The sequence below is a fragment of the Chionomys nivalis genome, chromosome 16 (assembly GCF_950005125.1).
Source record: "Chionomys nivalis chromosome 16, mChiNiv1.1, whole genome shotgun sequence".
NCBI classification, from domain to species: Eukaryota; Metazoa; Chordata; class Mammalia; order Rodentia; family Cricetidae; genus Chionomys; species Chionomys nivalis.
The window spans coordinates 28,813,006-28,956,342 of record NC_080101.1 but is presented as its reverse complement, the minus strand read 5'-3'; the positions used below and the strand labels follow the sequence as shown (position 1 = coordinate 28,956,342).

Sequence of the window (143,337 nt, the reverse complement as noted above, 5' to 3'; positions counted from 1 at the left end):
TGGAGACGGTGAGGAAAACATTAAAATCCACCTGAGAGACTGCCCGCCCAGGGTTGGAATCAAAGATGGAGGGAGGAGGGTGATACACGGGGCTGTGAAGCTGAGAGGCTCGTTAGTGAGACGGCAGTTATAATGTATCCAGTTATGTATATAGTTACTGCAGTGTAATAAAAACAATGGATCTAAGTTATCAACTATGTGTCCACACTTCAGAAGAGGATATAAGACAGACAGACAGACAGACAGACAGAGTCATCCCTCTGGATTTCCTATCTCCCGATGTAGAAAGGAAAGGTTGTGACAGACATCCAACGAGCAGATTTGTGATGTCCCAGGGCCAGTTACTGAAGCCTCGAGAGACACAGCCAGGAGCCATGACGTCCCAAAGGCAGATTTTGTGTGGGAAACTCTAGAGACCCCAGTGTGAGAGCCGTGACCCAATCCTTCTTTTCTTAGTGACCACAATGCACCCAGATGACACTAGAAATCCCATCTTCAAGGGACATGCACGATGTACTTGGCAGAAGAGAAACCACTCGTGGATAGAGTGCCCGGCCTTCCTTCTCCTCTCAGGCATAAAAAAAGTCTGACCCTCTTCACTCCACAGCTGCCTTCACCACCGCTGTCACCGCAGCTACGGCCACCCCGGCTGCCACTGCCACCACCTACCGCCAACCATGGACAGTACAGCTTTGTCAAAAATAAGCCTTCGGGAGCCTTGTGGTGCAGAGGAAGGGGCTGGTAAGTAGGGAAAGCGCCAGTCTCAAAAGACAAATACCACGTTACATTTTCTTTCATCTAAGGAATCTGGATTTTAAATACAAATAAGAAATGAAGGATGAAGATCCCCTACCTGAGTCCCAGGCTAGGGTGAGGTTCCAGGGTCTATGTGGAGAGGAGGTCCAAAGATTCTAAGAGCCAGAAGTGAGAGATGACTCCAGAGACACATTGAGCTCCAGACACGACAGGACTGACGTATTAGGAGCTCACAGAGACTGTGACATTAGGCACAAGACCTGAACAAGATCAAACAAAACAAATTCTCAGTACAAGGAAGAGGAAGTGGACACAAAGTCCCACCACCAACCAAGAAGCTATTTGCAATTGATACCTACTGGGAAAGAGGAAATGGTTTTCTCCAATAAAAATCACTGGGTATAGCACCTACACTCCAGGGCAGACCCCATGCCCAGGAGTAGTTTACCAGCACAAAATAGCCTCTGTGGGATGTTGGGGAGTTTTGTTTTGTTTTGTTTTGTTTTGTTTTGTTTTGTTTTGTTTTGTTTTGTTTTGTGTGCATGTGTACATGTGTCCAAGTTCAGGATATACTTGCATGAAAATGCCATGATGATATCCTTTTTTTTTTCCTTTTTGGTTTTTACAGGCAGGGTTTCTCTGTATAGCCCTGGCTGTCCTGGAACTCGCTCTGTAGAGCATGCTGGCCTCAACTCACAGAAATCCACCTGCCTCTGCCTCTGAGTGCTGGGATTAAAGGCTGCACCGCCACCTGCCTGACACCCATAATTTAATACACAAAGTACACACTAATAAGAAGAAAAATAGCAAAAATAAATAAACACCTAAAGGTGTCCTAGGGCCAGTCATGGTGGGATACACCTAACCCTCAGGAGACAACAGGGTCATAAATTAGAGGTCAGCCTAAACTATACAGCAAGATCCTGTCACAAAAATAAAGAGAGAAAGGGAGGGAGGGAGGAAGGAAGGAAGGAAGGAAGGAAGGAAGGAAGGAAGGAAGGAAGGAAGGAAGGAAGAGTTCTAGTCTCCTTGCCTTAAAGAGTAAAAAAAAAAGTTGAGGCTCTCTGGAAATTTCTTTTGAAAATTAGATTATATTACTCTGACCACAGCGCTACGAGGCCAACCCACAAAGATTACATAATGGACTGCAGCCACGTCACAGTGGGTGAGCAGTCATCATGAAGATTACATGATGGTCTGTAGCTATGTCACAGTGGGTGAGCAGTCACCTCCACGCTGACATCCTGAGTTCAACCCCAGAACCCATGTAAATGTATAATATATAAAATATAATATAATATATAAAGAGAACTCAGCCCTGACAGCTGTTCTCAGGTATCTAAGCATGTGCATGCACAGAGACACCACACAGAACACACACACCACACACATATCACACATGTACACACACACACACACTGCTGAGAAGGCATGCTAGTCTTACAGGAAATTTCACATATCAGTGTGACAGTAACTGATTTGAATAACCAATTATAACACTATAAACTACTTCTCTTTCTGTGTTCTGAGTGTGTCCACTAAAATAGGGTCTTTAGCCTTTATTGTTTTTCTCAACCAGAAATGTCCCTAAAGTCCTAAAAGCTGTTCAAATTTCTCTGACATTAAAAATATATAGAAACACACAGTGTTAGAAGTAATGAGGGGGGAATAAAAAAATAAAAAATAAAGGAAATACATGATGAGGGAAAGATGTTTCTCTACACTTAAGCTCTACAGAAATGAAGGTTTTGTGGCTTGGTACTCAGCACTGAGAACCCCTTAATAAAACAAACTGTATTTAGTTTTATTGGTAGGAATCACAAGCCGGTCGATGCATATTAAGACAGTATCTCTAACCTTGCATTGCAGTATTAGGGTATATACACACATATGTAGCCAAAACACTCATACACACAAAATAAGTAAATCTTTAAAAATAGATAGATAGATAGATAGATAGATAGATAGATAGATAGATAGATAGATAGATAGATAGATAGATAACCACCTCAAACCTCAAATGAGGGGCTGGAGAAAGGGCTCAGCAGTTAAGAGTCCTGCGGCTCCTGCAGAGGACCTGAGTGCACAGAGCCGCATCCAGCTGCTCCCAGTCACCCGTGGCTCTGGAGCCAGGAGAGCTGATGCCCTCCTCTGGCCTCCATAGCCACCTGCACTCACGTGCACAGAATTCTTAAAAAATAAATATAATAATCTCAAATGAGTCTTTGGTGATTTTAATAATAGAAAAAGGAAATTAAGCTTGTCTTATCTGACTTTTTAGTTAGATTATAATTAGCACAACTGTGTGCTGAAACTTTGAAAAATCTCAGCTATTTTTGCTAGGGAATGTACAGATACTTTTCTTGTTACTGTGACCAAATACCTGACAGAGCAAATTAAAGGAGGGAGGTTTAACTTTGACTCACAGCTCAGCTCAGCTCAGCCTAGTGTGGGACCGCAGGGTGGAAGTCCGGCCATGGAAGCAGGCAGCAGAGCAGGGAAGCAGGCGGCAGGGCACGGGGAAGCACGCGGCAGGGCGTGGAAGCACACAGCAGGGCAGGGAAGCACGCGGCAGGGTGCGGAAGCAGGGCACGGAAGCACACGGCAGGGCGCGGAAGCACGCGGCAGGGTGCGGAAGCACGCGGCAGGGCACGGAAGCACGCGGCAAGGCGCAGAAGCAGGGCACGGAAGCACGTGGCAGGGCGCGCAAGCAGGCTGCAGGGCGCGCAAGCACGCGGCAGGGCACCGCAGGGCATGGGAGCAAGCCACAGGGAGGGAAGTTCCTCACATCCTGGCAGACCAAGATGCAGAGAGCTCAAACAAACTCAATGAAACCTTCAAGGCCCAGCCCCAGTGACCGATTTCTGCTAGCTAGGGCATGGGTCCCAAAGGTTCCATAATGTCTAGGCCTCACTGTTCTATTGCTGTAAAGAGACACCCTGATCAGGCAACTCTTATAAAGGGAAACATTTAATCAGGCGCTTGATTATGTTTCAGAGTGTTAGTCCATTATCATCACGGTAGGAAGCAGACAGGCACGCACTGGAGCAGCAGCTGAGGGCTTAGCACTCTGATCTGTACACAGCACGCAGAGAGAGACACACTGGGCCTGGCATGGGCTTTGGAACCCTCCAAACCCACCCACAATGACACACCTCCTCCAACAAGGACACACCTCCTAATCCTTCCCAGATAGTTCTGCCAACTGGGGACCAAGCATTCAAACTCACGGAAGAATAAGGGCCACTCTTATTCAAAATACCACATATAACTTCCCAAAACAATGCCACCAGGGGACCAAGTAGCCAAACCCATGAGCCCATGGGGCATAATTCAGTCTGAGGGGTAAGACTGTCTTGCTTTGTAGCTTATCCTTATCTTGAACCCTCTATCCTGCCTCAGCTTCCCAAGGACTGGGGTTACAGGCCTGTGCACCACAGCTGTTGAAAATTCTGAGGTTTCTGTTAAATATCTTAAGTGATACGCAAACCACCATGTCCAACCTTTTTGCATGAGTTCTGGGGATGGAACAGGGATTCTCATGCTTGTGTGGTAAGCCCTTTACTCACGGAGCATCTCCCCAGCTTTGAAAAATCCTAACTTTTAAAAAGCATAATGACGAGCAGGATGGGGTGGCACAAACCTTTAATCCCAGTACTAAGCAGACAGAGTTCTAAATTCAAAGCCAGCCTGGTCTACAGAGTTTTAGGACAGCCAGTGCTACACAGAGAAAGCCTGTCTCAATAAATAAATAAATAAATAAATAAATAAATAAATAAATAAATAAATAAGAGAAATGCACAACTGTAAAGATTTGGTAGAAAAGACAAATCTTTCCCATCCACAGCTCACGTAAGAGCAGAAGGAAGTTCTGACAAATGCTGACTTGCAATGCGTTCTTTTCACAGCTGGAGGGTTTTCGAGAAGCAGATACTTCCTCTCTCTCATGGACAGAATATCCTTGTAACTTGGAAGATAAGGAATCTTCACCTTACCTTTAACACACAGAACAAGGTCAGGGAGTTTGAATACTTATTTTCTTAGAAAATTAACAACTAGCTCTCAGGAGTGCTTCCTACTTTAAAAGAGGACCAGAATGGAGTTCCCAGAATTCACAACCACCTGGGGATGCGATGCCTCTGGCCTCCTCGGGCACCTGTATTCATGTGCACACACACACACACACACATACACACACACTAAAAAGTTAAAAATAAATCTTGGGTATATGCACCTGGGTTTCGTGCCCACAGACACCGGGGTGCTGGGTGCCCAGGAGCTAGAGTTGCAGGCAGTTGGGAGCGACCTGATAAGGGTGCTGAGAGTTAAACCTGGGTCCTCTAGAAGAACAGCACATACTCTTAATTAACCACTGAGCCATCTCTCCAACCCCAAAAGGAATACCTTTTAAAGGAAATATATTCTTTTGCCACAAAAATGACCAGAAAAAAATGTCATCTGAGATGAAAAAAATTAAGATCAGTCCTTTTCTTCTTACCAAGTACTGGGGCAATTCTATCAATGCTTTTGCATTTGTAAGATTAACATATCCTGTGTCAGTTTGTCCCTCTTGACTTCAGTTCTTGCCTGTCCCAGAGAGCCTGTGAGCAACAGGTTTATATCTAGAGGTGACGCCCTGCTATCACTCCAGAGCTGGTTTTTATTCCTGTCACAGTGGCTGCAGTCATGATTACGCTTGGGCATAAAACGTTTCTCTCCAGGACGTCATTTCCTGCTGACCATAGCTTTGAGTTGCATCTAATGCATTGGCCTGAGCAGCACGGGGACTGTGGTCCTTGAATGCCAGTTTCACTGGATCATATTGTCAGCAGCAGACAGAATGGAGTGAGTGGTGTGGGAGGTCCTTCTGTATATATATGTTGCTTTTATTGGTTAATGAATAAGGAAGTTGCTTTGGGCCTACCGCAGTGCAGAATAGAGCAAGGTGGGAATTTAAAGCAGAGATAGAGGAGAAAAGAAGGCAGAGTCAGAGAGACGCCATGTAGCTGCCCAAAGAGACAGATGCCAGATAACCTTACCAGAGGTAAACCACAAGCCTCGTGATAATGCATAGATTAATAGAAATGGGTTAGTTCAAGATGTAAGAGTTAGCTAAAAAATATGCCTAAGCTATTGGCCAAACAGTGTTTTAATTACTGTAGTTTCTGTGTGATTATATGAGGTCTGGGCATCCGGGAACAAATAAGCAGCCTCCTACTACAGGTGAGTGTGTGTCCCCTGGCAGGGACCCAGGGACCACACAGTGCACTTTTTTCTTTTACCAAAAGAGACTATTTCATTAGCAATGGAGAGGTCAGTCACAATGACAAAAAAGTGACAAGCAAAAAGCAAGTAAGAGGAAAATGATCACCCGGGGAATAGTTATGTCCCTTCTCCAGATCAGGGACCTTCTGCAGCAAATGTCCTGAAATCACTCTGAAGAGCTTGACAAATGGGTTATTTAGCTCCCCAGTCTCACAGCCTAATGCTAGTAGATGTGGTTTATCTATTCTTAAGAATCTTTTTTTCTGGGGCTGGAGAGATGGCTCAGTGGTTAAGAGCATTGCCTGCTCTTCCAAAGGTCCTGAGTTCAATTCCCAGCAACCACATGGTGGCTCACAACCATCTGTAAAGAGGTCTGGCGCCCTCTTCTGGCCTTCAGGCATACACACAGACAGAATATTGTATACATAATAAATAAATATTTTAAAAAAAAAGAATCTTTTTTTCTGTAACTTGTTCTCAAGGAACGGTACGGCAGTGAGCTGGATGCCCCAAAAACAGTTATTACTTTTAAACACGGAAATGACCCAACCTACCTTCACCCTTGTCCTAATTAGGGTTACTATTGCTATGATGAAACACCATGACCAAAAGCAATTTGGGAAGGAAAGATTTATTTGGCTTATACTTCCACACCATCGTCCATCAGAAGTCAGGACAGGATCTCAAACAGGACAAGAACCTGGAGGCAGAAGCTGAAGAAGAGGTGGTGGAGGGGTGCTGCGTATTGACTTGCTCCTCATGGCTTGCTCAACCTTCTTTATTATAGAATCTAGGACCACCAGCTCAGGGATGGCTCCACCCACAATGGATTGGACCCTCCCCCGTCAATCACTAATTTAAAACACTGCCCCACCAGTTACCTACAGCCCAGTCTTATGGAGGCATTTCCTTCATAGAGGTTCTCTCCTCTGAGATGACTTTAGCTTCTGACAAGATGACATAAAACTATCCCGCACATCCCTCAAAACTACTTGATTCCCCACTTTATAGGAATTAAGAATGTATGTGGCTGCAGGGTAGTGGTGGTACGTGCCTTTAACCCCAGCACTTGGGAGGTAGGTATCTTCAACATCTTGGGGATTGCCGAGGCAACCCAGGCTTCAACTTCACAGTTCCACACAATGGCCTCTCTAGGCCTCCATTATAAGGACACCCCTGGCACATGCCTGGTCTCAGCATCTTTTTTTCATCGTGGAAGACTATTCCAGAACTCCTTTCTTCTATTCTTAAAGCCAGAATCACATGGCTGAAGTTGTCAAATTCTGCTGCTTACTGGGGCTGGAACACGGCCCCTCGTTCAATTACATCTTCACCAGGTTTCTGTTTCCAGTGGTTACCTTCACTGAGTAAGCATAACTGTTCTGAAACTCTCTGTAGACCAGGCTGGCCTCAAAGTCAGAGATCTGCCAGTCTCTGCCTTCTAAGTGCCGGGATTAAAGGTGTGCACCGCCACATCCAGCTCTAAACTTTTCTTTAGTTTCTTTTCACAAACTGGAAATTTAGCTGAGTGGAATCTTGCCCTGAGGTCACCACTCTCTTTATTCCATTTTTTAATCCATTTATCTCCTTGAACACAGGACTCAGCTCCATTCCACTGGTGCTCCTTTTCTCCTCACATTTTACATTTTGTGTTTTTCCTTGCTCAGCTTGCTCCTTTTCATTATAAATCTCCATTAGAGTTACCACTAATAATGGCATGACAGTCTATACTAGGCTGGATTGAGATTTCTTCTGCCAGTGGAATTAATCCCAAACTCTTCACTTTAGCCTCAGGCAGACTCTTTAGATGAGGGCAAAAAGCAGCCACAATCTTCACCAGAATATCACAAGAACAATCTCTGGGCCATATATTAATATTATTCTCCTCTGAAACCTCTTGAGCCAGGTCCTCACAGTTAACCAAAGAACCCTCAGCACCACTGTCTTCCATGCTCCTACTGGTATGGTCCTATTAAGCAGCACTTACAGTGTGCAACTGCCTTTCTAACCCACAGCCCCAAGGTCCATATTCCTTCTAACAAAAGCATGGCCAGGCCTATCACAGCAACACCCCAGTCACTGGTACCAACTCTGATTTAGTTAGGGTTTCTATTGCTGTCAAGAGACACCATGACCACACAGCAACTCTTATAAAGGAAAAGCATTTAATTGGAGTGGCTTACATTTTCAGAGGATTAGTTTACTATCATCATAGTGGAACATGGTGGTGTACAGAGACCTGATGCTAGACCTGAGAATTCTACATCTTGATTCAAAGGCAACAAGAAGTGGTCTGAGACACTGGGCGTGGTTTGAGCATATATGAGACCTCAAAGCCTGCCTTCACAGTTACACACTTCTTCCAACAAAGCCATACCTGCTCCGTAGTGCCACTCCCTATGAGCTTATGAGGGATCAGTTACATTAAAGCTACCACACCTCTGTAGCATCTGTACCAGGTTGCACTTCCTCCAGTGGTGAATAATGTGTCTCTTTCCCCACGTCCTCACGAGCATTTGTTATCATTTGTGTCACCAATGTTAGCCATTTCACCTGGGGTGAGTTGAAATCTCATCCTACCTTTAACACTTGTGTTTAATTTCACCATTTGTGTTTCTTCTTTTGAGAATTATATACTCCATTTGTTTTTTGGTACTTAATTTTTTATTTGATTTTTGTGCATGAATATTTTTCCTGTATCTATATCTAACTACCACTTGTGTGCCTGGAGCCCCAGGAGGTCAGAGGGATACAAGATCCCCTGGAACTGGAGTTACAGACAGTCATAAGCTGACATGTGAGTGCTGGGAATCAAACCCTGGTCCTCTGGAAGAGCAGCCAGTGCTCAATCTCTCCAGCCCAATGGTTGAACATTTTGCAGTTCTTTATGTTTCAGATAGGACCCTCCCTGTGTGATATGTGGTTGACAATGAGTGTCTTTCTTTCTGTGTGCTCTCTCTTCAATCTGGTGATTGTTTCCTTTGCTGGGCAGAAGTTTTTTAATTTCATGTGAGTTCCATGCAGATCATGTGATCCCATGCAGGTAAGATTTAAGTCACTGTGGTCAGACACTTTGACCAACTCATCTGAGATTCAGATATGCTTTATTTTAACCCTTGAATTTCATCAAGCCAAACCCAAGATTGTGCTAGGTGGAAAACAGGAGTTACAGACTAGATGATTCCCCAAAGACAGCAACAGTGCTCCGTGGTGGCTTGGCTTGGGTGGAGACTGGTTGGTACAAGCCCCACGGGCTCTCATGTGAGACACTCTCGAACTCCAAGCTGCTGCACAGAATGGCTTGAGCCTTGGAAGGTGATTCAACTAGTAAGGGCAAAATGTTAAACACAAAGAAAACTATTTCTGTGTTGTCACAAGAATAAAGAACCAGGAAGAATGTAAAGCAACCTAACTATTTCAAAACTGAAGCTGGTCATAGCGGCTCACTCTTACAATCTCAGCACTCAGAAGGCAGAAGCAGGATTTCCACGTTTGAGATCAGCCTGGTCTCCATAGTTAAGTTCCAGGCTAGATATGTAACAAGATGCTGTGGACGGGTGGGATAATCATACCCTGAGGTTGTGGGCATTCAAACTCCAACATGTGAATCCTGAGACAAAATACAGAAGAAAGTAGCTTGTTGAGGGCTTGCTAATGTGGCCCTGTGCCTGTCCCCAGTGGAACCCCCTAGGAACCCCAGGGAGCAGGTCTCAGGAGGAGCAGATGAACCCCTTTCCCCGACTTACTGTCTCATCTTCCAAACTGTGAAGCCTTCATTTAAAATGCAGATGTTTCTCCCTAATAGATGGCTACTGTGTTTAAAGCAAACGTTTGAAATGCAGACTTAAACAAAAGATGTTCTGCTGACAACCCTGTCATTATCTAGAGCATCTTCAACTGGATGTCTGAACTCGTCCACAGCAGAACTCTGGAAGCAAGCTTCTCTCTTCTCCACCTAGTCAGGTATCACGCCTCCCTCCCACCAACTTATCCCCCCCCTAAAAAAATCAATTTTCAGAAATAAATCAACTAGTACATCAGAGTGTGCCTGCAGCTTGTAATTTCACTCAGTAAAGTGACAGGCATTTGTTACGTGCCTCTCCTTTGCCTGGCCTGCTTTAAGTACAAAAGAACCACACAGACTCTCTCGGGTCCATTTTAAACCTATTTTATTACGCAAAAATGCATCAAAAGTCCCAAAGGAAAGAGAGAAACAGAACCTCTTCGGGGCCTTTTTCCTTTGTGGTTTTTGAAGCTTATATTAAATACTACACGGTTTTTGTGTTTTGTTTTGTTTTGTTTTTTAACTTAGATTTTTAAAGCCAGGGAGGAAAATCTTACAGGTCAGCCTGAAGTCTGAAAGACAGTTGTAACCCGTGAAGTCGCCATAAGGCATTTTCCAAAGGGGGGAAAAAAGCATGCCCAGTGTTGACGAGATCTACATGAGGAAATTTGGGTCCAGCTGGAACCGAGAGGCAGTTCTAGACCACAAGACATCAGGAGAGAGAGGATGGAGGAGTCGGCGATGGAGATGCTGTCCCTATTTTGTCCATGCAAGGCAACAGCGTTTGTCAGAGGAGGCAGCTGCTCTGGGACTATCAGCAGATAACAGAGGGAAGAAAGAGGCCTCATTCTGAGAAGACAATCACGGGGCCTAGAGCCACTACCATAATTTCTAAACTTAAAATTCAGACGCAGGTAAAATGTTCAGCTAGTTTGCAATCTGGGAATGCAAGAGGTAATTATAGTGAGAGTTTATTTAGATGTTTTTAAATATGAACCAATCATGTCAGCGGATTTAAAGGCAGGCCTCCCTTTGTACAGATCCAACGCGTGCACACTCAGGCATCAAGGTTCAGTTAAACAAAAGAGGAGTCACCCACAAAACAGCTCACACCACCGTCTCCACCGTGTGTGAGCTCTAAGTGACAACACCTGAGAGAGAGAGCAGGCTGGCCTTCAGGCCACAGATCTCTGTGGCAGTCACAGGTAGGCACCATGATCAGCAGCCAATCACATGGCTTCACACCATGCCTTAGCTAGTTCTGGCAGACAGTAAGTCACACTGATACCATGGTCCACGTACGTATGGGACTTCACTTTCTGCAGTTACAATTGCCCAAGGTCAACTAAAACCTGAAAGTATTTTATGGGAAATTACACGTGTAAAAAATCTCAAAGTTTTTAGGAACTTTGTTGGAGTATGTTGTTAAAACTATTTTGTTTTGCTGTTGGTTGTTATTATTGGCCTCCTCCTGTGCCTTATCCTAGAACTTTAAGTTTGCATGCATCGGGAGGACACAGAACAGTCCCGCGCTGCAAGATGGTATTTCAGGCAACAATAGATCACATAGCCTAGTGTCCCCACAAGAATATAACAGAGAGGACTGGAGAGACGGCTCCGTGGTTAAAGGGCTCTGGATGCTCTTCCAGAAGACCTGATTTGCTTCCCAGCCCTCACAGGACGGCTCACAGCTGTCTGGAACGTCGGTTCCAGGAGATCAGACACCCTCTTCTGGCCTCTTCTTTTTAATTAAGATTGTAGCAAAGCTGGAGAGGCGCTGTCACCCAGCAGGCACACCTGAAGACGAGGAGCGCTGCTTGCTTTTCATGTCACTTTCTGGCAGACGCAGGTTAAGGGAGGAAGGGTTTGCCTGGCAGCTTGTGTTTTGGTTTTGGTTGTTGTTTTGTTCCTTGGCCTGACATTTCAAGGGACACAACATGTCTTGATGGGAAGGCCGAAGGGGCTCTAGCTGTGGTGGCAGTAATGATGTCTGGCCATTTTGAGGCAAGCTTTATTTATTAAAATACAAATAAAATATCACTACATTTTCCCTTTTTGTCTAAAGTAAGAAAGGCTATAACTAATATAAGGAAAACTATATACAGTAACTACAATAACTATACACAATATACACAGGCAATAAGCACATCAATAATGTCTACTCCATTTGCATTTGACAAATTCAGAGAAAATACTCCATATCTATGCTATCTTGGTGATTCCAAAATCTTGCACCTAATTTACTTTCTAGCATAACTTGCTTTCTGCATCAGATAATCAAGGAAATCTATGACTACCTAGTCCTCAACTCCCTCAGAGACCCAAGAAGTTTCTCCTGTAGTCAGAAAGCAAGGAGAGATGGATGCTGGCACTCAGCTTGCTATCTCGGTTTGATTTAGACTAGGATTCCAGTCCATGGGATGATGCCACCCACGTCAGGGTGATCTTCCTCCCCAATTAAACCTTTCTAGAAATACCCTCACAGACCCAGAATTGTGTTTCCATGGTGATTGTAAACCTAGTAGTTGACAACGAAGAGTGATCATCACAACTACGGTGTCACCCATGATTTCAGACAGCCACCAGGGCTCTGGTACTATATAGCCCTTGGGAGCAAGAGTAGACTATGAGCTATCCTCAAATAAAGATTAACGTGCAGCAAAGAAACTAAATTATATGAGATTAGAAAATCTGAATATGACAATATCAAAGCAAAAACAAGATGAGAACAGGCCCTTCGTGAAACCACCTAGAAAACACACTGGCCAAATTTAAAGACTGTTAGAAAAAATGTTGTTTCCACATGCTATAGTAGGAGCAACATACACTTCTCTCTCCTACTTTGTATGGAAGGCTTCAGTAAAACTTGTAATGGTGTATTATTTGGTTTTTGATAAATAAATTTTGCCTGAAGACCAGAGGCAAAGCTAAAGTCACTAGAGGTCAGGTTATTGTGACATACATCTTAAACACCAGGATTTGGGAGACAGAGGCAAAAGGATCTCTGTGAATTCAAGGCTACACTAGATCAATTCAGAAACAAATCCAGGTGGTGGTGCCTCACCTTTAATCCCAGCACTAGGGAGTCATGCCTTTAATCCTAGAGGGAATATAAAATGGAAGGAGACAGGGCCTTAGGCTGCTTAGGCTGCGGTCAGCCAGCCTTGGTAGAGGTAAGATTTCTCTAGTGACTGTATTCTGTCTTTTCTGTGTCTGTGTCTGTGTTCTGTCTGTGTCTGTGTTCTGTCTTTTCTGTGTCTGTATTCTCTCTGTGTCTGTGTGTTCTATGTTCTGTGCTCTCTCTGTGTTCTGTGTTCTCTCTGTGTCTGTTTGCAGTTTGGATATGGACAACTTTCAAATAAATAACTTTGCTTCCACCACATGGATACCAGAGATTGAACCGCTGTCCTCAGATCTGGCAGCAGGAGCCTTTTCCTGCTCAGTCATCTCCATGGCCCCAAATGATTTCTTTGTTTGTTCTATTTTTTTATTTTTTGCTCATTTTTGTTCTTTTGTTTTTTGTTATCAGGGTAAAGATTGAATTCAGGGCCTTAGACTTGCTAGGCAAGGACTCCACCTCTGGGCTATTTCTCCAGTCCTTGTTCTCTTGAGATGGGTTTAGGCTAGCCTTGAACTCACTGCATAGCCCACCCGAGCCTCAAATTTACATCCACCTCCCAAGTGCTGGGCTTACACATATGCATCAAAGCCTAACTCTCCAACTCCTTTTGTTGGTGACTCCCTCCGTGTAAGGAAGTGGAACTGATAACACTAGCAGCACTACTCCAGGGAGGATAATCAATCGGAAGCTGTGTTTACCAGATCTAACAGTGAACAAGATGAAAATATGACAAAAAAAATTGCAAAGATTAAAGTATTAGAAAATGAAATTGAACAGGATGCATCCTGAGCCCTCACTGGCTTCCTCCCATCTCCTGTTGGGCTCAGATTTCTTTTTTATTTTCTGTTACCAACCTCTATTGAATTTGATGCTTCAGAGTCCCAAACAAAGATCTATACTTAATTGGTTTTTATCCAACAAATGCAACAGACCCCAGGAAAGCTCTTCTGGCATCCAGCTTCAAGGAAGCCCAGTTCTGCAGATGCCACAATATTCCTTCAGTCTATCTGTTTGTGTTCTGGGGAGCAGAAAAGGAGTCACATGACACAGCTGAAGCAATCTACAAGCTCCCCGCCTGGTTTGTTTTCAAGGTTCTCTGCTTCTGTAATGAAATCTTCCTTGCACCTGGCCAGAGAATAGTCTAGAAAGGTAGAAAAAAGGGTAAGATTCAAGGCCAAAACTCTCGCTGAAGAGACTTCGAGGGCCAGAATTAGATGGAGAGCTTCCTGTGAGAACTGTGCCTGTCCTTGCATCGCTGAGCCACTGAGACAAGAACTTTAAGAAGCGCACAAGAGGGCTAGTAACTCGGGAATACACACAGAGCGAGCACCCACGGAAAAGGCCTCTGACAATCCACAAGGGACCAGGATCCGAAGCAGCGTTTCCAAAGCCAAAAATCCAATTCAAATAGGATGTCTAATAACAGATGAGGTATAAATGAAAATGGAAATGAATTAGTTATTTTTACTAAACCTGTAAGCAGAGCTGTTCTTAATAAACATTTTCTAAAACAATAGAGAAGCAGATGAGAGGTGGGGTGGGGATCCCAGGAGGCCTGGTTCTAACCTATATACTATAAAGAAACAAACGCCAGGGGTGAAGAGCTGGGGTGGGGTCAGGGAGTGAGGGTGGGGGCTGGGGGTGAGCATAGGGGCTGGGGTGAGGGTGGGGTCAGAGAATGAGGGTGGGGGCTGTGGTGAGGGTGGAGTCAGGGAGTGAGGATGAGGGCTCTGGTGAGGGTGAGGTCAGGGAGTGAGGGAAGGGGTTGGGAGTGAAGATGGAGACTGAGAGTGAGGGAAAAGGCTGGGGTGACCATGGGGTCAGGGAGTGAGGGTTGGGGTTGAAGGTGGGTGTTGAGGGTGGGAGATGAGGTGAGAGTAGGGACTTGGGGTGAGGGTAGGGGCTGGGGGCTAAGAATAGATCCTGGGGGCTGAGTGTGGGGGCTGGGAGCTGAGAGTAGGGACTGGGAATGAGGGTAAGGACTAGTGGTGAGGGCTGGGGGTGAGGGTAGGAGATGGGGGTGAGGGTAGGGGATGGGGTGAGGGTAGTAGATGGGGGTGAGGGTAGGGGATGGGGTGAGGGTAGGAGATGGGGGTGAGGGTACAAAATGGGGGTGAGGGTAGGAGATGGGGGTGAGGGTAGGGGATGGGGTGAGGGTAGGAGATGGGGGTGAGGGTAGGGGATGGGGTGAGGGTAGGAAATGGGGGTGAGGGGGGAAATGGAGTGTGTAGGGGCTGGGTGATGAGGTGGGGGCAGAGTCAGGAAGTCTTCAGAGCCCACATGGAGTCTAAATCAGCTGAACCAGCTTTTACTTGAAATAAGTGCTGCTCTGGCCAGAGCTACCAGAAGACTAACCCTTCCTTTATGCCGCTGACCTGGTTTCTCTATCATGACTCAGAAACAACCTTAAGAGAGACTTAAATTGACTGGCAAACCATATGAGAAAGAAGAGTTGGGGCAAAAAATATTTTGGCACTTAGATTGATAAGCTGTTCCCAATATATATATATATCCCTCTAAGATCCACAAGCGCGCGCGCGCGCACACACACACACACACCAATTACTTAATTAAATTGACTCTTCCTTTCATCTCTTAACATCCTGATCAGTTCTTCGAGAATTTCATACAGCTCCATTCCTCCCCGTAACTCCTCCCAGATCTACCCCATCTCCCTGCTCCTTACACACACACACACACACACACACACACACACACACCTCATCTTCCAAAAAATAAAAAATAAATAAATGAATGAAGGCCAACTTTTCTCGCCCATAGTTCTCATTGGGAGCATGTTGGTCCAGCTGTCAGGACCACGCCCTTAAGGAAAACCCTCTTTTCTGCCAGCCTCACCCCTCACCCTCCATAAAATCACTTGCCATTTGCTCCTAAGCTAGGGTAAAGTCGTGACAACCTCTTTCTTCCATGCTAGATCCTTACCTCTCACCCAGCACAAACTCAACTCCAAGTGGCTCGTAGAAACATAGACCTGGCTGATGCCCTGACACCAACATAGGAGAAAGTGGGGAACTCACTTGGACTTTCAGGTACAGGAAAGGACTTCTGAGCAGGACACCGCTGGAGCAGGCTTTAAGACTAACAGTTGCCGTATGGGACCCTGTGAGACCTCTTGCACACCACCGTTTGAGGAATCAGTCCTACAGAATGGAGCCATCTTTCCCAGCTCTGTGTACGATAGGAGCTGATGTGCAGAAGACACAAATAACTCAGAAAACTAAATACCAAGAAAACAAGCAGCTCAAATAAATATCAGGGCATGGAACGAAACAGAATTTTCAAGAGAATAAATTCAAATCACCAAGAAACGTTTCTTGAAGCATTCAACATCCTTAGCCATCAAGGAAACAAAAATTAAAACTGCTTTGAGATTTCACCTTAGCCCAGTCAGAATAGCTCAGATCAATAAAAACAAATGGCAGCAGTGCTGGCATGGATACAGAAAAGGGGAAACTGAACTCACTGTTGGCGGGAATGCAAACTGGTGTAGCCGCTGTGGAAATGAGTGTGGAGGTTCCTCAGACAGCTAAAGCTACTGCTACCCCAGGACCCAGCTGTTCCACCCCAGGGCATGTACCTAAAGTGGTTCCTGCCACAGAGACGCTTGCTTATCTGTGTTCTTTGTTGTTCTGTTCTTCCTTTTATTAAAAAAATAATCAAAATACATCTCCTCTCGACACGTGTTCTCTGGCAAAGCTTCTGTTGTAAGTAGAGATAGCGCACTTGCCTAGCATGTGCGAGGCCCTGGACTCCATCCCAATACCACAAACAAAAAGGAAAAGGGGGTCCTTCAACAACCCAATGGACGTGCCTTCTCAGCTTTCTTCCCTTTCAGGCTTCTGCTTTCCAGATGAGTGTGAGACTCTCAGATTCCATTTCTGCAAGAGTTCCGTCCCTGCTGGCAACCCCCAAACCCGCACCTCCAGCCCTGTGTAAGTGCTCCCCACAAACAAGTAGATATTATAGAACTGGCTTCAAATGCGCACATCCAAAATGGCTTCTTCCTTGCTTCTGCCCATCCCGCTTGCTTACAGCTGACGCTTACCAAGCACCGGACATCATCGACCACCCATCCTCCCAAGCCAGACACTTAAGAATAAGCCTTTATTCTCCTCAGTCTGCTACCTGCTGGACTCAGCTCTGCATCCCACCGCCTAGGACCCTGAGGCAGCCCTTTTTCCCACGCCTCTAGTGCTAGGGCTTCGGTCTTCAGTGCTTCTCGCCAGCATGTCGAAAGAAACCTCTTACACTTCTCCCCCGCCAGTAAAACCAGTCCTCCTGCCACGCTGCCTGACTCCCTTTCTATAAAATGAATTGGGTCATGCCATTCCTTCCCCTGAAAGCACTGGTTACCCACCGCGGTGCCGGGTTCTGGGGACCGACCACGTAAAAATTGACTGGGGAGCTCATTAAGCTGTCAAGTCCTACTGCATCCCATCTCCTCGGAGAGAAGCCCTAGGAATCCCCATTTTTAATGAGGTCCCCAGGTGACTTTTGCAGCCACTAAAAGGACCGCTGTCCAGCAGGAAACAACCCAAGACTCTTGGCAGAGGTGGAAGGCCTTCGAGCCTCTGGGACACTAGTCTCAGTTTCCTCCCCTCTGTATCCTGTGCCCCCAAACCTGTCACGTTGAATTCCTCACTCTTTCTCAACTTTAGCCCTTCCCGTGCTTTCAGGCCTTTCTCTAGAGACTGCTCCTTGGTTGTCTTCTGTGCCTAGCAGACTCTAAACGCTCCCTTCCTCTGCGGACCCTTCCTCTGCGCCATCACGGTCCTAGATCCTTTGTTCATCCTGCATAGCCTTCCCTCACATGTGTCAGCTTCACTGGATTATAATCTGTCTGTTTAGGTGGCGGCTGCCCAGTGTGTGTGTGTGTCTGTGTGTGTACATACATACATACATACAAACAGATAGGTTATACATACATACATACATACATATAAGCAGATAAGTGTGTGTGTACATATGTACATACAAACAGATAAGTGTGTGTTTGTACATACATATATACAAACAGATAGGGGTGTGTACATATATTCATACAAACAGGTGTGTGTGAGTGTGCATACATACATACAAACAGACAGATATATGTACATACAAACATACAAACAGGTATATGTGTAAGTGTACATACATACATACATTCATATAAACAGATAGGTGTGTGTGCGTACATATATACAGATAGGTATATGTGTGTGTACATACATACAAACAGGTGTGTGTGTACATATATTCATACAAACAGGTATGTGTGTGTACATACATACAAACAGATGGGTGTGTGTGTGAGTATGCATATATACATACAGATATATATGTGTGTGTACATACATACATACAAACATAGGTATATGTGTGTACATACATATAGGGGTGTGTATGTACATACATGCAAACAGATAGGTGTGTGTGTTTGTATCCTAATGAATTACCTACAAAAATTAAATCATAAATATCTAATTAATTGACTAATTTTTTTATACAAGTTAACTAACTTACCTAGGAAGTAGCTAATTTTGGCAGACTCACTGGATTCAGTACCATTCAAAAGCTCAGAATCTGGGCTGGAGATGTGGCTCGGTGTTTAAGAGAACTCGCTGTTCTTGTAGCAGTCAGAGGCTCTCTCCTCCCGCCTTGCTGAGGCAGGGTCTCTCTTGTTTCTACTCCTCAGTATATTCCAGGTTAGCTAACTCTGAACCTTCTAGGCAGTTCCTTTGTCTCCCATTTTATAATGGGAGACTGATTGATTGATTGATTGATTGATTGGCTGGTTGGTTAATTGATTGATTGAAATCTAATACATGTAAAAGATAACAGAATTCCAAAGAAATAAGGTAACACAACAGTATGCAATAGAGATCTTCTCTGTGAGGCCTCGGGCAGAGCAGGCTCTGCACTTCCTGTGGGGTTTGTGACAGATGCAAGGCTGGGGACTGTTGCACTGCTGCCTGCCCTGACCAGCTCCAGAGCTGAAGACGCTTGGGAGGTTTGCCAAATGTCCTGAGGGAGAAAAGAATCTCTGAGAGGACTGAGAAGAAGTGTCAGTGTATTCCCTCAGACTCAGAAAAGACTCCCAGGAACCTTCCAGGGGCTCCTGAGCCCAGTGAATGAACACACGGAGCCCAGAGCCCTCTCCCTGGCCGTGCTTAACATCAGCAAAGAAACGCTGATCCTGACTGTGTAGTCGAGGGCTCCATACCCAGCACAGCAACCGTGGGACTCAGATCTGAAGGTCCTACCCAGGCTGACCCACAGGTAATCAGTGCAGAGGGAGGCAAGCATGAGAGCCTAGGTTCTAGCCAAATCGGTGGATTTCAGGTTCAGTGACAGACCCGGTCTCAAAAAATAAAGTGGAGCCCAATTGAAGAAGACAGTCAACATCAACCCCCAGCCTCCACACACACTCGCATGGCCAAGGATCTACTTGTCTCTAGCTGCCCAGGCCTGGAACAGCAGGTGTGTACCTCTGTACATAGACATACCTCACCCTAACCCTAACCACAGATATACCTACACCACAGAGAGGCAGACAGACCAAGAGACAGAAAATGTGCACATATGAACAGTAGTATACTGTTTGTCCATAAAACAAGAAGAAAACACTATTGCTTGTGGCAATGTGAATAGAGGTTGGAAAGAGAAATAAGCCAGGCACAGAAAGACAAGCACTGTATGGCCTCACTCGTGCGGCGTCTGAAAAGGCCGACCTCATGGAAGGTAAGCATAGAGAGGCAGTAACTACAAGCTGGAGAAAGTGAGGAAAGACGCAGGGAGGATGGTGGTACTGAGTTACATTTAGACCAGACAGGAAGCTCTGCTGGGCCATGAGGGGCCAGCGACTACAGGTGAAGCTAATCCACTGTAAAAGCTGCAAGAAATGACTTCAAATGATTCCAGTAAGTGAAAATGCTTGAGATAGAAATGTTTCACCTGACTTAAGCATTACACAATATTACATTATGTGAGTTGCCAATATGTGTATAATTCTGTTTCCAGTGTATCCATTTTTAGAAGGAATTGTGTGAAACAATACCTAACCCATCCACCTGGCTTACTTTGTTTCTTTCTTTGCATTCTGGAAAGATGAGGCCTCTTCCTTTCAAACGCCCATCTCTGATCTGGTCAACCCAGCCAGCAAAGGAAGGGGGTACTTCTTGTACCCTGCACCTGCCTCACAGGGTCAAGGGGCCAAGGCAGTTGTTTGTACTGGAAACAAGTCTGACTGATACCCAGAGAGCCTGGAAAAAAATGATGAGGCCAGAAAGGAATGTTGTGACAGAGTTACATGAACAAGGGCTGAAAAGAAGGAGCAAGAGAGATTCTCTGCAGTTAGAAGTATTTCTTCTCTTGCAGAGGACCTGGGATCAGTTCCCGGCATTGACATAGTGGCCCACAATCATCCATAATTCCAGCTTCAGGGAATCTGATGCCCTCTTCTGCCTTCTACAGACACCAGGTACGCATGGGGCACACATACACACACTAAATCAGTGATCAGTGTTTGGACCAGGCTGAGATGTTTCGGGGGGGGAGGGGTTATGGAGAGAGAAAGAGAGAGTGGAAACAAAATGATGAGAAAGGAAATAGGAATCACTAACGAACACCCTGGCACCCATGTGCAATCCTAGCCGTTGGGAAGCAGAAGCAGAGGAGCACAGTTCAAGGCCAGCCTGGCACTAGGGCTGAACTCTGTCTAAAGAAGGAGGCAGGGGGCTGGAGAGACGGCTCAGTGGTTAAGGGCACTGGCTGCTCTTCCAGAGGTCCTGAGTTCAATTCCCAGCAACCACATGGTGGCTCACAACCATCTGTAATGAGATCTGGCGCCTTCCCCTGGTGTGTGGGCATACATGGAGACAGGATGTTGTATACATAATAAATAAATAAATCTTTTAAAAAAAAAAGAAAAGGAGGCGGGGACTATAAGCTACTGAGAACACAGGCCAGCACCTCAATATTTAACTTGTGTACCCAAAGAAAGGACAAAGGAGGAAAGAAGCAACAATTCTTATGAGAAAGGAAAAGGTTGTCTGAATTAAGGAAAAAAGAAAGAATTCTACCCTCTGATGCGGAGAGGGGGAGGACTCTTCAAGAGCCACGTAGAATCAATGACCAAAGTGACTCTCAGGTTTTTGAGGATACAAATAAGGAATTTCAAGACAAGAAATCAATCAATGAATCATCAGGGAAGCAAAATCAAAGTTCTCTGCAAAGAAAGAGAAGTGAGGTAAACCTTCACCACAACACAAAAACCAGGACTCTGGAGGGGGACATGTACTTCTGCTCTTGATTAAGGTATTGTGATTGTGTAGTTTATGTAAAAATGTAATGTATACAGGTTGTTAATGGATAATCATTAATAATAGTCAAGTGTGTAGTCATGTTAGATTTTCTAGATGTACATAGATATATTTTAGATAGACATTTTTCATATCTTTCAAAGACTATAGAAGAGGCTCGTTATGGAGTTTGGTAGCCATTTGGGCAAGAAACTGCTCTTGCCTGGACTATTGCATAAACTGGACACAGAGAACCCTCAGAAAGAGAACTGCTAAACTTGCCTAAAGGTGAGATGATCTTTCGGGGTTCCTGATTTATGAAAGAGTCTACGAGACATTCTGCAGGACACAGCAGATAGTGACTGAACTGTCTTTGAAATTTCCTGCTTCATGGAAATGTCTGCTGAACACTATGGGCCTGAAGGCCAAAGACGAATGCCCCAACGGTACAAAAGAACTTTGGGTGACTGTACAGGCAGCGAGATGTCTCTGTCATTTCTAGAGTTTGAAGTTTCTTAGTTCTTGTTTACTTAGGTAATATTATATCCTTCTGGAGTCTTTGATGGAGTTGAAGAATGGTTAGTTATAGTTAAGTTATGATAATAGATATAAATATTGTAACTGTAATTCTTGCTTGATAACTGTTTTGTTATATGTAATTTTGCTATGTTAAAGTGAAAGCCTTTCCTTTTTGTTTAAACAGAAAAAGGGGAAATGATGGAGGAAGGTCATTGGTTAATTAATAAAGAAACTGCTTGGCCTCATAGGTTAGAACATAGGTGGGTGGAGTAAACAGAACAGAATGCTGGGAGGAAGAGGAAGTGAGGTAAGATGCCAGGCCACTGCTCTCCAGGGCAGACGCAATGAAGCAAGCTGCCAGGTCAGACATGCTGAATCTTTCCTGGTAAGACTTGTGCTACACAGATTATTAGAGATGGGTTGATTGGGATATGAGAATTAGCCAGTAAGGGCTAGAGCTAATGGGCCAAGCAGTGTTTAAAAGAATACAGTTTGTGTGTTGTTATTTCGGGGCATAAGCTAGCCAGGCGGCCGGGAGCTGGGTGGAGGAACGCAGCCCACAGCTCCTCACTACACTACAGGGTAAGTTCAAAGCCAATATGGGTAACAGAAGACCTGTATAGGAAAAAAGAAGATGTCAGACACATAAACAAGACTGTGAATTGTCCAGGACTGAGTGAATATGTTTAAGATTAGTTTCTTTAAGATTTAATAATATGGGGAAGAGAGAGAATGCCAAAGTAGGTCATGCTATAGGAGATCAATTTAAAGTCATCTGAGACTACAGAAAAGATTTTTTTTAACCCTGAGGCTCTTTTCAAATCGAATAATGTATATTTCTGCCATAGCTTTACCTTTACCTTTTAATGAAGAAATTTGATGCATTAAACAAATATTAACATATAAACATATACATGTTATTGAATCTGTGAGCAAAATTAAAATTCTGGGCATATGGAGCAAGAATCTATATTTTAGAAGGTATTCACTGTTCGAAAACACAGAAAGGCAGACTCTCCCACCATGCTCCGTGATATGGAATGACCCTGTCTTTGCTGTAGCAAAATGCCAGAGACTATGCAACTCGGAAAGCTGCTGGGAAGTCATGAAGAAGGTGATAGGAGATTCAGCTCTCGCTAAATGCATTGTCCTTACTTCTCACTGTGGGTACGTGTGGACATTCCTTGTCATATACGCTCAAAGAGAGAAGTCTCTGCCTCTGTGTACATGTGCATGTGTGTATGCGTGCGCACATGTGTGTATGAATGCGTGCGTGTGCATGTGTGTGCATGTGAGTGTGTGTTAATGGGGGTTGAACTCAGGGCCTTGTGCAAGTTAGACAAGCACTCTACCACCCATTCACCTTGCTCTTCCATCAAAGGCATGACCCGATGAGGAGTCCATATCCCTTCACCTACACCTAATTGCTTCCCAAAGTCCCCAGCTCCAACACCATCACAGTGGGAAGCATGTTCAAAACAAGAGTTGCGGGAGGGGCCACACATTCAGCCCACAATAGCCCTCCTCTTGTCAGGCAGGCAGCCAGCACAGCAGCACCCAGTGAAGCCTGCTGGCCACACCAGGGTCCTTCGCAGCACCCACATCTCCCAGTCATGCGGCATGGACTAGCCTGGGGCAAGGATCTCCAGGAGGGCGATTTCCTGGGAGCTCAGATCCTTCTGTTAAACAGTCTAGCCCCCAGTGTCCCCTCCCTCCGGGCTCCAAACATCTCTGAAGGTGGCCAGTCCCCCGTGAGTCATCCACCTCTGAAATATTTCCAGCACAGAGGAGTGAGTGACTCAGAGAGGATGGAGGACAGTTCCCTAGATCCCGAGTAAGGGGGGAAGGAACCGGACTGCAGTAAGGCAGCAGTACTGGCCGTCCATCCTAACTGTGCCTTCTGTCCCTGCAAGGAAAAAAGAGCCCCGTCAGCCAGCTGCCTGTGCTGACAGACAGAAGCCAGAGCCTGGAAAGTCACAGAAAAAACAAACTGTGGTGACCACCGTACCGGCGTCAGCTGGCACTCAAATGTGAGTGGGCTCATCTGCTCAGGCTTAGAGTCTGGGAAAACGGAGGAGAGGGAAGAGAAGGAAGCTAGGGGGAGGGAGGTCCTTCTGAGTGGGTTTCTTAGTGGGGGCGAAGGTGACCAGAGGGAAGGCCGGGCTGCAAAAGCTGGAGGTACACGTGCAGGAATAGGTGCCTATTCTTGGCTGTAGGTGTCAACTAGGCTACAATGAGTCCACCTTGTGCCCTGGCTTAACTTCAGTTTAGTTTGCATTGCAAACCAGGGTTATCCATAACCAAGCAGTTTTCTCACCCTGCTGCTTTTCATGCTCCATTCTGGGGGCCAAAGCTGCCAAGAGTCATGTTTTTGTCTTTTTAATCTGCTGTTGTAGAATGGCTTACACTTATATGACTAGGTTCATTGCAATTCATCTTTAAGCAAAGTCTCGGGATTCTGTTACCTAATATCATTTTGCTAAGCATGGGATGGGGCTATCGCTCAGTGGTAAAACGTAGGCTTAGTATGCACGGGTCTTGGGTTCGGTCCTCAATCAACAAAGACAACAAAAGTAATCACTGGGTATTTAGCCCACTCCTTGCCCCTCATCACTAAGAGAAATATTAAAACTGGTGGCTGTTTTTGGAAACATGCCACTCTAGAGTTCTCAAGTGAGAAAATAAGACTGCCCTGTGGGCAAGCCTATGAGGGTTTTTGTTTGGTTGGTTTGTGATAAATGTTGTGAAGGACCCAGGCCGTTGTAGGTGGTGCTAGCCCTAGGCAGATAATCCTAGAATACATACGGAAACAAACTGAGCAAGCCAGGCGAAGCAAGCCGACAAGCAGCCCTCCTCTCTGGTCTCTGCATCAGCTCCTTCCTCCAGCTCTTACCTCCAGTTCCTGTCATGCATTTCCTCAGTGATGGACTGTGACCTGATAGTTGTCACTTTCCTCCCCAAGTTACTATTGGTCATGGTATTTGAGCAGAGCGATAGAAAACAGAATAAGACACTGACATGGATCAAGTGCGGTAGTCCTATGATCGCAGCACTTTGGAGGCGTGAGTTCAAGGCCGGCCTGGGCTGCATGTGACCCTGTCCCAAAAAATCCTAATGATGATGATGATGATGATGATGATGATGATGATGATGAAACTGAGTGAAATATATAACAATGAAATATATGATAATAAGGAAATAATAATTGAAAAATAGCTCCCAAGCGCTAGCCACAGTAAATGCAGCAAAGAATCTACTGCATACAACAAGACAGGAACGGCCAGGAGTGTTCGGTACTGGGAAATCTCTAATCTTTTTAGGAGTCAGGAGCTGGAGCGCAGTGAGCTAAGTCAACACAAATGCTCTTAGCTCACGGACTTCTTGAACTTTCAAAATGTAGCCAACCAACACTTTGCTCATAAATTGGTTTCTATTTTTAAAGAAAGAAAATGTATTTCTCTTCTTATAATTTTCTTTCCGAAGGAAGTATGCAATTTTCCTCCACAAACCAGTTGACATAACTTGAAAATAACTTAGTTCTCAGGTCCAGACAACTTCCTACCCCGTAACCCATGCCACTGCATCTTCCTGTAATCAACAGGATTCGCATAGCCCTGAGTAGACAAACAGAAAATGAGAAGTCAAGCCTTGGTGTGTGTGCATGCATGTGTGTGTGTGTGCGCGCGCGCATGCGTGCTCGCGTGTGCGCGGTGAAAGTGAAAAGTGCACCATAAGAAGGAAAGAGTAAATCTTAAAGAAAGGGAGGAGGAAAACAGAAGTTAGCAGGATTCATGTGACTTAGGAGGAGGAAGGGGAGCAATGGTGGGGGAGGGGGGAGGGGAGGGCGTTGTGGAAGGGGGGATGAATAAGAGCAAGCATAATTGTATGTGTGTGGAAAATGTCATAACAAACCCACCGTTTTGTGCACTCAATTGAAATTAACTTTAAAATCTGAATAGTTTTTTTCTTTTTTAATGTTTATCCCTCCCTGAATTCCCTCTCCTACACTAAGCTCCATTCCCTTCTCGGTTTAAGCCTTCCCATTCCATTATTCCCTTTTGACCTTTACTCCAGTGCGTTCTGTCCTCCCTTGATAGCCGCCCTGCTCCTGACCTCTGTGAGTTCTCCAAATGAAGTGCACAAACCTGAAGACTCAGAGCTTGCATTCACATATGAGGGAAAACATGGCATTTGTCTTTCTTGGTCTGGCTGTCGCACTCAGAATGATTGTTTCTAGCTTTGTCCATAAAATATAGAATGCTTTTTAAATCCAGTCGTCCTGAGGGAAAGAGAAGAATCAAATTGAGAGGGTCTCTGTCATCGTTAATACCTGGTATAATGGTTTGAATGAGATACCTCACCCTCAAGACAACTCTTATATCTCCAGTTGGTCGAACTGTTTGGGAAGGATTGGAGTGCATGACCTTGTTGAAAAAGGTGTGCCTCTGTGGGAGGGCTCTGAGGTTTCCGTGTCTCCCTGCTCCCTGCTTGTGGTTTGGGACATGGGCTCTTGGCTGTCCCTGCCACCACGTCTTCACTCCACCACCATGGACTGTAAGCCCAATTAAGCTGTTTGTTTTATAAGTTGCCTTGGTCATGGTGTCTTATCACAGCAATAGAAAAGAAAGGGATGCCCATGGCTCTTCTGGCTGCCGTGGACATCAACATCTTGCAAACAGATAGAGGAAAAGTAAGCCGTTTTTGCCTGATCTAAATGAGATGCCTGCTCCTGTTCTACCCGCTGTCATGGACAGAGAGTGTGGGACCAGAACTTACTGCCTCCCCACCCTTGTCTAACACTGGGTTTGTTCAACAAGGAAAGAGGAGCAACCCAACTATCCTGTTAATATAACTGGGTCTGCCCCTTTAAATATTTTCTGAGTTTTACACACATTTCAACAGTAGTGTATTAGTCAGGGCTCTCTAGAGTCACAGAACTTATGGAATGAATTAATATGTGTGTGAATGTATATAGATATATGTATATATATGTAGATAGATATGAATTTATCAGAATGGCTTACAGGTTGCAGTCCAACATCAGTTAGCAGTAAATGGGAAGCCCAAGAATCCAGTAGTTGCTCAGTCCCATGAGGCTGGGTGTCTCAGCTGGTCTTCTGTATATGCCAGAATCACAAGAATGTAGGTTCCAATGCCAGTGAAGGAATGGATGCGCTGACAAGGAGAGGGCAAGCAGGTGAAGAACAAACCCTTCCTTCTTCCATTGTCCTTATACAGGCTCCCAAGAGAAGAGGTGGTCAGATTCAAGATCTGGATTAATGGCATTCTGTCTTCCTGCCTCCAGATCTGGATCACAAGTGTGCCCTCCATTTTGGGATTGTAGTTAATTCCAGATGTAGCCAAGTGAACCACCAAGAACAGCCATCACAGGTAGGCAAACATGAGCCTTTCCCCTGGTCAGGACGCTCAGCAGGGCCGTCAGACCTTTCCTGGTGCTGTCTTTCGGGAGTCTTGGAGAGCTGCTGGCCTCCACCTCCAGAATCAAAATTACTCTAACCTCATAAACACTTTGAGATGGCCCTTAGGACATTGTTTATTGTGCACCCTTCTCAAAGTCACCTGCCAGTCCTTACTACTGTCACCATTACAGGTTCTAGATGTGCTTCCTCCCCCACCCCGTGTCCTGTTTCTGTTAAAGTTCTGAGCTAATTTCCATTATGGCTGACATAAAAGGAAAACTTTGGCTTAGACTAAGGCCCCCTCCAAAGTAAAAAATAAAAAACTTCATCACTTGAACTTTTTTCTTTGCACAATCTGATTTTGACTATCTGATTTTCTTTTTAATTTTTTCCATTTTTAACAGTTGCCAATAAACAATATGCTGTTTTATGATATACTAGGAAAAGAACATAAATCATGCCTCAAAAAAAGAACCACTTTACAAATAGCTCTATCTGGAAAAAAAATGTTGAAATAAGACCAAACAAAGCTGGATTGCTGAGCAACAAGGAAGCAGGCCTGCTGCGTACTCACACATACAAATGAAAGAAAGCTGCATGGTGGCTAACGCAGTGGCAATTCTATTTTTAGAAAAGAAATGTGCATGTTTAGATATACATAAAAACCCTGAAGGAACTGAGAGTGGTTATTTATGGGATATTGCTGAGATATTTTACTTTTAATGCATTTATCTATACATTTGGCTAGTTTATAGAAGCATGGTGTCTTGGTTACTGTTCTATTGCTGTGAGAGACACCATGACCAAGACAACCTAAAAAAAAGAAACATTTAATTAGGGGCTTGCTTACGGCTTCAGTAATCATCATGGCAAGAAGCATGGCAGCAGGCAAGGATGTCACTAGAGCAGTAACTAAGAGGTCACAGCCTGGTCCACAGTCAGGAGGCAGAGAGAGAGAGTGACACTGGGCCTGGAGAGGGCTTCTAAAACCTCAAAGCCCACCCCAGTGACACACATCCTCCAACAAGGCCACACCTCCTAATCCTTCCCAAACAATTCTACCAAGTGGGAACCAAACACTCAAATATGTAAGCCTATGGGAGCATTGTCATTCAAGCCACCACATATGGTTTTATAAACATAATATGGGGATTTCTGTGGATTTCCTTCCATAGACTTCCCAGGTGGTAGCATTGTTTGGTGAAGTTTAGAGGATGTGCCTTGGAAGTTTGTCACTGTGGCTGGACTTTGAGAGCTTATATCCTTCTCAATTTCAATTCATTTTCTCTGGTATGTGCTTCCAGTAATAGATGTGATCTCTCGGCTTCCTTCCTCTGTCACCATGCCAACCACTTGCTTCCAGGCCATGATGGAGTCTTATCCCTCTGGAACCACAAACCAAAACAAATTCTTTATTCTGTAAGTTGCCTTGGTCATGCCTTGGTGTTTTATCATGGAAAAAAAACAATAATTAATATAAGTCAAAATAATAAGGATGACAAGCATAGCACGTTATCTTCTCAGAAGCTTCTGGAAGGTTCAATGACAGCTAAGTGCTCTTCTATAGACTGCCTGTTGCCAGGATCTTGTAATAAACACTAGCCTGCTTAAGCCAGAAAAAGTATACTGAACTCAAAGTCAATGTCACAGCCAGGGAAGTTCCAGCAACTGTCATCTTAATTTAACTTATTTCTATTCCTTTATATTTTATCACAAGGCTCATGGTTTGTCACCTCACATCTTGCTTCTTGGGCAGCTACATGGTGTCTGCCTGACTCCACCTTCTCTGTCCCTACATTCAGTTCAGTTTTCCCACCTAGCTGTATTCTGCCCTGCCATAGGCCAATAGTAATAAAACATATTCATAGCATACTGAGGGAAATTCCACATCACTATCTGTTTTTAAAAAACATAAAGTAAAAGAAGAATAACTCATTGGCACAAACATCTTTATTTGGTGACCAACACACACTGACTGCTTTGTCCTCATCTTATTATTTTATGTCCATAGTAATCCTGCCAGTGAATGGAATTTTCAAGACTTTTGTAGGTGAGAAATCCAAGGATCACAGAGTTATACATCTTTCCCACAGTTGTGCTGTTCCTAAGTGGTAGATCTGGGATTCAAACCCAGTGATTCTTCAGTTTCTAGTGTAGTCTACTGGTCAGCAAGTCTCTTAGTGGACAGCAAAGGAAGGCAGACAGAGCGGGAGCTCCAGAGGACAGAATCTACTCCTTCTGGTCTAGGGCCTTCGTATTCCTTCTGGGCACATCTCTGGCTATGAGCACACCTCTGCTCCCAGCCCTGAAAACTCCCAGGACCAGTCCTCTCATGCCAGGCACTTCAGATACGCTATTGCAAAACTTCTGGAGGTTTTAACCCCGAGGTTCAGAAAAGCCCTCCGGAGCAGGAAGGCCATCCCAAGAACCATGGCTAGACTCCTCTTCTATGCCTCCTGTTCGGGAATAGCAGAGATCTTGATGGAGTGAGTCAGGCTTTATCTACCCTTTGTCTTTTGCTAATATTGCTAAAACAGAACCACCACCTTCTGTGAAGATGCAACTGGGTGCCATGAGGGCTGCTTTGTAGGGGACTATGGGAAGAAGCCATGCCTGGCCATCATGAATCACCCTTTAACAACATGCCCAGGGTCACTCAAGGCTGCCACCACACGTAAGGAAACACTCTGCGCGGCTACAGGAGGCCCCTTGGCAGGGGAGGCTTCACTACTAGACAACTGCCCCAAACCAAGCAGTCTAGGCTCTGATTGTCACACCTCCCACCTCCTGACGTAACTGCTCACTCATGAATTCAAGCAGAGAGAGACCATTTGGTCTTACTGCCAGGACTGATGACTGGCACAAAGGAGCCCCAGTACTGTGGACTTGGAACCTCCAACATTCAGACTCCTGGCAGACCCAGTAGGTCTCATCTTCTGAAGAGACCGGTTTCTATGTCTCTAATGTGGCGTCTTAGAGATCTGTCTGCAACGGCACTGCAACTGAGCACCCAGCACACAGAGCGGAAATCTGGCTACAGGGTGGCCAGCATAGGGTATGTGCTAGTCCCTGGCATACACTGGCCTGGCTGAGGGTGATCTGCCGAAGGTTCTGGACTTGTGGTAAGGATGTCCTTGTAATGACAAGAATTTCCCTGTGTCCCTTGTACAAGTTTTAAAAACCTCACAGCTTGCATAATGCAACCATTTGGGGTCTGCCTTAACTTGGACTCAACTCCTTCACACAATAAACTGAAAAGAACCTAAATGAGAAATAAATGACTATCGCACACGGGGATTAATTTTTGGCCCCATCTCATCTTCCCACCCATTCCCCGGGCTCACCAGAAGGCATGGACAGTCAGTCTCCTGCTGCGGAGGCCATCTCCCTTTCGAGATCAGGTTCCCATCTCTTCTGTAAATGCAGACACTCTGTGGCATTCCTCCCACCAATTTCAGCTGGAAATCCAACTGCCTACGGAACACTGTGTTTAGCAGGTCACCCTGGCTCCTGCAAACTGGAGGCTGAAAACAACGAAGCCTTTGCTGGAGGATTTTTGGTTGCTCTGGAGAGTGCCTCTGGGCAGATCACACGTGGTGACAAGATCTTTCCAAACCGTGATAATTCAATCTTCTACAAAGGCCTGACTCTTCATGCCCAGCATCCACGGTAGCTGTTCTTGCTCATCCTCACCCACATCTTGAAGTGGACTTGGGGGGCTACTATCCAGGTGAATGCACAGTTCTTTGGCAGGCAGGCAGGGGTGAGGGGCTGTGTTGGGAGTTACTATGTCGCTCTGCTTTGGGCTACCATAGGCAACACTGAGAGATCAAGTTTGCTTTAGCTCACTATTTCAGAGATGCAGGGCATGGATGTTTGACCCTGTTGTCTGGGAGGCAGTAGCATTTAGTACTGCAAAAAGAAACAGGAAGACACCAAAATCCCAGTGTCCCCTTCAAGAGCATGCCCCCAACAGCTAGACTTTCATTCACAAGGCCCCACTGGTCAGTAATGTCATTATGTAGGGGCCAAGTCTTTGACATATGGGTTGGGGTGGGTATCCAGATTAAAGCAATTATCTTAGAGCTAAAGATCATTTGACAAAGCCAGCCCAGAGACAACAGGGTCCCCCGTAATCGCAAACCACTGACAGCGTGGAAGGGTGGAACTACTACAGTCTGAAGACCATGCTTCAAAAAAAAAAGACAACAGAAAATTCCTTAAAGGAGGTAAGTATGACCAAAGTACATCGTCTCCATTATCAAAGTGTCATAATGAAACCGTTACTTTGTGTGATTTACATATGCTGACAAAAGAATTAAAATACATATTTTACTTTTACATGTTGACTCTGAAGCAGGAGACTTACGTAACACCTTCCCTAAACCCTTAGGCCAACAGATGATCAAGAATTCTTTGTTCACGTGCTGCCACCTGGTGGCCAAAGTGAGAAAAGTGCTATCACCGAAAAAGAAAACACCTGTGTCTTCTTTACAATTTCCCCCCCCCACGCACACACACACCGCCCCCCACGTGCCTAGCCATGAGCCACTTTGCCTGTAAAGGTGGCAACAAGAGGCTTATTGGGCGAACAAACGGGCTGACCACACAGCAAACTTGCTGGTTGCTTTCCAGTGTAAAAGACAGTTTCCTTGCTGTTTGCTTGCTAACCGCATGACAGCTTCATTCACTTAAAATCTTACTGGTGTCCTATTATTTCCAGGTGGTCTGAATTCCATTGTGAAGGTGAGAGAGGACCCTGTGGGAAACAGGGTCCCCACCCTGTAAGGTCATGTGACTGTGCCTCATTTGGGTCTCAGACTTAGGGGACCCTGGGTTAAATGCTTCCACATGCAGCGGGCACCTTACTCTCAGTCATGAAAAGATGTGTGGACTGTCAGCTGGTCGAGGGCAAGTTCAGACAGTTTACATACTGGGGCCTCTTTCTAAACCCTGAGTGTCTCCTCACTCCTGGTCAGCCAGAATCAGCTGCATTTGAAAATATGACCTCCTACACACCTGGGCCCTTGAATGGAAACGTGAGCTCCCAGCTGCTATAAGCTAGTGTCTGTGGCGTGGAAACGCTGTCAGTAACAGGGAGGAATCTAGCTCATCCGCTGGCTCTTCAGACACTCCCAGAGGCCCCTCCTCTGCCCTGTGTTCCACCTCTTATCTGCAGGGTTCAGTTACAGAAAGGTGAGTTGACTGGTGGCCCATATATGGAGGTATCTCATGGCCTACAAGCCGTATTCTGAGGATGCTTCCCAGCCAGGCACAGTAGCACGCGCCTGTAATCCAGAACCCGGGAGGCTAAGACAGTCAGGTCTTAAATTCAAGACCAGCCTGAGCTACATGAGTTTCAGGCCAGCCTTAGCTACACAGTACGGCCTATCTCAGAATACGTAAGTGCTGTCTCCGCCTTTGTGTCCCATGTGGCAAGCAGGCTTCGCACATGCTCCTGCCTGCACACTACTCTGCCTCACTGTGGAACCCAGAACCCCTAGGAGACAACTGTCATTCTGAGTCTGGCCACTTTTGTTTCCCGGGACGATCCCCAGTGTATCTGTCTTCCTGCAGAGGACAAAGCTTTCCTTATTATTTATGGCTTAAATGAAGCTCCATTGTTCACCTCCAGAATGTGAATGCCCTGGTGTACAATGGAACCTGAGTGACAGACATGCAACCCTGCAGCACCGTGTGGATGGGAGGTACAAGAGCTGGAAACTGAGGCCTGGGAATCAAACACCCTGTTATGCAGCGACAGATTCCTAATTGTTGCATACTCAAAATACTTTCCTAAAGAACGTTCAGCACAGTGACATGTGAGCTGGGCAAGAGCAGAACTTCAAGCTGACATGAATGTGAGGTTAACTAACCCATTATTAACATTCAAAAGGAAAGCAGGTGACAGATATGAGTATTTCTGCAAAGGAAACAGTGTGTGACAATATCTCACTATCAGAATTAATTAAATGCCGGCAATGGCTATCTAATCCTTGTATATTTGGGGATTTTTTGGTTTGGCTTTTTGGTTTTATTTGTTTTGGTGCTGGTGGTATATTTTAATCTCAGTACCCTGAAGGCACAGAATGGCATATCTCTGTGAGTTCAAGGCCAGCCTAGTCTACTTAGTGAATTTCAGGGTAGCTAGGGCTACATCCAGAGTCCAGACAGCCTTTTTTCCCCTAGTGATAACAGACCATTTGAGAGATGAAGGCTAAGAGATGAATACACCTCAATACTTTGTGTCCTTTTTCTGGTTCCTCCAAGTCATTATTTACATTTTTTACTCCAAAGATCTATTGTTTAAAGCATTAATTATGTATGAATGTGCATGTGTATAAATGGGTTTCTGCACTGGGGTGCAGTGCCCATGGGGATCAGAAGAGGGCATCAGATCCCCTGGACCTATAGATGGTTGAGCGGCCTGATGTGGGTGATGGGAACAAATTTCAGGTTCTCTAGAAGAGTAGCACACGCTCTTAACCATTAAGTCACCTCTCCAGCCCTAAAAATATCTATTTAGGGGAGAATGAAGAATGTAGGCATGGTCACCTCATTCTTCGATTGTTCTTCATTACAACTGACATTCTTTTTTTTTTTTTTTTTTTTTTTTTGGATTTTTCGAGACAGGGTTTCTCCATAGCTTTTGGTTCCTGTCCTGGAACTAGCTCTTGTAGACCAGGCTGGCCTCGAACTCACAGAGATCCGCCTGCCTCTGCCTCCCGAGTGCTGGGATTACAGGCGTGCGCCACCACCGCCCGGCTTACAACTGACATTCTTACACTGTTTAATACAAGCACTCCTTGCAGTTTCTAATCAAATATTCATTTTAATATTGATATGCTAAATTAGAAATAAATGAACTGTCCTTTGCAACATTTGTTTTTCCAAGGCACATTGGGGAACTGTATCTGGTTTGCTGTATGTTCTGTAATTCTCAAGAGCCATGACTGAGGTCGCGGTAAGACCTTTGCCTGAAGCTGACAGTCCACACTGCCCCAGCTGCCCTCAGCACAGACTGGACTGTTAACACCAAATATGACCACTCCCTCTGCCCTGGAATCTCTGTGCAGAGGACTGTCACACACTTTCACCGAGACACTCAGCCTGCTGAAAACCTCCTCGTGGAGGGAAGAAGACTATCGTAGAGCAGATTAAAGTCCGAGAGCTAGAAGCCCTCAGAACCTCAGCTACCCTGATGAAGATACTGCACGGTCCGGAGCAGGAACAAAACATATGACCAGACTGTGCTTCTCCAGCCTGCATTTGAGTCTCGGGCTGGCTTTGTCACCACCCCATTAGTCAGGCCTGGCACGGTCGAGGAAAGGGTGATCAGGCATGTGCCAGCTTCCATCACCAGAGAGTACACCATACAAACCCAAATTTTCAATTCCTGAACTACCCAGCCCCCCGACGTGGGGCTGCTCAAGAATAAATAAGCTTTGTTTTGGAAAGCTGCATGCTTTAGTTCAGGGCTGCACGGGGCACAGGCACAGCACTCAGGTGCCGGGGAGAGCATCACCCGCCCCAGTGCTTCCTGAGGTGCTCCTTCAGCTGCGGGATGGAAGGCAGCAGCTGCTGGCACTTGTGGCAGCGAAGAGGCAGCTTCAAGAGCTCAGAAGTCCCATCTTGAACAGTCACTCTGCCAACTTCTTGAACCATCTTGATCACAGCTACAAGCAAGAAATAAGGTTCAGATCCCAGCTCCTCTGGACAGCCCGTAAGATGTCAAGAAAAAGGCCAAAAACATATCAACAGATCTGCTATCCTAAAGCTCACACGCTTCAAGTTAGACTTCACACTGGGAAAATGTACTTGACCAGATTCTAGGTCTGAGCAACCTACCTTTGAGATGACACACTCCCTCAGGACACGGTCCACACACCACCCATCACCACAATGGCTTTCTCCAGGTGGCTCTTTGCTAAATGGTAGTCGCCTTATTAACAATGCAACAGTACTGGTTTCACAGAAAATATTCTAGGAAATGCTTACATCTCAAATATACATAGTGTCCATGAAACAGTGCTAACAGAAGAGAGCCCCAAACTCCTACTCAACTCCTGACAGAAGAGAGAAAGAACTACAGAGACCCTCCTCAACCAAGAACTCTGAGCATTTAGACATGAAGTACAAAGTGTCCCTCCACCAAAGCCTCATGCATTGTAAGTGTGGACCCCAGCTGTTGGTGCTATTTGATGAGATAGTAGAAACTTTAGGAGGCAGGACCTAGCTGGAGGAAACAGGTCACTGGGGACAGCTTTGAGGCTGTGTTGTGTCCCAAGTCTCTTCCCTAAGTCCCTCTCTCCTCTTTCTCTCAGTCCCTGGCTACCAATAAGTGAGCAGCTTTGTCATCATCGCCCTCTCCGCCAGTGTTCTGCCTCACCATCGCCCAGCAGCAGAGCCAAGCACGAGTCCTCTGAGACAACGACTCTAAACACAGCTCTAACTTCTTAGGTTTGTCGGGTATGCTGTCACTGCGGCAAACAGCAAGGCCTGGCTGCACACATCTTCCCAGCCAAGAGCTAAGCCAGCTCACTAGCTCCAGATGCTGTCACTGCGGCAAACAGCAAGGCCTGGCTGCACACATCTTCCCAGCCAAGAGCTAAGCCAGCTCACTATCTCCAGATGCTGTCACTGCGGCAAACAGCAAGGCCTGGCTGCACACATCTTCCCAGCCAAGAGGCTAAGCCAGCTCACTATCTCCAGATGCTGTCACTGCGGCAAACAGCAAGGCCTGGCTGCACACATCTTCCCAGCCAAGAGGCTAAGCCAGCTCACTAGCTCCAGGACACCTGGCACACCAGGCAGGCATTAGCTCCTCTGCTGTCAAAAGGAAACACTTCGGACCCCAACACGCAGCTGACTGCATCCCTCCAGGATGCTCACAGCCAAGCAGCAATTCTGTTACAATGAAGCATCCGTGTTCATAGAGATCACTAAATGTATGTGGGTCACCTGAGGTCATGACTTAGAGAAACACTGAGTCAGGTAGTAAAACATCTAAGAAAATGAAATGATTTAAAAAAAAAAAAAAAGAATACTATTTACCTTGTGATTCCAGAAAATATTCTGTATTGAAGGAATTCCAATGTTTTTTGTTTTTAAGGCAAGGAGAGTCGAAATCCTGGCTGATCACATGAAGGTGTACATGGCTAGTTAGAAGTTGAAAAACAAAAAAGAACTGAGTATTAAAAACTGCGGTTTAGTCAAATGACACCAAAGTAAGTGCAGGTACATAAAGTTCTGATGCTGTGTCATTACATGCGACATAGCCTTTCATTTACTTGGGAATAGTTAATGTGCTTGGGAGATAACACATGGACCAAAGTGTTTGCCTATCTCTGCTGACATGCTCTTTTCTTGCTTCAGGGTCATGGAACACTCCTTCTTGTCTGTCTTAGCCTCCAGTCTGAGCTTGGTCTCGATACCTTTGATGGGTTCTGGCTGTTTGTAGGCCATGTGTCTTTCCTTTTTGATTTTTTGAGGCTGGGTTTCTCGGAGGTTTGGGCTGACCCTGAATTCACCACATGGCCAGGCTATTCTTCAATTCCTGATCCTTTTGCTTCTGCCTCCTGAGTGCTGGCCTTAGGTGTGAGGCCCATGCCTGGCAGGGAGCTCTCTTTCAGTTTGGCTGTGTCGTGATTCCTGTGATGTCCTCGGCATGTCAGAGGTGCACGGTGTTGAGGTGACCTGTGACGTGTGGTGTTAATCTTGGTCATTTTGTTGAGGTGTTGCCTGCCGAGTTTCTTCACTCAGACTTAGTTTTTCCTTTTTAACTGATGACTATCTTGGGGGTAATATTTTTAAGTAAGAGTATTACTATCCTGCTGCTCAAATTTAGACTCACCATTTTATTATCTATTGGTAGATTTTATTTTTATTTTTCACTGATTTGTTTGAGACAGGCTTCACTGTGTATCCAGGTCGAACTGGAACTTGCTATTTTGCTCAGGCTGACCTTGAACTCAGAGTTGTCATCCTGCCTCAGTTTCCCTAGTGCTGGGATCACTAATTTGATGAACTGCACTGAGCTCTATTGGGGGCACTTGCCTGCAGTGCAATTACTCTGCTCCTTTCCCAGGGCTGGTTTGATGCTCCTCCCACCTACTGTATGAAGTGGACTGCTCTGTGTGGGAGCTGTGTCTTCTTCCCCTTTGTTTCAGGTGTAGGTTCATAGACATCTGTAAATTCTAATCCACTGCTTCAGTTTTTATTTTTTTTATTTATTTATTTATTTATTTATTTATTTATTTATTTATTTATTGGTTTTTTTGAGACAGGGTTTCTCTGTGGTTTTGAATCCTGTCCTGGAACTAGCTCTTGTAGACCAGACTGGCCTCGAACTCACAGAGATCTGCCTGCCTCTGCCTTCCCAGTGCTCGGATTAAAGGCGTGCGCCACCACACCTAGCAGTACCAGGTTTCTCTAACGAGAGAAGTGGTTGACTTTAGAGTGTCTTTACTTCTACATACTTCTGCATCAGGAAACAGCACACAAATCCTAAGCCTCTCCCCACCTCTGACTTTGTATTCATGTCTGCAAGTGGGAAATGGTAATTCCTGCTGGTTCTCCTCCAGACTTGACCCTGCTTAGCTTCCGGGTCATGCTGCTAACCACCCATGTCCATCTCCACAAGCAACACACATCTTGCTTTCCTAACTTCCTCTTTTGTGTCTTCTTTCTCTACCAGTGAGAAACTGGATGTCCCTCATTATGAACACTCACATGTTCAGTCCTAGCATATGTGTAATGTAGCTATAGCTTGCTACCCACCCCTGTGCAAGGACACTTACTACAGTGTAGTACAGTGTTAGTGATCTCCAGGGTAAGTTTCAAGACAGCCAGAGCTACAGAGAAACCCTGTCTCAAAAAACAAAAAACAAACAAACAAAAAAGAACTGTCTCAAAATAATAAACAAAATAAAAACTTTAAAAATATAAATTTTATGTTGTTTATTTTAATGTAGTTTTTTAAAAGCTGGGACTGAGGGTATACCCCAGAGGTGCAGCCCATGCATTATCTTGTTGCTTGGACCAAATAAGCTAACGGAATAGTCCTGCATGCACTCTATGTGGAAAAACAATAATTCTACCCCAAATCCTTCTGCAAATAAGCCAACAAAGAGCAGTCTCCACTTTTCCCTCACTTTGTTTGAAACTGTGCACACTCTAAGCTTGTATTTACAGATGTCTGTGATGTTCTGTTTCCTTTAGAGCCGTGGTCCTTAGTCATTTAGGAGTTAGAGATGACTCCAAGAATTCTAGCAAGCCACTGACAATAAGTGCCCATCTACAAGTAGTGAAGCTACTTCATCCAGTCTGCATGTTAAGAGGCTTACATTTTGAGAGAATAAAAACTTCAAGGACTGAATTACAGGCAGAAGCAGGAACTTGCACTGCTCACAGGCAAGTTGGGCAGGTGCAAGATTCAGCCCATCTACTTGGAAACATCCCTCTCTGGGCCTTGAAATTACCGGACTCTCAAGTCCATGCTAATCACCGGAACCAGACCAGAGGGCACCGCATCACCCAAGCCTTACCTCATGCTGGGAATGGCGTGGTAACCCAAGCGGAAGCTCAGTTTGCTGGATCCAGCGAAATCTGCAATCACCTTTTCCCCCACGGTGTGCATGTGTTTGAGAAGTTCAAGATGTTCACTGGTCACAACCTTCAGACTGGAAATGGAGGCCCATGGTAAGACCAGCCAATGGTGACGGGCCTTGGGATATTTGTCCTTAATCACCACCACCAGATCATCTTTGTAGACCTAGCAGAAGGTACACAGGAAGGGAAGAGATGTCAGCTGAGGACCTCTGTGCATGCACAGTCCACGTACTGACAAAACCTTGTGTAAAGAGTTTTAGGAAGCGAGAGCAGACACTGATAGCATCACATAACCACACTGTGCAGAATCTAGGGTTCCAACCCAAATCACACAGACTCCAGAGCCTGTGTTTTCAAACACCACACTAAGTAGGATACAGAGAAAATACACAGTACAATAGAGTTCTCAAGGCCTCCACGTTAAATCTCCACAGGGAGTTCAACTGCAGCTTCTCTAACACAGACCTGAATACATGTGTGTAGATTTCAAGGAGCCCTAACTGAAGCGAGCCTCAAAGGTGCCTCCAAGGATGACGGCTGACTTCCGACACGAAGAAGGCTGTTACTACAGTCACCACACCTTATCTGATGCTCCCTTGAAAGGGACCATGCTTGGGTCAGCACCATTTTTTTTTTTAACATTTATTACTTATTTGGAAAAATCATAGAGGACAATTTAAGGAGTTGATTCTCTCCTTCTACCATGTTGGTTCCAAGAACCAAACTCACTTTAGGAATCCACCTTGGCAGCAAGCACCCTCCCCAACTAAGCCAGCCTGCTGGTACAATTTCTCTGAATAGCAGACAATATCTGAAGAAGTGAGCTTCTCTCCAAGGACCTCCGGGTACCACTTTTAAAACTTTTATAAAACCACCTTATTGTAACAAACTCACATAAAAACCATCTCGCAGCTAGATTAAGACAGCCATTCAAACACTTGCCTATCACCAAATACATCTCGGTGAGCTTTTCTACAGTTAGAACGGCCATTCTAAAGCTGCGGAGCTTCACTTCGGGCTTAACAACTTCATTATCACTTACAATCTTATGCACTTATCTGCCACAAAAAAAAAAAAAAAAGAAAGAAAGAAAAGGAAAAAGAAAAAGAAAAAGCTATGGCAGAGTTCAAACTAGAAAAACAGCTCATGTTCTCTTTCATGGTTCCTCTGTCCATCAACAGATGAGTGGATAAGGAGCATATGCTATACACACAGAATGGAGACTTATTAGGGAATCAGAGGCTGGGTATGGAGGCCTACCAGCACTCATGAGGCAGAGGCAGACAAATCTCTGAGTTTCAGGACACCAGGGCTATATAAGAGACCCTGTGTCAATAAAAAGGAAGGGAGGAGGGAGGGAGAGAGGGAGGGAGGGAGGGAGGGAGGGAGGGAGGGAGGGAGGGAGGGAGGGAGGGAGGCAGGCAGGCAGGCAGGCAGGCAGGCAGGCAGGCAGGCAGGCAGGCAGGCTAGAGAGATGACTCAGTGGTTAAGAGCACTGGCGGCTTTGTTTGTCCGGAACCTGAAAACTAATGCCCCTAGACCAAAAAATGGTTAAGGAAAATGTGGTACATTTACACAATGGAGTACTACACAGCAGAAAAAATAACATCTTGAATTTTGCAGGAAAATGGATGGAGCTAGAAAACATTATTTTGAGTGAGGTAACCCAGACACAGAAAGACAATTATCACATGTACTCACTCATAGGTGGTTTTTAAACATAAAGCAAAGAAAGCCAGCCTACAAACCACAATCCCAGAGAACTTAGACAACAGTGAGGACACTAAGAGAGACTTACATGGATCTAATCTACATGGGGAGTAGAAAGTAGAAAAAGGCAAGATCTCCTGAGTAAATTGGGAGCATGGGGACCTTGGGAGAAGATTGAAGGGGGAGGGGAGAGGCAGGGAGGAGAGCAGAGAAAAACATAGAGCTCAGTAAATATCAATAAAAAAAATTAAAAAAAAAAAAGAGCACTGGCTGCTCTTCCAGAGGATCCAGATTTGATTCCCAGCATCTATATGATGGTTCACAATCATCTGTAACTCCAATCCCAGGGCATCCACCTTCTTCTGGCTTCCTCACGCACCAGGCACATACAAGGTACATAGATATACATGCAGGCAAAATGCCCTACCCATTAAAATAAATCAATAAATTTTTTTCAAAAAGAAAACGAAAAATGAAATCACAAAATCTATAGGAAAATGGATGGACTTAGAAAGTATATTAAGCAAGGTAACCCAAAATCAGGAAGAAAAAAACCCACGTTCTCCTTCGTGTGGCTCCTAGCCTACAGTGTATGACTGAGTATGCAGAAACGGCTGTAAGTGTGAGTATGGAGAGGAGATCAAGAAAGGGTCGTATGAAGTTATAAGAAGGACATACAGCAGATAAAAGGACACGGTCTAGTGACTACTCTAGGACCGATATGGAAGCCTTGTTCTCATAGAAAAGTTCAGTGATCAGAATCCAGAATCCTTTGGCTTCATTTATTTATAAAAAATTCTGTAGAATGGTCATGTACAACACGACAGACACTTAAATTATACAATTTTTTCTGACCTGCATTTTGGGATCCTTCATAGAAATCTTCAAGCCTTGACTCCAGTGGCCCACTGATTCCTAGATAACAGAAATGTAAATATAAATGCCAGTAGTTAGATGCAGATACTGCTGCATGAGCGCAAAGTCCAAAGAAAACATGGAAGGAATGTTAGCTTTTGAGAATTAAGCTTCCTTTACCTCAGCCTACTGCCCTTTAGGACCACAAGCCTCCTGTTGTCTTCCTATTTTTAGACGGGGAGTAGACGGAGGCCTATGAGGAACTCTGTCCTCTGTGCAAAGACTGCTGTCCTGAATAAGAGCAGCTGTGATTACCTAAACAAGACTTTCACAAGACTGGGCCAAATAACATTCCCTTGTTGGGGGATGGGGAGGACTCCTGAGAGGGCTCCTGAGGCTCCTCCCCTCCCAGCTCACACTGCTGGAGAGAGAGCTGCTCTTTGATGGGGTGGTCACCCATAAGCTGCCCAAGCTCCTGTAAGTACCACAATTAAAACTCACTAATTCAGCAAGTTAGACGTGCGTGGTCTGTCATTAGTGCCCTATCGGGGTGAACAGGCGTTTGTTCACACCTCCCCAGGAAAAGCTCCACACAGCCAAAACTGCCCTCACACACTGCAGCTGCAGCCCAGCCAAGCTTCCATTCTGACATCAACACACGAACTGCCTGTCTATGAAGTGCTGCAGTGTTAGTCAACAGGTCGACAAGCAAATGACCCATTTTAGAGTTCAGCATTAACCACACTATTATGGGAAGTGAAGGAAACCCTGAATGAATGTGTAACAAGTGCACCAAGTCCTGATGAATGTGTGTTGTTGACATGGCCAGCCATGACAAGGACCTCAGCACCTAGACCCATGGAAATGGCAAAGCCTTCCCGGGGTGTAAGCATCAGTGTTCACGAATGGCTGACAGGGGATGCAGCAAACACTATCAAGCACAGCTTCCTCCTCCCAGATGTTTACAGCCCGAGACTACGCCCTTCTGAGGCCTCCTAACCCTGCCTCCTTGTTCAGCTATGTACGATAGATAACCCCAGCTCCTCAATTCAGATGTACAGAGTAATCACGCTGAGTTTCTGGGCTGCTGCTGATGGTTCATCTCCACTAGAAGGAACAGCCCACCCAATCCCAGCTTTCCTGTATGTGTGTCTGTCCTATCTTCATTCTTGTTGCACCAGTTAGGTCAATCCCAAGGCCGCGAAGAATGCAACACAATGCCATTACTGACTGCACCGTCTTCCTTCAAGTGGTTTGCCCCAGGAATTTAATAGGAAAGCATATAAAGGGACATTCACCAAGTGATTTTCAGGCCACAAACAAGTGACTCTTTCATCACGGTTAACAACCCTCATTATGACTAATAACACCTCACTCGTGTCTGAGCTTTATAGTGTACAAAACAATTAAGCAGTCATTATATTCATTCATCTCCACATCACCTATCAATCACACCATCCTCACCTCTCTGGTGGATCCATCCTTGCTCTTCTTAGAAGGCACAGCACACTGGCTGGGGGTGCTCTCGGGTGCTTGCCCTGTCCCGGACTCACTTTCCTGAGCAGCATCCATCTCTTCACCATCACAGTCTGACCTCTTTCTCTTCTTTTGTGTTTCTAGGTCAGGACACTTTGCTACTTCCTCAAACTCTACAATATATGGATAAAGCTCATTCACCATGTGGAGAACCTGGCCAGGCTGCAGCTTCATCTCTTGGTCCTTCCCAATGATGACGGAGTCAATGCTGCTGGGATTGACCCCCACCTGTAGACACAACCATCATGTAAGAATAAGAGCGACAATGCCATCAGTGCTAGGGTGGCTGCTGTCCCGTCAGCTGCCTGCAGTTCCCTCCATCACTAGCTGACACAGTCTAAAGCAACAGCATAAGACCACCATCAAGTAATAAATGGGCATCCAAGTCACAGACACACATACCTGCTTTACTCTGACATATCCCTTGTTACATTCTGCTTTCAACTGGACTGAAAGACATAAGAAAACATTAAGCACAGGTGCAACCAAAACCAGGTACTCTGTTTTCCCTGAAAGAACTAAAAGCCCGACTGCTGCAGGCAGTCCAAAGATGAGCCTGATCTGCATGTGCCTGGTCCTACAATTTCTAACAGCTTCAAACGCTTCCATAAAATGTCCTTCAGTGAGCTGGGCATGGTGGCACATGCCTGTAACCCCAGACTTGAGAAGCAGAGTCAAGATCAGGAGTTCAAGACCAGCCTTGACTGCATAGCCAGTGTGTGTGGTTAGTCTGGAATATGTAAAAAATATCTTAAACCCCACTTCTCACCCACAAAAATAATTTCTATCAGTGCATGTACTCCCTTAGCTACTGCTGAAAACCTTGGGGGGGGGTGAGGAGATGGAGAAATGGCTCGTTGGCTAAGAGTATTTTTTGCTGTTGTATTTCCAGAGACCTGAGTTTGGTTCCCACCACCCACACTAGACAGTTCATTACTACCTTTGACCCCAGTTCCAGGGGAATCTGATGCCTCTGGCCTCCACAAGGAACTGTACTTAAATACACCCACACAGAGACACACATATAATTTTAAAAATAATAATAATAAATCTTAAAAGCAAACAAATGCTTAATATCTTTTCCTTTTTAGGTTGGTTGGGGTGGGACACACCTTTAAATCCCAGCACTTGAGAGGCAGAAACTCGTGGATCTCTGAGTTCAAGGCCAGCCTGGTCCACACAGTGAGTTCCAGGACAACCAGGACTACAAAGTGAGACCCTGTCTCACAAAAATAAATATAAAAAACTTGGAATCAGCTTTCATGAATCCCTGCAGCTGTGACAGAACCCTAGCCAGCTCAGGACCATAGACTCTGCCAACAGGAGGAAAACTCCTACTTCATGGTCAGATAAGACTTCTACGACTAGGAAGAAAAAATCTATCGAGAGTCGGGGTGAAGCTAAGTAAACGGCTTGTCTGACGTGAGCCTCAGGGGTAGGGAACACTACTGCCAAGTGACTTCAACAGAGAAAGAGGTAAAAGATATGTCTGTTCTTGGAAAACAGAAGCTCAAGCTGGCCTGAAGGAATGGAAAGAATGTTTTAGAAAGAGCACTGCAGAGCTGGACAGTATGTGAGGGAAGAGAACTTCAAGCACCCGTGTTCAGATAAGTCGAAAGAGCATGTGGGGTCGAGACGGAGAACAGAAGAGGCACCACAGCTGCTCAGTAGTGGGGACGGGCAGAGAGCTGGTGAGCCCCACCCCCCTACGCTTGCTGCTGGGAGGGGGAACAGACAGAAGCAGCAGCAGTTGGTATCCTGAACCTACTCAGCTCCACACTCCAGCACACTTGGACGAACTCATACAGGAAAGTCCACACTCACTGCTGCAGACTCCAAGTCCAGAACCTTAGGGTTATAGGGACACACTGCAGGCAAGGATGAGCATGCCCACACTTTGCAGGCAAGTGCGTGCGTGCGTGCGTGTGTGTGTGTGTGTACACAGCTTTCCCCTTAAAACATATGACAGACAAGCTGTATGGCACAGTTATACAGATCTAGCCTCTGGGGAAGGGAGTATGTAAGGGCTGGCACCAGCCCCACCAGCTTGGAGAATCCAGAATTTGTCTTGCTGCTCAATGCATAACCCCTGGGCAAAGCAGAGTCCAAGACTCAACCTGCCACTTCAAGGTAGCAGGATGGCAGCCACCTGTTCCCATCCCTTACCTGAACCTGCCTTAAGTGTTACTGCATGATGAAGGCAAAATCCAGGGTGAACCAGGCCTAGTGTTAGCTAAAAGGACACAATTTATGAGCCTTGTGTTGGGAATATAATAGGTTTTCCAGCAAGGGCCAGGCAGTGGTAGCACCTGGGAGGAAGAGGCAAGCAGATCTCTGTGAGTTCAAGGTCAGCCTGGTCTACACGCAAATTCCAGGACAAGCTCCAAAGCTACAGAGAAACCCTGTCTCAAAAAAAAAAAAAAAAAAAGGAAAAAAGATTTCCAGCAAGAACAACAGGAAATGTGTACCGCTGGTTATCATTATCCCCCATAACTAAACAGTCATCTCCACATTCCAACGACCAGTTAGTTACCTTGCTGTCGGGAACATTTCTTATCTGTGATCTTGGTCTCTGGGCTTCGACCAATCACAACTGCTTCCAAATGGGGAAGTCTGATTCGCTGATGCAGGCTGTCCTGTCTCACCAACCAGCACACCCGCATCATGGCTCTGAAAATAAAAGAGGATCATGGGAGAACAAGTCACCCAGGCCATGCCCTCCTCATCACATACATGACTGTGAGGATGCTCCCAGAAGCAGGTGACTTCCCCTTCCTGGTCCCCACTTCCTCACCTATAAAGCTGTGATAATGACAGGACTCGAGGCTGCTGAGCATTAATGAGATAATGCAGGTAAATATTTACCTCTACTAATCACGCTACTGTGTGTTACACATTTGTTGATGCCCCGTGCTAGGCATTAGGTTACATGCAGAGGGTCCCTGAGAACTGAGTAACCCGCGGAGCTTCGAGTAGGGCTTATGAGCAGACAATTCATACACTGGTTACGGTGATACAATACAAGCACTGTGAGAGTGGAACCAAACATGACATAGCCCGGTGATAGGGCTGACCCGACAGAGTACTAAGAAAGGCTTCATGAAGAAGGGCTGTGAAAGCTGGGCAGTGGTGGCGCACACCTGTAATCCCAGCACTCGGGAGGCAGAGGCAGGTGGATCTCTGTGAGTTCGAGACCAGCCTGGTCTACAAGAGCTAGTTCCAGGACAGGCTCCAAAACCACAGAGAAACCCTGTCTCGAAAAACCAAAAAAAAAAAAAAAAAAAAAAAAAAAAGAAGGGCTGTGTATGCAGGGTGTGGGGTTGGGGAGGAGGGTGCCTGTTAGAGAACTAACTAAACAAGGAAGACGTGGACCAGGAGGGATGGCTGAGCAGTAAGAGCACTTGCAGCTCTTCCAGGGGACTCATGTCTGGTTCCCAGCACCCACATCGTGGTCATGACCATCTATAACTCCAAATCTAGGGAATCTAATGCCCTCTTCCGACCTCCATGGGAACTACACATATGGCTCACTTAGAGTTATACAAGTAAAACACTCACACACATAAATCTTAAAGTTCTTCAGCCGGGCGATGGTGGCGCACACCTTTAATCCCAGCACTCGGGAGGCAGAGGCAGGCGGATCTCTGTGAGTTCGAGACCAGCCTGGTCTACAGAGCTAGTTCCAGGACAGGCTCCAAAGCCACAGAGAAACGCTGTCTCCAAAAACAAAAACAAAAAAAAAAAAGAAAAGTTCTTCAGATCTCTGGTGTCTTTATATGGTGTCATATATTAAGTCTCTCTCTCTCTCTCTCTCTCTCTCTCTCTCTCTCTCTCTTTCTCTCTCTCTCTCTCGTTTGGAGGGGAGGGACGCTGAAGCCAGGGCTTTTTGCTCATGTAGGAAGTATTGTCCCACTGAACATTCCTAGCCCTCACTAGAGAGAATGTGCCCATGTATGTGTGTGCCTGTCAGTATGTGAACCGCACGTATGCAATGCCTGCAGAAGCCAGAAATGACATGGAAAAGCCCTGGAACTAGAGCTACAAGCCACTGCGAGCCGCTATGTAGGAGCAAATGCACTAACTGTTAAGCCATCTCCCTAGTGCCGCTCCTTTTCGTTCTTCTTTTCCTTTCTCATCAGGGTCTCCTTCCGCACTGGCTAGCAAGGAACTCACTATAGACAGTGCTGGCCTCTGTCTCCCACATACCACATCTCAAGCCAGCCAAGACTGTATAGTGAGATCCTGTCTCAAAAACAGGAGGAGGAAGACAAATCCAGGAGATGCACTCATCTTCGGATGCCATTTGGAAACTGACAAAGGAGTGAAGAGACGTATCAAACCAAAGCCTTCTGATCCAGCCAGACATGGCACATGACTTCGGCCCAGCACTAAGGAGGCAAAGGCAGGCAGACCTCCATGAGGTCTAGGGCAACCTTGTGTACTTAACAAGGTCCAGAATGGCTTTTCTGCTATTGACGCGGCCGAGGAAGCATCGCTGAGGGCTCCCATTTCCCTGCCGTCATGTCTAAGTCAGAGTCTCCCAAGGAGCCGGAACAGCTGCGGAAGCTCTTCATTGGAGGGCTGAGCTTCGAAACAACCGACGACAGTCTGAGGAGCCATTTTGAGCAATGGAGAACACTCACAGACTGCGTGATCATGAAAGATCCAAACACCAAACGATCCAGGGGCTTTGGGTTTGTTACGTACGCCACTGTGGAGGAAGTGGATGCCGCTATGAATGCAAGGCCCCATAAGGTGGATGGAAGAGTTGTGGAACCTAAGAGAGCTGTGTCAAGAGAGGATTCTCAGAGACCAGGTGCCCACTTAACCGTGAAAAAGATCTTTGTTGGTGGTATTAAAGAAGACACGGAAGAACATCACCTGAGAGATTATTTCGAGCAGTATGGGAAAATTGAAGTGACTGAAGTCATGACTGACAGAGGCAGTGGGAAAAAGAGAGGTTTTGCTTTTGTCACCTTTGATGACCATGACTCTGTGGACAAGATTGTTATTCAGAAATACCATACTGTGAACGGGCACAACTGTGAAGTAAGAAAAGCCCTATCCAAGCAGGAGATGGCTAGTGCTTCGTCCAGCCAAAGAGGTCGAAGTGGTTCTGGAAACTTTGGTGGTGGTCATGGAGGCGGTTTTGGCGGCAATGACAATTTTGGTCGAGGGGGAAATGATGGAGGAAGGTCATTGGTTAAAAATAAAGAAACTGCTTGACCCATTTGATAGGCCATCCCATAGGTGGGTGGAGTACACAGAATAGAATGCTGGGAGGAAGAGGAAGTGAGATCAGATGCAGGGCAGCTCCTCTGAGAGACAGACGCCATGCTCTCTTCTCCAGAGCAGACACGATGAAGCTCTGACCCAGGATGGACGTAGGCTAGAATCTTCCCGGTAAGCGCTCCTTGGGGTGCTACACATATGATATAGGTATGAATAATTTGCATTGATATGGATTTTGCTTTAGTGATTTAGATTTAAGGTCAATTTTGTTGTATGTATATGTATTTCTGTTCTTGATTGAGGTATTGTGATTGTGTAGTTCATTTAAAAATGTAATGTATATAGGTTGTTAATGGATAATCATCTATAATAGTCAAGCTTGTAATCATGTTAGATTTTCTAGATGTACATAGATATATTTTAGATAGGCATTCTTCATATCTTTCAAAGATTATAAAATAGGGCATTTTAAGTGTTTTAATAACTTAGGGTTTTTCATGACAATGAGACACTCTGCTCCTGGCAGCACCAATCTACTTCAAGAAGAAGATGGGCATCGAAGAGGCACCTTATGGAGTTTGATAGCCATTTGGGCAAGAAACTGTTCTTGCCTGGACTATTGCATAAACTGGACACAAAGAACCCGCAGAGAGAGGACTGCTGAACTTGCCTAAAGGTGAGATGATCTTTCGGGGTTCCTGATTTATGAAAGAGTCTGCGAGACATTCTGCAGGACACAGCAGATAGTGACTGAACTGACTTTGAAATTTCCTGCTTCATGGAAATGTGTGCTGGAAACTATGGGCCTTTAGGCCAAAGATGGATGCCCCAACGGTACAGAGAAACTTTGGGTGACTGTCAAGGCAGCGAGATGTCTCTGTCATTTCTAGAGTTTAGAAGTTGCTTATTTCTTGTTTGCTTAGGTAATATTATATCCTTCTGGAGTCTTTGATAGAGTTGAAGAATAGATAGATAGTTATAGTTTTCTTTAGTTATGATAAAGATAAAATAGATGTAAATATTGTAACTGTAATTCTTACTTGATAACTGTTTTGCTATATCTAATTTTGCTATGTTAGAGCCTTTCCTTTTTGTTTAAACAGAAAAAGGGGAAATGATGGAGGAAGGTCATTGGCTAATAAAGAAACTGCCTTGGCCCATCTGATAGGGCAGAATTTAGATAGGTGGAGTAAACAGAATAGAATGCTGGGAGGAAGAGGAAGTGAGCTCAGACTCGACAGCTCTGCTCTTTGGAGCAGACACCATTGCTCCCCTCTCCCCGGCAGATGTGATGAAGCTCCGACCCAGGATGGACGTAGGCTAGAATCTTCCCGGTAAGCGCTCCTTGGGGTGCTACACACATGAATAGAAATGGGCCAAGCAGTGTTTAAAATAATACAGTTTGTGTGTCATTATTTTGGGGCATAAGCTAGCCAGGCAGCCATGAGCCGGGTTGTGGGAAGAGGCCCGCAGCTCCCTACTACAGGGAAACTTCAGTGGTCGTGGTGGCTTCGGTGGCAGCCGTGGTGGTGGTGGATATGGTGGCAGTGGGGATGGCTATAATGGATTTGGTAATGATGGAAGCAATTTCCGAGGTGGTGGAAGCTACAATGATTTTGGCAATTACAACAATCAGTCTTCAAATTTTGGACCAATGAAAGGAGGAAACTTTGGAGGCAGAAGCTCTGGCCCTTATGGTGGTGGAGGCCAGTACTTCGCTAAACCACGAAATCAAGGTGGCTATGGTGGTTCCAGCAGCAGCAGCAGCTATGGCAGTGGCAGGAGGTTCTAATTACAGCCAGGAAACAAAGCTTAGCAGGAGAGGAGAGCCAGAGAAGTGACAGGGAAGCTACAGGTTACAACAGATTTGTGAACTCAGCCAAGCTCAGTGGTGGCAGGGCCTAGCTGCTACAAAGAAGACATGTTTTAGACAATACTCATGTGTATGGGCAAACAAACTCGAGGACTGTATTTGTGACTAATTGTATAACAGGTTATTTTAGTTTCTGTTCTGTGGAAAGTGTAAAGCATTCCAACAAAGGGTTTTACTGTAGACCTCTTCTCACCCATGCTGTTGATTCCTAAATGTAATAGTCTGATCATGACACTGAATAAATGTCTTTTTTTTTCTTTTGAAAAAAAAGAAAAAAAAAAACAAGGTCCAGAATGGCTAAGGCTACATGAGACTATTTCAAATAAAAAGGGGGGGGGGGTGTCCTAATTTGGAAGACGCATTAGACAAAACAAAGAATTTAAAAGAAGATACTATTTAGAAATGGAGGTGATGAAACTGGAGAGATGGCTCAAAGGTCTACAGCACAGACTGCTCTTGGACAGACACCAATCTGTTTCTTTGCGCCTAAGTTGGGCAGCTTCAACTGCCTGTAATCCCAGCGCCAGGGGATCTGACCCCTGCAGCCTCTGTGGGCACCTGGGTCACATGTACCACCCCCTAGCCCCGCAAATACTCACATAATTAAAAATAATAAATCTTGTTTCTCTTGAAAAAGAGATAGAGAAGGAGCAACTTCATATTGGTTCCCTTGGCTATTGTTTGGTTGGGGGGTAGTGAGTTTTGGAGTTTGTTTTGTTTTGTTTTTTGGATTTTTTTGTATGTTTGCTTGTTTGGAGTGGGGCTGTCTTTTGTGAGAGGTGAAGGACATGTATTGGGGACCAAACCCGGGACCCTGCCCTTGCTAAACAGGCGTCCACCACTAAGCTAAATCCCCAGTCCTGAATTTTACATTGGAGAACAATCTCTGACACAGCTTGTGGAAGATCCAAGAGTTAAGAGTTAAGAGATACACAAATAGGAAGCTCAGGAGAATGGATGAACTGAATGTATTTGACAGGCATCAGCATGTCACAGAAGTTGAAGAAAAAAAAAAAAAAGGATGAGGTGACTCAGGAAGGCAGAAGAGAGAATCAGGGCAAAGCTAGGAGTGGGTTTCAAGATGTCTCCCCAGCCTGAAGAGCAGTGGTTCCCAACCTGATGCTGTGACCCTTTAATATAGTTCCTCATGCTATGGTGACCCCAACCATACAATTATTTTTGCTGCTACTTCATAACTATGCTACTGTTATGAATTGTAATGTAAATATCTGACATGTGACCCCTGTGGAAGGGTCCTTTGACCCCCCAAAGGGTCATGACCCACAGGTTGAGAACCGCCGCTCCAGGACCTTCTCAATGCTCAAGTTTCTAACACTTCAGGGAAATCTTGCCTCCTCCCCAAGCAGCTCACAGGCCCAAGAACAAATAAATCATATTCTCAAAAATAAGAATATTGTTACAATCTGCAAAGACAAGACAGTACAAGGCAGAATGAGCCAGAGGTACAAGCTCCCAGGAATTGATTAGGTGAGCACAGGCAGGCCAGGAGGCTCAAAGTCCTCTGTCAGTGAGGACCGGTCCCGAAACCACCCAGTCAGAGAAGGCCAGGAGCCAAGGGGACTGAGTCGTCAGGAAAAACCAGGAGAGGCGTCTCACGTTAAAGAGTACAAGTGACAGCACAGATTCCCACAAGGGGAGGCATTCTGGGCTGTACCAGAGATGTCGCCTCAACAGTGGGCAAAATCAATGCAAGGACAGCAGGGTGAGCATCTGAGCTCAGACAGAATCGGCTGGAGACAACTGCCAACTTTCACACTCCAGAGGCAGACAAAACAGAAGTCCAAGAACACCTGGTCAGAAGCTATGTGTAGGCAGGAGGGTGCAGAAAGCTAGGCTAAGAGACTGGTCCAGAAACCACTATTACAACAGAGGCCAGAAAGTCCAAAAGACAACTCAACAGGTCTCTGAGAGGAGTCGATATGCATATAAAGTCAGCTGTTCATCTAAGATCCTAAACCTGGGCCACGCTCTGACGGTACTACAGGCAGGTCCCATTCACAAAGCTATGTTCCATGGGGTATCTGTTTGTACCTGCTACGAACTGATAGGTGGACAGGTAATGGACAGAGAAGTGAAGGATGTCCTCACTGGGCATTGAGAAACAGGTCACGGGATTGGCTACTCCCTCTGCCAAAGAAGCCGACAGCACAGCTTCTGAGAGACTCCAATAGACAGCTAGGAACATAACGAGACAATGGAAACAGCCCTCCTTTCCACCACAAATATGTACACATTTTATCCCTGAAGTTCTTACGCGGTCATGTCCCGACACACTACCCCCTGGGGAGCTGAGGCAGTGACTGCTCAATGCAACACAGCAAACCTTAAACAGCAGGTTGGCCCAGCTTACAGGAATGAATGACTTTAGAATACAGGGAACATTGCCGGGGGGTGAGGGCACACACCTTTAATTCCAGAATTCAGGGAGGCAGAGGCAGGTGGATCTCTGTGAGTTTGAGGCCAGTCTAATCTACAGAGGAAATTCCAGAACAGCCAGAGATACACAAAGAAACCGTGTCAAAAAAAAAAAAAAAAAAAAACAATAACAACAACAACAACAAAAAAAGGCCTTCAGAAATAACCTACTGCAGCACAGCTTCTGAGTAAGTTATTCTAAACAGGTTTTCTGGGGTTGACTTCTCCTCCTCTCCTTCCTAAAAACCCCAATCTTTGTCAGATGTCAGGTCCCATCTCCTCCCCGAGGCCGATGGAGCCATCGTCCTTCTTGTACGTCTGACTCCACACAGTACAACTACTGGCACAGTTCTGATAGCCTTGGGGACAGACTCCCCACTGCCTCCCCTTTAAGAAACATGGAAAAAAGGTCGCTGGAGACCAATGCTGTGAGCGGCTGGTCTTATGTCCTAGGATCCCAGGTGCCCAGGAGCTACGACGTGGCAGGCCCTGTGCTAACTGTCCCATCTACACTGTCTCGCTTTCACTCTACGGAAGATGAAGGTTCAGACAAGCAAGTGCACGTCCAGTAACAAAGACACTGTGTGCCAGAGATAGAATTTGAACTCCTTCCAAAGAATTGCTTCTTAACCACCAATGATATTGTTTGGGGCTCACTCAATCAATCAAGATTATTTTATGCCAGCCAGGCGGTGGTGGCGTACACCTTTAGTCCCAGCACTCGGGAGGCAGAGGCAGGCGGATCTCTGTGAGTTCGAGGACAGCCTGGGCTACAAGAACTAGTTCTAGGACAGGCTCCAAAGCTACAGAGAAACCCTGTCTCGAAAAACCAAAAAAAAAAAAAAAAAAAAAAAAAAAGATTATTTTATGCCTATGTGTTTCATGATATTCTAGCAGTAGCAATCAAAAGCTAATACATACGCCCTTTCTTCAAAAGCCTCCAAGCTCAGAGAAGACCCAGAAATAATTATAACCTGTGTGGTATGATTTGTTTGTAGGAAAGTATTATGAAAACACAAACCTTTGGAGTACCATGTGAAGTGCGGTTTCCTGGAGATGGAAGCAGTCTTGTGCACTTGGTTAATTTGGTGGAAGCAGGCAACTTAATTGAGCAATAAGAAGCAGAAAATGGAATTAGGAAGACATTTCTAGGCAAAGGAAACAGCAAGGGCAAACACACAAAGGCAAAGCACCCTGTGCATGGAGAAGCTCAAACTGAAGGCAGAGAAGGGACTGGGGACCCCAACGAGATCCAGATAATGCAAAGCCACGGGTGACTGGCTGACAAGCTGAAAATTTGCAAGTTTCAAAAGATCTTTTTAACTCAGTAGACAATGAACGTTGGTTCAAAGAGTGGGCAAAGAATATATGAGCAGACAAATCAATAACGACCAAGTAGGAATTGAACAAAATTTCCTTACAAAGATCATCGTAAAGATTTCTATGATGGAGCTGGAGAGATGGCTCAGCGGTTAAAAGCAATGACTGCTCTTCCAGAGGTCCCTGAGTTCAATTCCCAGCAACCACGGGGCAGCTCACAACCATCTGTATGGGGTCTGTGGACCTCTTCTGGCATACAAACATACATGCTGACAGAACACTCATGTATGAAATACACACACACACACACACACACAAAGATTTCTGTGACAAAGGGCTGTAATCTCAGCACTCAGGAGGCCCAAGCAGGAAAGCCAAAGTTTGAGGCCAGACTAATCTACATACTGTGACCCATCTTGAAAAAGAAAATTTGCCCAGACTCAGTGGCAAATACCTGTATTCCATCACTGGGAAGTGTGTGTGTGTGGGGGGGGGATCAAGAATTTGAGGCCAGCTGGATTACATGATACCTGGTCTCAAATTAAGAGGGGGGGGTGAGCGAGGGGCTCTAAGAAGTCCCCAATATACGTCAAATTCTCAAAAGTAATTCCCCATCAATTCCAAACGAATGGAATTTGAAATACCCCTGTTTTGTTGACCCACAGCCTCCGCACTGTTTGAAAGGCCTCGCTGCTTCCGGCATTCCTAAGGCCTGCTGAGGACACGGCTAGAGCAAACACCTCAAGTTACTCTAGGAGGGCGTTTTTTTGGCAAAAAAACACTTTCCCGACAAGCTGAACGGCCCCGTTGGCATGACAGCATCCGCTGTTATCTAAAAATCTTGTCATGCTGATTTTGCAGCCAACTAGGTTCAGGAGTGGGGGGCGGGCAGTGGACCAATGGGGCGGAGACTAACACGCTTTCTCCTGAAACACGCCCACCGGACCGGGACGAAAGGGAGGAGCCCGGTCCGCCCAGAAGGACGCCTCGAATTCGACGCTCGAGGTCACCGCTCCGGGTTAGCAGCTCGGGCCGACTGCCCGCGGCCACTTCTAACCCAACCAGCAGGGGAGGCAGGCCGACCACCAGCTTACCTCGACTGCAGACACCCACAAACCCGCTCTCGACTCCTCTGCGCCTCGCCTCTTCCGGTGCTGAAAGATTACGTCATAAAAGGCTGCCTAGCAACCGCGGATGGTCCATTATCTCTTCAAGAACCGGCTGAAACGACCACTCCTAGTGGTTCCTACCAGCTACTTGTCCCCCAGAAAGACATCTGACTGTCACTGCCTTCCGGAGAGATTTCGGGCAGCAATCTTCTGTGGCTTATATGCGCAGCCATGTCGTCTCTTGGCACTTCCTCCTCAGGAAGCTTGCTTGCATTTAAGGCCATCTTTGAAAGGGAAGGAAAAAAAGAGGTTGGAGGTAGTAAGGCAAAGCTCATTTTGTGGCCCAGGTTGGCCTTGAACTCGCGAAAATCCTCATGCCTTGGCCTCCCCAGTGCTGGGATTGCAGGTGTGAGCCACCAAACGCGGTTTTGAGGCATCTTTTAAGCTACAGGCTGGACTACCTTCCCCACATTCAGATTACACTTTTTTTCTCCCTTTAAGGAAAAAACTGAAGACAAAGACAGAGGGAGCCCTGCTAAGATTTTTTTTTTTAATGATGTCTTCGTAAATAAACTGAGGGCAATCAGAGAAGCAGGAGGTTGGGATGACATATTTGTACAGATTTTTTATAGTAATTACAGGACGTTCCCTGAAAGTCTTGTATTGTAAATCACCAAAGACTTCTTGGCAAATGAAAGAATTCCTATCTCGTGAGAAAAGCCAAAGTGTAGACTCTTAAATGCAATAGAAACTGAACCTTAAGGAGTCTCAGTCTCTCTCTCTCTCTCTCTCTCTCTCTCTCTCTCTCTCTCTCTCTCTCTCTCTCTCTCTCATTTGGTTGTTTAAACAGTGTCTCACTGTACCCTAGGCTGGCCTCAAACTCAAGATCCTTTTGCCTCTGCCTCTGAAATGCTGGGGTCATGGGCCTTCACCATCACGCTCAGCTCGGAGCTCTCTTGTTTCTTCATCAAAATGGGTTACTATTGTTTCCTTCTGTGGAAATTCAGACTCCACTATCTGATGGAGCTGACAAGACAGGATGGGAGGATGTTCCAGGGAACAAGAGAGAGAGATGCTTTTGTCGATGGAGAAGATACAGGTGTATATTAGGGTCAGAGCAAAAAGGAAGGAAGCACCTAAAGCTGTACATGTCTCAAGGCTCAGAATGTGGCCCCCAACTGCTTAAGATACAGAAGCACCGCTGGTAGCCTGACAGTTTCCCTCAGGATTACGCCTCTTAGCCAAAGCTGCTACCCACCCTGTCTTTGTGCCTCTTACAGCTAAAGGAGGAACTGGGTCATTTGTACAAAACTGGGCAGGGTTTTCATAGCCAGCATATTAGATCTAAGCCATTGTCTACTGTGCACTGACCAGGAAAACCAAGGTTGTTTGGAACAATACATGGTGAAGGGCACGGAAGGGACTCAAGACATTTGCTAGTTTCACATTGTTAGAGGACTGAACACCATAAATTCAACCTCTCTATGAAACAAAAAGCTGCTAGTTTTCGTCTCCCTGAAGCTCTGAGCTTCCATGGGTTTGACAATTCTGGAAATACCATGTAAGTGAAATCATATAGTGTTGTCTTTTGTAACTGACTTCATTTACCTTGATGTCAAGTTTCACCTACAATGTGGCACATGTCAAAACTTTCTGTTTAAAACTAAAGTTTTTCTTTGAATATTTATTTATTTTGAGTATTCTTTTATAATTTATTTTTACATGTGCCGGTATTTTGCATGCATGTTTGTCTGTGTACCACGTGTGTGCCTGGTGCCTGAGGACGCCAGCAGAAGGCAGATCCCTGGCACTGGAGTTACAGGAGGTTGTGAGCTACTGTGTGATGTTGGGACTAGAACCAGGATCTCTGGAGGAATAACCAGTGTTCCTAACTGCTGAGCCATCTCTCTAGCCCCATATATTCTTTCTTGCTTGTACTTTTTGCTCCCATCTTTTTAAAGACAGGGTCAGGCTGGCCTTAAAAGATGATCTTGAATCCCTGATCCTCCTGCTTCAGTTTCTTTTTGTTTTTGACTTGTTTTGTTTTTGAGACAGGGTTTCACTATGTAGCTCTGGCTGTCCTGAAACACTTTATCTAGACCAGGCTGGCCTCAAACTCAGAAAGTAACTTCTGTCTCCTAAGTGCTGGGATTAAAGGTATGCAGACCACATCCAGTTTTGCTCTCAGTTTTCCAAGTGCTGGAATTACAGACATATCAGACTATTGGTGACATTTGGGTTGCTCCTGTCTTTTGGCTATTGTGAATAATGATGTGTTTATGAACATGGATGTTCAAAACATCAAGATCTGCCTTCAGTTGCTTTGGAAGTGGGATTGTTGGGTCACTTAGCATGTGTGTGTGTTAGTGTGAGCATGGGGAAGTGTAGGCCAGCAGTCAGCATGAGATGTCTTCTTCAGTCACTCTCCACCTTCCTTTTTGGTTTGATTTGGGTTTTCAAGACAGGGTTTCTCTGTGTAGCAGCTCTCTTGTAGACCAAGCTGGCCTCGAACTCACAGAGATTCGCCTGTCTCTGCCTTCCGAGTGCTGAAATTAAAGTGCATGACAACACCCAGCAGCTACCTTAATTTTTAAGATAGCGTCTCTCGCTGAACCTGGAGCTCACTGATCCAGGATAATCTACCCCATAAGCTACAGGATCCTCTTGTGAACCTCCCCAGCCCTAGGATGACAGGCACAAACTACCACACTGGCCTCTTTTACTTGGGTACTAGAGATCTGAACTTAGGTCCTGGTGCCTCTGGTACATTGTATGACTGAGTCATTCCCCCCAGCCCTGGTCATTTTATTTTTAATATTTTGAAAACTTCCATAATGCTTTCCATAGCAGCTGCATGGTTTTACATTCCCACAGGAGTGCCCAGACACAATTTCTCCGCATGCTTGCCAAAGCTTGCTGTCTGTAGCTGGTTGTGTTGTTGCTGTTGAAAGTAGCCACCGTCACCCACAGTTGTAATGTCTCAGTGCGGTTTTGATTTACAGTTCCCTGATGATTAGCGATGTTGATCTTTTTATATGATTATTTTCCACTTGTGTATCTTCTTTGGAGAGATGTCCAGATCTTTTGGCCATCTTAAAATCAAGTAATTGTGTCATACTGTAGGAGTTTGGGGATCGAGGATAGAGCTCAGTGGTAGAGCATCTGCCAAGAATAGAAGAGGCCCTAGGTTCAAGCCGCAGCACAACACGAAGAAAATTAGAGGACTTTTTACATACTCTAGATATTACCCTCTGATTTCTTCCCATTTTTCAGGTCACCTGTTCAGTACGTTAACTGCAGCCATGGATGCATTAGAGCTTTCGATTTTGTGTCCAGCTTCCTGGCCTGTAATCTCGCTGCCTCTGCTCTTGGTGTCAAGTCTGAGAAACCATTGCCAGATGTGCCATGAAGCTCTGTGTGACCTTCTAAGGACTTCGGAGTTTTAGGTCTTAGGTCTTTGGTTCATTTGCGTTTGTCTTTTAGACTGTCTAAAGCAGAAGCCCAGCTTCATCTTTCCCCTCATTATCGATTTTCCCACCATCGTTTGTTCAAAAGTCTGGTTTTTCCTCGTTGGTATGTCATCCCTGTTGAAAATGCACTTGATCACATAAGTAAAAACGTATTTCTGGGGTTTCTGGTCTGTCTCCTTTATGTAGTGTGCCCGTGCGCGTGCTCCAGAGCCATGCGTTTTCATTATTAGAGCTTTGTGATGACAGTGGAAACCAGGAAATGCGAGGACCTCCAGCTTGGTTCTTGTTCCAATTGTTTTGTCTTTTTCTACTCTGGATTTGTTTGAGTGTTTTAGTCAAACAGTCTGAAATGAAAATCAGTTTTTTTTTGGTCTCTTGAAAACAAATCAATAAATCTAGCAAATTTTGATGATAACAGCTAGAATAATTAACATGATCTCTGGGCTAGCACTGTCTGCATTCAGCCAGTTGACACACTAGCTGTTTCTGTGAGAGATTAAAGTCATTTTTGAGACTTTGGAAGACTTCCAAGACTCCTGGTCTAAGAGAAAGGTAATTGCAGCCAGAGGCTGTGGTTCACTGATACACAGACATGTTTCAAAGGAACTCAGAGAGAGTTCTGAGAGTGTATGGCTGGAAACTGCGCCTTGTTTCTGTATTTTAGTATACTAAGAGACTTTGTCTATTTGGGAGGAAATCTCAGTTCAAAGAAGGGGACTATTTCAGACAAAGGTGGATAGGGTTAGTGAGGACTGCATTCCAGGCACTAGGAAAGGTTGGTCAGCAAGAGACACAACAACAACAAAATTACAAATATATGAGGCACTTGTCTTGAGCTACTTTCTTTCCAACTCTGAAACTCGGACAGTGAAATGCTCCTCAGAACAGCGGCTGAAAGTGTTTGAAATGGCATGTCTCAGGGGGATTCTAGGCATCACATGAAGACATAGGCTGTGCAATGACATTAAGAAACATCTCCATCTACAGAAGGAGGTAAACTACAGGATATGGCAACGGCGCTTGAGATACTTCAGCCATGTTATGAGAATGAATGATGGCGGATACCTGAGGATAGCACTGCTTGGAGGAGTGTATGAAAGAAGGCAAAGAGGAAGGCCCAAAAGAAACGCTGGAAGATTGTGGAACCTTGGGTATGACCAAAGCACAAACATCTAGGACTGCCCATGTTGCAGGGAATCTGCTTGTTTGTTCCCTGCCAGAACTGAAATAATCACACAGAAACTGTATTATTTAAATCACCGCTTGGCCCATTAGCTCTAGCTTCTTATTGATGAACTCTTACATATTAATTTAACCCATCTCCATTAATCTATACATCACCACAAGGTCGTGGCCTACCAGCAAAGTTTTAGCACATCTGTCTCCAGCAGTGGCTCCATGGCTTCTCCCTACTCTGCCCTTCTTTCTCCCAGCATTCACTTTAGTTTTTCCCGCCCTAGCTCTTTCTGCCCTGCTCTGCTATAGGCTCAAAACAGCTCCTTTATTAACCAATGGTATTCACAGCATACAGAGGGGAATCCCACATCAGCCCTGGATAGGAATAACTGGAGAACTGCTATAAACGGCTGCTCATGCATGCTTAAGCATTGCCAAGAAATAAAATGATGATGATACTAAGAGTCCCCAGAGAAACAGTAAAGAGGAAACAGATTAGGAGGATGGTAAAGAAAGACCCGTCTCTTGCTAAATCTAACAATATATGCCTGTTACACCAGGACCCAGAGGTAGAAACCGGAGTATCATGAGTTCAAGGCCAGATATGAGCTACATAGGTAAAGCCCAGTGTGAGATACAGAGGGAAACAATGGCTCAAACAAGAAGGGGTCAGGGCTTGGTGTGTAGCTCAGTGATAGAGTGCTGTCAAGTCTATGCTCTAGGCCTGGGGGCAGGGGATAAGGAGAGAAAGAGAGCACAGGGCCTACAAAGATCCCATAGCAGGGCTCTCAGCTACGAGAGACCAAGAGAGCTGCAAGCGCAGGGCAGTTGTTAGTGGAAAGCAGATGGTCAGATCTGAGCAAGGATCAGATGTCAGACAGTAGAGACTTCGGAACAACTTAGACATGGGCTCATCATTCAATAAGCGCAGCAAAACTAGGAAGGGGCTGAGGAGATGGCTAAGCAAGTAAAATACCTGCCCTGCAAGCTTGCAGACCAGAGCCTGGGACCCAAGAGCACATGCAAAGAAAGCCTGGTGATTGTGGCAGTCAACCTGCAATTCCTATGGGCAGGAGCAGAAACGGATCCCCAAAGCAAACTGACCAGCTGGACAAGCTATAGCAGCAAGCTCGCTGTGAGGTCAATGTACACATGTGAACATGACTACATACATGCACACCACATACACACACACACACACAAAATACACCTCTGGAGAGTCAGCTGGGAGTATCCTAGCTTGCTTTCCATTGCTGTAATAAACAACATAGCCAAAAGCAACTTTGGGAAGAAATGCTTTATTTCAACTTACAGCTTTTGGTCCATCGTGAAGGGAAGGCAGGGCAGAAATGCAAGGTAGGAACCTGGAGAGTTGAAGCAAGGCCTTGCAGGAATGCCACTTACTGGCTCGCTCAGCGACCTTTCTCATACCACCAGTGAGATTACCTGGCGTCAGTGAGATTACCTGGCGCGAGTGAGAAGGAAGCATGAAGCATGCGACAAACCCACTTAGGAGTTTATTAGAGGAGACGTGTACAGGCCTGGGGAAATCAGTGTGCAGAGAGAGGGCTGAAGACGGCGCATACAGCTTTAAAGTCTGCCTAGCGCATGCGCACAGGGGAATGATGTGGCTACATCACACACAGACGGAGCTCACGCGTGTATGCAAGGGCTTACGTAGCTGCGTCGTACGTAGGTGATGCAACCAAACCGCACGTGGGTCGCACAGGACCTTTTAAGGTCCCCAGGGCGGCTAGTGTTTTCGCCTGATGGCTTGTCCACACATGCGTGGCCCTGGAACCCAGAAGTGCCAGCCATGTTGGTTGGGTAAAATCATAACAACTAGGACATCAAATCATCAAAATTACCTAGTAGTGATGGCCCAAACCCCACTGCAACAAATTTAGGTGCATGGCGCATGCACCCTAAAACAGCTCTGTAAGAGACGTGATGTCGCCTGGAAGCTTCCCGGGGCTTCAGTGATGAAAAGGACACGAAGAAGCAGATGAACATTTCCTTGCCTCCAATGGAACAATACTGAAGCCTATAGCATACTGTCTTCCAGAGGCTACCCAGCTATCCAGAGATGTCACCTGCACGTTTACTCACCCTGTGCACCCTCCTTCCCGTTTCAGTCTCACGTTTCTCCCTTTTCGGCATGTCTTGGCATCATCTCTGAACTACTGATGCTCAGATTCTCCCATGATTGTCTGCTTGTGGAAAATCCCACCAGAGGCACTCCCCTTGGCCAGCCTCTAATGGTGTCACTCTGGCTTTCTAGATAATGACTCCTACTGTTTCCCAGCTATTGTATGCCATGACACAAAGATAAAAGTATAACATTTGCAGAACACATTGTGTGGGGTGTGGTGGTACATGCTTGTAACCCGAATACTTGGAAACTGGAGGCAGGAGGATTGGGAACTTAAGGACAGCCTAGTCTACATAAGACCCTGCCTTAAAAATTAAAAAAAAAGTGGGGGGGGGGCCATGGTGGCACAAACCTTTAGCATTTGAGAGGTGGCAGAGACAAGAGGATCTCTGTCAGTTCAAGGCCAGCCTGGTCTACAGAGTGAGTTCCAGGACCACCAGGGCTGTTATACAGAGAAATCTTGAAAAACAAAACACACAACAACAACAACAACAACAACAACAAAACTAGGGTAGGTTTAAGGGGATTTGGGAAATCCTTTTAGAATCTTCACTGAAGTGTTTTCATTCTAATGATAATAAAGATTTTTAAAGCAGAGTTGTTTAGGGGTTGGACATGTTTCAGGGTCACAGAACTTCCCTAGCATACACGAGGCCCCATGTTTTATCGCTGGCCCCAATAAATAGATGCTTAGCAAACTATTATTAATTTAGCCAAATAGCAAAATACTTAAGTTTTACAAGAAACTTGTTTTGGAAACTGTGCTCTTTATGGCTTTGGTTTCCCTGCTGAGGTACTGACAGGATTTATGATTGTGTTTTAGCAATAATATTTTCAGATCCTGGTTTTCACATCTGGACTTGGCACACCCGTTGAGAGTTTCTGTCCTATAAACATGATGGTGTGCAAATAAACTGTACCCTACAATTTTCCTTAATACTCCGCCTACCATCTGCACTTCATTGATTCCAACTCCTGCTTTAGACCTGGTGAACTTCTGATGTGTGCTCATACCACAGCTTAACTCTCTGAAGGCCTAATCTCTAAAAGGGGAGCCTGGCCACACTGCACCCCAAGTCCTCGTGTTCATTCCACTGACAGACATTGTTAGAACACTTTTTTTCACTTTGTATATTTGTCTTCGTGTGTGTGGGGGGGGGGTGAGTGTGCTCATGCCCCATTGAGAGTGTGGAGGTCAGAGGGTAACTTTTGGATGTCAATTCTCACTCTTCATCACATGGGTCCTGTTTATTCATGTAAATTATAGATACTGTGGTCTATGTTAGAATTTTTTATACACGTGAAGAAAGACACAAACAAAAAGGAAAGCAGAAGGCATTGGAATTGTCTTGGACTCAACCCATTTGCCTTCCACTGAGTTCTATTGCTCTCAAACCCCTGAATTAATGCAGAAGAAAACAGAAGAAAAAACTGGCAGGTTTTCTGTGAGATTTTTTGTTTTGTTTTCTTTGGGGTTTGTTTTGTTTGTTTTTGCTAAGAATCAAACCCAGGGCCATGCGCATAAAAATCAACCACTTTACCACTGAGTTAAAATATCCTCTTGGATAAGGGAACTAGAATATGTGTTTGAGGAAAGAGACATAAATTTCTTTTTTTTTTCAGGGTTTCTCTGCAGCTTTGGAGCCAGTTCTGGAACTAGCTCTTGTAGACCAGGCTGGCCTCAAACTCACAGAGATCCACCTGCCTCTGCCTCCCGAGTGCTGGAATTAACGGCGTGCGTCACCACCGCCCGGCCAAGACATAAATTTCTTTTTTTTTTTTAAAGATTTACTTATTTATTTATTATGTATGCAACATTCTGCCTCCATGTATGCCTGCACGCCAGAGGAGGGTGCCAGATCTCATTACAGATGGTTGTCAGCCACCATGTGGTTGCTGGGAATCGAACTCAGGACCTCTGGAAGAGCAGCCAGTGCTCTTAACCACTGAGCCATCTCTCCAGCCCCAGCCATCTCTCCAGCCCCGACATAAATTTCTTATAAAATGTTTAGCCTTTCTCCCACTGGCAGTGTCTTCTTTATTAGATCTATTGATCCTCACCCTTGTGTATTTCCCCTCCCATGTTGATTCAGGACTTCAGAACATAACTGGCTTTGACCAATGGTGTATTAGCCAGCATGGTAGAGCAATGCTTTAATAAGAGCTTCCATGTTGTGGCCAATATGGCTAATCTCTGGGGGCACTTCTGCTCATGATCATTTGCCAAGCTTTGAGGAACCTAAATAAGTCACGCAGAGAGCCAAGACTTAGCTGAACTCACAGCTAAGAGCCTACATCCAAGCCTGTCCCCAGCAGAGCCCTCCCAGCAGACACAAGGAACTACAGCAGGCTGTTCCTGCTGAGTCCTGCTCCTACTGCAGAATTTCAAGCAGCTAAATGTGTTTTTATATCTCCACTTCTGGAGGCACTGTGTTAAGCAGCATTAAATAATCAAAGTGTAACTCTAAATTTTTGTTGTTGTTGTTTGGTTTTTTTGTTTTTTGTATTTCGAGACAGGGTTTCTCTGAAGCTTTTTGGAGCCTGTTCTGGAACTAGCTCTTGTAGACCAAGATGCCCTCTAACTCAGAGATCTGCCTGTCTCTGCCTCCCAAGTGCTGGGATTAAAGGCGTGCGCCACCAATGCCCGGCTTATAATCAGAGTGTAAAACAGCACTAAACAAAGTGGGGAGCATTGTATTACCCCTGTTTTCTGGGTTTAAGGCTGAAGTTTGAATCAAGACTCCCCTTCCTTAAAATGAAAACTACCTTGTGTCTTAGATACATGCATAAATATCAGTTTAGCCAGCCACGGTGGCTCACACCTGTACTCCCAACACTTAGGGGGCAGAGATAAGAGGATTTGGGCAAACTCAAGGCCAAGTGCCTTACATAACTATACCAGGCCAGACAAGGCTTCAGAGTGAGAGCCTTTCTGTAATTAAATAAATAAATGTCAATTTGTGTCTGTGCCTGCGCTCATCTGTAAACTCCTGAGGGGAAGGATTATGTCTGTCATGGTCATCATTGCTTGCTGACCTAGAAAAGACCCTGGCATATAGCAGACAACATTTTAATAGATTGGCTGAGTGGGGGGGAGGGTTAAATAGAAAGAGCACATGCGTGTGGAGGGCCCTGGGATTAATCCTTCATGGGAAAAACTGTTATTAAATCAATACTGATTGACTCCTTCCATCATTTCCTCTTCCTGAATGAGACTCATTTTATTTTAGGTGTATGGATGTTTCGCCTGCATGTGTATCTGTGCACCCCGTGAATACAGTGCCTGTAATGGCCAATAGAGGGAGTGTGATCCCCTGGAACTAGAGTTCCAGGCTTGTGAGCCACTGTGTCCCTGTGAGAAACCAACTCAGGTCCCCAGGAAGTGCTCTTAACTGCTGAGCTATCTCTCTAGCCTCCAAGATTATAATTCTGCGAGTGTTATCGTTATTAGCAAATGTAGTGTTTACAAGATGGAGACACTCTTCATTGTGTACATACAGTCATGTGTCTTTTAACAACAGGCATATGCCCTAACAGGTACATCACTAGGTGATTCTGTCATTGTGAAAAATTATAATGTGTACTTAGATAAACTAAAATGACCACAACAATGTAATCTTACAGAAGCACTGCCCTTAACCAAAACATCATTATATAATAAATGACTGTCTTAATTCATTTAGTCCCCATAATAATCCAGTTATCTTGGAGCTGTTATTATTCCCTGCTGCAGATAAGGAAACTCGGGCAAAGAAAGTCTAAATAACTTGCTTATAGCAGACCCAAGATTCAAACACAGAGAATCAGTTTTCAGAATCTATAGAAACCAGGCTGGCTTCAAACTCACAATTCTTCTTCTTCAGCCTCCCAGATGCTGGGATTAGAGGTGTGACCACTGTACCAGGCCTCTAGAATACATATATACTTTTCTTAAGAATCTGTATATCCGCTTGGTGGTGGTGGCACACGCCTTTGATCTCAGCACTCGGGAGGCAGAGGCAGGTGGATCTCTGTGAGTTCGAGGCCAGCCTGGTCTACAAGAGCTAGTTCCAGGGCAGGCTCCAAAGCCACAGAAAAACCCTGTCTCGAAACGTCCAAAAAAAAAAAAAGAGAGAGAGAGACTCTGTATATCCTTAACCACTAATTAATAATTAATAATCCTGCCTTTCCCATTTTCCTGTGCTGGATCTGGCAGAGCCCTTGGCGTGGAAGAAGGAAAGGTAATAGGAAACAAGAAGAGACAACAGTGTCTTTTTCATCATGACAATGGCATCACCATGGCAAGAGAGGTTGAAACTGCTCAAAGGGATCAAGGTCATGTTCCAGATTGTCTTTCTGGTGTCAGTGACTAGAGGAAGAGGAGACACAGGACAAGAATCGGTGGCAGGCACCAAGAAGAAAGAGTTACATGGCCCTATCCCTCAACCTCTAACTCTGATGCCTGAATTAATGGTGTGACTCCACCCGGTGGTCTTAGAGAAAGTACCATAAAGTATTCCAAATCTGTATCAGCTGGCCCATATCTGAGTTCTTTTTATGCTATGGCCGATGGCAAGAACCTGAAGACAGAACTGAACCGGAGACCACAGAGGGATGCTGTGTACTCATCCCCCCCCCCAGCTTGCTCAACTATCTTTCCTGTACAGCCCAGGCCTACCTGCCTAAGGATGGCACCACACACAATGGGATGGGACCTTCCTACATCAATCGTCAATGAGAAAAATGCCTCAAAGACCTAGACACAGGCCAATTTGATCTAAGGAACTCATCAATGAAGTTTCCCTCTTCCCAGGTGACTGTAGATTTGCATCAGGTTGACAGCTGAAGCTAGGATACACAGCAAAATCCGTTCCAACACTGCCTCAAAAAGAGGAGGGCTTGGGGCAAAACCATTCACATCTACATAGAGTCTGTGTGCACAGAAAGAATCTAGATGGGAAAAATAATCTAAAAGACATCTGGTAGCAAAGCGAGGTAGAGAATTAAAATAACGACACAGATGTGCATGTAAATAATGAATAATGCACACACATGAATAACTTAAAGAGACAGTGCTGGCAGGTATAGTGGCATATGCCTGGAATCCCAGATCTCTGGAAAAAAATATGATTCTGAGCTTGAGACCAATGTGCACTATAGAAAGACTTTCCTCAAAAAACTACAGTGAGCCCCCCCCCAAAAAAAGAACAAAACTGAATAAATAACAACAAACCCTATAGTGTGGCTGGAGCAGACGGCTCTTCTGGCCTCCTCCAGAAGCAGGCAAGCATGCAGACATGTATGCAGGCAAAACATCTGTACACATTAAATAAAATAAATCTGCCGGGTGGTGGTGGCACACACCTTTAATCTCAGTGCTCGGGAGGCAGAGGCAGGCGAATCTCTGTGAGTTCGAGGCCAGCCTGGTCTACAAGAGCTAGTTCCAGGACAGGCTCCAAAGCCACAGAGAAACCCTGTCTCAAAAAAACCAAAATAAAATAAATCTTAAAAATCAAAACATAAAAGGAAAAACAAGACTATGATGTGCTAGGAATGTAGCCCAGTGGTCAAGTGATTGTCTGGTGCGTGCAGAACCCTGGGTTCAACCTTTACTCAGCACTGGCAAAAAAAGAAAAGGCAAATGAAATTTATGAGCTTAAATTATCCAGCTCAGTGGATATTAAAAGACATTTTGTTCCTTTTCTTCTTTGGGGGGGTGGGGCACAGGAGACTAGGCTCAGAGCTTTGTGCTTGCTAGACAAATGCTCTACCAGCTGAACTAAATCCCCCATTCCACAGGGCTGCTGAAATGGCTCAGTGGTTAGGAATGCTGGCCGCCTTTCCAGTTACCAGCAGGCTCCATTCCTGTCACCCTCATGGTGGCTCACAGCTATCTGCAACTCTAGTTCCAGGGGCTCCACCACCCTCTTCTGGTGAACATGTGTCCTCATTCACTTCTCTGTTGCTCCAATACAACACTGAACAAAGAGACTTGGGGGAAGGAAAGGGTTTCTTTAGCCAGCAGATTAATCCATTATGAGGGGAAGTCGGGGCAGGAACTGAAACAGAAACTGTGGGGAGGTGCTCCTTACTGATTTGTCTTCATAGCTTACTCAGTCTGATACACACACACACACACACACACACACACACGTACACATATCATCCAGGAACACTGGGATATACCCAGTTCTGGAAATCATTAATCAAGACTTACATACAGGCCAATATATGGAATCCTAAGATTCCCTCTTCATTGCTAGATACATCTGGGTTTGTGTCAAGTTGACAAAAACCAACCAGTACACCTAGCTTTTTATACAGCCAAGACCCACATGGCCAGGGACACACTGCCAACAGTTAGTTGTGCCCTCCTGAATCAATTATCAATTTAAAAAAATGTCCCACAGACCAATCTGATTGAGGCAACTGTTCACATGAGGGTCCCTTTGCTCGGGTGTGTCAAAGTTGACAATAAACTAACCAGGACACAAGTGACGGGGTGTGCTCATGTGTGGGTGCTCTGAGGAAACCCAGGCAGAGGTGGTGGGTGTCATCCTCTGCGGCTCTGCACGTCAGTCTTTACATAGGACCTCTCACGGAGCAGCCTGATCTGCCTGGACCAGCTGGCCAGTGAGCTCCGGGATCCCCATCTCTGCCCCCACCTATGCAATGCTGCCATTTCAGACACAAACCACCACACCCAATTTCTCCTTTTCTGTTTCTGGGACAGGTTCTCACTTTGCAGCCCCAGGTAACCTGGAACTCAAAGAGATCTGCCCTGCCTCTGTCCAACAACCCGTGCCTCATCTACACCCAGTTCTGGAACTAAAGGCATGTGCTACAAAGACTGCCTCACACCTAGATTTATGTGGGTTCTGGAGATTTGAACTCAGGTCTCCATGTATACAGAACAAGTTCTCTCCTCCAGGGAACCATCTCCCTACCCTATTGTGTTCTCTTTGAGATAGACTATTGTTATGTAACCCAAGCTAGCCATGAACTCATGACTTTTCCGCCTTGGCCTAATGCTACCCTTGAGTTTTTCTCTCTCTTTTTACATTTATGTGCGTGCGTCTGTGGTATATGTGGATCATGGCTCTCATATAGAGGTTAGAGGACAACTTGGGGGGTGTTTGTTCTCTCCTTCCTCCATACGAGTTCTGGAAATCAAACTCAAGTGGCCAGAGCTTGGCAGCATGTACCTTTACCCACTGAGCCATCTTGCCAGCCATTGAGTTTCCTTGGTGGTGTGCTTAATCACATCATGAATGTTTCCTGACTCTTCTGTCAGTTGTCCATTTGTATCACTTGACCTTTTCCTGATAAATGGTAGCCATTTTATATTATGAATAGTAGATGCTTATTCTGTATTGCAATTCTTGTATTCTCAGATGTTTACATAGTGTCTATATTGACTTATACTTTTTGGTTGTATAAAGATTTTGGTTAAAAATAAGGGCCATATTCAATGGAGTACACTGGAACTCTTGTAACCAGATCACAAGAAGCTGGAGGTGGCTGTGGGAAGCCAAGGAGTAATGTTCATGCTCTATGCGAAGGAATAAGAGTTTTACTTCAGAAGATCTGGATGATTTTAAGATTCAAACCGTTGACTCTTTTTATTTGATGGTGCTACTGTTAGGGTTCAAACTTGGGATTTCAGGTATGCTAGGTGAGCACTCTGCTCCTGAACTACACCCTGAACTATGACGTAGCCCACATATAAACTGTTAAATAAAAAATAAAGGGGTGGTGTGGAAGGTACAGCTCAGTGGTAGCGGAACAGCATTGCTAAGCAAGCCTAGCGCCTGGGTTAAATAGCTTGCAGAATAAGGACAAGAAAGGGGACGGAACAGGGAGAGCAGGAGGATGAGAAGGGAGAAGGATAAAGATCGCTGAAGCAAAGACTGAGGATTCTCTCCGGCTCAGTACTAAAGGAGGTCATGGGTACACAGGAGTAATCTGGCTTACTTTTTCTTTCCTTTAAAGAGAATACTGTATTTTTGATGCCATGTTGCCCAGGCTGTGTTCAAACTCCTGGGCTCCAGTGATAATCCTGCCGTGACTTCAGAGTAGTTAGGACTACAGGCACACTCTATGCTCTGCACCACACCTGTTTAAAAAAACAATAGAGACACCACCTGAAGATGTGAGAGTGAAAGGCTGGGGAGTGAGGATGCTTACAGGGGCCTCAACCTTGCTCTTAAAGTCCACTGTATAGGACTGACCAGAAATGATTACATTTCCTAAAGAGGAAGGCCAAAACAAACCACCTTTCTAAAGGATGCCTGTGCCAAGAGCCGGGACTGGGCATGTCCAGGGTCTTACTACAGTTCTACCCAAATCACGCCCTACAACTACCCAGTGCTCATCTGAGAGGATGGGGACATGGCCAACATGTTTATCTGCCCTCAGAAATCCCGAACCCCAGCTTGGAGAGGCTGAGAATCCACGAACACTGCCTGGAGAAGGCTCTCTCTTGTTCTCCACCTGTGCCCTCCCCAGGGGGATAAAAAAAGAAGCTAGATGCAGTTCCAAACTAGGCGGAGGAAGGAAGACTGGGAGTTCTAGGTCATCCTAAGTTACAAACAAAATTCAAGATTGAAGCTAACCTGGACTACACAAGGCCCTGTCCTTCCCCCTCAAAAAAAGAGTAAAAGAGCAAAGAAGACAAGAAGACAGGGTAGGGGTAACTTAAATTCAAAGTCCATGCTACTTGAGAACACTACAGCCAAATGTATCAGCAAATATTCTCTCACCATCCTCACACGGGCAGTTACACTACCAAGCCAGACTTGAAAGCTGAGGATATTTCCATAAGGCAGAATGAATTAAGGATACAGCTGCCTTTGGATGTATACCTTGCTCAACCTAGACATAGTAGGGAGGGCCTAGGACTTGCCACAGGGCAGGGTGCCTTGTCCTCTCTTAGGATTGGAGGGGGAGGGGGGAGAGGATGTGGGGAGGGAGTGGGAAGAGGGGCAGGAGTGGGAATTTGGATTGTTTTTTTTTGTGTGGATTTTTCGAGACACAGTTTCTCCGTAGCTTTTTGGTTCCTGTCCTGGAACTAGTTCTTGTAGACCAGGCTGGCCTCGAACTCACAGAGATCCTCCTGCCTCTGCCTCCCGAGTGCTGGGATTAAAGGCATGCGCCACCACCACCCGGTTTGGATTGGTATTTTTTAAAGTAATAAAATAAGAAGAAGAAGAAGAAGAATACAGCTGCTATGGGAGAAAACTGAACACAAAGGCAAGGTGTAGTGGCTCATGCCTGTAATCCTAGCATTTGGGAAGCTGAGGCAGGAGGACTGCTCTAAGTTCCAGGTCAGCCTGTGCCACAGAATAAGGCAGAAGTGTGGAATATTTTTTATATTATTATTATTATTTTGGTTTTTCGAGACAGGGTTTCTCTGAAGCTTTGGAACCTGTCCTGGAACTAGCTCTTGTAGACCAGGCTGGTCTCAAACTCACAGAGATGCACCTGCCTCTGCCTCCCAAGTGCTAAGATTAAAGGTGTGCATCACCACTGCCTATATGTATGTGTGCTTTTATGTATGTGCAAAAAGAATTCAAATTGAAGCAATAAGATACTAATTTCTTACACACACATCTATACACAGACACAGTCTCAAATATCCCAAGTAGCTTCAAACCTTCTATATAGCTTCTGTTGGCCTTGAACTCCAGATCTTCTTCCCTGAGCCTCCAAAATGCTGGGATTACAGATAGAAGCCAAGGCATTTGATTGTAAATTTTTACTTGCAAAGCTGGCAAAGATTTAACAGAACAACAAAAGAGCAAAACAGAACCACCTATATTTGCAAGGCCCATGCACACATTGGTGGAAGCAGTACAAAGCATCATGAAAAGTTATTACAATTAATCAGAAAGTGTAAGAAGAAAAAAAGTTATTACAAGTCTCAATTTGTGCTCACATTGACTCAGCAATGTCAGTTATCTAGGTATCTGTCCTAAAGAGGTATTTGTAGGCAAGCAAGGTGGCGCAGGCCTATAATCCCAGCTCTTTCCAGGTTAACAGGAGGATTACTGGATTATAGACAGAACCTATTACTTGATGTGATATTTGAGAGGGTAACCACATGAGAAAAATCAGGTGTTTTTCAGCCAAAACAAAAGCACATTAGGAAAAGTCTGTAAGGCAAGTGGTGTGCTCAGGGACTGAAGTGGTTTAAGGAAAGCACTGAGGCTGAGGAGGCAATCAGCACAAGGTGGAAACCCCAAGCCTTAGCTTAGTAAGATACACCAAGAAGTAAAGATGTCTCCAGAGGTTTGAAAACAGCCTTTACAGCGCCGTTAGGTCTGGCTTCATCCAGTTACCTAAGATTTCCTTAAGACACCGAGATGACAGCTCAGCTGGTAAAGCCCTGAAGACCTGAGTTACCTGCGCAAAGGCAGAAGAGACCTGCAATGGTCCACATGCCCAAACACACACCGTAAAATGAACATTTAAAGCAGACATTCCACACCAGGCTTCCAGGGCTTTGTCCGTTAGGAACTGTGCTCAGGTGCTTCTTGTACAAGTGTTGATCTGATTTTGTGACTTCTTTTATAATTTGTTTTGTTCAACTTCCAACAAAAGTCTAAGCAGGAGGCTCAGTGGTTAGGAGCATGAGTGACTCTTCACATCTGCCTGAAGGCTGGGGAGTTCAGTCTGTGGCCAGCCTGGGCTATAACATGGCAAGACCCTGTCTCAAAACAAAGCCAAGGGGGGAGGGGGTAGAGAGATGGCTGATCAGTTAAAAGCACCTGTTGCTCTTGCAGAGGCCCCAGGTTCAATTTCTAGCACCCTCGTGGTGGCTCACAACTGCCTGTAACTCCAGCTACAGAGGATCTAACTCCCTATTCTGATCTCTAAGGGCACTAGGCATGCATGTGGTGCACATCCACACATATAAACCAAACATGCATACACATACAGTAAATGCAAAAATATATTTTTTATTTTTTGGTTTTTTTGAGAAAGGGTTTCTCTGTAGCTTTTGGAGTCTTTCTGGAACTAGCTCTTGTAGACCAAGCTGGCCTCGACTCACAGAGATCCGCCTGCCTCTGCCTCCCGAGTGCTGGGATTAAAGGCACGCGCCACCACTGCCTAGCGCAAAAAAATAATAATTTTAAAAAGTCAAACAAAACAATAAAATATATGGTGTTGTATATATATAAAAGTTATCTGAACAGTCAGAGACTCCATGCCTCCGACTTCCTTGGGCACCTACACAGACACATACACACTATTAAAAAATAAATCTTTGTAAAATCTGTGAACTCTACTTTTTCAAGCTTGCACCTTCAGCTTCTTTGATGTGTCTATTGGGTTACTGAATAAGAAAAGCACACTCCATTTCTCATTCTGTCCTTTGAAAGCCCGAGACTCTTTGCCAACTACAGATTTTGATTTGCTGACTAGATCTAAAGATGGTCAGGAAACTAAAACGACTAGCTAAAGAAATTAATTTCTTTTGGGCTGCTATTCTGCAGCCAAACTGGTGGAAGATTGACTAGAAGATCCATGGCCCTTAGTTTGCAGGAGGCATTCCAAAGGCTTCTCTGACTGGTGCAGTCCCAGGTTTCCACCACGCGAGGCTTAGGAGCTAGAAGGATCTGAAGCCTGGGCTTTTCCAAAAAGCTCTGACAGATGTGTACTCGGGCGAAACCACCAGAACCCAAGCCTGCAAGGTTGGTCTGGCGACTAGGCCGGCCTTGCTCAGCATTTCTTGCCTGCAGGGCTCAGAGCTAATGGGACTGCAGAAAATCAGGCTCCGGGTGGGGTTCGGGTTGGGTTCCCACAGATTCCCTGCGGCACAGGTCCCACTGTCGGGAACAGGCGCAGCCTCGGAAGCCCAGGGCTCCGTGATCGGACCTCTCCACCTCAAGACTTCCGCACTCTGCGCTCTGGCAGTAAAGAAAAACCTCTAGAAGATTCCGCCAGCAGGGCTGGAGTCCACCCCCACAAGGCCCTTGGGCGTAGCCACTCCCTGCCCCCGCGCCCCCGCGCCGTTGCCCAGGTAACCGAGGGGCGGTGGCAGCGGCGTGGGGCGGGACTTCCTGCGAGTGACGCGGCCGGGCTCGGCTACAAAAGAGGTCGGCTGCGGCGGGCCGGGCGGAACTTTCCAGAACGCTCGGTGGGAGGTGGAGGACCGGCGTCCGCCCGAACCGCGCTGTGCTACGCTCCTCTTTCCGCTCTCCGGCACCGGCCCGCTCACCGGTGAGTCTCGGGCCTCCCTCGGCCGCGACGCGCGGCCTGGACGCCAGACAAGCGGGGGAGCCGGAGGCGGTTGGCCCCGCGTGGGCGGGGGCTGCGAGTTCCCCGAGCGGGACTTGGTCTTCGGAAGGCGGCCGGGATGCCCGGCGCCCTGGCCGCCCGCACGCACGCCACGAGGAGGCCTGAGGCCCGCGCCAGCCCCGCGCCCACCTCAGACGCCTCTCGCTGCGGTCCCCTTTCGCCCGGCTGCCCGCGCCGGGTGGGCAGCGCTGCGCACGCGCGGACCGAGGCAGGGGTGAGGGGCTGCGGGAGGAGCCGGGCGGAGGCTGCGGCTGGCGCTTCTCCTGGCTCTCCTCCCTCTCTTTGTTGAGGTCCGGCCTTCTCCCTCCGCCTTTTCGATCTGGGTGGGAGGGAGGAAGGAAGGAAACCTTAACGGTCGGCGCCAGGTGCCGGGGAAACCCAGAGGGCGAGTCGACTTCGCGGGCCCGAGGGGCGAAAGCGGGTAAGCGGCGAGCAGGGGCAGGATGGCGCCGGCGCCGGGCACCTGCTCCTTGGAGCTGGGCTCCTAAGCCACTCCTCCACCCCCGGGAGCCCGCTGTCTCTTCCGGCGAGTGCAGGGCCTTTATCAGATGTGCAAAGGCAATGGTAATGTGCTAACCAATGGACAGAACCTATCGGTGCTGCTCTGGGTTCCTAGCACAACCTCTGGGGAAAGGAAACCGGAAGAAACCCGATCTCACACACATCTGGTGCTGCGGGAGAGAAGGAACCAGCTGCTAGAAAGGCTTTCAGGTCCCTTCAAGTTTGTATTTAATCTGTTAGAATTTGCAGAAGAATCGTATCGGAATTGTTAGCTTTTACGACGTTTATGGAAGCTGTGTTTTTTATATGGCAAAGAGCAGATTGCTTTAGTGCCTGTAGTTTGTTAAAAAACTACCAGTTAAAAGCCAGTCATGGTGGCGCGCACCTTTAACCCAGCGCTCAGGAGGCAGAGGCAGGTGGATTTTCTGCACATAATTAAAAGCTGGTTTAAAACGCCCCCATTTTTCTGATTTCAGGCTGTAAAAAATGGTGAAAGAAACCACTTACTATGATGTTCTGGGGGTCAAACCCAATGCCACCCAGGAAGAATTGAAAAAGGCTTATAGAAAATTGGCCTTGAAGTACCACCCCGATAAGAATCCAAATGAAGGCGAAAAGGCAAGTACATTCTCAAAGCAGCTCAGCAGTGTTGCCTTGTGTGTAGCTGCTGGGGCCTGAAAGTCAAGGTCGTCCTAATACAGTGGCTGTGCTTTGTGACTGTCTCTAATGGGATTTCTTTTTCTGAAACAGTTTAAACAGATTTCTCAAGCTTATGAAGTTCTTGCTGATTCCAAAAAAAGGGAGTTATATGATAAAGGAGGAGAGCAGGCGATTAAAGAGGGTGGAGCAGGTGGTGGTTTTGGCTCACCCATGGATATCTTTGATATGTTCTTTGGAGGAGGAGGAAGGATGCAGAGAGAAAGGAGAGGTAAGGAAAATCTAGCTTACCTGAGCAGTGGAGTAGCTGCCGATGAAAGACTGAGAATCCCCTACGTTGCATGTTGGTTCATGAACTGCCTCTGATTTCTGGTGCTCTTTATAATTGAGATTTTTATGTGATCAAAATAGCTAAGCCAATCTAGTGAGTGTATCCAACTCCACAGATTCCCAACAGTCAGGTAACAAAACACAGCAACGTGGGCTTCTGAGCCACACATTTTGGGTGATAACCTTTGCCCCTAAACATAGTGGTAAGTGCAGTGGCCTCTGTCGGTTAAAGATGAAGTTGAGTTGAAAAAACTAAAGCTTAGCAAGCTTGTGCAGCAAACCAAGACTGAAAACACAGCTCGTTGCCTCCAACCTGCCTGCTGTCTGTTTAATCTTGCTTCAGCTTTGCTAACTCAACTTAGGCATGGAATGTGTTAACCAAAAAGTTGTCTGTGGGCCAGACATCTTGGGAAGATAGTATTGTATAGATCAAAATAGTACTTCATTCTCAATATAATTTATCCAAGCTGATGGAGAGACACAGTTATAGAACAGGTGGGCAGGCCATTTAATTTCACTTTGCCCTTTTAAAGGTTTAGGAAGACTTGAGAAATTGTTTACTATGTTTTTATAAGAATTTACTGAAAATGAAAACTGTGGTCCTGAGAAATGGTTCAGTGGTTAAGAACACTTGTATTGCTGCAAAAGATCCAGGTTTCATTTCCCAATACCCACATCCAGTGACTCACTACTGCCTATGACTCCAGCTCCAGGGGATCTGATAACCTCTTCTGACCTTTGGGCTTATAAACATGTATGCACACAAATTAAAATTTAAATAAAAAAAAAATTAAAAAAAAATTGTTAGCCATAAAACATTTGTAAGGATGGTAGGGGCTTCTGAGAAGTTACCACTAGTCTTTTTGGCTTAGTTAATATAATTTGAGTGGGTTTTGTTCCTGCTGCTTTGAAAGTGTACTTGGTCAGTTTCCAGAAGCTTTGTGTTTTTTCCTTTCCTGTACCCCGTATAAAGTTAAGAAAGGGGCAACTTTCAACTTGGTAGAGCCTACTTACTTAACATGTTCTCTTTATGATAATAGAAACCCAAAATGAAGCTAAAAAAAGGATTTGATGACACCACCTCACTTAAAAGGAGTGAAACTTCATTCAGTTAGCCATCAGGCAGTGCTATTTTGTGGTGGATAAAGTCCTGGTGGAAAGATCACTAGCTGGGAACTTATTAACCATAGATAAATGATTTTATTTCCATAGCCTAGTTGTCCTTAAGTGATCTCAACAACCTATTTCCCATTGCAGGAGGTAAATTATACATGGCATTCCTTTGTAGTCACCAGCCAAATGTGGGTCTTTAAGTTTGAATTAACTTAAGATGGGGAAAAGAGTCTCTACAGCTATGGTAGCCTCCACACTTAATAAAATTGTGTTCAGTAATTATGACTAGTAGTTGCTATATTGAATGCATAAAATGTGCCCATTGTTACAGAAAGTTCTGTTCTATTACAAAAGACATAAGAAATTTATCATTTGAAACAACCAGCACTAGCCTAGCAGTAGGAGCTATTGAAAACAGAAGTAAGAATTGCTATTTCAGTAGTGTCTCAGTATTGGCTCTCCAGCCAATCTTGATTAGAAAGAATTTACTGTTTGATGAAGTAACTGGCCATGTTGCTTAATGCCTAATAAGTGAAACCTTCAAAGGGATACATGCTTTGAATTATTGTGAAATGTGCCTGAACATTGAGTGTCTTTTAAGGGTAGTATTAATTGTTGCATTTCTAAGGCGGCCTCTTCTGTGTCATTAGGTAGATGAATCTCTGACATTTTCCTTTTCTATATTCGGTCAGCTTGAGAATCAAGTGATTGGGTGAATGTTGTATATGACTATAGCTCAACAAATTTACGGTTTGAGGCTGGTATTAGATTTTCCTTTTCCCTTTTTATAGTGCCTTCAACAAACATTACACACAAGCATTTAATGAGTAGTGTTTTGTTCCAGGTAAAAATGTTGTGCATCAGCTCTCAGTGACCTTAGAAGACTTGTATAATGGTGCAACAAGAAAACTGGCTCTGCAGAAGAATGTGATCTGTGACAAATGTGAAGGTGAGGGCTCTTCCTGTTGGGGTCCTGAGATACGGTCGTTATAGGTTGGGCTGGATTGTGTTCTAAGTCCTGGGATTACACCTGGTCCCATGCCTCACTTTTTGGATAGACAAAACTGGTACTACACTAACAGAGCTGAACCTCCCACCATCTTTTATCATGACATTTTCATGCATGTATATAATGTATTTTTCATCATTGCTCTTTTGTTCAGCTTCCACTGTATGCCCATGTTTTGATGGCTTAGTGAGTCCCGTTAGAGTTGGCTTCAGTGATTGTATTATAGAAGAAAATGTTTTTCCAGGGATGAGGCCTTGATATCAGCTTCTTCCTTTATTACAAGAAATTGGTGGGTCCAATCCTGTAGAGATCCTAAGTAGCACTTTTTTTTTTAAACACAACTTTGTACATATGCATGCTGTGTTGTCTGTGTGGGAGGTCAAAAGACAACTCATAGTAATCAGTTTTCTACTTCAACTGTCCAGGCTAAAATCATCAAACTGGGGTTGGTCAGGCTTGGTGAGGCCAATAAAACCTTGTCTGGGGTGGGGGTGCTATTGGAACACGTTAATACTGCGGTGTGGGCAGTCTTCTGATTAACTGCCAGGCTCACTGCTTCCTTAAAGTGTTCTCTCAGGAGTGAAATTCTGAGGTTGCTTGCAGAGATCTTCACTTCTAGGCCTGCCTACTTGAGCTCTCACTGGAAAGTCATGACACTCCACCCCCACTGTCCCCACCCCACCGTGTTCTGCCTGTCTGTGTGTCTCTCTGTACTGCTTCATGCAGTGCCTATGGAGGCCAGAAGAAGGCTTCATATCCCCTGGAACTAGAATTAAAGGGGGTTGTGGGTTGTGAGCCATCGTTGGGGTGCTGGGCATTAAACTCAGGTCCTCTGGACCTGCAGCCAATGTTCATAAGTGAGTCATCTCACTAGGCCCTGCCTTCCCGTACCTCCTCCCATTCCCACCCCTTTATTTCGACCAAAATCCTATGAATACATGCTCTGACTCTTGGATATTATCATGTCTAGAATATGTCATCCCTCGCCAACACAAACACTTGCTGACCTCCATTTCTAAACACAAACTCAAAAGGCAAGACTTCTTTGCCCTCCTTGGCACCTGATGAGATTTACAGAGTTTTACAGCTTGCTTACCTTGTTTCCCCCACCCCCCAACTTCCAAAGAAGAGTATTTTTAAGCCTTGTGATTTTGAAATGGCCCTTTTAGAGTCTGAATTGTAAATTTCTGGACAGCAGGCCATAAGCCCTTGAAAATATTTAGGAGTTAGACTCGGTCTCTGCTAAGTTCATAACGCAAGTTTATTTTGAAATTCTCCAGGCCGAGGTGGTAAGAAAGGAGCAGTAGAGTGCTGTCCCAACTGTCGTGGGACTGGCATGCAAATAAGGATTCATCAGATCGGACCAGGAATGGTCCAGCAAATTCAGTCAGTGTGCATGGAATGCCAGGGTCATGGAGAACGTATCAGTCCTAAAGACAGATGTAAAAGCTGCAATGGAAGAAAGATAGTTCGAGAGAAGAAGATTTTAGAAGTTCATATTGATAAAGGTAAGTTCTGATCTACTCTCTAGTCTGAATCATGTTTTTTTATTGTGACAATTTATTCCTATTATGATGTTTTGTTAATGTTCACCCCATTCCTCACTACCTTCTGTTGCACTTGCCGTCATGTTTTCCTCTTTGTAGACTGTGATACACTGAGTGTAATTAGGTTAGGAGTGCTTTGTGAGCATGAGTGGGGATTATTTACTGGTAATTTTTCAGTGGCTACACCATCAAAGAAATGAACTCCCCCCTCCAGTAAGCAACTATGTAGAGAGTGTGTGGCCTTATGAGCCCCTCCTTCATTTACAATTATTTTTAAAACTATTTTTAGGTTATGTGAGTAATCCCAAGTGGCAACAATTATCCAAAATCAGGTTCTCTGAAGTCTAATTATCCTGTCTTAGAGAAGTTATACTCGCACATTCTTAGGGGATGTGTGTGAGGGAAAGAATAAGTTCATTAAAACTTAGATTGCTGACTTGTTACACATGCAGTTACTACAGTCCTAATGTAACACATCTTTAAAGAGTATGTGTGAGTATCGGTCCTGTTTGTTTTTTCAAGACAGGTTTTCTCTGTGTAGCCCTGGCTCTCCTGGAACTTTTGTAGACAGTCTGGCCTTGAACTCACAGAGATTGCCCACCCACCTCTGCCTTTTGACTACTAGGAGTAAAGGTGTGCGCCACTGCACCCAGTGCAGTCAATTTTATATTTTTTTCTCAGTATATTTCTTATCAATTCTTTGGGGACTTCACATCATATACACTCTATCACATTTGTTTCCTAGTCCTTCCCTGTTCTATGCCGAGCAGGCCCACCACCCTGCTAGCTAACCCTCGAAATAACCACACAGAAACTGTATTCATTTAAACACTTCCTGGCCCATTATATCTAACCTCTTCTTGGCCAACTCTCACATCCTGATCTAACCCATTTCCACCAATCTGTATCACCACAAGGTTGTGGCTTCTTACCAGGAAAGATTCTAACCAGCGGCAGTCTCAGGCAGGAGAAACATGTTGTCTGCCACGCTGCCCTTCTTCCCAGCATTCTGTTCTGTCTACTCCGCCCACCTAAGTACTGCCCTATCAAAAGGCCAAGGCAGTTTCTTTATTCAACCAATGAAAGCAACACAAATACAGAAGGACCTCCTACACCTGTTCCCTGTTGGAAGCCATCTGTTGTGGAGAGCATCCTGTCAACATCCTATCACAATTTTTAAGATTTCTTTTTAATGGCTTCTTGTTTAGGCTGTTAGTATTTGGGGGGGGGGGGGGGTAAGAGGCTGTCACAGAAGTCTTCTATATCCTTCTTTCTCACCTGTGTGTGTGTACAATCATAGATATCACTGCCAACATAGCTTATTTGGTCTTTGTGACCTTTGAGAATGTGGAGCACAGACTGTGAACAGGGGCTCCTGGTTGCAGTGGGGCTCTTCAGACAGGGCTCTGCCATGCAGCTGGGATCATGTACATCAATATAGCTTCAGGCCACAGCATAGACCATGACATCTGCCTAGCCTTCTGCCCATGTTGCCACTGTTCTTAAGTTTTTGACATTTTTCAACAGGATTTCAGTATGTAGCACAAGCTGCTTCTGTCTCCCTGGTGTTGGGATCATGAACCTGCCCTCCAGAATAGTAGATAATACCAATTGTATAAGCAAGAGAACCTGAATTCAAATTCCCAGCACCAGAGGGGAAAAAATGCTAGGTGTGGCCATATACTACTAGTCTGTATACTCCTGGCCTGGAGGTCTAGGAGTTGGAGACAGCATCACTGGGGCTTGTGACCCGGTTAACTCTAGATTCAGTGAGACAGAAGGACGCGTCAGCTCCTCTCCTGGCCTCCATGAACAAGTATACATTATTCATTGAACTAAGTGTAAGTGTGTGAATCAGAATTAGAAACAGGTAGGAATCTCAGTAAATACACACGTTTAAAAAAAATACGCTGCATTGGAATATACTCAGTATTTTATATATAGACCATATGGGCTAAGATAGTATCTAATAAAATAGTAAACAACCTTTTTTTGTATTTTTGAAACTGTCCTGGAACTCATTTTGTAGACTAGGCTGGCCTTGAACTCAGAGATCCTGCCTCTGCCTCCCTTGTATTGGGATTAAAGGTGTACACCACCACTGCCTGGCTAATAGCTTTTTTTGTTTTTAATGAGTTGAGGCTAGTAGAAACCAAACCCAGGGCCTTCGCATGTACTGGGTAATTGTCTATCACAGAGCTACCTACTGTAAAAGATGAATTTTTGTTTTAGTTTTTGAGCAAAATGAACAGACACAGGAAAAATGAGAACTGAGGGTGTGAGAGGCTTCAAGGGACAAATACTCATTTGTGGATTTTTAAATAAAGTGGTAGTTTTCTTACTAGAAATACAGCTGCTACAACAAAAGCAGTTGTCACAGCTGCTTAGTTTAATGGTAGTAATTACAGAGTGTTACACAATAGAAATAAGTTAGTGGTAATAGTGTTTGTCAGTTGCCAGTTGGGTTCTGGCGCGGGCATTTTTCATCCTCAGTTACTGGAATGAAATGTCTCTTTGGGAAGGTTGAGGCTTAGGATGGATATGCAGGTAAGTAGGTAGTATTTCTGAAATTAGAAGCCTGATTCTTTGTTGAGTTGTATCATCTACTGTTTGTGGCGATAGCCTGCTTCGGGGCAGCCAAACTGGACTGGATGCCATCCACAAGGCTTAAAAAAAAAAATCTGCATGTAGAAGTCAGAAGGACACGTTGCAGGAATTGTACTGAAGGTTGAACTCAAGTCCTCAGCATACGCTGTACCACCACATCTGTGTTTCAGTAGATTTTATGGTTTTGGCCTTTGTGTCTGATATCAGTAAAACTTCACAATCGATCTGTGTTTAGGCATGAAAGATGGTCAGAAGATAACATTCCATGGTGAAGGAGATCAAGAACCAGGACTGGAGCCAGGAGACATTATCATTGTGTTAGACCAGAAGGACCATGCGGTTTTTACACGGTAAAGACTTAATCATTCTTTCAAATGAACTTGCATATTTGGTTGAGTTCTGGTTTAAGAACACAGAATAAATAACTTAGGTATGTATAACAAGCTATAATGTGTTCTATAAAAGCTCATTTTCTGGGGCTGGAGAGATGGCTCAGAGGTCCTGCTGAGTTTTATTCTCAGCAACCACATTGGTGGCTCGTAGAACCATCTATGAGATTTGGCGCCCTCTTCTGACCTGCAGGCATACATTCAGACAACACTGTATACATAATCTTTTTTTTAAAAAAAAAAATATTTATTTATTATGTATACAATATTCTTTTTGCGTGTATGCCTGAAGGCCAGAAGAGGGCACCAGACTTCATTACAGATGGTTGTGAGCCACCATGTGGTTGCTGGGAATTGAACTCAGAACCTTTGGAAGAGCAGGCAATGCTCTTAACCGCTGAGCCATCTCTCCAGCCCCTATACATAATCTTTAAAAAAAAAAAAAAACTCATTACCTCTGATGTAGTTGTAAATGGTTGGAAGTAGAATCAAGATTTTAACTTTTGACTTCAAAACAAAATTGTTGACTAGATGTTTTCTTTGACTGTAAATGGATAGCAAGCAGCTAAAGAAGGCATGGAGAAAACTTCAGTCTCTGGACAGAAGTTTCCCATCCTTGGTTTATGGTTTCAGTTGTAAGATGAAATTTTGAGACTCTGTTAAGCATATATGACTGCTGTACTGAATTTGTATTTCTTTTGGGGAGGTGTTTTTTTCGAGAAAGGGTTTCTCTGTAGCTTTAGAGCATATCCTGACTCTTGTAGACCAGGCTGGTTTTGAACTCACAGAGATCTGCCTACCTCTGCCTCCCAAATGCTGGGAATAAAGGCGTGCGCCTCCACTGCCCAGCTCTGAATTTGTACCTTGAAGCATAAGATTTCCAGACTCAATTTGGAATTGAATCGGGGGACAATGTGTGGAAGGAGCCTGTTTAAGAAAGGGTATTTATCAGGTGTTTATTCTATGTTGGAAAAATATAAACTTGAGGGACTATTAACTATTAGAAGATGCTGTCATGATGTTACTAGGCACAATACTTAATACATGTACTAGCAAAGCAGTTCTTATTGTCCCTTGAAAATTCATAATTGACCTAAATAATCTAAGATCAACCCACGGTTGTTTGCATTTACCCTGATTCCTATATTACAAACGTGTATTGGCTTCCTTTAGCTTCAATGTTTTTTGTTTTTCTCTCCCCTCCTAAGAAACCAGATTTACCTAGAGGTGGTAATACACACCTTTAATCCCAGATCTCTGTGAGGCCATCCTGGTCTACAAAGGGAGTTTCAGGGTAGCAAGAGCTTCAAGAGCTTTTACACCAGAGAGAGAAACAACAAAAAAGATTTAAAATTGTTTTAAGATCAAAGCATGCCTGCCTTGACCTTCCTGTCGTTCTACCTCTAAAGTGCTGGCCTGTACCACAGTGCCCAGCTCTGGTAGGATTTTGTAGATTACTCAGCAAACAGCTGGCCACAAATCTCAACTTTCAGGTGTTTGTCAAAGTTTTCCCAGTGTGGTGTGTATAGTAATCCAGTCATTTGAAAGATATAACTGTTCCTTCTATTTACTGCTGTAGACGAGGAGAAGACCTTTTCATGTGTATGGATATACAGCTGGTTGAAGCATTGTGTGGCTTCCAAAAGCCAATATCCACTCTTGACAACCGAACCATAGTCATCACCTCTCATCCAGGTATAACTAGATGAACCTGTTTTCCTATTTGAACTTCTGAGGGGAAAGTATCATCTTTTCCTTCCTAGGGCTGAAATGAAGTTATGGGGCCTTGGATAAAATGTCAAGTTTCTTCTTGGGAAAGCTATAAATGAAGGCAACAGGGTTGCTGGACCACAGTTAGCTCAGAGGTGTTTCCTCTCTGTGTATGCTTTTTTTTTCTTTATGCAAATGTGACCATACTTAAGAATTTGGCTTCGATGTCTTTAGGTCAGATTGTCAAGCATGGAGATATAAAATGTGTGCTGAACGAAGGTATGCCAATATATCGTCGGCCATATGAAAAAGGACGTCTAATCATTGAGTTTAAGGTAAGAACTCAAGGATATTTGATAATGGCTAATAAAGAGTAAACAAATGCATTTATTCCCTTTGTCCAGAAAGAATTGACAAAACAGGTGACCAAGGTGTGGGGGGCCGTGGCTCAGAAAGGCTTACTTCTTAGTATTATGACAGTCTGTTAGCACCTATCCTGGGTGGTATGCCCATGTAATCTAGCACTGGAGAGGATTGGGTAAAGAATAAATCATCTAGGCCGGGCGGTGGTGGCGCACACCTTTAATCCTAGCACTTGAGAGGCAGAGGCAGGCATATCTCTGCGAGTTCGAGGCCAGTTTGGTCTACAAGAGCTAGTTCCAGGACAGCTAGGACTTTAACACAGAGAAACCCTGTCTCGAAAAACAAAAAACAAACAAAAAAATCATCTAGCTGGGCTGGATGGTGAAGGTGAACGCTTTTAATTCCAGCACTCAAGGCCAGCCTGGTCTACAGAACGAATCCAGGACAGTTAGGGCTACACAGAGAGAATATGTCTGAAAAAGCAAAATGGTAATGATTGGTTCTAAGCCAAAGTTGCAAGGTGTACCTAAAGAAATAGGTAATTACGTGTTTTTCTGGAGGAATAGTTCCAGTGTACTTAAAGGATCTAATGATAGACTCAGACTTAGCTGCAATTTCTTTTTTGCAGGTAAACTTTCCTGAGAATGGCTTTCTCTCTCCTGATAAACTTTCTTTGCTGGAAAAACTCCTTCCTGAAAGGAAGGAAGTAGAAGAGACTGATGAGATGGATCAGGTAGAACTGGTGGACTTTGATCCAAATCAGGAAAGACGGCGTCATTATAATGGAGAAGCATATGAGGACGATGAACATCACCCTAGAGGTGGCGTTCAGTGTCAGACCTCCTAATGGGCCAGTTACTGTTTGTCACTCTATATGCAGTAGTGAATGTGGGAAGGACTGTAATCATAATATGCTCACTACTTGGCTGTTGTTCTTGTTTTAATATTCAACTATAGTAGTGTTTTAAAAGTTAAAATGAAGAATAAACACAAATATAAAAGCTCTGACTTTGCCCTGTATGTATGATGACTTCAGTGTTCAAGATGAAGTTTTAGTACTTGTAAAAAAAACTACTTTAAAAGTTCCCTAGCATCTGTTAGGCCATATCTTGTGTAACTGATATTAGCTGTGTATATTAGACTGATATGCTAGGTATGTGTTATATGACCCTTAATTGTTAAGCTATGGAATTAAAATTCTGTATTTAAGGTAATCAGAAAAAGAAAACAATTAGTAGTGACATGTTGATCTGTCTAGTTGTATGAAGTGGATTAATTGTGATGCCTCTGCATTGTATTGCCTCAGCCATTACTAGAAGGTGGCATAATACATAATTTCACCTGTTATTAGTGATAGAAATGATACATTCCTAAAGAAATTTATCAAACTACTGCTTAAGGGCTTGCTCTTCTAGATTGCATTCCCTTCTGCTGTGCCATCTGTTAAAAGATATTTTATATATATATATATATATATACACACACACACATACACAGTTAGAAAACATGGCCACCTCTCTTCTCTTCTCCTTGAACCATGATAAGCCCTTGGGTAGTGACTTCCAAAACCCAAGTAATTTTACAAATTAAAGTGAAGAGACCTTGTATGTGGGGAAGTGATTTGCATGTATAATCCAGGAAAGGCTTGCTATTTTGACTTAGGCTCCAACGTAATTGCAATTTATTGTTGGTAGTATAGCAAATTATGAATAGCTTTGTTGTATGTTTTAAAGTCACATGTTCACATGCTTAAATCTGGGTATCAGAATTTAAGCAGTTATTGAAATGTATGACTGTCTCTTAATACACTGATTATAAAGTGTTTCTAATGCGTCACTGCAGGCCTTTTTTTCTCAGTTCAAAGTTTTGGCTTTTAGAATGTAACTTTATTACTTTGTTCCTGAAATATGCAAATGACTAATATATATGGGTAAGTAGCAAAAGTGTAGGTCTGAGCCCAGGTCAGAACAGGGAACTGCACCCACCTGGGTGAGAGTATGTGAAGTTCATGCCAGTGCAGTACTCAGTACGTGGGTCTATCACATCTTTTGTAATCAGGAACTTAAAAACATTTCCAATCTGGAAGTACAATGAAGTTCTCTTCATGGAGAGAACATCTGAATCGAGCAGTGTGAGAGAAATGGCTCAGTGGTTACACTGACTAAGGACCCAGTTCAGTTATCAGACACCCATTTCAGGCATGAGACATAGAAGACACGATGTACATACATGCATGCAAACAAAACAGTTAAAACTGAATTTGGGCAAATGGTGGCTCAAGCATTTAATAAACACCCGGGAGGAAGAGGCAGGTGATCTCATGATTTTAAGGCCAGTCTGGTCTACAGAGCAAGTTTAGGACATCCTGGGCTACACAGAAAACCCCGTCTTCAAAAACAAACCTTGTAAGTTAAATTGAGCTTTGCTTTTTTTTTTTTTTTTTTTTTTTTTTTTTTTTCTTTCTTTCTTTTTTCTTTTTGGAGGGTAGTTCAAGACAGGGTTTCTCTGGTTCATTTTGGAGTCTGTCCTGGAACTCACTCTGTAGACTAGGCTGGCCTCACTCATGGAGATCTACCTGCCTCTGTCTCCTGATTGCAATTAAAGGCATGCACCACTACATCCAGCTTACTATTGAACGTTTTAAACTCAAAGCAGGAAAACATCACCTTGAACATATTGTACTTAAAGCTTTCCAGATGTGAGATGCTAACTAAAGCTGTGAAGTGCAGAAGAGCTGTTGCATTTAATTAAGACCTTTGAAAAGAGTAAAAATGAACACCTAGTGAAAAGATGTAAAATGTTATATACAATTATGCTTTTCCTGGATGAATCTCAGTACTAGTTTGGGTGGGACCTGAGAATGTCTTTCAAACAAGCTACTGGGTGAGTAAAACATAAAAGCAGACTGGAGTCTAGCTGCTTGTCCTTTCTATTCATTACCATGGACAGCCACAAGAGGTAAATACTTTAACAGACAATTCAGATTGTGAGTCAACTTGAACCTAGAACAAAACTGACCTGCAAGAATCAGAAACCAACGAGAAAACTACACCCTAGAATTACACTGTTGGCATTTCTAAAAAACATTACCTTGAAATTGATTCATCATGATTGTCAACTAAGTAGGGAACAGAACACCAGGATTGTCTGGTGGGCCACACCAAAACTACTGCCTTCTTCAAACATGACTTTTTATAATCAAGTCCCAGGTATTGAACTTTCATTAGGCCCCTATAACCTCTGGCTTGGGGGTAATTGCAGAGTTAGCCACCAGATGTCAGACTTTGAGCAGGTTACATTCTGTATGGCCACATGGGAGTTTCTCCCAACTTGGCTAGTTGGTTGGGAAGTGGGTACCAGAGGTAAGCATCAACCTTAATGCTGCCTTAGCACAGGACTGCGCCAGGAGGGTGGTTCCTACCTCTAGCCCTAGAGAAAGCTGGCCAGGAAGGGCTTAAGGCAGGCCAGTCTTGCAAGTTCCTTCCAAACTTGAAGGATGAACAAAGGTGGTCTGCTAGAAATTTTCCAAGTGTAATCCCAGAAACTAGAAACTACCAGTTTATCCCTTAGCTTACTGGTATACCATGCTATAGTCCCTGTAGCAGCGAACACCTTTTAATCTCAGCACTCTAGAGGCAGAAGCAGGCAGATCTCCATGAGTTTGAGGCCAGCCTGGTCCACAAGAGCTAGTTCCAGGACAGCTAGAACTTACACAGAGAAACCCTGTCTTGAAAGACCAAAAATAAATAAAGAAAAAAGACATGGTTCCCCTATAGCCTCCCATGTTGACCTTAAACTTGTGCCTTTGGGGGTCCGAGGGGTTCAAGACGAGCTTCTTTGTGTAAACAAGCCCTGACTTTCCTGGAACTCAATTTGTAGACCAGGCTAGCCTTGAACATACTGTAGAGCTAACTTGAATTTCTAGTCCTCTTGCCTCTACCTCCCAACTGCTGGAATACAGGCATGCAAGTTTATGTGGCACTGGGAAATCAAACCAAGACATGCGTGCTAGGCTAGCATTCTACCAACCGAGCCCAAAATGCAGAAACTTGATAATGACTTTTATCAATAAAAGCCTAGGAGAAGGCCTCACTCTCTTGAACAGCTTAGCATACATTACAAATGCTCTCTACATTGTTGGTTGAAATCGGAAGGACATTAATGTGGAACCCATTTTCAAGAGTTTTGTTGAAATGTTTTTCTTCAGCTAACTGAAGAGACTTAAATCTCCAGTCCTTTTCTACTTTTTCTTCACAACAGTACATTTTCAGTGTCTAAACTTCATAAACTTCAAAAATCCCATAAACCACCCTGTAACTAGTTCCAGCCCGAACATGAGCGCTACATTGAAGCAAGCCTGAACATAAAGGGCAGAGCTCAGAAAGACGGCTGACAGCGGAATGTGATTGTGTGTCACCAGGCCTTTTTCATGTTAGTCCTAAACTACCCCAGGAACTGAATATCAGATCTAAGGTTCAAGAATGATTCTCTTTCTCGCCATTAACACTTATGGTAAAGTCTTCAGAAAGGTATTAAGTTTATTAAAATCTTTTTTAAAAAACCCACAACTGCTGAATATGGCACAGTGACTTACTTACACATTTTATGCTAGGACACGTTTTAATTAACAGTATTTAAAGTCTTTTGGTAGAGATTAATGAAAACATCAAATGATTTACTTCTGATTTACAAAGGCAGATATGAGAAGTAAAAGTAACACATGAACACGTCTCCTGCACTCTAAAAGAGACTTAGGGTTTCCAGAGCTTCAGGAGTCCATCCTCACTGTAGGTAGCAATCAGGTTCTGATGCGGGTGGTGTGCAATCCCAATCACATCCTTCTCATGAACCTAGAACATGGAAAGCAGTCAGGGTACAGAGGTCTTACTTAAAGCACTCTCAAGAGGCCTTTAGAGATGGCTGGGGAGAAAGAGACCCTGAGAGGTCATATATTCTAAACAGCACTGCTTAATTTAAAGAGGGCTCTCCAATCCACACCACATTGTGATGTAATCTCTGTGACATAATCAGAAATAAAGCTTTTATTTTGTTAAATCACTAAAATTTGGGGACCATGTATTATAGCAACTGGTATTAACTGTTCCCCATAAACTGAGCTGTGGCACATGCCTTTAATCCCTCCCTATACACTCGGAAGGCAGACGCAGGAGGATCTCTGTGAGTTTAGGACAGCCAGGACTACACAAAAAAACTGTCTTGGAAAGATAAAGGGGAAAAAATTACTCCTCATAATATCTTCAATTTAGCTGAAATTTAGTAGCTGAAAGTGTCATATCCAAGTAGTTACCTCCAAAAGGAATGAAGAAAGTTTGTCTCTCCAATCCCTCGGCCCCGGAAAGTCAGGCCTAGCTAGCAAGCTGTTCCTTCTCTGCTTTCTGTACTGTTTACCCTTTCTCTGAAGCCAAACTGTGCTACAATACACCTGATTTCTAATATATGATACAATCACATTTATTGGTAAACTCCCCGACTGCGTGTTTTCTAAGGAGGTTCACACTGATGGCAGCCTGCCTGGAGAGTCAGAGGACACGGACGCCCATGGATATCCCCTATGTGGTCTTTAACTCACCGTCAGAGTTCTCTCCAGCTTGCCGGTGACTGTGCTGAAGCAGTAGAGCACGAAGTCCTCCCCAACACAGTAGATCCACTCACCGCGGGGAGAGAGGGCACAGCAAACGAAGTCACCACCTTCTCTCTTACCAGAACTGAAGCTTCTGACAATCTAGACACCGCACCCAAAACAAAAGCAAACACCAGACTTGTAGCAGGGCAACTGCGGGTAGGGGCAGCAGTATAAACTACCACCGACCTAACGTCTAATGAGAACTTTATGTCTGCAGATAGGGTCATGTAGCCAGGCTGGTCTCAAGCTTGCTCTGCAGCCAAGGTTGACTGAATTCCTGATCCTTCTGCCTCCAACTTCCCAAATGCTGGGATTAAAGGCATGTGTCACACACCCAGAAAACAAAATTTTAAAAACTGACATTTTTTTACACTGTTATTTTGCACTTTGGTTACTATTGCCAGTTTCATTCATCGTAAGTTACATCTTCCTGCCTGAAAATATTCAAAAGGTAAACTTAACTTAGTTAAGTAGCAGTCAGAAATTTTGAATTTTGCACCCAAGTCACCAGCCCTGTCTTTCAGTTACTTTATTGCCCATGTTCTCATGAGGCAAATTCATCTCACAAACAACCATCTTCTAAATCAATACACCTCAGTTTTCAAGGCTACCTGGACTTAGCATTCACCAGTCCACTCTTACCAGACACAACACCCATCCTCCACCCAGGAAGGAACACTACGATTATCCTTTATGATATACAACTTTAAATTCACCCTGAGTGATCACCTGTAGTTCCAGCAATTGGGAGACTGAGGAAGAAGGATTCAGAATTCAAGGCCAGCCACAGTGAGACACTGCTGTTTTCTTTCTATTAGTATCCCATGTTCACCTGTGGTAGTTAGATATCCAAAAAAAGCGACCCACACCACACTGGGTCTCCCTAAAAGGGATAATCTTCAGGTCAGTCCTAAAAGCTAAAGGACAGACCAGAGCTGGCTGAGCATGGTGGTGTATTATAATCCCAACACTCAGAAGTCTGAGACAGGAGGATCATTGAGTTTGAGTGTAGCCCAGGCTACACAGCAGGATACTGTCTCAGAAATCGAAAGACAGATTAGATGAAGGATGAAAAAGCATCATACACACATTGCAGAAAGGATGTGCTTCTGCATGTGTATCTATAAATAAATACGCTTATATAGCTTAGAAACAGTGACCCTTGTTTGACCACAGCACCAAGCCCAGTGCAGAAGCACCTTCTGAGTACTCACCTGCCCCTGCATGTTCATGATGACCACTGTGTTTGATCGGTTGAGTACTCACCTGCCCCTGCATGTTCATGATGACCACTGTGTTCGACCGGTTGCACACAACAAAGTGCTCTGGGTTTTTAGGAAGCAGAATGACGCTATTGACGGTAATATCTGTCCCTGCAGTACTGCCCAATGATTTAAAGGTATTTGAACATTCCGTGGTCTTCATGTTCCAGATCTACCACAAAAATATAAAACGTAACACTTAGATTAACAATTAGGTTTAAGAAAATCAAATAACCAATACTGCCACATGTATAGTAAGCATTCCTCAGCATTTAACTGGCATAATAAAATGAAAACCACAAGCTAAATAATAAAAATCATTTATTTTTCAGGATCATGCTATCTTCATAAACAGCTAGAGGCTAGCACACTGGCATATACCTTTAATCCCAGCACTCATTAAGGGGAGGGTTCAAGGTCAGCCTGGGCTACTGTATAGCAAGAGCCTGTCTCAAACTAAACAAAATATCAGGCAAGAGACCTGTAATTTCAAGAATCAGGAGGATGAGGCAAAAGGATCCCTAGTTTGAGAAAGATGAGAAAGAGTATAATATTCTAGGATAGCCTGGGAAAAAGGGAGAATAACCCAGGGACTGAGGATCCGATGCCCTCTTCTGGTGTGCAAGCATAAATGCAGATAGAGCACTTCTGTACATATAAATACAAAAATATGTAAATAAATCATTAAAAAAGAGAAAAAAGGAAGAAAAACGCATAACACGGAGAAGCAACTGAGGAACACCACCCAGTGCTGACCTGCTCTGGCCTCAAGGTATACAAGGAAACATGTACATATCTACATGTACAAACACAAACAAAAATGCTCAAAAGGCATTAACACCAAAAGAGACGTCAGCTTAGCGCCCTGTTTTGAAAACTCTGATTTGGTGAGGCTGAGGTGAATATGGTCAAAAAGATCACAGCATTGGCACATACATGAGAACCTAAAAGGCAGAAGCCACTCAGCCACCTGGACTACTCAGTTCTTACCTTGTCCTTCTAGGCTTATGGACTCAAAGAGTTTAGTCAGTGAGCTTAGAGAAGAGACAAAAAAGGGCTGCATGGCACTGTTCAGATACCCCTCACTAGGGGGCGAAGAGCCTCTACAGCACGCTCCCAATGCTTTTGCTCTGTGACCAACAGCTCTGTACAGCATAAATGTCTCCTAAACATCTGTAGAGAGAAATAGTTGCCCCACTAGATGTTCAAGGTAAATATGGTTACCTGCCACAATCTTCTGGAGTTCAGCTGCCTAAGAAAAACATTTCAGCAATCAATTTTCTACTGGAGTTTCTCAACTTTTTCAAGAAATAAGGTCCTTTAAATTTTTTATTTAGGATGGGTGTGGTGGTTCACACCTCTAATCCCAGCACTTGGGAGGCAGGGCCAAGTGGATCTCTGTGAGTTTGAGGCCAGCCTGGTTTACAGTGCGAGTTCCAGAACAGCCAAGGCTACACAGAAAAACCCTGTCTCAAAAATCAATAAATCAATCAATCAATAATGCCCCTGGAACTGGAGATACAGGCAACTGTATGCTGTCTAACACAAAGAATCAAACTTGGTTTTCTGGAAGAGCAACTACTAACTACTGAGCCATTTCCCTAGCTCCTGAAATAACTAAATCTTTAAAGGTACTGAATAAAGACTCATTACTTTCAGTTGAGATATGTTGGGAAAGGATTATTTGAAAGTTGAGTCTATTTTCTTTTAATTATGGATACGAATGTCTGCCTGCATGGACAGATGTGCACCATAAGCATACAGTGCACACAGAGACTGACAGTGGAGTTACGGATGGCTGTGAGCTACCATGTCAGTGCTGGGAACTGAATGGAGTTCTCTGCAGGAGCAGCAAGCACTTCTACCTACTGTGCTGCCTCTCCAGCCCCTCTGCTTTTAGGACAAGGTCTAGGCTGGACTGAACTTGCAGAAGTCTTCCTGCCTTTGTCTCTCAACTGCTGGGAGGCTTGTATTTCTATGCCTTCTCTCCCTCACTCCCCTTCAGATATAAGGGAAGACTTAATTTGGGAAGAAACACAAAAAGGGCATTTGGTTATTGAAACATTTCTGAATCTGATTACAAGTAGTGGCTAATATTCATAGGAAGGCAGGCTGAACTACTGTGTGTACCTATGGATGAAGGATCACTTCTGTTTCTACACACGATAAAGCTTGGGTTGTCTGAGTGTGAGGTTATGAGTGTGTATGATATAGACCAACAAACAGGGAACACCCACAGCATGCCTGCCTCCGACTCACAGCTGTATCATCACCATCCTGACCAATGGTACCGTCTTACAGAGCAACAGTGAGGAGGACATCCCAGGAATCAGTGATGATGCTCTACCTTCACAGTGCCGTCAGAAGATGCACTGATAATGTAATGTCCATCCTGGGTAAATGTTGCCTCGTTAACAAAGGAGGAATGGCCTCGAAATTCCTTCAGTGTTTTTCCAGATTTTAAACCATGAATTCTATCAAATAAAATTAAAAGAATATTCATTATGTTATGTGGAAACAAATCATTGAATGCATTTTAGATGAACTACAAAAGTATTACAATATTAAATGATGAAATGTACACAGTAAAAACCACATTTTTGCTTTTTAAAACAAGTGCTTCACTAGGGAGTTCAAGCTGCCCTAGAATTCGCAGTCCATCTGTCTCTGCCTTCCAAGGGTTGGGAGTCCAAGCTTCCACCTCCACAGACTGAGAAAATGAAACACTGTTATTTCACCCTCTCAAATCTGTTCTGGATACAAAAGGGCTGTGCCACCTGAACCTGAGGAGATGAGGCCTCACAGGGCCTTGTTCTCCATACCACCCCATCCTGGAAATGCATGAAGACTCATGAGTAACTTCCCTCTGGGGCCTTATTTTATCAAACTGTCATAAGGACTGCTCCAGGACTCCTCTTACCTTATTGTTTGGTCAAAAGACGCACTGAGGATCTGACTGCTATCCTTTGAAAAGCTTAGGCAGGTGACACCTTTACTGTGCGCCCTCTCAAATCTCCTTAAACACTGTCCACTCTGAATCTTCCACACCTTTAAGAAGATAAAAATGTGAATCAAGTGTTGGCAGGGACAGCTGACAGCGCAGCACTAACACACCAAGGCAGCAGCAAAGATGCTGCCTACAGTCCAGTCTGGCACATCTACTGCAGTAGTGCAATAATATGGATTCAAGACACACTGGTGAACTGCAGAGACGGCTCAGCAGTTAAGAGCACTTTTTACTTTTGTAGAGGACCCAGATTCAATTCCCAGTACCTACAGGGTGACTCAGAACTACCTGTAAGTCCAGTCCCAGGGGAATCTGATGCCGCCTTCTGACCTTAAAGTACCAGGCACACAAGTTGTGCACACATATACACATGAAGACAAAACACTCATACATATAAAATAAAACACAACCCAGTGGTAAGAGTGTTTGTCTAACATTCACAAGACCCCAAGTTCAACACCACAAAAGAAGAGAAGACAAAAAAAAAATAGTAGCCAAGTCTATTAAGCAGGAACTATTTCCTTATTTTACCTCCCAGTTGCATTATCAGCAACTAAAAACAAGCCACAGCTAATACTATCCCCGACAGATAGATAGATAGATAGATAGATAGATAGATAGATAGATAGATAGATAGATAGATAGATAGATAGAGATAGAGAAAGACGGAAGAAAGGAAATATTAACCTGCAGTACATTACAACCAAGACAGACATGAACATATTTGAACTGAAGTGCCAGATCTGTAATTTACCAGCTGTGTGACTGCAAATATGTTAATGGACCATCCCAGACAGGATTATCAGTAAAACTGAAAACGAAAAAGGGATTAGCATCAAATGGATGCTTAATATATAGGAGTTATTTTGGTAGTAAATGTCATGTGTATTACACCATTAAAAAATTTTAAAATGTCTAAATCTAAGCATTCCATACCTTAATCTTTCCATCTTGGGCCCCAGTTGCTAACATTTCAGTATCTCGGCTGAAACACATGCAGAGGACAGCATCATCCATCATCATGAAGTTATCCTGGGCCTGATACTTAAGATCCTAAAGTGATGATTAAAGGTCATTAAAATAACACAAAATCAAACCACTGCCCCAGTGTCCCCACCCAGATCCTAGAAATTCACGGAAAGCAGGAGTTCTGGGGCCCTGAACTCTGTTCTCATTTGCACGGCAAGTGCTTTCACCACTGAGCCATTGCCCCAGCACTTGCAATGCATATTTTGATTTCCTTAAGATAGAAAGTCCTCATTTCAAAAAAGAAATAAATAAGAAAATGGACAAAGGGGCTGGGAAGTTACTGTCTTAGGAGCATGAGGACCTAAATTCAAACTCCTGAACACATGTGGGGAAAAAATCATGGTATCCATTTGTTACCCCAGAGCTAGGAGAGCAGAGCTAAGTCTGGACCTCACAGAGCATCCAAGCTAGCCTATTTGAGGAGTTCCCCGCCACTAAGAGATCCTATGTCAAAAACAAGGAGGACAACACTTGACTAAACACCCAAGGTTTCCTCTAGTCTCACAAACACAAACATATGTCCATCTGTACCTGTACACACTCACATGGTGAACGTGGTCATAGACTTCACAGAACAGAAAAATTTGGTGGCTATTTACATATAAACTTCACTCATATGAATTACAGAATTAGTACTAAAATCAGGTGAAACTGGCAACAATCTCTAAGAGACTACACACAGATCATGCTTCATTGCTTGCACTGCAATGTAGCTCAGCAGTTATTTCAAACACTACAAAGAGGAAATCGAGGGCATAATACAGTACGTGGCATGTATGTTGCCATCTCTGTAACATTATTAAAAGGACACGTAAGTAACTGCTAACACACACACAGAACATCCCTTTAAAGCTAAGGAATGGGTAGCCCTGGATCGACCAAGAGGAGCTCTGATGGGCTCAAGGATGAGAGTAAGAGCTACACACTTCCCTTGAAGATCTCATGACCCTTTCTGAATATTACAGACATGTAACTCACTCCAAACAAAATGTTTTCAATAAGAACTCATGAAAAGATAACAAAAGTTTCTCCCATTTAATAGAAATGAGCTTAAATGAGTTTAAACTATAAAAATACATCTTTCATAAAGACCCTTCCTCAATCATATAACTCACAAATAAGACAAAATTAACTGAAAATTAGCAATTCTTCCTTTAAAAGTTAATGCATTTTTTAATACTTTACCTTCCTGATCTTTCCTGTAGTGAAGTTCCACACTTCAATAAATCCATCAACAGACCCAGTGACCAGATACTGACCATCTGGAGAGAACCGAGCACACTCCACGTGCGATTTCTGACCAAACTGTTTCAAGTGAAACAAAGAACACATAAATTGTTATCTAAGGGCCTTTAAACAATTTCCATTTTAGCCTTTTAAGAAACCCAGTCCTTACATATAATCCCAGATGGCCCATATTGTGGAGTATTGGAAGGCATTTCTACACATGGACCCTGGTAGATGCTTTCTCTGACCAGTTTTATATCTAAATGTTGTTCCTGTTTTAATAAAATTAGTTAATGGAAAAAAATGAAAAAAAAACACAAGGTTTTGTCCTTTCAAAGATGATTTCACTATGTGGCCTAAGATAGCCAAGAACTCGGATTACAAGCCCGCTGGAACCCTGTCCTCTAATGAGATCTTCCTTCTGCAGTAACCCCTAAGTACTGGGATTACAAGCATACATCATCACACAGTGTGTGGTGGTATATGGGGGAAATTTTTTTATAACATGAGATATAAAACAAACAATTCAGTTAGCACAAGCCATAACTTTCTGCCAGAATCAGCAATTAGAATCTGGCCTTTCCATTCCAAGTTAACATGGTTTAATGTTTCTGTTGTGTATCTGGATGGAAGAGGGGACTCATTTTCAAAATAAGAGTGTTGTAAATAAAATTTTCATCATTATTTCACAATCTTTATTGAATCTGTGATAATATGTGGCTCACAAAACTAGGACTAAGGGCTGGAGAGATGGCTCAGCGGTTAAGAGCACTGGATGATCTTGCCTAGGACCTGGATTCCACTCCCAGAACCCACATAGCACCTCAGAACCATCTGTAACTACAGTTCTAAGGCACCTGATGCCCCCTTCTAGCCTCTACAGGCACTAGGCACATATGGAGGACACAGACATGCACACAAAACACTCATACATTAAATAAATTAATCTATCTACCCACCTTTAGGAAAAAAAACTAGGACTAATTATTGGACGAGTTATTTGCTTGCTAAGTGCCTTTCTAGGGTTTGCACTGACTATGCTCCAGTGTCAGGGAAACCACAGGACAGCACACAGATAATAACGCTGATTTTCCTTTTTTAGTGCTGGGATACAGACCCAGGGTCCACACATACGAGGCTCTACCAAACTATCCCCAGGCCACTGTGTCTAGGGATAAGACAGGCTTTCCACTTGAGTCTTCCTGCTTTGGCCTGCAGGCATTACTGGGGCACATCACCATTTTATTTACTTACGTATTTTTCATGACAGGGTTTCTCTGTGTAGCCCTGGCTGTCCTGGAACTCCCTCTATAGATCAAGCTGGCCTGGAACTCTGAGAACCTGCCTCCGTATCCTGAGTGTTAGGATTAAAAGCCTGTGCCACAACCACCCCACTGTCTAGCTCTAATGCAAAATATTCATTCCAGAAAACTTCTAGCTCAGTGGCACCAACAGAATGATCTTTCAACCAACAGAATGATTTTTCAGGACAGAATCTTTCACTAGACCTGAAGCACCCCCATATTCTGCTAGAATACCTGCCTCCCTCTGCCCAGCACTAGGCTTACATATGCATGCTAACATGCTCAATTTTATGTGGGCACTGGGAATTTTTGCACAGCAAGCATTTTATCCACTGAGCCATTTCCTTAACACCATGAACATGCAGCATTTTAAAATTCATTAATGCAATCAGAGCACAAAACTACAGAGAAGCTAAGGCACTAAGCACACACCTTTAGTTCTGGGAGCCGAACTATTTGATCTCCTTTTCCTAAAACAGTTTCCCAATACAATCAAGGTCTCGAGGCTTAGCTCAGAGGTATGTTAAGGTTCTAGATCTAATCCTTGGCATGCACTCGCACAGTATCTAAGTCGTAAGACAAAATTATTCTCCTTAACATCACAAGTCAGCTTAAAGATCCATGGCTAACACTTAGCCTGACATGCGCAGACTAAGCACAAATATTTAATAGGACATAAATATGGAAAATTCTATAGTCCCAATTAAATCATTTTCCCAAATATAGGATTATGGGCTGAATGTCAAAAGTGTATCTACAACTGATATGTGCCACTGCCAGGTTCCAGCAGTGCCCCAAAGGACACCGAGGGAACCCTGATTACTGTCAAGCCCTTCTCCCTGGTATCCCAGCTCCTGCCAACAGGCCTGGCTCTGCACATGATGAGTACTTAACTAATTACCAACTGTGTTTATCAGAGCCTACCTTAATGTGCCTGCTCAGCTGTGTGGGAAACTTTTCTTCTTCCACGTCTTTGACAGCTGCTTTGCCTCGAAACAAATCTATGGTCATACCAGGAGGAAGCAAGCCCTGGTGCTGCTGCCACTTCAACGCCTGTGGAAACAGAAAGCACAGCGATCTGCTGAGTGGCACTGAAGAGCCATCACTGCTGCTCAGGCAAACTGTGCCTGAAAGAACGAGGTCCAGAAAACACTCTCCAGTCTCCAATTTCCTACTATCCAAACACAATCTCCCGTTCAGTGTGTCACAGAACATGGACTTTTCATGAAAGACTCTGACAGGCAAAAACTGTATCTCACACCTATTTTCCTTTATTATAAACAAAAATTGTAAAGCAGAAATTTCCCAGAGTTCCAGACTCAAAACCAGCCACTAATGACACTGCACAATAATTCCTTCTGTCATTTTCTCTCACAAGGTGTTTAATTACTGTATTAGTAATTATACTATATACTAAGTTTATATTCTGTTTCATCTAGTATCACATCATACTATTTATTACATGCCATACCTATGCATGCTCATATGTATTAGGATCGCAAAGCTATCAGGTTTAATGGTTGTCAATACACTATCTATTGGGTGTTTCAGTTTACCTATTCAATATATTAGTGAACGTTTGCACTGCTTTCAACACCTTATCTAATGAATGCTACCTGAACATCTCTAAACAGGGATACTCTGCACTCCGGATGGAGTTTTTGCCAAATTGACACACAAACCAATCTGGGAAGACAGAACTTCAAGTTAGAAATTGCCTCCATCAGATTGGCCTGTGGGAAGACCTATCAGGGCATTTTCTTGGTTAATGATGTAAAAGCCCAGTCCACTGTGCAGGAGCACCCTTGGTTGTATAAGTAAGACGAGCAAGACAGTAAGCAGCATAATTAACTGATTTCTGCTTCAGTCCGAACCTCTAGGTCTCTGCTTTGAGCTTATCCTGGCTTCCCCAGATGCTGGTGGAGTGTATAATGAAATAAATCCTTTCCTCCCTAAGTTGCCTGCATCGCCCAGGTGCTGGGATTTGTGCACACACACACACAAACGCACACGTGCACACACACAAATCCTCACAGTAATATCATAAATACATATGTATTTTTATGTGTCAGAAAATAAAGTCTCACTGTTGGTTTTGGTTGGGAGCAAATCTAAAATCTCAAGCACAGAAGCAAACAGTCTGTCCTACCAACCGAGCTACAGCCCCAGCTTGACAAGACCACGGAGCTCAAAGAGTATGGATTCTACGGAGCATTAACATTATTCCAAGTTCCCTAGCACATCCCAACATAATTCTAAATGATGTAGAGATTACGTTCTGAATGATTTGTCTACATTGCTGATCCAGGAAAAGAGGAAAGGTGGCTTGGTACAGCTTCTGAGCAATCAGCCCAACTTGTAGGTAGGCTCTACTCCCTGGGTGTATAATTTCCTTAGTTCAGAAATATGCCTTATACACAGAAAACAGTACCAGTAGTTCAGGGTAATTTCAGTTCTACAGGTATTCACTTACCTGTCCCAGCAATGCCATGAGACGAGATGGAGGCACCACACTGACTTCTCCAGCTAATGCCTGGGCAATCGCTGCTCTCCTTTTCTCTTTGCTGCTTCCATCTGGATAGGCCTAAAAGAAAAAAAAAAGAGTTGGTATCATTTCCAAGGAGAAGAAAGGCAAGAATGTATATAATTAAAGCTTAGCAGTTAAGAGCATGTACTACTCTTGCAAAAAAAAACAATTCCCAGTACCCACATTGGGTAGCTCACTACTCCCTATAACTCCAGTTTCAGGGGGGAATTCAATGCATCTGGCCTCCTGAGGATTGTGCACACAAGCATACACGTACACCTATGTACACACATACGTACACAAACACACATTTTAAATATAATAAAAATTCAAGGGCTGGAGAGATGGCTCAGCAGTTAAGAGCATTGCCTGCTCTTCCAAAGGTCCTGAGTTCAATTCCCAGCAACCACATGGTGGCTCACAACCATCTGTAATGAGGTCTGGTGCCCATACACACAGACAGAATATTGTATACATAATAAATAAATAAATAAATAAATATTAAAAAAAAAATTCAATTTTTTTCAAAAGCAAAGGAAATAAGACATGCTCAGAGTAAAACAATAAAATACCCAGTTAAACAGGTGCTGAACTAAATAGATTGTGTTTTAAAGTAACTTCGCAATTCTGCACTCTTGCATTTCTGAAGTATGGAAGAGAGCTGGAACCAGTCAGTCCATACTGTTATTCCTGAAGAGGCCATGTAAGTCATAATAGAGGTAGGATTCTAGTTTCTGAAATATTTGCAGGGTCGAAGACTCATATTCTTCAGAAATCTAACTTTTTATTACCTAGTTCCTACTGCATTCTTCTTCATTTTGGAAGCCCTCTAGTGAAAATCCATGTGGGAAAGAAACTGCATTTGTGTGTATATATGTGTATAAAATGATGCATTTATACATCTCATTGGTGAATGAGAGCGCACTGTGGGAAAAGATGTTTGCCACCAACCATGATGAAATGAGTTTGGATCCCATGGTAGAAGAAAAGAACCTACTCCTGTAAGCGGTCCTCTGACCTCTACAAATAACTATCTGCCCAAACATATACACAAACAAAAATTAAAAAGTAATTTTGCAAGGCCAAATTATTTAATTTTCACAGTTAACAAGGAAGTCTTTTCACTACCGTGTCCTTACCTCACGAGGATCAAAGTAAGACCTGGCTAAGAGGTTTTCCAGATGAATATAGCGCTCTGGCTGTGTTTGCTTCAGCATAATCATGGGGTCTGTCTGTCTCAGAAGGGACCTGGCAGCACCCAACTCACGAAGTTCTATCAGTTCCAGAACAACCTGGACAATGGAAAGAAAATTTATTTTTCAGAACTTCCTCTTCATCAGTCTTTTTCTTCTTCCTCCCAACCCTCTCCTCAAGACAGGGTTTCTCTGTGTAGCCCTGACTGTCCTGGAACTCACTCTGTAGACCAGGCTGGTCTAAAACTCACAGACACCCATGTGCCTCTGCCTCCTAAGTACTGGGTCTAAATGTTGAATCTTCCCAAGAAAGAAAAAAAATACACTGCTGAGTCTTTACAGCCAGTTATATCCCTTGGGCTCTGGAAGGAAGGCTCACTGATACTCATTAAAAATCAACCCACAAAGCTCAGGAACATCACTTCACTCTTACCTGTTCATAGAGATCAATAAGGGTTTTGTCTGGCAATTTCAGAGACTGTATAGCCTGTAAAACAGTATCCCAATGGCCACTGTTAATGTCAGCCACGAAACTTTCAATGCTGTCCACAGTATTGAGAGAGACAGTGGTCTCCTCCTGTAAGGTGGCCAATGCCCGGTACAAACTGTTCTCCTTCAAGTACTGCATGATGAGACGAATCACACTGAGAGAAAACAAAGACAGCCATCAGCTCAGAGAGCTCCAGCCACCGATTAGTCCTTTTACTACCCACTTTCCATTTAGTTATTCAGAGTAAAACTCTGCAAACAGTCACAGAATCAAGGTTCCCAACTTCCAGCTAAAGATAGGAGAACTGGGGTTCAGAAAGGGGAAACTGTCTGCCCAATGTTTCCCACTCAGAAAGAAAGCTAGTTGCCTTTCTTATTTTGATCACTGGATTTACTGGACACCTGTTGAGACACTTTACACCTACAACAGTCAATGATGTCTTTTTAAAAACATCTGGAGCAGTGGGGGCGCACATCTTTGACCCAAATTAAAAAATTTAAAGCCAGATAAATTAAATAAATAAATAAACAGATTGGTGAATCAATCAATCGATTGAACCATCTACATTGCTATTAAAAATCTTGGTCATTAAAAAAATGGCAAGCCAAACAAATTAATTAATTGAATGGATTAAATCATCTACATTGCTGTAGGAAATCTTAGTCTATTTTTTTTAAAAAAGACAAGTAGATATGATAGTCATCTACATTGCTACAGAAAATCTTGGTCCATTTTTTAAAAAATGACAAGCCAAGTAAATAAATAAATTGAATTATTAAATAAATAAATAAGATCATCTACATCGTTGTAGAAAATCTTGGTTCATTTTAAAAATTATAAGCCAAATAAATAAATGAATTTAGATTCAATCATTAGATAGACATAGATGGGTGAATAGACTGAATCTATATTGCTGTAGGAAATCTTGGTACATTTTTAAAAAAATGAGGCACCAAATAAATAAGTAAATAGATTAAATTATTGAATAAATAAGTGGATTAAATCATCTACACTGATGTAAGAAATCTTGGTCGATTTAAAATATGATAAGCCAAATAAATGGATAGATAAGATAAATAAATAGAATAAATCATTAGACAAACAGCGATAGATAGATAGATAGATAGATAGATAGATAGAATCATCTATATTGCTTTAGGAAATCTGGTCCATTTTTTAAAAATGAGGCGCCATTATTAATATACTGCTGTAGGAAATCTCGGTCCATTTAAAAAATGACAAGCCAAATAAATAAGCAAATGAATAAATAAATGAATAGATAGGTAGGTAGGTAGGTAGGTAGGTAGATAGTCATCTAAATTACTGTAGGAAATATTGGCTGGTTCGTTTAAAAAAAATGACAAGGCCTTCCCTACCCTCCTCTTCAGTGTTAAGATTACAGATGTGCGCACTCTACGCCCGGTTTCCAGTTTTAAAAAATACACAGCAGGTCTCCACCTCAGTCGATTTAATAAGCCTCCCCCTTCTGCAGACCTTCAGGACACATCTACCTCCCTTACCCTCCGAACACAAACGTCTGCTAATTTACATTTTACCTGTTAGCCAGCAAAGGCAGAGGGAGGAGTCCTGGAGAAGTCCACCAAAGACTCTTCCATCACTAACTCCATGCCTGCCTGGCCCCTCTCCGCCCCCCGGCTTCGCTAAGCATCATCCTTCTGACCCAAATTCTGTCTCTCGGTCCACACAGCGGCTCTCACTCTGCAAGCTGCAAATCAAAACTCGGCGCCACCTGGGGTTTGAGCAAACAGAAGCAACCGAGCCTTTCTAGTAACTAGCGCTGGGACTAGGAGGAAAAGCTGCCTCGCGGGCAGCCTAGGGGACCGGTGGCACAGGGACAGCACTGAGTGAGGGCTGGGCGAGCAGAGCAAGCTCATCACGTCTGCTCGGCGAGCCTCTCCAGCCCCACAGCGGGCCGCCGGGCTCCGGGCTGCCCGCCACAGAGCTGCTCTCCCCGCGGGCACACCGAGGCCGCAAGCCCCCGGCGCGCAGCCCCCTCGGACGTCCTCTCGAGCCCCTCCACCCCACGCCCTCAACGCCGGGACGAGCCACAGCCGTACTCACTCGGAAGACTCGATTTCGATAGACATAGCGGTATCGCTCCGGGTTCAGGCCCGTCTCGGTACAGACTCGGTCGCACAACACTTCGTGACACTTCCGGCGGCCGCCTAGCGTCATTTCCGCCCGGCTACGGGCTCAGAGTGACGGGAAAATGCAGGGGTGGCGCAGTGCGTGAGGGGCGGAGCCTAGCGTGCTTGTCCGAACCAAAGTCTCTCTGGAGCTGGGGAGACGGCTCAGAAAAGAAGGCGACTGCAGCCGATCCTGACCTCCTGACTTCGATCCCGGGGAGGCACAAACTCGCACTGCTCCGTCCTCTTCTGGCTCAGTGGCGACTGCACGTTAACATAAATGCGGAGTAGCCGGGCGATGGTGGCGCATGCCTTTAATTCCAGCACTCGGGAGGCAGAGGCAGGCGGATCTCTATGAGTTCGAGACCAGCCTGGTCTACAAGAGCAAGTACCAGGACAGGCTCCAAAACTACAGAGAAACCCTGTCTCGAAGAAAACAAAAACAAAGTCTCTTTAGATAGCTTAGCTGTTCCGATACTCAGAACCACGCCTTCCTGTCCCAGCCTATCACTGCTCAGGATTAGTGTGCCCTCACAGAGACCCTCCTGCCTCTGCCTCCCTAATCCTGGAATTAAGGGCACGTGCCATCACCAAGCCATTAATTAGGTGGTTTACAGAACAGTCAAGACTACATAGAGAGACCCTGCCTCAAACAAAAGTATTTAAAGTATTTTCTTTACATTTTATTTATTGTGTGAGTACGTGCACTGTGCGTGTGTATACATGTGAAGCATAGAGGATAACTTTAGAGGAGCTAATTCTCTCCTTGCCTATGTGGGTCTAAGTGTTAAACTTGGTTAGACTGTGGCAACCGCCTTTACCTGCTGAGCCATCTCACTGGACCTGTCCTGTAGGAGGAGGGCCCGCTTGTTCATCCCAGCTGCCCAGAACCAAAATAATCCCATAGAAACTATATTAATTAAACCACTGCTTGGCCCATTAGCTCTAGCTTCTTATTGGCTAACTCTTACATATTAATTTAACCCATTTCTATTAATCTGTATATCACCACGAGGTCGTGGCCTACCAGCAAAGCTTCAGCACGTCTAACTCTGGCGATGGATCCATGGCGTCCCCTGACTCTGCCTCCTTTCTCCCAGCATGCCATTTTATCCGTCCCCCCCAACACACATATACCTAAATTCTGCCCTATCAACAAGCCAAGGCAGTTTCTTTATTCATTAACCACTGAAAGCAACACAGAAGGCCCTCCCACACCACTGTCCTATCATTTTACTTCAGTTAGACTCACTTCTTTATTTTGCCTATAAAAATAAGTCTTTTTAATTCCTTAACACAAGGCTTTACTTAGTATCTTTCATAATTTATATTTCATTTTTAATAAAATTGCTTTTTATAATTCTTATAAGTTCAGGCTTTTTATTATTTATATAGATATAAGCCAGTCAAGTTCATTATGTGGGGCCGCGGATTCCATGGCGGGGGACAAGACGCCATCAGGCAGAACTAACATAAGAAGGAAGTTTATTGGGAAGGGAGAAATGAGAAGGGAGAAAGAGAGAGAGAGAGAGAGAGAAAGACAGTGACAATTATCACATGTACTCACTCATAAGTGGTTTTTAGACTTAAAGCAAAGAAAGCCAGCCTACAAATCACAATCCCAGAGAACTTAGACAACAATGAGGACACTAAGAGACATTTACATAGAGCTAGTCTACACGGGAAGTAGAAAGTAGAAAAAGACAAGATCTCTTGAGTAAATTGGGAGCATGGGGACCTTGGGGGAGGATTGAAGAGGGGAGGGAAGAGGCATTGAGGGGAGCAGAGAAAAAATGTAGGGCTCAATAAATATCAATAAAAAAGGATGTTATGCTAAATATTACAGATGGTTCTTCCAATGAAAGAGCTGCGCATATTATTGTCAATGGAGGAAAGTAATTATGGAGCATGCCCATGGCTCCTTGAAAAAACGTAAAAGAATAAAAACAGGAGAATTAAGAATCACCACATAATGCACGTTTTATAGATGCCCATGAGCAATCTACTTTGGACAGATTTTGGCATGATAGCACCAAGGCGACCGTTGCTAAGGCAAGGTGAAAAAGCCCTTGTGCTGGACTATGGAAAAGACCTGACCTGTATTAATTTGGGATCAAGAATATGTTTGTGCTGTTTTCGCACAGGATGAGATGACTGTATACAGTAGAAGAGTACCCGCCCTGATGACATCGCAGTACCCGCCCTGATGACATCGCAGTACCCGCCCTGATGACATCGCAGCCTCTGATGACACCATAGGAACAGTGGAAAGACGTTCCTGAACCCATGATCCTGACTTCCTCATACCACCATGCTGCAGGCCGATGAAAGGGGTTCCTGAACCAGGGTTCCTGACTGACAACAACTTGCTGCAGTTTGAGAAGGGAGAGAAGATCGTGGTGATGACTACTGATTTCCAGCCTCTTGATGGACTTGCTAAGCAGACCTAGTGAGCCCAGTTTACCTTGGAGTTGAACCAGAAACACAGAGTGAACATTTAACTGTTTTACTCTTTGGGACACAGAACTTATTTTGACAGTATGGTATTCAATGTACTGTTAAAATATCCGACCTGAGAACTGAGACCTAAACTTTCCCCTCCGGGGAAAAAGGACTCATTACAAGGAGTGACTGAAGCCCCTCTTCAAATATGAGGAGGGTATCCTAAGGGTCTCACTGCTGCTCAGAGACTGGACAATTACTTAAAAGCAGCAATGCTAGCTGGGCAGTGGTGGCTCATGCCTTTAATCCCAGCATTCAGGAGGCAGAAGCAGGCAGATCTCTGTGAGTTCGAGGCCAGCCTGGTCTACAAGAGCTAGTTCCAGGATAGGCTCCAAAGCCACAAAGAAACCCTGCCTCAAAAAACCAAAAGAGAAAAAAAAAAGCTGCAATGCTGTTGGACTCTCACCCACAAAAACCTTTCTTGTCTTTTCATTAGAATGAATTCAAGAGAGTTGAAAAATTGCAGGTTTATTGTTAATTTACATTCTATAATTATGGTATTGATCTGGTAATGTTACTTGTGGGTTCCGTGTCTCTGAGCCAATTTTTTTGTCAAGAGAGTTCATCTGCAATTGGATAATGTTTTATGAATAACCATGCTCCTAATGGCTACAGACTCCTAATTAAAGGAAAGGAAGATCACCATGGTTGGGAATGTACTCTTCAGTTAATCTAGAGTGTGTCTTAACAATTATTTTTACTGTATCAAAATCTGAATTTCTTATCAAATATGTTAAATCCAAGTACTCATAGGAAATATCAAACTTTTCTTTTTTTTTTTTATTCAACACTGACATTTTATTTTCTGAAGTTTATCATAATTTTACAAAACAGAACAAAACCAAAAAGCAGGTATCAAAAACAGCAGTTTACAGAATTTCTGCACTGGTTCTCACCTCAGTCAGTGACTCTGGAACTGGCGTCTTGTGTAAAGACTAGCCAGGCTGATTCCCTCTCGAACATGTGCGTTCGCGTGGTTGCTCTTGGAACTGCTTCATAATAGTAACTTTTTACAAGCACCGGTCATTTTTGAGAACCAATTTGGTTTGTCCAACAAAGTAAACTTTTTTTTTCTGTGTGGCATTTTTCTTTCTTAAAAAACACTGAGCTGAAACACAGACTATGTATTTGTTTGGATCAGAACCAAATTTTCTGAGCTCCCCATTACCTGAAGAACACTGAAGACATCACTGGGCATATGAAATGACAGTGAATACCTGTGGAAATGTCTAAGGCAGCTACCTTGCTTGTTTCTGAAGAAAGTAGGGTTTCATCCAGAGGCTGATAGAGTTTGAATTACATCAGTTTCGATGTCCTTTTTCTGACTTGGGGTGGCTTCCCCAGACAGCCTTATTATCAGAAGGAAAATGTGATGCTTGTGCCAAAGAGGTGCTTATATTTTGCAAATACATTTATGTAGAGCAAGACTGCTTGCTCTGGACCCTGGGTCACCACAAAGAGACTGAGAGGCCATGATAATGGGAGGCTAACAGGAAGTAGCACACTCACAGCATCATCTGGAGGCAAGCAGAAATAAAGCTGGAAATTGGTAGTGGGGCTCACCCACTACTTGCTCTGGAAACACATTTTGCTTAAATAAGGGAAGTGTGGTCCAGTTTTGCAATGTTAATAGCTGCCAGTCTCTCATTTTTAAAAATAAAGATCACTTCTGACTAGCATGAGTTAGGAAACTGGCCTCAAATTTGATCATATCTCTCAGTATTGGTTAAAAACAAAGTAAAACCCTTAAACCAGCCAAAAGAGTTAAAAATTGCACAATCAAACTTGAATATAAATTACAGAATGGTATACATATTATTGACATGATTATGAAAGGATCAAACACCCCCCATTAAAACAAAATTTTATCCACATTATTTCAATTTTCATTAAGGAAATTGATATGTAATTTTCTTCTTTATAGATATGAAAAAGGAAGCAAGAAGGCAAAGCTGAGAGAAACAGATGCTACCCACAGGGCAGCGGTGCCATTTGGTTGTTTTGGTCTTTGTACCAGCAACTCCCACTGCTGTGAACGCCGTCCAGTTCCAGCTGGAGGATTACACAGTTTTTCTTGTAGTCAAAACACGAACGATGGACCCCACTCCTCCAGCAGCAAGTGCCTTTTCATGCCACTGTAGCAACATAGCACTGCTATTGTCAGATGGGCTCTCAAAGCCTTTATAAATATACTTCATTAGCAGGTCCACACCATTCTTGTCCAGAGACTGAACGGCTTTTTCAATATCATTAGCTTTAAAAGAGATGAGCACTTTCAAGACAATGTTGCCTGCCCGGTCCGTCACGGCCTGGCTCTTCGTGTTGATAGGGGGGTTTTTCAGAGCTGCCTGCAGCGCGGCTGTCATGTTTCCTTGTCGCAGGCATGAGTCCACCTCGCCCTCGTCGGGCCCGGCTTGGTCATCGCCGCCGTCCTCCTCGTCCACGAACTTGTTCTCATCATATTCGTCCACGTCCACCTTCCGGAAGCGGGCCGACGACACCGTGTTCTTCGACATCCCGGATCGCGACACGACGCTGGCCTCCCTTCGCGGTGCCTCTTGGCCTTTCGCGAGCCCAGCCCGGCGCTACTCACTTCCCTCTTCCGCTCTGGGGCATCGCCGGCCCAAACTTTTCTTAACATCTTATAATAATCATAACTAGCCATTGCTGGACTGCAGCCTGTAAGTCATTCCAATAAATCCCCATATATATTCCCAAAGGGAGAGAGAGAGATTCATTCTGTAAGTTCTGTGACTTTAGAGAAACCTGACTAATACAAACCCTAGTTTGTCTTCAACTGGTTTGTCAGAACCACAGACTGGGACCCAGTCATATACTGTAGCTGCAGGGCTGTGAGACCACGAAAAGCATTTACACACTCACTTACCTCCCATTCAGAAGTTATACATTCCCATTTTAAATTCCTTGTCTGTAGGAGGAGGCCACTCATTTGTTCCCAGCTGCTCAGACCACAAAATAATCACTCAGAAACTATATTATTTGCAATACTGTTTGGCCAATAGCTTAAGTGTATTTCTGGCTTGCTCTTACATCTTAAATTAACCCATTTCTATTCATCTGTGTATTGCCATGTGGCTGTGGTTTACCAGGTAAAGTTCTGCCCAGTGTCTGTGTCTGGTGGGGCTACATGACTTCCCTCTGACTCCACCTACTCTCTCTATAGTTCTCTTTCAGCCTGTCTATATTCTGTTAAGCCACTAGCCGAAAGCAGCTTCTTTATTCATTAACCAATAAAAGCAACACATAGCCGGGCGGTGGTGGCGCACGCCTTTAATCCCAGCAATCGGGAGACAAGAGGCAGGCAGATCTCTATGAGTTCAAGGCCAGCCTCAGCTACAGAGCAAGTTCCAGAACAGGCTCCAAAACTACAGAGAAACCCTCTCTCAAAAAACAAAAATAACAACAATAAAAAAAAATGAACTATTTGGGGGGAAAAAAGCAACACATATACAGAAGGACTTCCCACACCATTTGTCTATTTCTCTTGAGATCAGTCTACATGCGGTTATACTATAAAAGTGGCTGCAGAGGACTGGAGAGATGACTCAGCAGTTAGGAGCACTGGCTGCTCCTCCAGTGGACACGGGTTCAATTCCTAGCACCCACCTGACAGCTTACAACTGTCTGTAACTCCAAGATCTGACACCATCACACAGACAAACACCAATGCACATAAAATAAAAATAAATTAGTTTTTAAAAAGAGTTTGGCTGTGATCTTCTGTGGGTGATCAAGCTCCCCTGCCTATCACCCCAGGGTCCTTACCTGGTCTGAACAACCAGCCAAGTATCCAGCTCTACCAGAGACTCTGGTCTACTGGACTGCAGAATTTATGCAGTGAGAGTTCAACACATACTTCAAGGGTCAGCTTATCAGAGATCTCACGTGGGGCACCTCATTTAGCAAGGTGATGGGGACTGTTCTCACCAGAGATTAATCTTATCTATAAGATGATAAGGAATACTGCCTTCTGCATGTGTTAAGCTGTCTGTATTGCAGACTTCTTGTGAGAAGAGCTTTTTCCCTCACATTACAGGTTGGGGATTTTTCCCACAGCGCTACAGTGTGCTAATCATTCACCAGGCACAATTTTCTCTATGCATTGGTATATTGGATGGCTGTCTCCAGCAGTGAGTGATTCTGGCAAGAAAGTAGTCACAGTAGATAGCGTTATTCTCACAACCAGGTCTTTGTATAAACTTAGAAGTCTGCCCTCCTGCAATTATCTTCCTTGGCAGACAGTTGGTCAGTGCTAGTGTCCAGGCAAAGAGACCTCTATTGAAACATTCATAGATGCCCAAGGACAAGAGTCATGCCAAGTCTAAAGTTGTTGAGCCATAGTTCTCAGAGAGATAGGGAACAAGAGTGTCCTGGATTCTCCCGTCAGCAGATAGGACAGTGCTGTCCCAAGCTAACCTGCATTGACCTTAAAGCATGCCTATTCTCTCACGCAGTAGTGGCACACGCCTTTAATCCTAGCACTTGGAAGCCAGAGGCAGGCAGATGTCTGTAAATTTGAGGACTACAAGATCTATAGGAGGTAATTCCAGGACAGCTAAGGCTATCACACAAAGAAACCCCGTCTCCGTGGGAGCGGGAGGGGGAGGGGAGCATGCCTATTCTTCACTTACCAGTCTATTAATAATGGATCTCTATCTCAAAGTTGTCATTGGGCACTGTGCCCGTCCCCACATCCTGATAAGCGGCTCAACTCCTAATCTTCAAGGTTCCCATAGGAGAAGAGATTTTACAATAGGAGGAGAAGCTAGAAGAAGCAGCATGAGAAGTTGGAAGTAGGACAGGATTATTAGAGTAGACACAGAGCGACAGCGAGCACGTGGCCCTCAGAGCGTGTGTGAAGTTACTATAGAGATCTTTCACCTGCTCCTGTGCACCTGAGAAGCGGTTCGCCTTTGGAACCTGGGTAGGGGCAGGAGCTGAACTCTGAGCCCTTCCACCGGTCGAGATGTGTTCACCAAAGGCCTGAAGCCTTCCCAGAACTATCATGACTGAGTTGGACAGCGGCAGTAGCAGAGACAGCTTCACTCAGGCAGGAAGAGAAGGTAGACAATATTTCCTTTCAACCTCTCGATATCCGGGTCTTCTAATGGCAGGAACTACTTACTCAGGAAGGATCTTTGCTGCCATTCAGCAAATCTCTCTCAGACCAGCATGTCTGCTAAGTGATTCAGATCCCCTCAAGTTAACAATTAAGATTAACCATGACAAGAGGCTTGTTTGCTTGTTTGTTTATTAGCCACAGCTAGCCATCTAATTTCTCATTTGTAGGTATCCATAAGGGATATTTGAAATAATATGCTTTTTTAAAATATTTATTTATTTGTTATGTATACAATATTCTGTCTGTGTGTTTGTCTGCAGGCCAGAAGAGGGCACCAGACCTCATTACAGATGGTTGTGAGTCACCCTGTGGTTGCCAGGAATTGAACTCAGGACCTTTGCAAGAGCAGGGAATACTCTTAATCACTGAGCCATCTCTCCTGCCCTGAAATAATATTCTTAATATCATGTCAGTGATAGGATTTTTAAATTCTCAAAAAAATTTTATTTATGTGTGTTGGTATTTTGCCTGCATGCATGTTTTTGCACACCATGTGTGTCTGAAGGTCAGAGGAGAGCTTCAGATTCCTCTGGAACTGGAGCTGGATGGTGTGGAGCCACCGTGCGAGTGCTGAGAATCAAATCTGGGTCCTCTGGAAGAACAGCCAGTGCTCTTAACCACTAGCCGCCTCTCCAGCACCCAGGATGATGGGATTTAAATCTAAAACTAAAAGGAATAATAATAATAATAATAATAATAATAATAATAATAATAATAATAATAATAATAATAGGAGTTCTGGGGCTGGAGAGATGACTCAGCGGTTAAGAACACTGACTATTCTTCCAGAGGTCCTGAGTTCAATTCCCAGCAACCACATGGTGGCTCACAACCATTATAATGAGATCTGGTGCCCTCTTCTGGGGTGCAGGTATGCACACAGACAGAACACTGTATACACAATAAATAAATAAATAAATAAATAAATATTTTTTAAAAAGAGTTCTGGGATAACATAATATAACCAAGGGTTAGAATTATAGCTTAGTGACTGAATATTTGTCTAATGTGCACAGGGCATCATTCTTCTGAAATCGGAGAGGAGGAAGTTACGTGGTCCCGTGGTTAAGGGCAGGTGTTACTCTCGCAGGGACGTGAGTTTGGTTCCCCAGTCATGGTGGGCACTCGAAAACCTCTACAACACCAACTTCAGGGAATCTGGCATCTTCTTCTGAACTCTGCAGACACTTGTATCCAAGTATGCACACTCACCCTGACACACACCTACACACAATTAAAAGTAATCAAAATTAACCACACAGTGATATCTCATGCTTTTAATCCCAGCACTCGGGAGGCAGAGGCAGGCGGATCTCTGTGAATTTGAGGCCAATCTGGTCTATGAAGTGAATTTCAGGACAGCCAGAACTGTTACACAAAGAAACCTGTCTCGAAAACCCAATAAATAAATAGATAATAATAATAATAATAATAATAATAATAATTTTTTATTCAAAAGGCTTTTCAGTGTTTGGTTTTCTGTTTGCTTGGTTTTTTTTGATTTTCCATTTCACTAGCCTGAGGGGCCCAGGGCAACCTGGCCACACATAATAGGGCCCAGGTCTCACAGCTGCTACGGCAGTCAGCACCAGCACTGAGTTCCCTAAGCTGACACCACGGGGGGGGGGGGGGGCATCTAAAGGGAAGTACCTGACTTTCCAACCATTAGGTAAGATTAGATAAGAGCACCAGATGTTCCTGAGCCCAGAACACCTATTCCCCTTTGTCAAGACCACTAGAAGAATGTCAGCCAATCAGGGTCCTGCACCCCGGAAATCCCCTCACCCCAATATATATAATATAGCCCATTTCTTCACTTGGGAGTGTCTTTTTCTTAACAGACTGCTTCTTTTCTATCGCTAAAAATGAAAAAATAATCAGGAGAACATTGAGGTTGTATTTCCATACGAGATGAGTGCCCGGCGTGTTTAGACCTGAGTTCAGTCCTCAGCACTCTGCAAAACGAAAAAGGGTTTTGAGAAGAAAAATCATAGCGCTGAAAATTGCAACTGCTGGCTATCAGAAAATTTATGAAGGATGTCCATCCCCTACTGATTCTAATTTTGGAGGGAAAAATCCCTATAAACAAAAGAAAAGAAAGGCAGGAAGGAAGGGGGGAAAAGAGAGCAGGAACTATATTTCGCCTGCGGTTTGCTGCTTGAGAAAATCCCTGGAGGAACCAAACTCTTCCAAGTCAGAGCTTGTTAATCTGCAGCTGTGCCTAACGGTTATGTGTTCACATCCTTCAGGTCAGATACCACCCTTGAGAAATGAGATTACATCAGTTGGGCACGGTGGTGGCGCACACCTTTGATCCCAGCACTGGGGAGGAAGTCTACCAACCTAGTCTACCAACCCTGTCTTGAAAAAACCAGAGAGGGAGCGAGAGATAGAGAAAAATGAGATCATATCATTGTCAGTAAATTTTGTTTTCGAGACAGTGTTTCTCTATGTAGCCCTGCCTGTCCTGGAACTCACTCTGTAGACCAGGCTGGCCTTGAACTCACAAAGATCCACCTGCCTCTGCCAATATCATATCATTATCAACAATCACAGATTAAACCTCATTTACTTTTTAAAATTTTTTTTAAATTTTATTTAACTTTTTGTTTTATGTACATTCATGTGAAAGTGTCAGATCTCGTGGAACTGCATTTTCAGACAGTTGTGACCTGCCATGTGGGTGCTGGGAATTGAACCCGGGTCCTCTGGAAGATCAGTCAGTATTTTTAACTGCTGAGCCATCTCTCCAGCCCCAAAACTCCATTTACTTCATAGAAAAATTGGATTTTAAATCTCTGATTGACAGCCAATACCCCTACCTTCCTCATCATGTTTCCCCTCTAATAACAGAGGGATGTTTGCTAGCATTTGTAAGGGGATGGACGGCACTCTTCACCCGCCCACTCCACCCTGCGGTGCCGGAATCTGAACGCATGGCCTCATACATACTAAACATATACACCACAGATTGAATTCTTCAGTCCTGAAACTGCAATCTTTGCCTAGGTAAGAGGGGATTTTTTTTTCTTCTTCTAAATTAATTATTTATATAAGTATCCCAGCTACATATAATTCATCAGCTTTATGTCCTCTCCACGCCCCAAGGAGTAAGTTCTTTTCTGCTTGCTAAGTCTGTGCTGGTGACAGGATAAACTTTATCAATTGTTAAGTATCAGGTTGTCTGGAAATTTTGGTTAAAAGCTACACAATTTTGATTAAAAGCGATGTATGCCTGTCACATCTCTTCATCTGTCCTAGTTAGGGATTCTATTGCTGAGAAGAGGCACCAAGACCTCGGCAACTTTTTTGTTTGTTTGTTCTTTCAAGACAGGGTTTCTTGTAGACCACCCTGGTCTACAAGAGCTAGTTCCAGGACAGGCTCTAAAACTACAGAGAAACCCTGTAGACCAGGCTATCCTGGAACTCAGAGATCCACCTGCCTCTGCCTCCTGAGTGCTGGGATTAAAGGCGTGCGCCACCACCGCTCATCAACGGCAACTATTATAAAGGAAAACATTTCACTGAGTGACTTACAGAGGTCCAGTCCATTATCAGTGTGGTGGGACTGGCAGCATGCAGACAGATGTGCCGCTGGAGAAGGAGCTGAGAATTCTACATCGGACACAGGCAACAGGAAGTGATCTGAGACACTGTGCGTGGCTTGAGCATTTATGAGACCTCAAAGCCCACCTCCACAGTGGCACACTTCCTCCAAGAAGGACACACCTATTCCAACAAAGCCACACCTCCTAATAGTGCCACTCCCTATGAGTTTACCGGAGACCAATTACATTAAACTACCACACAATCTATACGTGGGGTGGCAGCAGACACCTTTAATCCTAGCATTCAGGAAACAGAGACAGAGGCCTTGTGAGTTCAAGGCCAGGCTGGTTTACAGAGTGAGTTCCATGACAGGCTCCTAAACTACAGAGAAACCCTGTCTTGGAAAACAAAACAAAACAAAACAAAAACCCCCAAATAATCCAGGCAGTGGTGGTTCACATCCTTAATCCCAGCACTTGGGAGGCAGAGACAGGCAGATCTCTGTGAGTTTGAGGCAAGACTAGTCTACAGAGCGAGTTCTAAGACAGCCCCGGCTGTTACACAGAGAAACCCTGCCTCAAAAAATGAAAAGGAAAGAGAGAGAGGGAAAAGAGGGAGGGAGAGGGAGAGGGAGAGGGAGAGGGAGAGGGAGAGGGAGAGGGAGAGGGAGAGGGAGAGAGAGAGAGAGAGAGAGAGAGAAGCAGGATGGAAATGGCTCAGATTGTAAACACAGCACTTGAAAAGTTGAGGCAGGTTGACTCCTAATTTGAGGCTAACCTGGGCTATTGTATTAATTCAGAGCCTCCTCAGGCTTGGTATAGCACAAATGAGACGGCATCCCTCCAGAACTCCACTTAACTAATGTTCTTCTTAAGCCAGCAGAGGGCAGCGCAGCCTCACTAAAGCCACTGTTGCGAGCCTCCAGCTGGTTCGGCAGTTAGAAAGGAAAAAGGAAGTGAAGTTGGCTTCTCTACTGTGATCTAGACCAGCTTCTCCTAACACAAGGCCAAGTCTACAAGAAAGCCCTCACACAATTCTGTTGGCTCGCGGCAGAACATGACTTCCTCCTCCTTCTAGCGTTCCTTTCCCAGGCCAGGGCTGAACTGCCTGAAAACGGGCCCTCGTCTTTTTTGAAATGTCCGTGGATAAAAGCCATCTGTTCTAACATGGAACAAAATACGCTTTCCTGTGACTCTCAAAGGGCATGTCCCTCACAGATCTGCCTCTGTCAAGTCCAAGACTTTTCCCAGAAGTCACACACACACACACACACACACACACACACACCCTGATTTCTGCTTATCCACAGGCCAATGCAACCTCACATGCTCTTTGTTGAGCTCAGGCCGTCACTGGCAACGGGAACGGAATGACTGTGGTTGACTAGGCCCACATGGCTATGCCCCCGGGGCAGTGGAAGACCGCATTAAGCGTCCACGCACAGCTGCATCTCATCTGGCAAAGAGGAGCCAGAGCTTGTGGAATGTCTTCCTGGTCGGCCCACTCCCATTTCCCCACCCCAGTACGTCGGTGGGGAGTACTGAGAGCTCCACCTCTGGAGTAGGAAGAAGAAGAGAGGAATTGAAAAGCCCTGTTCAAATCTCCGGGTGAGGGACACTGAGCTTATAGAAAATCAGTTCATCTGGAAGACCCAGTTGGGACTTTTTGTTGTTTCTTCCAGAAGTATCCAAAGTAGTAGCTGGAGATTCTGTTTCACTGTCTTAGTAGTTAGACCCATGGGAGGAAAACAGGATGGCAGGAAGCCTCTCAGAAGACAAGGAAATGGGATTGGCAGGGAAGCTGAAGACACGACGCTCGGATAGGACATGCATAGTTTATCTGCATGTCTACCAGGTGGTGCTGTGGCTGAGCAAGTGTCTGAGAAGGTGTGGTCTTCTCATCACCGGCGACCAAGCTTTATACCTTGTGATTTCAAACATCAAGTCGGGCCCAACCTGTTGGACAAGTGGTTACAGATACCAGATCCCAGAGCAGACGAACCACAAGCTGGCCAGCATCTCACTGCCTGCGCGGGTTCGCAATCACAAATCAAGCTCATCTCTTTGTCAGGCTTTGACAGTTGAGCAGTTGGAGGTGGCAGGGACACCAGGACACTTGGGAACAGGTCCTGAGGCCTGAGGCAGCTTTAGCTGAGAGAAAAGGTGCAGTTGATGGGAATAAAGCCTGTGTGTGCACTGGAAGGGGAGGAGAAGACACGTGATATTGTATGTTAACAGAGACATATGGGAGGGGAAGCCTTGGTTCCTTCTCGCTGCCAAGAATACTGGAACACACTGAACTCTTAGAGAATCTCACTTCCCAGGACTGTAGAGCTCCTCTGTTAGTATTGCACCCCTTTAATCCCAGCAGTTGAGTGAGTTCCAGGTCAGCGTGGTCTACATAGAGAACTCCAGGGCAGCCAGAGTTACATAGGGAGATCCTGTCTCAAAAAACAGAGCCAAACAAACGAAAGACTCACAATGTCTATTCTTAGACTTCAGTAGCTTCTACCTCTTCTAGCCCTGTTTCCACCCTTGAGAATACTTTCTACCATAATCTAACTTAAAGGAGACTATATCTTCCAAAAGAGCCTAACTAGTCAACACACCACTTACCTGGAGCAAAATCACTGAGAGTGGCCTGGCTGGAGATCCCAGGCTGTGACGTTAGGAGTTTCTCTGTCCTTATCTGTAAAATAAGGATCTCAAAATTCCTGAGAGTCGGCGGGTAGTGGTGGCACACACCTTTAATCCCAGCACTTAAGAGGCAGAGGTAGGCAGATCTCTGTGAGTTCGAGACCATCCTGAACTACAGAGCTAGTTCAAGGACAGTCAGGGCTATAAAGAGAAACCCTCTTCTGAAAAACCAAATCAAAACAACAAAAAAATCTGAGGATCAAATGAATCGTTACATATAAAACATGTCAAACCTATCCGGCATATAGGAAAGACCAAAGAGGAATGTATTATCATCATTTAGTAAGTAGTCAGACTTCCAGGGTTGTGAAGATCACTCAGCACTGAAGAGCACCTGCATGCTCCTCCAGAGGACCCAGGTTCAATACCCAGCACCCACAAAGCTGCTCACAACCATCTGTAACCATTAGGTTCCAGGGGTATGATGCCTCTGACCTCCTGAGGGCACCTACATTCATATGCACACACACACACACATTCAAACACACACACACACTCACACAGAGGCACGCACACACAAAGGCAGACAGTCAGTCTTAGTTAGGGTGTTGTTGCTGTGAGGAGACACCATGACCACAGCAACACTTATAAAGGAGAACATTTAATTGGGGCTGGCTCACAGTTTCAGGTGTTCTGTCCATGGTGGCACACACACACGCAGACACGGTATAGGAGACGCAGCTGAGAGTTCTGCATCTGGATCAGCAGGCAGCTGGAAGAGACAGGGAGCCACCAAGTTCATCCCAAGGACACATTTCCTCCAATAAGGCCACACGTCCTGATTCATTCAAATAGTGTCACTCCCTCTGAGCCTATGCTGTCCATTTTCATTCAAACTACCACACACACCTATACATAATTTAAAAACATAATCTTTTTCTTTAATTTTTGAAAAGAAGTCGAAGCCTTTCTGTTGTCTTTCTTTCTTCCTCCTTCCTTCCTGTCTTTCCTTTCATTTTTTATTTTTTTGAGACAGGGTTTCTCTGTGTAGCCTGGCTGTCCTGGAACTTGCCTTGTAGCAGGCAGGGCCTCAAACTCAGAGATCCTCCTGCCTTTACCTTCTGAGTGCTAGGATTAAAGGCGTGCACCACCACTGCCCTGCTTTTTTTTTTTTTTTTTCTTAACATAAAGAGAAAATGAGTAGCACAAATAAGAAAAGGTCTAGAACTGGCTGGTTCCGGAGTAAGGGAACACTATCCCTGTTACTAAGCCGCTGCTCTTGAATACAGCTTGCATCCTGTTCATGTCAGCAGGCGGTGGCTGGCTGGTCCTCCTGGGGTCCTCTACTTTGTCTTGGCTTCCAGAATCACTATGTATGTCCCATTGGCCGCTTCTGCCTGTGTCTGCCCCATGACACAAAAGCCACATGAAGGATGTGGCCGGTGCCTCCTCTACGTGCACAGGCTGGGGCTGTAGTGTGAGGCTGGTTACTCCACCAGGACTTGCTGGCTCTTGTGCTTTCCAGAGCTTTCCCTCCGCATGCCTTTGATCTGGGGTCTGAGCAAACAGTATCCCCAGGGCCAGGTCACAAGGAGCCCCTGCAGTTTCCCGTACTTTCACTACGGGATTTCCCAGGATTGTCTTGTAGATGGCACCTTTGGCTCTCTTCCCCAAATTATTTTCCTACAGCCTCGAGGGACTCTGGGGCACCAAATTAGTTCTAAACCTACACATCTAAAATTCCTCGCTGTCCTTTGGCTCCGTGAGGGAGAGGTTCCACCCTTGCTTGTTCCTCACACCGCCCTGCCCACAGAACGGTCTGACTTCTCTGGCAAGCTCAGCAGCAGCAGCGGGGGACACACAGCCCAAGGCGTCACCTGTAGCCTATTGAGTTCTCTCGCAGCCTCCACTCAGATGAAACTGGGTTGCTTTTGTTGGTGTTTGGTTTATTTTGTTGGATTGCTTTTGTTTGTATGGTTGGTTGGTTTGGTTTGGCTTGGTTTTCTACTAGAGATTATCAGAATGAGACAAAGAGAAACCCGGCATGTTCTTTGGATGACTACTGGAGTGTGGCTCCTGGGGGCACCCAGGCTTACCACGGTCACAAAAGCTTAATGGACATAGAAATGAAAATATGTGGGCTAGATGAAGCGTGGTGGTTCATAATTATCATGCCAGAACTTGGGAAGTTGAGACAGAAACAGCAAGTTCAAGGCTAGCCTGTGCTACACACCAAGACCCTCTCTCTAAAAACAACAGAACAGAGCAAAACAAACCCAACGGAGCAGGAGAAATAACTCAGTTGTTAAGAGCATTAGCTACTGTTTCAACAGGAGTTAGATTCCCAGCATCTACACCGTGACTCACAACCAACTGTAACTATACTTCCAGGGAACCCAAAATCCTCTTCCAGCCTATGTGGACATCAGGCACACACATGGTGCACAGGCATACACGCAATCAAAACACTCATACATAGAAAATAAAAAACAAAACAAAATAAAATAATTAAATTGTGGGGTGGTGGTGACTCGCACCTTTGATCCCAGCACTTGGAAGACAGTGAATTTGAGGCCAGCCTGATATACAGAGCGAGTTCCAAGACAGGCTCCAAAGCTACAGAGAAACCCTGTCTTGCAAAACCAATAAATAAATCAATCTATCTTTTTATTTGAGTTTGGGTTTGGTTTTGAGACAGGCTCTCAATATGTAGCTGTGGCTGTCCTGAAATCACTCTGTAGAGCAGGCTGACATCGAACTCACAGAGCTCTACCTACCCCTGCCTCCCAATTGCTGGGATTAATGGTGTGCACTGCTATTACACCTGCCATAGATAAATCATTTTTTAAAAAAAATAAAATAAAAAAGAAAAGGAAGAGCTCACTCGATTGTTTTTCTTATCTTGGAGAATTTCCTTTTATGGCTGAAATCGTCAGGTGACTATTGCATAGTTCAGGTTTCAGGGATAAGAGAGGAAGGCCCTCTGTAAACTCACAGGCCCCTATGCCTGACTGAAGGCAAACAGTTCATTTGTTCTTAAACATTTAGACGCGTCCAGGAAAGGAGCACTGTATCCGTGAAGGTATCCTTGAAGCTTTCCTGACCACCTCTTATACTGAAGAAGGAGTCCTTTTCCTTGCTAGTGTCCTCCTTAAATGTCCCTGAAAGTTTCTGTACCCCGATAAACCTTTCCACTGATGCAATAATCCAAATCAGACCAAATCAAACCGTATTAGAAAAGCCCAGGTTTAATGGATACCACGCTCAAGGATGGCCTCCCAGCCCCCCAGAGAAGAGATGGGAAAGGAAGACTGGAAAACACATGTCTGTTTTTTGGGGGTGCAGCAGTTTAAATACCCTGTGAGAGTGGTCTTGAGCATTTGGGGGGGTTATCATTTGGTGGGCTTTCTGAGATGCAGCAGGCTATGGAGAGAGATGGGGGAGGGGCTTTTCTCTTTGGATACATGGATGCCGGGGACTGGAGTGAAGCTTCCACCCAAACATCCCAGACTCTGAGTATGTGGATGCTGGTTCATGTCTGGCTGCTTCCTGTGGGCATGGAACGAGGTGGGGAGGAGGAGAGTTGGGAGTTAGTGGCCTCAAGCTCAGCAAGAGGTGTGGGTGGAGATGCTTCAGGTTAACTGACTTCCTGGAGACCTTGGGCTTCTGTTCCTTGAGAGAGCTGGAAAGGCAGGTTGCTAAGAGAAAAAAAGTCCCTATTTTTTATCCTGCCTCATCATAATTACCCTTTATCCCTGTGCCCACCCAACCACATCCAGGAGTGGGTCATGAAAGCCACATTTTCTCAGGTATCCTTTTCCCATGGTATTTAAGTGGCCCAGGGCAGACACTGACTCAAGGTAAGCTGACTGGATTTTCTTTAGTGGTTATTATGGAATGACAGCAAGGGCTGGAGAGATGGCTCAGCAGTTTAGAGCACTGTCTACTCTTGATCAAGACTGGGTTTCAGTTCCCAGCACCCACACGGTGGCTAACTCTCGTTCCAGAGGATCTGACACCTCTTTTGACCTCTGAAGACAGCAGGCACGCAGGTAGGTGGTACAAAGTCATAAACATAAAATAGGACAACAATAATAGTAAAAAATGTAACAGCACAATATCCTGGTTCTAACTGGCCTGCCAAGCTGAGCTGTGGGTTTTCCCTTTCTGTACCATTATTAGGAAAATGCAGTGAGAAGAGTAAGATGCGCTGTAAAGAGCAAGAGGGACGCCAGAGCCACCAAGGACGCTTTCTAGGTTTCCAACTGCCTTTTTTCCTCGTGAAGACATTGTGGTAGGGAATATTTATATCCTGTTTTACAGATGTGGAACGTGAGACAGAAGTGACAGGTTATCTAAGTGGCATCCCACGATCTAGCTAGTCTTGGAAATGGCCTAGCTCTGGGCACCCTAGTTGTACGACTTGTTTGGGGAAGGATGGTGCACAGTAGAAGAGGGGGCACTAGGTTACCATTGCACAAATCCTGGGTTCAATTTCCGTCATTCCTCCCCACCTATGGTTATAATAACTGGTTTGGGTTGAGATTCTCTTTTATTAAGAAAGGGCTGACTTAGGTGGATTGTGCGTGTGTTTTGAAGTATATGCTGGGTACTGAACTCTAGGCCTCTTGAGTATAGGGAAGTGATCTACCATTGAGCTATCCCCCCCACCCCAATCCCCATGGTCCACCTCTTCTGGAATAGGGCTGTTTCTGTAGAATCTAGCTTTGGACAGGAAGAAAGACAACATTAAAGAAGGCTGCAGCAGGTTTACAGACAGAGTTGGAGGTGGGAGGGGCAGGAAATGGGGGAAGTTCACACCCTTTAACCTCAAGGCTTTATTTGTGAGGTAGTTCAAGGCAAGATTTGGGGGGTGAGGAAAGACACTGCAGCTGGAAAAAGGAATTGCTGTAAATAAGGGAAGAAGAAAAGCAGCTTGGATCAGCCCAAGGAATCCCCCAGCGCGGCTAAAGCTGCTCCATTCTAGGCTTATCTGCCTTTTGGGTACAGTCAGAGCAGCAGGTGGGGACATTAAAAGGGAGCCAGGAGGGACCTATTGGGCTGTAAGGGGGTGAGGGTCCCCGAGATGGAAGACAGGCTTACTCAGAGTATGAAAGAACCCAAGTGTATTGCGGCCTAAAACACTGGGTTCCGAGACCAAGGCAGAACCGTTCTTATTCATGACAGGAGCTGAGACATGAAGAGAGTGTCTAAAGTGAGAGGAAGGCCTTAGACTAGAGGAAATCCTGGAAATGAGGGACAGAGACCCACACATGGGGTATTCCCAGACAGAATCCAGAGACCCGCAGGTGTGTTCAGGCACACAGCACAGAATGGAACTCATAAATTCACAGATCCAGGACTGTTCCCTCTTTTCTCCGCCAGCAAACAACAGAGAGAGAGGCACACAACAGGGACAGACATGAAGCACATTACATAGAGACATGCAGTCATATGACACACAAACTTTGAGTCACTCACCACAGTGGTGACTTAAGTTAGATCTCCCCTCCCCCCACCCAGGTATTGTTTTCCGTGTCTCTGGCTACTGTGGTGCCCACATGGCACATTCACAGTTCTTAGGGGAAAAGGCTGAAACCTGAAGCCTCACCCAACTCAGAAATAAAGGCCTTGGCACAGCACAGCCCTGGCTTACCAGGGCAAGATGCCTACTAACACTTTTATCTTCCTAGAACTGGTGTTCCAGTTCAAATGATGCCCCAAGGCCTCTCAGTCACAAGAAACAGCTTTCCTTTAGCCCAGGGAACATCAAGAGAGCTGGACTGGACTGAACGATCTTGGACAACCAGAGCCTCTATCTTCCCCAACCAAATCATTTTTTTGTTTTTTGAGACAGAGTTTCTCTGTGTAGCTTTGGAGCCTGTCCTGGAACTCATTCTGTAGACCAGGCTGGCCTTGAACTCACAGAGATCCACTTGCCTCTGCCTCCCAAATGCTTGCCACACCACTGCCCAGCCCAAATCATTTTTTTTTAAAAGATTTATTTATTTATTGTGTATACAACTTTCTGCCTCCATTTATACCCACACGCCAGAGGAGGGCGCCAGATCTCCCCACAGATGGTTTGGAGCCACCATGTGATTGCTGGGAATTGAACTCAGGACCTCTGGAAGAGCAGGCAATGCTCCTAACCTCTGAGCCATCTCTCCAGCCCAGCCCAAATCATTTTTAACCCAACGAGCCAGCCTTACGTCACAAAGCAATATGCCAGGAAGGAGGATCAAGGCTGTGAAGAGTGATGTGGAAGTGAAGGTTAACTTGCCCTTTAGAGCATTATTGGTCTTGCAGAAGACCAGGGATTCAGTTCCCAGCACCCACATAGCGGCTCATAACTGTAACTCCAGTTCCAGAGGCTTGAAAGTCCTCTTTTGGACTCTGTGAACATCAGGCATGCATGTGGTGCACAAATATATATGCAGACAAAACACTCATACACAGATGATAAAAAAAATAAAATTTTAAAGAAGAAATTAAGCTTTTGACCAAAGGAAAAGGGTGATGGGGCAGTGGGTGCTGCTACGAGGGAGGTGATGGGGCAGTGGGTACGGCTAAGAGGGAGGTGATGGGGCAGTGGGCACTGCTAAGAGAGAGGGTGCCATGTTTAAATTGCAGTTTTAGAGCTCCCAGCTCAGAGAATAGTATCTAGCACACAATAAATATGGCAGCTTGCTGTGAAAGGGCTGAACACCAGTAGCCCTGGGGATAGGAAATGCAAACAGGGACATCTGATCAGGTTAGAGGAAGGGGCTGGTTCTAGGGCAGATGTCCTATCAGAGTGAGGAGAAGAAAGGGAAGTGTGTAGGGATTTGATAAGAAAAGCTGACTAGTGTATGAATTCATGGGCTCCGTCTTCTGCTAAGTACAGAACCTACTGTGAGACAGGCATAGAAAGCTGAGGAAAAACGCAGCTATTATAGAGATTAAAAGTGTTCAACAAAGCCTGGCAGTGGTGACGCACACTTCTAATCCCAGCACTCGGGAGGCAGAGGCAGAGGCAGGCGGATCTCTGTGAGTTTGAGACTAGCCTGGTCTACAAGAGCTAGTTCTAGGACAGGCTCCAAAGCTACAGAGAAGCCCCTTCTCAAAAAACAAAACAAAACAAACAAACAAAACAAAACAAAAAAAAGAAAAATGTCTAACAACCTAGTTTGGTGGATTTCACCAGTAGGATGTGCTGAAGGAAGAAGAGGCATGTGGATCATAAGTTTGAGGCCAGCCAGATCTATAGAGTGAGTTCCAGGACAGCCAGAGCTACACAGACTGAAGTCTCATAAAGTTCAACAATGTGTGGACATGCGCTGGACTCTTTCCCTCCTGGGATTCTTTGGTCCCCACCATCCTACTTCATATTTCCAACTCCATTTCTTCGATTTCTTTCGCAGCCAAGCTTTTAGCATTTCCGTCACTGCTGCTTTCTTCTACTTCTCCCCTCTAATCCCTCTACCCTGTCCCAGCAGCATCCCGAGCCTTGTCATGTCAAGGTCACTGAGACTTCCAGCCACCAAAGTCAGTCAACTCCACTACAATCCTAAAAGCAAGGTTCAGAGGTTCAAGGAGAATTTAACCTCCTACAGTTTGGCTCCAGAAAGACAACTGGAGAATAAGAAAATACCAACCTGAAGGCGCAGAAATCAGTGACTGGATGTTAGGACTCCTTTCTCCCTGATGGATCTGGACAACTAATGCCAGCTACAACAGCCAGCCAAGAAAATGACGTGTTTCCCCCCTTTTGCTTTGTTTTAACTGAACAGGGATTGAAGTTTTGAATTGCCGGAATGGGTGCTAATGAACCTCCCTTTGGCTGAGATACTAAAAGGCTGACCTTCAGAAGGTAAATGAAGACAGGTGAGGGGGTTGTGAGGTCCAAAAGAGCTCCCCAAACTGGCAGTGCTGCTGGTGACTTGGTCTGAAACAGAAGGTCAACGGGTGAGTAAACAGACACCTAAAGGTAAGTTTCTGTTTAACAGAAGAGCGGATCTCTTTGTAAGGAGGGTTTCAGTTTACCAGGAACCTCCCTTAATCCTCCCCCGAGGTCGACTCCCGCTGGCCAGAGCGGCTGGTTCCCAGTTGATCCAAACAGCTGTTTGCGCACAAAGCCCCCACCCCGCGACTGGCGTGTAAAATCCACTCGCTCTTCTGCCATTTTGCTTCGCTCTGCGCCCCGTGAGAAAAAGCCTTGGCAGTTTGATCCCCGGTAAACCTTTCCTTTTACCTCTGCAGTGGTCCAGTTCAGTGATTTCACTCTGTTCCTGCTCACACTTGATAGCAAAACCCGAATAGACATGACCTCCCTCCACCCCGGAAAAAAGGCCTTATCACTCGTGGCATGGTTCATTTGCTTCTGCTGGCTCCTGTCACCCATAATATTCCTTCGTTTCTCTCCGCCACAGTACTCTACCCACAAAGCTCTCCTCACCTACCTCGCTAGGGGTCCTCTCAGAACTGCCTGCTGTCTCTGCCCCTGGTTGACTTGCTGGAGCCTCTCTTTGTCTGTCTCTCCCTGGAACCTGCCCCAAAAGTCACTCAGCAGCCTTCCCGGTGCCCATCAGTAGAGGACGGATCTGTGATTGGGGCTGCAATTCATGATTCTTGGTGCTGTCAGGCTTCAATCAGACTCTCAGAGTGGGGGACTCTTCATTTTTCCACGTTTCTTTAATTTTCCCTGACTTTTAATCTACCTCAAACTCCTGTCTTAAAAAAAAGAAAGAAAATTTAGAAGTGGGAGTGGGGAGGTGTCTGTGAATGAAAGGTAAACCACCCTGTCAAGGATCAGCTCCAAATCATCTCTGTCTCTGAGCTGGATTTGTTTTGGCTTTGGTTTGGTTTGTGCAGCCCCTCAGTAGGTAGCCTAGATTCATCTGCTTGCCTCACCCTCCTGAAGTCTTGGGATCCCAGCTGTGTGCCACGTCACCCAACTCAATCCCTGAAGTCAAGTAAAGTTTCTGGTTACGCCAGTCTTTCCGAAGGGTCTAGAAGAAACCAACCTAGACGCTTTCTGGAAGAAGGCATCAGAGGTCTCAAATTATTGCTACAATTTTTTGCTTTTTTTCCCCCCTTATGGAAATCATGGTGTTTTGTAAATGCAATGTCTCCCCCCTGAACAGACGAACAATGTGAGCAAAATCTGAGCAAAAAACTGCCTGCAAGAGAACTAACCCCACTGCAGCTCTAAATGGTTGGATTATAACAAGCAGACTTTAACCATTTACTATGCTCAAAAGCAAGACCAAGCTTTTTGGTAAAGGTTTGGGAATAATAAGAAGTAGTTGGTAGGGGCTGGAGAGATGGCTCAATGGTTAAGAGCACTGGCTGCTCTTCCAGAGGACCCGTGTTCAACTTCCGGAAACCACAGCTGTGTGTAACTCCAGTTCCAGGGGATCTGACACCCTCACACCAATGCACATAAAATTAAATACATTGTTTTTAAAAAGCAGTTGAAGTGGAAATTCTAGAATTAAAAAAGTCACTGTTAGATTTACAGTTCACTCAGCCTAAGAGTTTCTGAATTAGAAAATGACTTTAAAAATAACCAGCTGAGTGCAGAAAGGCAGCACAAAAGAAAGATGGCTCCTCGAAGGCGTGGAATTACAGACGTGTGGTTCAAGTGCCACTCGGGGAGAGAAGCAAGAACAGCACAATCCAAAGGGCTAATGGCTGAGAACTCCCCCAAACAGAAGACACCTAGCTACAAATTCAGGGAGGAAATCCAAACAGGATTTCAAGGGGGCTCAGCTGGGTGCCTCATACCCTGACTGGGGTATCCAGGGAATGAAGAAATGACAGAGATAGAAACAGAGACCAAAAGCTGGGATTGGGTGGTCTTGGCTCTCAGGTGGAGAGACCACAGTATCCCCCAAAGCTCAGCATGTTTATTATACAGTGTTGAACAGAGTCAGGGTTGTGTGCAGCCGGACAGGGAGTCAGGGTTAGCTAATCTTGGCAGGTGCAGTCTCTGGAGGGGAGCAGGCTTCAGCTGTGCATATCCAGAAAGGCGAGCGTTATGGCGGGCCTATACTACACACACTGGGTGACATTGGCACATGGACCAGAAAGGGTTTGCCATTTCCCTCTGAGCCTCGTCTCTGGAAAGGCTGTGCTGTTCCTCCGTGGGTCTGAAGAGACTCTGGGGTCCTTGACATGGCAGGCTCATGTCAATACATGAATTCACTCATGCTTTCTCTGCTCCCAGCCACTGGGGTCACGGGCTTTGCTAGCTCCTCCAGTACTTAGGTCTGGGTGCAGATCTAAACAGCTCTGCCCTTTACACTAAAAGCAAGCAAACAAAACCCACCTGGCACTGTGGAGTGAAAACAAGGCGCCGTTGGAGAAGAGGTGGAATTGGCGGTGGATAGTCGTCCTTGAGTCATAAATGGAAGGGTGGAGGTTCCTTCTAAAATAAGGACAACACATGGGAGCCAGAGAAAAACTGGGATTGCCTGGCGTCACAGCTGAACTTCCAAGTCAAAGACAGCAAGCAGTACATGAAGCAGAGACAGCTGGATCAAAGGGCGGCAAGAGTCAAGCCCGTCCTGGCTCAGAAAACAAGGAAGAGGAGAGCAAAGCAAAGAAGAAAGGACCCAGGAACCAGAAGCCTTTGCCTTGGGCTTGCAGATAGAGCCAGTTATGGGAGGAACAGGTTCCAGAAAACCCGTTCTCCCGTCAAAGTAGGCAAGTCCCTGGAAGACCCACCTGGTTGCTGCTAAGGCATCAGGTGCCCACAGGGGACCATCCTTCTATGTGGAAAAGTTTGACATGGCTGACCCACCCCTGTGGAGTACCAGCCCTGTCCTCTGACTGTGCCTCCCAAGTGGGAAAGGGGCTCTGTTTGTCTCAGCACCATAAAGGGAGCTTGAACATATGTTCACTGCAATACCGCGTAGCCAGATGGGGGGGGGGGCACAGGATGGTAGCACCAGCCACTTGGGAGATTGAGGCAAGGGGATCAAGGACCACGTGAGTTACAGAGTGAGTTCAAGGCCAACCTGGGAACTGAGAAAGACCCTGTCTCAAAATAAAGCGGAAAACGGGGAGTATGGCCTTAGTGGTGGAAGGTCCGCTTGGGGTGAGCAAGGCGCTAGGTTCAATCTCCAGTACTGAAAAGAGAAGTAATGCACAGAAGAGAGGAGGGGAGGAGAGAGGAGACGCCAGATAGTTTCTGTCCAGCTGCCCAAATGCCTTCAAGATGTCCAAAGCTGTGTAGCTTACACCCACAAGGGAAACAGGTTTCAAAACAGCCCATGGTGCACTTACAGCGAAGAAAAGGACTAAACTTGCAGAATGGGGTGTGTGGGAAACCATACTCTTCAAAGAACATGTCCAGTGACCCCCAGTTCTCTTCCCAATGCCATTACCTATTTATTTATTTGTTTGTTTATTCATTCGTTCATTCGTTTGTTTTTTGACAAGGTTTTACTGTGTAAGCCCTGGCTGGCTCAAAACTCACTAGGTAGAACAGGCTGGCACTGGCTCACACAGATCTGACTGCCTCTGCTCCAGAGCGCTGGCATTAAAGGTGTGCGCCACCCTGTCTGCCTTTACTGCCCCCGTTAACATAAGTGTAGCATATGTGTGATCTGGGGCTATTGGCATATTATTTGGGGGTGGGAAGGATAGAGGGGAAAGGAAGGGAGATGGAATAGGAACATTTTGGTTAAAATTTGGCATCTGATGGATGAATGGTGAGATAATAGAGACAATGAATGATTTGGTTCTAAGTCCAGAATATTTTATCTTTTCAAAATAATTTAATGGCACCATAAACGGGGACAGGGACCTATTGTTTGAAAACGGTCACTGCCTGAAACCTATCAGCAAAGGTGTCCCCTGCCTGACTTTAATGTTGTTCCCCATAAGAGACTAACTCAGGCATGGTGGCACACCTCTTTAATTCCAGCAGTGGGATGGCAGAGGCAGGCAGAGTTACAGTCCAACCTGGTTTATATAGAGAGCCTGGCTCAAAAAAAAAAAAAAAAAGCTAAGTTAGTTTCTGAGTTATCATGCTATCGTTTGGTTTGGTTTGGTTTATTTTGTTTCTCAAGACAGGCTCTCACTATTGAGCCTGGCTGGCCTGGAACTGGCTATATAGCTGGGAATGGCCTTGAACTCCTGATTCCCCTGCCTTCACATCCTAAGAGCTGGGATTACTGGTGTACTGGCACTATTTAGAGATGGAAATTGAATGAGAAGCCTTTTTTAGAGACACAGGGAGGCCATTCTGTCCTAAAGGTGTTAACTCTTGAAATTAGAGGGGGACAAGACCCTGCCTTTTCTACATACGAAGTCATAAATGTCAGTTTGTCCATCCAAGCCATGGGCTGAAGTATTATGGGAGTGGTTGATGGGGAGGGGATGGAAAGGGAAAACCAGTGCTCTTAGGGTGGAATCTCTTGGAGTCTCTGTTTTATGAACTTTGAAACCCCAAACCATCAGGGACAAGGTTTAGTCAGGAAGGAAATCATTGCTAGCTGGACATCTGAGAGAGGATTCATACCTAGAACATGTAAAGAACTCCAAACCTAAACAAAAAATCAAACACTCTAATCAAAATGGGTTAATGAACAGATGGCCATCAAAAGATGCCATTCAAATGGTCTATCAGCCTGAACAAATTAGGGGCAGAGTTTAGCCACTGACCAAAAAGTTTCACTGAGTCAGTCCAGGAACTGATTGAGTTCAAAAGCTCATATCTCAGATTAACTAAAATTGCAGCAATAGTTCACTTGAAAATACAAAACAACCTTAAAGTAGAACCCGAAACTCTGCGGGGGGAGGGGATAACAGAGAGGGGGAGCAGGGAAAAGAAGTTACAGACCCAGTCATGAACTTTCTGAATAAGAATCAAGTCCTTCAACCTGACAGAGAAATGCAAATGAAAAGCGTTGAGATTTTCTCTCATCCTAGTCAGAACGGCAGTCACTGAAAAAACAGCAAGCAGTGTTGCTGAGGATGTGGAAACCCCTTACACACAGCTGGGGGTGGGGGGCTTGTGAGCATTCACAGAGAAGACTGCTCAGACATGGGTTTAAGTCAATAGAAAGTCTCTATCAGCCAGCTGGCAGCTTCGTGGGGTGTTTGGGATCCCAGTGTAGCCCAAGCCTTTCTCAGGGTGAGCTTTTAAGCACAAAAACCATGACCCGGATTGACATACTTCAGTTAACAGGCACAGTTAGCCAGAAGCAGAACTACAGAAGCCAAAAAAGCGTGTGAGTACATTTAGAGACTTTCCCAGAACTATGGATTTTGATGGACTGGGCCTTTTGGAAGACGGTGCTGTCTATGTGCTGAGTTATACAACCTGAATGGCATTTCCATCATGGAGTCAGTTGTGCTAAGGTTTGGAGTCCTATTACACACACCAGTTCAGCCCCTGGAAATCTGTATGGAAGTTTCTCAAAAAACTAAGAGGAGAAAACTAGGCATGGTGTCATATACCTATAATTCCAGCACTCTGAGAGTTAGAAATAGGAAGATCAATCGTTTAAGGTTATCCTTGGCTACATAGGAAGTTCAAGACCAACCTTGGCTACAAGAGACCCTGTCTCAATCAAACAACAACAGAAAGCACAAATAAGAAAACACTGAAAACAGAGCTAGAGAGGTGGCTAAGCAGTTAAGAGCTCTTACTCTCTAGCAGAGGACCCAGGTTCAGTTCCCGGAACCTATATGGCAGCTCCCAGCCATCTGTAATTCCAGTTTCAGGGGATCTGATGCCTTCTTTGGGCCTCTGCAGTCATTGCACATACACTTGAAGTCAAAGCACTCATATCCATTCAAGAAAGGAAAGAAGAAAAAAGAGTAAATCTTAAGGAAATAAAAAGTTAAAAACCAAAGCCTAAAAATAGACGCACTACTGCATGCCTAGCTATACCACTCCTGGATACCTAAAGGACACATCCAATGAACACATCACAGGGAACTTGCACACCGGTGTTTATGTGGTACTGCTCATGGAAACTAAGGTATGGACCAACTAAGTATCCCATCAGAAAAAAATGGATAATCTCTCTCTCTCTCTCTCTCTCTCTCTCTCTCTCTCTCTCTCTCTCTCTCTCACACACACACACACACACACACACACACACACACAAAGGGATACTTTTCAGCCATGATGAAGAATGCAGTCATGTCCTTTAAAGGAGAGAGGCTATAACAGGAGAATTAACAAATTAAACCAGTTTTGCCAGGCTGTGGTGGCGCACGCCTTCAATCCCAGTACTCGAGAGGCAGAGGCAGGCAGATCTCTGTGAGTTTGAAGCCAGCCTGGTCTACAAGAGCTAGTTCCAGGACAGGCTCCAGAGCTACAGAGAAACTCTGTCTCAAAAAATGAAAAAAAAGCCGGGCGGTGGTGGCGCTCGCCTTTAATCCCAGCACTCGGGAGGCAGAGGCAGGCGGATCTCTGTGAGTTCGAGACCAGCCTGGTCTACAAGAGCTAGTTCCAGGACAGGCTCCAAAACCACAGAGAAACCTTGTCTCGAAAAACCAAAAAAAAAAAAAAAAAAAAAAAAAGAAAAAAAAATTAAACCAGTTTCAGAAAGACAAATGCCATATAATTTTTCTCATTTGTGGTCCCTAGATATTATATAGACAAATACAATCATTTATATATGACATGAAAGTAGAAGCAAAACTGTCTAGGAGAACAAAGAAACAATTTAAAAAATAAAAATATATAAAATAAAAAACAGAAAATAACAACAAAAAAATAAAACAAACCAAAAAAAACCCATTCATGCCTTTCATCCCAGCACTCTGGAGGCAGAGGCAGGCAGATCTCTGTGAGTTTGTGGACAACCTGGTCTACAGAACTAGTTCCAGGACAACCAGGGATATCACACAGTGAACCCCTATCTCAAAAAACAAGAAACAAAACAAAAACCTCAAAGAATTAACATAGGCTGGCATGGTAGCCTATGTCTGCACATGCACACACACACAAGTCGATGCACAAGGTTCTGGAAAGAGGAGAAGAAACACGTCATTAGTTTATGTGACACTGGCATAAGGGCCACAGAGAACAAATTGGAAGCAGCTCCTCACACATATGGACGATCGTTTCACGGTGAAGGTAGCACAACAGAACGCTGGAGAAAAAATGACAGCTTTCTCTATACATCAACTGGGATAGTTGGATAGAGCAGCAAAAAGTCATTTCCCAAAGTCCCATGGTAGCTTTGTGGTAAGCCAGGTCTTTGCATGTATATGTGGTGGTCTCTGAAGCCCATAGTCTTTATACTCTGACAGCTTCCTTGTTACCTCCCACGCCGCTGCAAATGGTTGTGAATGACCATGTGGGTGCTGAGAATCAAACCTAGGCCATCCACAAGAGAAACACATGTTCTCAGCTGCTGAGCCAACTCTCCAGCCCCTTGCATGTTTGAGTTAAGGTTTCCTGCACTATGAGCTCCATTTGGGAGAAAGCAGGAGCTAGATCACCAGGCGCCCTCAGGACATGTTTGGTGTCTCATTTGTAAGCCAAACTTTTTGAGTCTGCAGCTTCAGTCCTTGGGGTGAGGCAGAGTAAAAACAGGAGAGCCAGCTTTCCAGCGAGAGTTGCATAAAGGTCTTCCAGGAGGTCTCTGTGCCATGCCCTATGGGGTCCCTCGGAACTGTTGCAAGCTGTCCCATCTTCCTCACTCTCTTCTCTGGCTTCCCGAACTGACACAGTAGGCCTTTGTTTTTGACCTTGAGGTCTTACAGGAGGATGGAGTCCTGTTTTAGGCCTCACAACCTTAGACCGGTTAGAGAGCTCAGGGGAGTGAAGCCAGAGTCCTCCCTTGAGTTTTCTCAGAACCACAAGCCCTCGCCGCTAGGAGATCCCTCACCACCTCGTGGCCCAGTCCAGACTTCCTCTGCTCCCTTTATGTCCTACACCCTACAAAACAAGGCATCCCATCAGTGGGCTAGCATGTGCCATCACCTCAGCAATAGAGTGGGCTAGCATGTGCCATGACCTCAGCGATAGAGTGGGCTAGCATGTGCCATGACCTCAGCGATAGAGTGGGCTAGCATATGCCATGATCTCAGCGATAGAACGGGTTCAAAAAGCCTTGGCAATCCTTGTCCCATGAGGAAGAACCCTGGAACTCAAGGAGGTTGTGGGCAGTGAATGTGTGCTATGGAGTAGGCACGAAATAGGGAGAGCGCCCAGACACATGAAGCAAGTGGAGTTGAACTCCGCCAGCCACAATCCCAACAGCCAAGCCAGGGACTACGAAGGACACAATCTCAGCACCAGATACAGAGCAAGGAATGGCCCAGGCTGGCGTCTGGGACAGCTGACCCAGCAGACATATTGGTCATGGGGGAGGTTTCTCTTCTCCGCGGCCCTTCTGTCATCCGTTCCATTGTCTCATTGTGGCTGGGTAAATATCTACCCAGAGCGAGGCACATGGAATCTGAATCTACGTGGTCTGGAGTTGATGCGCTTATGCCCATCAGCCCGCTCGTGACTCATGAAAATAAACCACGGTTCCTTGACTTGCTGAAAACAAAACAGAAACCCTCAAAATTGCCTTCGGCTGGGAACAGGCAGGAGTTTAGGGAAGAGAGTGGCAGCTATCCTCCTTTTGGGGAGAGGGTGTGTGGTGGAGGCAGGGAGAGGCTTAAAGGGAAGGGAGAGATGGAGAGATACCACCTGACTCTTTGGGTTTCTGCAGCCTTGTGGGGGATGCTACACTGAGCCCTCCTGGGTCACCGGTGCTGGCCCAAGGCAAGGGCAGTCCAGGAGGATGGCAGAGCTGTGCCATCTGTGAACCAGGCACTAGTGTTGCTGCTCACAGTGAGCTTCAAGAGGCAGAGGGCCTCCCCAACCTCCCTCTAGGATTGGCTTATGTGGAGTTGGGAACTAAGAAGGTGTTGCAGCTGGCTTATCTCCTGTGCTGCTGTCATCAAAGGAGACCAAAGTTAAGCCTAACTCTGACTGGAAATTTCTAACACTTCCCTGTCTGAGGCTCTTGATGCAGGAAGCTCCAGCTGACTGGAACTGAGCAGAGTTCAGCAAGGCCAGGCCTACAACCCTTGCACCGTACCGCACAGAATTCAAAGATAAAGGCATGCCCTTTAGTTAGTCACAGCTTGGCATATGCCTCTGAAGCAGGGACTGAGTCCAGGAGCACAGGCCAAATGGTCTGTATTTATATCTGGCCCGGAAATGAACCTCCCATAGCTCTGGGGCTCAAGTCCATATTAAAATCCAGATGTCGGGGTCTGCCTGGGCAGAGTCCAGGGTTCCGGGATTCTACGGCCAAAGCTCTGCTGGCAACGGTTTCGGCTCACTTTCTCCCGACTACCATTCGTCCAGACCCAGGGCTTAATGTTCCCTTCCCAGTGTTTCTGTCTTTAATCTTTTTATCACACAAGTGCATCAGGCCTGAGGGTTCTGATGCCCTCAGAAGAGTAGCAAGAAACTTCTAGAAGTCTTTCTAACCTAGTCCTCAGGGATTCCACATGAGGCCACATCTTACCACATGTGAACTCAGGCTTCTACCACACACACCCGTGGAAGGACAGTTTTTCTCTCCTTCCAGGTGTTGTAAGACTTGTGGCTTTCCAGGGAACGGCCCTCCCACCCCCAGTCTGTCCACCTCCCCCAACTCTGTCTGTCTGTCCCCCACTCTCACTCTTTCTTTTTCTCGTGGTGTTTGCCACCGAGAACCTGGGGCTTCACACTCTTGGCCTTCAACTTGTTCTCTCAATGGGGCAGGACCTAAAACACAAGAGCAAGGTATCCCTGGGGTACCAGAACAAGAGCCTGGCCCTCGTCTGTGAAGAGAGGGGAAACACATCCTCAAAACGCTGCTTATGATTCTACTCCCACCAGCAATGGCACCATAATATCCGCACTACAGGGACAGAATTTGACACAACTCCCTGCCATATATGGAAATACTCTGCTTTCCCTTTGACCTCTTTCTAATAAATGAATGCCGGTCCCCCTTATTCTCTATACTGCAGGATAATGTACTTCATTTTCCTTAGCACAGCCCCCTTTTGGTGGCGTCTTCTCATTTTCCAGGGCTAACAGCATGGAGAGATACTTCTTGTGGGGTGGAGTAGTTAAGTTTCTTCAACTAAATTCCCAGATCCAGAACTGTGGGGTCAGAGCACAGAGGTGATTCGAAGATTTGTCTCCATAAGCACCCCCAGAAAAACTGTACCCATGTGGTACTGATGTCGTCTTGGAGGCTTGATTGGACTCATATCCCCTGCCAATTAAACAATTAAAAGGCAGGGGAATTCTTGGCGCAACAGTGGAGAAATCACGAACACTGTAACAGTATCAACAGTTGAAGTAAGGCATTCCCTGCTGGCGAGGAAACACACACACACACACACACACACACACACACACACGCATAGAGCTGGCACTAGGAGAAAAAGGCCCTCTGCAAAGCAAGGGGTACTTAGGACGCCGGAAAAGGCCAGTCTCTTCTCGAGGGCTAGGGCCTCTGACCCTTGAAGTCTCTGGAGTTTTCCCCCACTACTTTAGGGCTGGTCAGCTTGAAGAAAGTCAGGATGGTAGATTGGCCCACCACTTGTGTAACACATCCTGATCCAGCCTGGGACTTGTTGAGCCGGTCCATCAGCAGGAGGCCACTGGTGGAGACAGAAGCCCACGAGGCCTTCATTTTCAGCAGCCAGGCTTCTGTCTCAGATAAAGGGGTTGAGGAAGAAGCTGGCCATCTTGGAAGTGTGCCACCTTCATTGCCTAGCCACGACCCCTCCTCCTGTGGGAAGTCTGTCTGTCTCACCCCTGGTCTATCAGCACTACTGTCACCAGCACCAAGTCACGATCCCACCTCTCAGGAGAATCTCATCTGCCCTCCAAACTCTAGTGACCCAGAACACCACGTCCCAACACCAGGGAACCTTGTTTCTATCTAGACAGAGCCTGTCTAGGTGATGCTCCCTGTTTTCACCCCTGGGCACAGCCCAGCCCTCAACTGCCACTTCTTCCTTTTAAAACCATTTCAACCCTAGTTTCTGCCAACACTAAATGAAAACCAGTGGGCACTCCCTCTGTCATCCTGCTTTCTGGTCCCGTGCTTTGCCTGAGTCCTGGTTTCACCTTTTGCACCCAATTCCCACCTGACTAAGGGATGCTTGTACAGACGTCACGACCTCGCACGGTCTAGCCTCTCTAGGGAGGAAGGCTGTTTGTCTCAGAAAAAGTAGCAACTGGGAACCCAGAGCAGAGTGTCAAACTGGATTTAGAAATCAAGCTAAGCTCCTAGCATTTGTCAGCCCTCAGGTGGCAGGCCCTATGTGGCCAGTCCACCTCTCTTTCTAACCTCCTGGTGGATGCTGAGGATACTCTGTCACCCCCTTGACCTGGGTTCAGATCCCCAGCGTGCACGTGAGAGCCTGGTGTGCTCTTATAAACATGGTACCGAGAAAGTGAAGCAGGTGCATCCTTGGGGCTCGCTGACCAGCCGGACTAGCTGGAAGGGCAGAGAGAAGTTCAGTGGGAAAATCACACCTCAAAAATGAGGCGGAAAACAAGAGAGGAGGGTGCCTGGTGACCCCCTGGCCTCTGCTTGCACACACATGGGCTAGCACACCTGGGACATGCGCGCACACACAATTTGTGAGATACCTTTAACAAACATACCACTAAAAAAAAATATTTATTATTATTTGTGTGTGTGTGTGTGTGTGAGAGAGAGAGAGAGAGAGAGAGAGAGAGAGAGAGATTGCTGTATGTGCAGGTCCCCTAGGAGGCTAGAAGATGTTATATAGTTGGTTATTTTCACCCTTTACTCTTTTGGGGCCCTGCTACGCAGCTCCCTAATAAATCACACGGAGGTTCAGTTTTTTTTTTTTTTAATGACTGTCATCTTGTTTCTAGCCAGCTTTTTTTAATTTAAATTATCGTGTCTACCTTTTGCCTTTTATCTTTCTCTATTCTCTATACCTTTCTTTCCTCTAACTCCGTGACTGTAGCTGGGAGGCTGGTCCCTGATGTCCTCCTTCCTCCCCACCCTTTCTCGCTCCTTGATCTCTCTGTAGCCAACGCTGGCCTCAAATTCTGAACTCTCCTGCCTGAGTTTTTCAACTGTTGGAATTACAATCCTGGATCAGCAAATCTGGCTACAGCCTAAGTAATTTGTTTTTGCTTTTTCACCTGCATTTCTGCTGAGTCTTCTCAGCAAGGTGGATGACCCAGTTGAAATGGCCCTGAGGTGGAGGTGGTTCCTGTAGTACCTTCTCCAGGGAGCTGAAGAGAAAAGCCCACCCCCACTCCTTTCCCGGTGTCTCTCTTCCTCGGGTCCCTTTACAGCCTGCTGAGCAGGAGGGAAGGGTCAACATGCCTGATTGACAACAGAAAAGGTGACTGGATGAAAGAACAGAGAGGAGTGTTTGGGGGTGGGGGTGCAGCAGTCAGCACAGAGCAAAGGGAAGGGGCTCCCCAAGCCTGTCCTGACCTTTCCTCAGTGGTGGAGGTGGAGCTGGGTGGAGGCAGGGTTGGCCCTGCTGTTTTCACAGAGGAAGACCAGAGCTGCAGTGAATTTCTCAGATCACAGAAAAGGTTAGACCAGTGAACTGGGAGGTTCTCTGTCTATCGGGAGGGCAGAACTAGGCAGAAGACCAAGGGTGGGCTCTGAGGGCAGGTCATAAAAACCAAGAGTAAAGTGGTGTGTGTGTGTGTGCCTTTAAACCCAGCAGAGACAGAGGCAGAGAGAGACAGATCACTGAGACTGAGACCAGCCTGGTCTACAGAATGAGTTCAGGTCAGCCAGAGCTACACAGAGAAACCCTGTTTTAAAAAACCAAAAAATAAAAAAAAATAAAAAAGTAAAAAATCAAGAGCTAATAGAGGGCTAGAAAGGGACACTGATTTGCCCAGAGCCACACAGTGAGGGTGAGGGCAGAGGAAGCCAGTACAGTAGTAAGGGCCATCATTTGTGTGGTCTCTGTCTTCCCATCGACCTCTGTGGACTGTGACAGCCAGCCTCAGTCCTTCTGTGAGGACTGTGATGGACAGACAGCCTCTGCCCTTCTGTGAGGACTGTGACGGACAGACAGCCTCTGCCCTTCTGTGAGGACTGTGACGGACAGACAGCCTCTGCCCTTCTGTGAGGACTGTGACGGACAGACAGCCTCTGCCCTTCTGTGAGGATGGTGACAGACAGCCTCTGCCCTTCTGTGAGAACTGTGACGGACAGACAGCCTCTGCCCTTCTGTGAGGACTGTGACAGACAGACAGCCTCTGCCCTTCTGTGAGGACTGTGACAGCGTCTGTTCTTCACCTCCAGTCCCCATGCTGTGTGTCGTGGTGATGTGCACATGTCCTCAAGTGTGATGCTTCCGCCCAAACACCTCTGAATTTCGATCTAGTGACGTTCACCCTATAATACCATACCCACAAATATGACCCTACCTCAAGACCTCTGAATGGCTCATGCGCAGAGGAATGCAGCAGCTACATTCCCTGCCGGGGGACATGGTCAAAGGAGGAAATGAAGCTTGCCTGGCAGGACTGGCTCAGCCAGATTTCATTTCCTTTCTCTCTCCAGACAGGACCTCACTGTGTAGTCCAGGTTGGTCTCAAACTCACAGCGATTCTATCTCAGCCTTCTGAGTGCTGAGATTGCATATATGAGCCACCACACCTACTCATTCTGTTTTTAGCCCAGACCTTCCAAGTCGCCGAGGCCTGTGTGGCTGTGGCTGATGGGACACACACTTGGTCTCTGCTCTGGTTTCCATAGGGTCCTTCAGACTCTCCTACCTTTCTTAGCCACAACGGTGCTACAATCTTTGGATCTCACACTTAGCTCTGCCCCTGGCACACATTCCTTGGGCTCAGCTTCAGGACAGGCATGTCCTTTGTTCCAGAAGGTGACTTCTGGTGGACTCTGGATGGAAGCTGCCATTAGGAAGACAAAAATCATGAGGAGAAGCTAAGAACTTGCAGCCTCCCTAGCCCAGTCACACCAGGCTAAAGGTTTGGCAGATCACCAACAGTTCACAAGATGGAGCCTTCAGAACTTCCCAGAAGTTCAGTATTTGGGTGAGGTTCTGGATAGATAACACAGGGAGATGTCTTGGGGGTACTCTCAGAGAAAGCGTGGGATTCCCCTCCCCTTCCCACAGGCCTGACCCTGTGTGTGGTGTGTGTGTCAGGTATGTGCAGCCATGTGCGAGAAGCTCAGGAGGACACTGGGTTTGTTCCCTCCATACCTGAAGTTATAGCCATGCCTGACTTTTTACATGAATTCTAGGGATTCAAATCAGCTTTTTATGTTTGAGCCCTCTGGTCCACGGAGTCACTTCCCAGACCCAAAACCCTTTATCACCACTTATATTCACTATGATTGAACCCAGAGTCTCCCCCACACAAGGCACGATTTCAGCAGCCTCCTTTCCTTGTTTTTGAGACAGCGCCTCACTGGTCTGCTCAGGCAGGCCCAGAAATTTTGTGATCCTTCTGCGTCAGCTCTGAGTTCCTAGGATTACAGTCCTGGGTGGAACTACCATCTTACAATCAACCGTAAACGTGTGTTCCCCGAGTCCTGTGACTCATTCTGGCAAATTAGTTGACCCTGCAGTAAAGATCCTGGGAATCTGGATCAGCCAACTGGTCAGGAGTACAGGTCCCAACCTGTTAGCTGTTGGTGTTGGAGCCAGGGCAATCTTGTGGTTGAGGCCTTAGCCCGTGGCGTGCGATTCTGACTCCAGGTAGATACCAGAGTGAATTACACTAGAGAACATCCTACTGGAGGGCATGTTGGGAGGGACAGTCCATACACCTGGTGTCAGATGGGACATTCCGAGAGACGTGACGTGTGGGAAGGAAAATACACAGTTTTTCCGTCAGGCTCCATAAGAGCGCTGTCCAAAGGCCAAAGTGCATCGTGTTTGAAGGTCACATCTGAATATTCCCGATGTATGCTCAAGGCAGAAACCACTGCAGATTACTCCAGCAGTGTAGCTAACCCAAGGGCCCTGGGGAGGCTAGCCGAAGCTCATTTCCCTTGCTTCATTCTCGTAGGACAGGCAGAGCCGCCTCTCCTGTGCACTGGCTACCTTCGGCCTGTTTCAAGTCTAGTCAGTCAGCCTGTGAGAGGCTGTCATGCCTGACACACGGCATGAGAGGACACACCTGGGACGCTGGTAACAACGAAGATGCTTTTCTGATAGTCCCGGGGCAATGAAGATGTTGTAAAAGATGGCTCAGTGGTTAAGAACACACACTGTCTGGCAGAGGACCCAAATTTGGTTCCCAGCAACCAATTCCGGCTGCTCACAATCACCTCTAACTCAAGCTCAAGGGGATGCGACGCCCTCTTCTGGCCTCCCCAGACACCAGCATGCATGTGCGTGTACCCACACACATAACCCCAATCCAAAATAAAATCAAATCTTAAGTGAAAGAGGGGGAGACATTTCTGCCCCTTCCCTTAGGGATCACACCATAGTGACTAGGACACACCCTGCACCCTGCACCCTGCACCCTGCAGGGAGCCAGAATTTCCTCAGGAATCTCATGCTGGGAGGAAAAGGCTCACTTGTCAGGCAGAAAGAAAATCTGTCACCTGGAAAGAGATTTCCCGCACTGGAGCAATGGGGACAGGCGCATATCTCCTGCCCTCTATTCAAACCTAAACCTATGTTAGGATGCTAAGGACTTGGGGGAGGGGCACAGGAGCACAAGTACCTGCTTTTTACTATGTTTAATTGGCCTACTGTGGACTGGTGGCCCTCAGGTTCTAATCGTCCAATTCTAATAACACTAGTTTAGATCCACTGGTTAAACTCACTGGGCTGACAAGAAACCCTCTTTGGGATAATAGCATATGACTTACCTTGCACAAATGACTCTCTGATCCACCCTTAACCATGCTGACATTTGTTGAGAATAGCAGACTGTGGCCAGAGAACTGCTAGGGACAATTTTATTTGAACTGGGAATAGATAGCATGTAGCGAGTACCTGTGAGGTACTGGTCATCGGCTTAAACACAGCTCCTTGAAGACCGAAAGAGTTTCTGCGCGGTATGGTTCCCACTTTCAGGAAAACAAAGGGTGGATGAGGAAACCTGTGACTTCTGGGAGGCAGGTGTGACCTGCTGCTGCCTCCTTCCCCCGCTACCCAAACCCCTTAAATTAGAAGAAAAACCACAGTTACAAAGATAGGGTCATTTATTCGTGTTATATTACTGCATTTCAAAGGCAAAAAATACAGTTGTCTGTTCTGAACATCAAAGTCAAGAGAGACAGGGCCCCCACCTCCGCCCCAGCCCCAAGGGTAAATACACACACTTGCATACATAGGATATCGCAATACATACACGGCATCACAAGTATCTAGAGTGCCCAGTGGTCAGTGCAGATCCTACCAGGCTGAAGGCCAGCACGGCATTTCCTTTGCCTTCCTGTGCCACCGATCTTTCCCAAAGGCCACTTTACACGGGTCACCAGCAAAAATACAGACAGAAAAAGGCACGGTATGTAACACCGGGGGCCAAACTCCCAGGTGAAGGGAATGTTCACTGACTCCTCAACCCTCCAGTCCCCAGTGAGGACACAGACAACTGACTCTCCTGGGCCAGGCGACAGTATCTTCGCTGTGCGCTGGGCCTGAGGTGCCCCAGAGAAAGCTGGAAGGCGGAGGAGCAGGCGGAAGGATTTCCCTCGGCTCTGAGGACCACATGAACAAAACAGAGTAAAGGCAGTTCTGCTTTAGGAATAGAGGAGGTGACACAGACAACACTCAGCATCTGTCTCCCTTCTAAGGCACTTTGGAGAAGTCAGGATCTGGGGACAGAAAAACAAAATTCTTGGTGCAGGCCGTCTCGGTTTTAATGGCCTTCTAGGGGTACGTGGCATCGAGAGAGCACGGACCTTGTACAGCCTGCCTGCTTTGGTTGGGAAATAATTGTTTCTAACCCACACACTAAAAAAAAAAGTGTCTGGAAAAAGCAGCAAGTTAGACACTGTGACGCTCAAAGCCATAAAGGCACAGGTAGGACCAGGACCGTCCCTCCGGTCATCATCCACACTCGCTGGAGTCCAGGCTGCTACCATGAAAAGGGCTGAGCTCTGGGATTAGACTGCTAATCTTGGGCTCTCAACCCAGGCTGTATTTTACAAACCCTCTCATCCTGATGGTCTGAGTGCCTCCAGTGATCTCAGTGACCCCAGGCACTGCACCCCAGCATGGGCGAGTTTGTGAGGGACCCCTGTGGGTTAGACTGAGCAGTGGGGGAAGCACCTGCGAAAACCCTGAGTGGTGATGGGGGCTCTATAGGCACCAGGATTCTCAAGGAAGAACGGGGTGTGGGTTCTGGTGAACTTTCTAGACCTCTAATTAAAAGGCACAATTGTGCTGGAGAATGAAGTTTGACCCTGAGTGCCACAGGAAATTTCAGAAAAGGAAGCAAAGAGTGAAAGGGAGAAGGAAGAGGAGCAAAGTAAGAGTTGGTCACTCGGGTGGGGCGGGGAGTGTGGCACGAAGCTCTGAGGGATGGTATGGATGGGAACCGCCCTGATTGCTGAGA

General features: G+C 45.1%; 5 protein-coding genes across 8 annotated transcripts; 2 read left to right on the top strand and 3 right to left on the bottom strand.

Moving 5' to 3' along the window:
- Positions 1-33,839: 33,839 nt before the first annotated feature.
- Positions 33,840-54,871, bottom strand: Aptx (aprataxin). Of its 3 annotated transcripts, XM_057791154.1 has the most exons (9): positions 54,835-54,871; positions 53,442-53,522; positions 45,413-45,549; positions 43,282-43,328; positions 42,808-43,107; positions 41,344-41,403; positions 38,715-38,941; positions 36,223-36,326; positions 33,840-34,844 (listed from the first exon to the last, which is right to left on the bottom strand). In XM_057791154.1, exons 2-9 carry the CDS (start codon positions 53,453-53,455, stop codon positions 34,690-34,692), a joined length of 1,044 nt encoding a protein of 347 aa, XP_057647137.1. In that variant the 5' UTR covers positions 53,456-53,522; positions 54,835-54,871; the 3' UTR covers positions 33,840-34,689. The 3 variants fall into 3 exon arrangements, with proteins under 3 accessions (XP_057647137.1, XP_057647139.1, XP_057647138.1); XM_057791156.1 differs by lacking the exon at positions 43,282-43,328 and having other exon boundaries at positions 42,808-42,992; XM_057791155.1 differs by lacking the exon at positions 53,442-53,522.
- On the top strand, positions 47,357-50,182 carry LOC130888222 (heterogeneous nuclear ribonucleoprotein A1-like). Its single transcript, XM_057791157.1, has 2 exons — positions 47,357-48,081; positions 49,598-50,182. Exons 1-2 carry the CDS (start codon positions 47,401-47,403, stop codon positions 49,901-49,903), a joined length of 987 nt encoding a protein of 328 aa, XP_057647140.1. The 5' UTR covers positions 47,357-47,400; the 3' UTR covers positions 49,904-50,182.
- Positions 54,872-73,694: 18,823 nt separating the features above from the next.
- Positions 73,695-85,991, top strand: Dnaja1 (DnaJ heat shock protein family (Hsp40) member A1). 2 transcript variants are annotated; one of them, XM_057790279.1, is made up of 9 exons: positions 73,695-73,851; positions 74,907-75,048; positions 75,181-75,358; positions 77,375-77,479; positions 78,820-79,047; positions 81,929-82,043; positions 83,662-83,777; positions 84,027-84,127; positions 84,784-85,991. In XM_057790279.1, the coding sequence occupies exons 2-9, from the start codon at positions 74,917-74,919 to the stop codon at positions 85,000-85,002; spliced, it is 1,194 nt and encodes a 397-aa protein (XP_057646262.1). In that variant the 5' UTR covers positions 73,695-73,851; positions 74,907-74,916; the 3' UTR covers positions 85,003-85,991. The 2 variants fall into 2 exon arrangements, with proteins under 2 accessions (XP_057646262.1, XP_057646263.1); XM_057790280.1 differs by lacking the exon at positions 73,695-73,851 and adding an exon at positions 73,964-74,350.
- Positions 85,992-88,673: 2,682 nt separating this feature from the next.
- Positions 88,674-104,044, bottom strand: Smu1 (SMU1 DNA replication regulator and spliceosomal factor). Its single transcript, XM_057790278.1, has 12 exons — positions 103,921-104,044; positions 101,782-101,992; positions 101,295-101,447; positions 100,102-100,212; positions 98,553-98,681; positions 96,283-96,402; positions 95,005-95,121; positions 93,982-94,109; positions 93,409-93,535; positions 91,066-91,233; positions 89,746-89,898; positions 88,674-89,005 (listed from the first exon to the last, which is right to left on the bottom strand). The coding sequence occupies exons 1-12, from the start codon at positions 103,944-103,946 to the stop codon at positions 88,907-88,909; spliced, it is 1,542 nt and encodes a 513-aa protein (XP_057646261.1). The 5' UTR covers positions 103,947-104,044; the 3' UTR covers positions 88,674-88,906.
- A 3,949-nt stretch (positions 104,045-107,993) lies between these two features.
- On the bottom strand, positions 107,994-109,093 carry LOC130887975 (actin-related protein 2/3 complex subunit 5-like). The gene has a single exon (XM_057790744.1). The coding sequence runs from the start codon at positions 109,001-109,003 to the stop codon at positions 108,548-108,550; it is 456 nt and encodes a 151-aa protein (XP_057646727.1). The 5' UTR covers positions 109,004-109,093; the 3' UTR covers positions 107,994-108,547.
- Between the last annotated feature and the right edge of the window lie 34,244 nt (positions 109,094-143,337).

Bases quoted from the DNA above. Each gene is read 5' to 3' on its own strand.
- LOC130888222 (XM_057791157.1), top strand. From the start codon at position 47,401: ATGTCTAAGTCAGAGTCTCCCAAGGAGCCGGAACAGCTGCGGAAGCTC. The intron at 48,082-49,597 runs GTTAAAAATAAA...TCCCTACTACAG, and splicing joins ATGATGGAGGAAGGTCATTG to GGAAACTTCAGTGGTCGTGG.
- Aptx (XM_057791154.1), bottom strand. The intron at 43,329-45,412 runs GTAACTAACTGG...TATGTCTTTCAG, and splicing joins GAAATGTTCCCGACAGCAAG to TCCAGTTGAAAGCAGAATGT. The intron at 41,404-42,807 runs GTGAGGATGGTG...TCTGTTATCTAG, and splicing joins AGGATGGATCCACCAGAGAG to GAATCAGTGGGCCACTGGAG.
- Dnaja1 (XM_057790279.1), top strand. From the start codon at position 74,917: ATGGTGAAAGAAACCACTTACTATGATGTTCTGGGGGTCAAACCCAAT. The intron at 79,048-81,928 runs GTAAGTTCTGAT...ATCTGTGTTTAG, and splicing joins AGAAGTTCATATTGATAAAG to GCATGAAAGATGGTCAGAAG. The intron at 82,044-83,661 runs GTAAAGACTTAA...TTACTGCTGTAG, and splicing joins GACCATGCGGTTTTTACACG to ACGAGGAGAAGACCTTTTCA.
- Smu1 (XM_057790278.1), bottom strand. From the start codon at position 103,946: ATGTCTATCGAAATCGAGTCTTCCGA. The intron at 93,536-93,981 runs GTAAGAGGAGTC...TTTATTTGATAG, and splicing joins TCTTTTGACCAAACAATAAG to AATTCATGGTTTAAAATCTG. The intron at 89,006-89,745 runs GTGAGTTAAAGA...TCCATGTTCTAG, and splicing joins AGCTGGAGAGAACTCTGACG to GTTCATGAGAAGGATGTGAT.
- LOC130887975 (XM_057790744.1), bottom strand. From the start codon at position 109,003: ATGTCGAAGAACACGGTGTCGTCGGCCCGCTTCCGGAAGGTGGACGTG.